Genomic DNA, 121,896 nt, shown 5'->3' with positions numbered 1-121,896 from the left:
CCAGGCTAAGATAGACTTAGAATCATAGAGTCATAGAATGCTTTGGGTCGGAAGGGCCCTTTAAAGGTCATCTAGTCCAACCCCCCTGCAATGAGCAGACACATCTTCAACTAGATCAGGTTGCTCAGAGTCCCGTCCAACCTGACCTTGAAAGTTTCCAGGGATGGGGCCTCCACTACCTCTCTGGGCAACCTGTGCCAGTGTTTCATCACCCTCATTGTAAAAAATTTCTTCCTTATATCTAGTCTGAATCTACCCTCTTTTAGTTTAAAACCATTACTCCTTGTCCTATCACTACAGGCCCCTTGTCCTACCACTACAGGCCCTACTTCTAGGGTCCTTCTTTGTCAAAAAGGAAACAAAGACTTTCCTGAAAATGATAGCTAGGTTAGGTGGAATAAATCTCTGTGTAAAGGGATCCATCTCCCTACTCTGTTTTTTGAGAGAACCTGAAGGACTGAAAAAAGGCTGAGGACAATAATGAGTACTTAGTGGATGAGGGTCTGGGTTACTATGGAAAGATTATAAGGAGAACTGGAGAACAAAACGACATAGTTTATTTCCCCCCTCCTTTAGTTTTAAAGAGCTAAAGATATCTATTGAGGGCATCATTCTGGAAGATTTACTCACAGTGTAAAGACTTACTCACAGTGAGTGGTACTTTCTCACTCAGGTGTTCCATTGTGGTCAACACTCACAATCAGTGAAATTACCTCACAGCTGTAGGTGAATGAAAGACCTTCTGAATCCCCAAGTAGGATTTTGAGGGGTGAGCTTCATGTATTGAGGATAAGATTTTTACAGTCTGCCTACATATGGAGTCTTTTTCAAGTACTTCAATACTTTGTGTTTGTAAATTATGCACAAAATATTTCTAAAATCTTTACATATGACATATTTACAGTTAAACACCTTCTCAGTTTTTACAAAAATGATTGTGTGAAAGCTTTGAAAAGATAAAAGATGTCTTCTAGCCAACAAGGTAGCAAAGTCAGCCATTGCACATCTGCAAAAGAGCATATCTGAACTAAAGTGTATTGCAACAAATGTATTTTCATTCATAGATAGAAATCTGACATATATAGCAGTATACAGCTGATATAAAATATGAGACAGCCCTGCCTAGTATCTTTCTAAAGTTTTTCAAGGAAAAATACATCAGCAGAACTGAAAAAATCTGTGCTATTTTATATGAGAGGAGTTTTCCCCTTAAATCTGATAAGTAAGTCTTGAAATAAGATGCTAATATAAAAAAGTCTTGAAATTTCATCCACTGTAGCTTGTTCTTCTGAGACATCAATGGTAGCTTTCTGTGTCTGAATAATGCCTAGAGGCACTGTGATCCTTCTGTTAGATTTTCATCTCCCATCCATTGCCTCTCCGAGGATTACCCCGTGTAGGTAGGCACAGATGTGTGACTCTGCTCCCAGATACTGTCATCTCATAGAGTTCCTTCAGATACCTCAATTTTTGTTTCTCTTAATTGAGCATCTCTTAATTACCATCACTTCTTGGGTGGAGTTAATTTACCTTAATTTAGCTTCAATTTTCTTCTTTCTGCTTTCTCTTGCTTTAGGAGGCAGTGACTTCAAAGGTAGCAACTCACCACACAGAAGTTCTCCACTGAGTCTTCCATAGGTTGAACATAGTTGCTTTCTGATCAGTTCCCAAATCCTCACGCTTTTTCTTGGAGCTAGCATTTGTTTCAGTTTATATCTATTGACATTAACAGTGCTACTATCCACTTATGTTGGATGTAATAAGACATATTATGTAATTGCTCCTACTCAATTCCCTTATTGTGTCCTTGAAACAGTCTAAATAAATCTATGCCAATAATGAAATTTTTCACCATTTCACTTTCTTCTCCCTTTCAATAAACATATTAACAAAGAATCTTGATACTCATATTGCCACTTAGTATATCTCATCAATCACTATATCCTGTGCTCTGCCATGAAAATGATTTCAACATTTTGTTTCCTAGCATAAGCAGTCTTCAAAATACAGCACATTTTCTCCCCCATCCAAAAATAGGACAACAGACTTTCTTAGAAAGTTAGTCTGGGATGCTCTGGTGTGAAAAGCCTGTTAGAATCCAAATAAATAACATCAATCAATTTCTTCTTGATTACCCCTATGCAGTTGAAGAATGTGACCGTAACTCAGAAATCTTGCAGTTAAATATGGTATCCTGTAATAGGCTTGAAACATAAAAGTTGTTTCAATGGCTATATTGACTCAGTGATGACAAAAGGTAAAATACAGGTAATTTTGTAGAGCAGTTTGTGGTGGGTTTTTCTGATGAACAAATATATTGGAAGGATCTAATTAATTCACCTGGGCTTGGCATAGTGACTATGTATTCTAAAATCAAGCTTGTTTTATATTACAAAAACATACCTATCTACAGTCCCTTCCTGAAAACCTATAGTAGTTAGGACAATACTCAGATGTTTTTAGCATTAGAAACTGAAAAGAGCATAATTTGGACAAATATTACAGATTAATTATTTTTCTACATGGTGGCTTCAAATCTGCTGTGCTCATCATAGTTGTTGGTATGAATTTCATGTGGTTTCTCCTCTTCTGGAACCTGCCATGAAAGTCAGAGAAGAGTTCAGTTGATCAGATATAGACTTACTTTTGCCATAAAAGAAGACTAAAGTGCACTGATAATGTCATTCTGTTTGTATATATTATGTGTCTATTTATTAACATTGACCCAGCCTGGCATGAACCACCAGTTCTGAATTCTTGGGGATGGATTCAGAGTTTTCTTAATAGAAGAATTCCTTAACACTGATGTTAGCTATGAGAGTGCAAAATTAATATCTGGGATTTTCAAAGAGCTCTAAAGAAACAAGGTGACCATCTCTAATGAAATGTAAATGATGTTGTATGCCAAATATCAATGTCCCTTCCCATTACCTGATAAAGCTCACTTAGAATAGAGTATTTCCGAGCAGTTCTACTGATACTACAGGACCTTCAATTGAGCAGGGTTATATTACTATCACTGGTCAACACAGGCTGTGAATTCTTCAGCCACACTTTAAAACTTTCCTTTTCCTGACATTTTTTATCATTTACATATGACAGACTATTTCAGGTCTTGCCAAAAGCCAGTGCTTTGACTTTCCTGAGGTCAAACGGCAAATGACTTGCAGAGCTGTCATTAAAAGTTGTTTTTTTTTCTGATTGACATTGCTACAGCTGATCTTTTGGCTCAAAACTTCCCCTTAGACTGCAAACTTTCTCTCACCAAAAGCCAAATTGTGTGTTTCATACTGGAGTTTAATTCATTAAAAAACTAATAAAATTTCCTTTTGGGTTCACAACATTTTGTTTACAAGGAATGTATACATGTATTTCTTCTTGTCTTGCCTTTTTAAGTTTGTCCTGGCATAAAGGACAAAATTCAGATTGCCTAATATAAGAATCTGTCATCAGTCTCTAATGAAGGGAGATGCAGAAAGCCTACAAACAGTACAGGGAGCTTCTTAGGTTAGCCAAGAGGAAAGGTATGTCTGAGTTTCTGCTCTGCACTTGATTGTAGGCATCCAACTCAGATGTACGTGGGACTCAACTGATCAAATCTAGGTCTCTATGGCATAGAGCTCTACATTTGAGGTAGGCAATGAAAGGTCTTTCGTTATCAGTGGGGAGTACAGAGACTTTCAAGAGTTTAATTCATGTAACCTAACATAGATCTGGAAGGATTCAAATGAACTGCAATCTAGAGCCCTCTCTTCATTGACCGTAAAGGGAGCCTAGCAGGGTTATTTCAGGTGTACTTGTTTCTCAGCCCCATTGTTTGTGTCTTCATGCATAAAACAATAGTGCCAGGAGGCCTGTCTTCTCAGTGGTCAGATCATTCAACCAGGAAGCAGAAGAGCTTCTGCTCAGCCTAAGGGAGACTCACCCCACAAATACTGAAGAAGTGCTAGATGTGCTAGAAATTCTTGATGGCACTAGAAAAGCAGCACCATTTAGCCAAAAATGCAGGTATCATCTGTCTAAACTACAAGCAGGAAGAGGGTAACTGACGCAGCGAGCACTTAAAAGAGAGATAAAGAGCTCCACTGAGGTCTCAATTTGTTTGCTCTATTTCTGCTTTTTGTTCAAGGTTAGTCCAGTGTAAATGGCATGACTAGCTAGCAAGCCCAAAAAAGATCCTGAAGGTGGCCTTGACAAATTCACAGCCTGAGGCAGAGCAACATTTTTGAAAGCTGACTCGTGTACAAACCACAAACCCCAGGAAATCAGGACTGCAGTGTGCTGTACATCTTCCAGCATAATGAAAATAAAGGGAGGTTGTTTCTTACCTCCCAATAAACAGAGTCATCAAAGCAGTTCTGATCAGGTGCTTGTCCCAAGAAGGGCAGCTTTAGAATAACACCTGCAGGAAAAACAGCATCAGAGGTTAAGAAATGGACAAAATGCCCTAATAAATGTTCCTCAGATGTGCCCTGGGGAGTCAGATCTAAGTTTTCTGACTCGTTTCCTAGTCTACAGAAATGTTCAACCATCTTGGGACATCAGGTCACTCATTATGAGAGGTGACGCAGATTTCTTCATGTTGGCATGAATAAGAGCTTGATTTTAATTGCTCAAACTTTTCCCAGATTTCAGACTGGAATTTTCTATTTCAGCCTGAATTTTTGTTTGGAAAGTATCCACAATCACATGGAAACATGTGACACCTAAATGAATATGTCTTAATCTCAAACTAGTTTATGTTCAGAATTTTAAGTGTCTGAATCTGGAGAAGAATTCCATCCAGAACAATATCTTACTATTCCTATATATACAACCCAGTATCTTTAAAGCATGTGTTCAGTAAGATATCTAGGCTTCATTTGAAGACAAAATTATTGGAAAACTGCTTTTCCATATTTAAGTTCCTGCCAGTGTGCCATCATGCATTATTTCTGTTTTGTATTATTCACATGAAATTGTTGATGGATTGACATTCTCCATGGGCAAACCTCTAAATTTGCTTATATTTCAGTTGCTATATGCATCATACTGACCTGTCAATGTTCCGCCTGCCAGTGCAATTCCAATTGTACTGCCCAGGGCAGCAGCCTGCATGCCAGGACTTAAGTGGACACCTTTCCTGAAAAGGGCAGAAAAACAAAACATTGACAATAAAAAAATTGTTACACTTTGAGACTGATAATTGGTCTTACAACACTGTACTTGCTGTCTGCTGGACAAGATGGCTCATAGGAAAGTATCCTGCCATTGCTATGTACAAGAGAGAAATTATGATTTTATTTTGGATTTGTTTTAGACTACAGGTGAAAACAAGTTCTTTGAAAAGGTTATTAGTATCTTGTAAGCCCTTAGAGAATGCTCTCTTTTGACAAAAAGACCAGTGTTTCCTCTTCCTCGACTCTTTTAAGAGAGTCTTTTGAGTGGCTCGTTTTGCAAATTTTCTTGGAAATCTTACAATTACCAGCAGTGTAATTATAGAATCATAATAAAGATTCTTCTATGTTTGAATGGTTCTGTATGCTGTTCTTTATGATGTTTTTAAATTTATTTATTTTTACTTGAACTTTTAATTTGGAACAAGTTTGGCATATAAACGGTGTGTTAAAGGCAAGATATCAAGAAGAGTCCTATTTAAACCAGAACACAATGTCTGACATCAAACCAAAGATGCATTTTCTGAAAAAAAAAAAAAATCATAATTAGATCCAAGAAAGGTGGAAAATTAGGATAGACTTTTAAAAATCAATAAACTCCTTTCTCTTTTCTCTCTATAACTCACCTAACTTCCTGTTTTATTGCAGTTACTACGATGCCAGTGATACCTCCCAGTATTCCAGGTAAACCATGTAAATTATGAACTCCACAAGTATCTTGAATGTTCAGATTGGATGCCAACAAAGGCTGAAATGAGGGGAAATATGAAGTTTATAGTAAGTTTATAGTCTTCTATTATCTGTAGAGTGATATGCAAAAGAAAGCAGCACAGAAGTACAAGAAAAAACTTATTTAATGTACACAAAATTTAGCTATGCACCCTGCTATTTTTCTTTCACCGTGCAATTATTTATATGCAGAGAAAACCAAATACTTATGTATAATGTCCAAGGTACCTTCATAAATATAATGGTACAAAACACATGATGGTCCACCAATCTTTTCAGTCACTGCAGCAAAGGTTGAAAGAGGTGGCTAAGTAACACATACAGGCCTGTTCTGAGTCTGCTAGTCAGGTATTTTCTTCCAGAATGTTTCTCCATGAGGAAATGGCAGTTTAAACAGTTTTAGTCAGAATATTTTGTTTCTGCATTTTGCACATAAACCACTTCCATTTTATACTTCAAAAGTATTTTTTTGATTACAGATCTATTTAGAAATTTTAAAAGACTGATATATAATTAATCTTATTTCACTGAAACATGAGCTTGGAGCAAAATTCTGGCAGCTCCTTGAACAGAAATCCCAACTGTAATGGACTCTAATATCTATGTGATCCTTCTCCGTTTTTAGCTAGGTGATGGACTGAAGATAGCTCCATAAGCATATATTTAAATCACACTGATTTAAAGATAATAGTTACCTAGAGCTTACTCTCTATAGTGTATCAGCCAGTTTCTAAACTCCTTTTCTAGCAAACCAAGGGAGCTCCAGTAAAGCTCATGAAGCACTAAGTAAATGAGAGCAGAGGCAGGTCCAAAATACTTACCGTCAGGAAGTGGAACCCAAGGACAGAGATGATTCCAGCAATGCTCCCAATGCACATGGCAGCAAAAGGGTGGATTGACAGGTCAGCACAGGTACCCACTGCTACTCCTCCTGCCAGGGTGGCATTTTGAATGAGAACCTGCAAAGAGTATACAGAGGTGGAGAAGATATATGTAGAACACAGGCTTGTTTTAGGGCTGAATTACTTGTAAGGCTTGCTTGCATACAGAAGTTTTCCTTTTCGTCAGGTGGAATTTTTCCAGTGAAGAATGAACAGGAATTTAAAACAGGGTTCCCTGTTACATGTTCAGGGTGTTGGTTCAAAGCTGCTCTAAGGGAGTTTAACTGGAGCCAGTTTAATGAAGTCCAGCTTTTGCAAAGTCACTAAAACTCATCTGACCTCTCAAGAAGCCAGGCCAGCGAGAACTGCCTCCTACAACAGCAGCAAATTCTGCAAGCTCATTGAAATATTCCTGCTCTCACTGGGCTTAGATAAACACTGCCGGAAAGAAGAGGGAAAAAACACAGGGCTGAATTTTGGGGCAAGGAGCTGAAAGGTGGGCAGCTTGGCAGCCCCCACCTGGTTTGGCTTTGCCTATTGTGCAGCTGGACCATGAGGTTGCCGGGGAACAGGTCGTTGCCTCAAGAGACCTATTTTGGTTATTGCAATACGGTAACTCATGTAGGATATTCTTTGGAATAAGACCCAAAAGTCCACCTGAACGTTGGACTAATGTCTCTATCGTTCAGCAGGTTCTGTGGACAAGAGAGAATAAGGGAGCAGGACCATCACTATAATGTCTAAGAGCTTTCTACTCTCCAGATGCAGTGATCCCACTGAGGAATCATGACATACCTAAAGCAGCATGGGTTGCCTCAGGGCCCAATCTGACATTATAGCTTTCAGAAGTATAATAGCTGTAATTTTGCCCACAGTGTGAGTGAAGACTCCAGATATCTCACGGACACTGAGAATCTGCCTAATCATCCTTATTATACAGGGGTGACTAGATTTAACAGGTTGTGACATGATTCTTACCATACTGAATTTGCCTCTTTGATCCACCAGGCTGGAGAGGGCAAATGTTACGACAGTACATGCAGCCAGGGAATAGTAAGTGTTGACAATTGCTTTAGTCTGGAAAATTGGTTCAGGTACAATGGCAGAGTTAAAACTGGGCCAAAAAAGCCAAAGGAACAGGGTACCTGGATGAATATAAGACAAAATGAAACAAAGACTATTCAGTCACAAGGGGTATTTCAATGTGAAAGATCCAACACAACAGAAGTAGCTATGAGAAATGAGGAAGGTGAACAAGAAGAAACATGAAATAACCAAAATGCTAGAAGAAATAATAGATTATGCAGAAGCTTTGACACTGGCAGCTGGGATTTTGGCACATGGTCTCTGTCAAATCTTACTGGAAGATGTGAACACGCTGTGACCCCTTGCCAAGCCCCACCACTACCAGAGCTCACCACCACTGTGAAAACCATACCAGAACAGGATGCATTAGGAAGACAGTTCACATGCAAATCCTTTGTCATCTATTGATATAACTGATAGTTTTAGCTGGAAATTGATCTATGAATAGATCTAATGGACAGATAAATGTATGGTTTCTAACATTCATTAGTGGGACAGGCACAGCTCAATACTTTTAATTATGGCCGACTTCTATGGAAATGCTGCTTATAACAGAGGATTTAACGAAAAGGGAGTCACCACTAATGCACAGTGAAAATGCATCTTTAATTTGATCATTCCTTTTTTCAGCCAAGGAAAAACTGTAAAAATATGTGTCTCACTGGAAACATCCTGCATGCATCAGACAAAAAAGAATATGCCTCTAGGATTGTTCTTAAGAAAATGGATGCAGCATAATAATAGGTAATCATTAAAACATAGGGATGAAAGAGGGATGAACAACTGATCAGCACTCACTATCACTTCACTTACCAATCATGGCAAATATGTCCGAATGATAGGTAGATTCTTCATTTTCATGTTTATTTTTCAAACCAGGACGATACAAGACTAGGGTTACGGCCAAACCAAAATAAGCTCCAAAAGCATGGATAGTCATTGAGGCTCCAGCATCTGTGGCCTGTAATAGGGACCCAAAATAATGCCATAGATTTTATACAGCATAAAGATGAGGATTTGATGAAGGAGAAATCTGGATGACTTTAATGGTTTATTTTCTATGGTAGAAACTAGAACCTAGAATATGTAAACTGGAAGTATTACAAAGTGAAAGCATTTGTTATAAACAGAAAACAGTTATTGCTAAATAGTTGTACCTTAAGTATTTCTGTAACTAGATGTTCGTTGCATGCAAAGATTGTGATCTCCAGAATTGTCAAGATCAGCATCTGAACAGGACTTGTTTTCCCCAGGACTGCTCCAAATGAAATCAAAGCAGTTGCTGTACTGAAGTCTGCATTTATCATGCTGAAATTAAGAAAATGAATAAAAGCAAAACAAAAACACAGGAAAAAAGAAAATCAGCTTAAAGAGAACTGAAATAAGGCTATAATATCAAACCTGTCATATCATTAAAATGATAGAGCTTTAACTCTTCAGATATGAAATTATCAAGATCATCTTTATGGATGAAAATTAAATCAAACCTTTCCAGATGGGTTTTGTAAGGATCTTACCAGCTGCTGAGGAAAAATTGTGGGAAGGTTGCCTCCTGCTTATACCATATATATGCTTAGCTGGTTGAAATTATAGTGAAAAGTCAGATGAGATGTGTATTGCAGGTGTGCAGGGATATTTCCAGCTCTGACTGTTACTTGAACTCCAAAGATGACAGGGAGCTCTTAGTTTTGGTCAGATGGTTTATCTCATTTCAAAAGCCTTGCATGCCTTTCTATCACTGTACATCATGTTTTCACTGGCTGTCAAGAAGGACCAGTGTTAACAGGTTATGGGGAATGGCAAAGATAAATAAAAACACGAATTGGTCAAAAACTTGCAGCACAGAGGGGCACTAACTTATGGGTCCCTCTACAAATGCCTGTCTGTAAGCGTTAAGGAGCTACTTATATTATTTCTGCTTGTCCCTCAGTAATGTTTGAATGCTGTTCCTTTCAAAATTCTCTACAAGTTGTCTCAGAAAGCAGAACTACAGATGTGGAAAACACTCCGAGACCTTGGTAGAAGCAGGACAGATGAATGGGAGAGGGATTAAAAGTATCTAGAGACACTGCTCATGAGGTCTCTTATTCTATGATTGGGGTCCAAAACCTACTGCAGTATAGTGCTCATGCAAATCATTCCTTGAGAAGTAGGAGAAAACCTTGTAAGTGGATAGACACACTGTTCCAGCCTTTCTTCTGTGACCCCACGTATCATGGAAGGACAGATCCTTTCATGCCGGCTGGATGCAGGAGATGTTGTGCTACTGCTGGAAATCTTCTAGCTTCCACAGCTCCAGAGACTCAAAGCAGTCTCTCTACATGACTTATGGCCCACATGTAACATAGCACTTCAAATTTCATCCCACCCTTTGGTTCCCTTGGCCCAGTGTTGCCCCTTTAGAGGTGAAGGGCAGGAAGGCCTGATCAAATTTCAGTGAACTTAGATGTTGTAGTTTATGGCTTCTCCTGATATCTTAAGGGATAGAAATGTCAATTTTTGTAAATTCACATGTACCTTTTGATATTAACTTGAATTTTCCCTCTTTTCATGTGCCAAAATCCTTGCATCAGAGTTCCCCACTGGAGACCGAAGGCAGCAATGAGCATGTTGATACCAACGCTGCTGAATCCATATTTCTTCAGAAAGGTCATCAGGAAACCAAATCCAACAAATATCATCACATGGACATCCTGAAAGACTGAAGGGAAAACTTGTCTGTGTAGTGACTATGAAGGGAGGAAAGCTAGGGACAAACAAGGATTTAATAGAAAAGAAAAGAGTTCCAAAGTTATGTCATCAATGTGATCCATCCTTCCCCACTTCATAACCAGTCTACTGGTTGAAGATTGAGTGTCTGGAAAATGCAAGACACAATTATTGATTTTATTCCTCGCTATATCATTATGGAAAGAACATTAGATCTCTGTACTAGCAAATTTAATGTGTCTGGAACTGTTCTCTGCATGTCAAGCTACCTGGAATATCACAGCTTCATGTCCCTACAGAAAAGTTCTCTTCCCCCTCAGATAAAGGTTGTCATATCCAGCGTGTTCTGGCTAACTCTGGAATTGTACATGGGATTTGCTACGTAGAGTGCTAGTTGGCCCAGTGCAAAGGTATGCTTGTGATCCCTAAATATTACCGTACAAGAGATTGATTTCTTTACCTGGGTAAAAGAAAAAGGCATTAAGGTAATGTCTAAACGAGTAAATTAATATTGCTAATCAGCATACTTAGCCCTCCTTCAAATATGCTTTTTTTTTCAAATATGAATTTTGTTATAATATGGCTAGTTCCTTTTCTACTTTTTTTTGGAAGTTTTTTATTTTATTTATATTTTTAGGCTTTTTAATGCAAACTGAGTTTGCATGACCACAACATGGATATTTTATATTTTAAAATATTTTGTTACTCTGAAGTGTTTTATGTGATTTAATAGTCTCTACACCAAACAGGTTTGAGTCCTGTAATTAAAGCTTTTTCTCTCATTTTATTGTTAGTAAGAACATCAGTATAGAGAAACTGTTTCTTTTTATTTCTATTTCATTGCCTCTTACATGCAAATATGCAGGAAAAACTTGAGACATTGACCTGGTTAGTATAATATCTGGGTTGAAGTTACATTTCCCAGTTACATACTTTCAGCATTCCTATAGTTTTGCTATATGCATTACCATGTTTAGCCAAAAGAGGGCCCAGAAGTATAATAAGTTACTGGAGATTCTTAATATTTGCACCGTCATATTCCAGCCCTGACCTAGCACTGAAATACATACATGCATGTAGTAAGATCCTTTACATTGGGCTACACACATCTAAGAAACAGCATAGAAATGCAGGTGATTCCCAGACATCCCCAACCCTTTTGCTTTCTCTTTAGGCTGGACATTTTCACATTTATTTCCTGACTTCAATAATAGCCAGTGATGGGATTTTTAAGGCCCCTGCAGTCCTTTGGAAGCTTCCCGTTTTCCTCCATGTTACTCAATTTCCAGAACTACTATCCAAACTCTTGTGTTGTGCTTACTACTTATTTTAAAAGATACACAATCAACTTCCCCATTTGGGCTTCAGCTTCTGATATACTTGCATATTTTGTATTGCAATGTTGTGTGAAAATAACTGTCTTGCTTAGAGCTCAACATATTCCCTTGTTTCAGAAGACCTGGCAAGAGATGAAAAGGTTGTGGCTGGGGACAGTCCAAACCATGCTAATACAACCTTCCTGATCCTACCAGCAGCAAAGTCTTTAGTGTCTTAGTGGATGCAGAACCCAAAACACAGCTTAATTTGCCCATATTCCTGTGTCAGGGGGTGTTTAGGAAAAGGTTATTAAAGTACAAGATCATTTGACGGGTACATCTGTCCGTGCACCCTCCCAGCTTGCAGCAGCCTGTGCCACAGGAATGCAGAGCTGTGGCTTCGTGCCTGACTTGACTGTGGTGGTGGACGGCACTTCTGGAGCAACACTCCTTCAAATGCCTTGGAAAACATGTAGCAGTGGTTAGTGCTGGTAGGGCTGAGAGTGGATAGCCTTCCCAGCCTTCCTCCACCATCCTGATGACCTCAGGTACAGATGATCACCCACCTTTTTTTTTTTTTAAGTGGGACAAAAATATGTTGGCAGGTCACATGAGAAAGTTCTTATCAAATAGGGGAAGGAGTAACCTAAGATCTCTCCCCTTCTTTTTTGAAGATAACTGGAAACTGGATGCTGCACAAGCCTTTTTCTTCCCTTCTTGAAAAAATTTTCTATGAATGACTATTCACCCAGTAACCTGTGGGATGAGCACCTTTGTATTTGAGAAGTGGCCCAGGTTATTTGTCTGACTCTTGTAAAACTACTTTATTAAAAGCTTGTTACTGTCACCAAAAAAATGTTTGCCCACAACTAGAGGGCAAATCTATAAAAGCTGCACAGCAACATGTACAAAAGTAGCCTTTTTGTTTGACTTTAGCAGAAGAAAATGGAAAGGTATTAAACACTCTTAGCATGACAAGTCAAAGTGATGTACAACTTCAACAGTTTTCAGTTTATATCACACGAGTTTCATGCACAAAATGAGGAGTACGTTTGAAAATTACCTATTTTTGCTCTTTTTATTATTTAATCAGCCTATGCCATGGACCTTCTAATAAAGTTTTAGTTTTGCCCATTCAGGGCAGTTAGCTCCAGGTAAGAAAGTTTTCCCAGTCTTTCTTATGGTTTGTTAGCATTCAGCATATTACTTGCTCTTGTTTGCAATCTCCAGGTTAAATCATTGCAGACAAAGCAAGTAAATTGTTCTCATCAAAAGAGTCCCATTCATGTGTCCAACATCTCAGAAAATCATGTCTAGATTAGTAAAAGATGCTTTACTGCTGAAGTAACCTGACTTTACATGTGAGCAAAAGAACAGGTTTCAAAAGCACGTTGATGACTGAGGAATTTAATTCTCAGTGCCCATCAATAGGGCTTCTGCAGGCTCAGGTCTCTTTTGAAAGGTGCTTTTAGAAATCTTACCCCAGCCCTGAAGATCAGAAGCAATTCTGTTTGAAACAAGCAGCTGGTTGACATGTAATCGTGGGTCCTCCTGAGGGCTAGCCAGGATTCATATAAATGTTTTAAAGCTTTCTGGACTTATTTACACAAAAGATTAAAAGTCTTAATTAAAACTGGGTTAATCCATGGATGTTGAGGACAAATCTCACAAACTGAAGACCTTCAACTAATCTAGCCTATACCTTGTGCTTTAACTACCTCTTACGCATTCTTTTAAAGAAGAGTAGGTCTGGAATGATTTCAAATGATGGAGAAAACAGCACAATTTGAAAGAAACTGTTTCAGTAACTAGTTGTGTTTAACAAAACATAGTACTTCTACTCTGTGAGACAGGAAAATAGATTGGGAAAACAACTCCGGCACATCCTGAACAAAACCTCTGCACATGATTCGGCAAGTCTGCCCACGACCAGCATATTAATTCCACTGCTAAGTCTCCTCATGGTGGTCAGTCTCAATGCAAACATGCTTCTGGCATCTAGGTTTATATCAAAACCATGATTTTGCTCTGCCTAAAGGAGTAAACTGTAGAACCCTGAACAAGAGTGGCACAGAAGTTTTCCTAAGCCATGAATCATGGATCAATCACAGGACATTACATACAGGATAACAGCACTAAAGAAATCCTCTAGGAGTACTTGCAAAACCATCACACACCCTTGTCCTCCTGTTCTAGTAGCACAGCACACCTGAAGTTGTCCATCCACTTGCCATGGCTGTACTTGCATCTACCAGAAATAGATATAATGCAAAGCTATGCTTTGGGAATGATCTCATCTCAGGCCCCCTTACCTGAGTGCAAAACTATGGTGATCCATAATTATTATTTTCATCTTTCTTCAGTCAAAAAATACTGAAACAACTTGGATTCATGGTGCTGAGGTATTTAGGGCATATAAAAGCAGGCCCTGCACTGCAGTTCTGAGAATATAAATTGGCCCCTGGATAAAACAATTAAATCTATGAGGTACAGATGGGTTAACATCCCTGGGGATAGCATGGGAAGTAGTTTGAACCCATCATTTTGTGAACCCAGGGGAAGTCCTGGCTCAGGATATGTTCTAATACATCTATACAACCATAGCATTAACTTTCTGCCAGGTTCTCGGGCAAACTGTGCTCTTGTGTGCACATTGTAGACAGGGATGTTTGAGGGAAAGAGGGCCTGAAAGTGAAAACACAGGTATTAGGAAATTCTGCTTTTCTTCCACTTGTTTATTGAGAATGAAATTCATCTATTATTAGGTCAGTATCTAAAAGTCCAACAGTACACCTGCGGTGTTTGCTTAGTTTATGTCTCTACTGGTTAACTGAACAGCCTGGCCAAAAGGCAAATGGCTTAGCTTGACTCACATCTGTACAGCTACATGTTCTTCCCTCCCAAAACATTGTTCCCACCTGTACTACTTATTGAGAGTAGGCCCTGATCTATGCTGTGCCTAAAGCCATACCTAGGTGGAGGTCAAGGTGCTGGTTTGCATGAACCAAAACCATGCCAGAAGCTTCCTAGCAGTTCAATGGTGTGGACAGCTGGGGCACAGTGTGCTGATATAACATAGTCATACACTGGCTGTGGAGAAAGGCATGGGAGACAGCAGGCAATTTCTTCCACATATTTGAGACACTTGTATTAGGGAAGGAATAGGTGAACCCTAACTGGATAGATTACATTTAAAGGCCTATATTGTAGTGTTAGCCTCTGGTGAGAAGAATCCTTTTTTCCTGCAATGTTCATGAGGCTCTTGCTCTCTCTCTTACGCCTTTTTAAAATGGAGATATTAAATTAAAGAACAGGGTGGCACACAAGGGCTGGGAGAGGGTTTTGTTTAGTAAGAGAACAGCCTGTCCCAGGAGCTCCCCAGGGAACACAGTACCCATGGTGCTGTGTGTGGCACAGGCAGTCTCCATCCAGAAGATGACTTGAGGTTTACTAAGAAATCCACCACAGCACTGTAAGGGACCACTGAAGGCTATTAAACTACTGGCATAAGCACGAGGATCCCATGCACATTTCTTTATTTTCCTTGGTAAGGGGGACTCTCAGAAAATGCAGGTCATTTTAGTACCAGAGCCAGCAGGTATGATACTCAGACTGGAGAAAATAATTTGCTGTGTTCTTGCAGGGCAAACAGACCTTAATCTGAGTCTGATGGATCCATGTCCTAGAAAACATCCTTCCAGCTTACCAAGTTACACAAAGATGCCCCAAACACTATTGTTTTGTGGCTGTATTTGTTGTCGTTGTTGTGTGGTTTTTTGGGAGGGTAGGGTCAAAGAAGAGGTAGGTGGACCGGCGTTTTAGGTAATAGGTATGTTAATAAAATAACAATATCACAGTACAATTGTCTGTGCTCTCAAATTATAGGAGTGGTCTCTGGCATAGTTTTTGCCTAGACTAACTATCATCTCCTGGGTGACAGTGGACCAGGGGTCATTCCCAATATGCTGTCTGGATAAGGCTACCTAATTTAGGAACTTGGATAATTCAGTATCATGGACATGGCGAAGCTGTGTCTCAGAGAGAGAACGGGCTCTGGCATAAGCCTAAGTTACTGTCTCTTGGGGATACTGCTGCATCTCAGTGGAGTTAACCCTAACGTGAGCAATTAGCCCCTGATGTTCATCAGCTGACTCGTATCTGGAGCTGAATAATGCCATGCATTCACTGTTCTCTCAAGTGGACAAAGTTCTGCGTGAGAATATACAACACAAGACTATTAGGGAGTGAAGTGATCCCCGAGATCACATTCCCCTTTAACAGTTACTGAAAGGCCAGTTGGAATGAGACAAAAAGAGAGATACATCCAAAATTACACGGATACTACATACAGGCGAGGAGTTCTGTACCGTTATGATCATCATTAAGAGGATTGCAATCAGGGCTACAGGTCGTTAAGACATTGGAGCCAAGAACAACAAACCTTCAATACTGCCAGCAAGACACAGGCTGCTCCTCTGCAGACTTATGTTTCTATTTATTTACAACAGTCTGATCTTTGCATGAGTAGGAGGAGGGTGAGAGAAGTCAGCAACTACTTCTCAGGCCAAAAGCTTTCTCCCTGAACTTCATCAAGCATTTGCAGAACAACAAATCAACAGAAACAAGCTGATCCATTACTGTCTACAACTGAGCCACTGCTTTGAAAGATAGGAGGCGGTTATCCACCTTGTGACAAAAGCTATCGCCCTTCGTGGCGTCCAGTTTCTGCAAAATTATTTTTTAACAATGATGAATATGTTGCCCAATTTCCAAGTTCTCAGAAAACAACCTTTTGAAACCTGGATAATAGTAATGAAATGTTCCATTCGGTTTCATTATTTGATACAGTAATCAGGATAGAAGGTCCGGCAAGAAGCACTACCATCCATCTCTGGAAAATGCTAGAATTGTTCAAAGCGATTCATAGTTCTCTGAGTTTTAACCTGCTATGCAAACACTAGAACTATTTTCAGGACTCTTCTCTCCCAGAACAGCTAAGTTCTCAGCAGTTAGCTACTTTCAGAATTTTATATGTGCTCAACTTGAATTTGTCTTTGAAGCCTGCTGCTTTCACACCTCAGAAAAAGTTTGTTTGCCCAACAGCATGCCTTTCTTTTCTAGCTATATCAGTAGGTCTCATAAGTTATTCAGAAATCTTGCTTAGGATTAGTTTAAAGAAATTCTAACTTCTATAAATCTTAGACAGCAACACTTACTTGGGTATAAAGTTTGGGAGGCATCACTGGTGTCATATTCCACAAATTTTCCAAACAAAATAATGATGATCACTTCCAGAAGAAGAGCCAGGATCGAGAATTTGAACCTCATGTTGGTGTCAAGGGCTGAAGGCATTGCAGGAGAGCAGGAGGCTGTGCGAGCCTGATAAAGGACACTTGCCTTCAGCGGAGCTGCCTAATTCAGTGGATATGGGTGATATAGCAAACAAACACACACACACACACACAAAAAGAAACAGAGAGACAGGCAAACACACCGTCACACCCACTATGGGAGGGAAACAGTATGGGTCAATATAGCGATTTCTATTTCCCAGGCTATTTCTGTGCATGAAATACTGGCTTAGATATTTTTTCAGTTTGTAATGCAAACCAGCTCAGTTAGTCACAGGTATGCTTCTCACTGTCTTATACGTATTTTAAAAAGGAAACAGCCTACAAGAAAAGCTCACATAGCCCGGCTTGCTGCACATAGTGAGGAACACAGTGACACTGAATTTTGTTTCCTGTAGTCAATCATTTCTTCAAGTTGTAGCTTTTGTTTTAAAAGGTAAATAATTTTTCATCTTATATGAAACATGGTTAATCTCCTGTCTCTTCATATAAGATATGATAGGCAAAGAGAATCTCTTTCAGCAGGCTGAAGAGGTTCTTATTTCACAGTGAATGAATTACTTATAGACAACAAGTTCTCACTGTGAACTGTTATTTAAAAAGAAAATGATTATACTTCTTCAAAGGAAAAAAAGGATATTTCTAGTTGTTAGAAAGTAAAGCTGTCAATTATTAAAAAGAGGAATTTGAAAAAATAGATCATTTTTTTCAATTTAATTATTGCTTTTTGCATTTTCCTTAGCTCAGACAATGAAAATAAGTCAGACACCAAATTTCTTAAATGATTTTAAACAGCTCAGTTTGTAAACTTTCTCATGAATAAAGGAGTAAATTAAATTTCAGTTAGATTACTGTTGGATGATCACTTGTTCTTGACATTCACGTTGCTTGTCAAAATTTGTCTTGACCCTTAACAGTTTTGTGGATAAAATATTTTCTTGATGTGATATTGAGTAATTTGGCCTCTGTTAATGCAGTATTCAGAAGACAGGTCAAAATTGTATGGTAGGAGTGTTTATTTCATTAAAAGTTGGAGCTATTAAAAAGAAGGATGATATTGCAGTAGTAGATTAAGTGGTCCTGAAGTACTAGTGCTAGGATACAGCAATAAAATGCCATGTAAGTCCTTGGGTATAAAAATCGGCATAATCTATATATGCTGGGAGGTGATGCTACCCTGGGCTTCTGTCCTGGTGAGACTACTGTTGGAAAACTGCTCACGTGCTATGAGATTAAAAGAATTCAGGTTTTTTAGGGCACATCTATACTGGTGCCAAGCAGTGCCATGGCCTTTCTTCCGGTTCTGAGGCCAATTTACATGTTTGGCAATCTTCAGCCTGCCAAATAAGGTGGCTGACACGATGCACCTTTTAATAATGGTGCCTTGTTCATGGTAACTCGTCAATTAAGTCTGCTTGATGCTGCTGTTGTAATCTTAGGGAAGATAAAAACCCTGCCACTGTTGAGTTTTCTAGTATAAAGGTAGAATTAGACTATTGTCCAGACGAAGTTTAAAATGATCTCAGCTTTTTCTCCTTGAAAATGGATCTGTGGATTTGGAATGGAAACCAAATTATTTAGCAAGAAGAACATACCAGTCTACCACAGAATCAAACTTGCAAGTGGCAAAGCTAAAGTAAGTATATATGTATTTTTACTTTGTAGCGACTATTTCATTTGAACAGCTCAAACAGAGGAGGCAGAGCTTTGTTAGAAAGCTATTGCTCATCCTTGCTGTACGACAGAATAAGACAGACGGCAATGTTTGATTGTAAGGACCTGCGAGCTCCGTCATTTGCACAGGAAGTGATTAAAAAAGAACAAAATCACGGGTAAAGTTCATTGTTTTTTACCCATAGCTCAGACATTAATAACTTGTGTTATTCATTACATAATGTTTTCCCCAGTGAACGTCTCACATGACATATGTGCAATCCTTATATTAAGTCCTTTCAGGGGTGTGGAAAAGGCTCCTTGTTGAAAAGTTATTGAGGAAAGTGCCTTTTAATAAATGTTTAAATTTTAAAATGGGTCAAGTCAAGTTCATTCAATCAGGACTTTCTCTGAGATTATTACTTTATATCTTAAATTGCATACAGGTACATACACACAGAGACATGCAATCTATATTGAAAGACTATTTGTGCATGTCTAAGTTGGTCATGTTACACTGCCTTCATAGTTAATGGGAAATTATGTGCAACTCAAGAAAACAATTAGTCTCAACTCTCTTAAAAAGTTGTCTCAGGAAAAGATGCTGAATGTTTTAGAGATTCTCATTTCCCTTCACTGATTATAATGCGAGCCTTTGGTGAGTAGTTCAGATTTACACATCTAAACTCTAGAAACTTGACTCAGGACCAGGCTTTTCACCCAAGAGTTTCAAGGACTTGCCAAGTGTGCTCATTCACTCTGCTTTCTTTGACCAGAAAGAGCAACTTAGCTGTTTTCCTGGTGAGGTGAACTGATGTCCAGCAGCCACAGATAAATGGACCTTATAGATGTACAGGTGATTTACATGCGAATAGGGACTCTGAAGAAATTATATTCCAGTATTTATGTACTCCAATATTTCTTCTTCTAAATAAATTAAACACTTCTCTCTTACCATTAATGAGGCTTAATCTGTCAACATTTAACTTTAGATATTACTAACTTTAAGCAAAAAGGACTGACACTCGCTACCAGGAGGAAGAAGATACTTTATCCAGAGGGTGGAGTTGGGCTACTTTGCTTGCTGGACTTTTTGGGAAAACCCAATTTCGCCTGACTCACTGCCTCACTTTTTGCCCATTGAGATGGGCTTTAGCTTTGTCCTGGTTTTGGCTGGGATAGAGTTAATATTCTTCCTAGTAGCTGGTATAGTGCTGTGTTTTGGATTTAGTATGAGAATAATGTTGATAACAGACTGATGTTTTAGTTGTTGCTAAGTAGTGCTTACACTGTCAAGGACTTTTCAGCTTCCCATGCTCTGCCAGGTGCACAAGAAGCTGGGAGGGAGCACAGCCAGGACAGCTGACCCAAACTGGCCAAAAGGCTATTCCATACCATATGACGTCATGCTCAGTATAGAAACTGGGGGGAGTTGGCCAGGGCGTAGTGATCGCTGCTCGGGGACTGGCTGGGCGTCGGTCAGCGGGTGGTGAGCAGTTGCATCACTTGCTTTTTTTCCTGGGTTTTGTTCCTCTGTTGCTCTCTTGTTGTTTTCCTTTTCATTACAATTTATAATAATAAAAAAAAATAATAAAAATAATAATAATAATGAAGATGCTGATGTTATTTAAAACTCTGAGTTCAGTTCACTGAAGTCTGAGCTATGAGTATCCCTCAGTCAACAATGTGGATTTATGGAGCATGACTTGGGTGCATGCCAATCCTGAAGCTACTTCTCGGTGTATGCTCTTATTGTGGACATAGCTACAGAGACCAGAAAAGTAGGATAAAGTGCAGCTTGCCTGCACACTGTGACATAAATATTTCTTAGATGTCCTGAACTTTGAGCTGAATAAGTTTTTTTGAGAACATTGACATTTATCCCATTTCTGTGGTGTCACGGTAGAAAAGTTTTTTCATTAAACATTAACTTTAACGCTTTGAGTCAGCAGACACCTACCTCACCTCAAGTTGAAAGCTCAGCCAAATAAATGCAGTTTGTCCATGCAGTCCTTAAATAGCCTCCTTCACCTTAAAGAGGGAAGTAACAGTAAGTGTGTTTTCTGACTCTTTGGATAGCAACAATAAGATTGTCTTGACTGGATCCATATCACCCCCCCAGACTCTTACCTGATTTCTTACAAATGTGATGAAAATAAGGTCACTAATGCACCACTAAAAGTTTATTACAGGGAACACTAAGATGTCCATCAGAAGAGGGATGAAACCCAATGGACAAACAGCAACCACAGCTTAATAGGTAGATGATGGTTTAGTTTACCTTGTTATTACAGGGTCTCTTGCTGATGTAACTGTTTTATTTTTCCATTTGAAATCACACAGACTTTATTTTCTGTGGAAGACCTTGCTTGGTTACTATACAACGCTTCTCCTCTCTCCAGTACACAAAGAACTGATAGAGGTTAAGACTAGAAGGAATCACTCAGTCTTTTTGTTCTCCCCTCTAAATAAAATAGGCCAGGGAATTACATCCAGTTAAGCTGTGTTTGGCTAAAGCGTACCTTGTTGACGAAGAGCATGGTGGGCTTGAAAACTTCACTCTTTCATGTTCTGCTTTTATCGCATGAGTGTTGCAAAGAAGGAATAAAATGCAGAAGCAGAAGCTTTTGGTTGAGGAGGTATTTAAAAGACATGTAGGCGTGGTGCTTAGGGACATGGTTTAGTGGTGGACTTGGCAGTGCTACGTTAATGGTTGGACTTGATGATCTTAAAGGTCTTTTCCAACCTAAATGATTCTATGATTCTATGATTCTATCCCAAAGTTGCAGGAAAGCTGTTTACAACAGATAACAGGGTTCGTTCTCCCTTACACAAGGGCCAGTTTGTCCTGCTCTTGTGATAAAAAAGGGACTACTGCAGGCAATGTATCATCTCAGTTGTCTTTCCTTATTGAGGACTGTCTCTAGGTTTCAAAATCCAGTCTGGAGCTGTGCATACACCTCTATTTGTGTTCACTCTACTCTTTGCATCTTGCCAGAAGAGCACTAGGAAAGGGCAACTTGTCAGGGAAATTGAGAAGTCTTTTGTTCCTCATTGACCTTTCATGATACAAATTTTCTTACTGGCATCAGCAAATGCAAGTACATGTCAATCTGAGCAATCTCCAAGTTTTCTTGCATTGCAGACACTCTACAACATCACTTGATTTAAGTGTATCGCCTTCAGTGTGTTCTTGTTATATTCATGTTAATCAAAACAAAAATTTCCCAAAACACAGAACAAGATTTAAATGGAAACAGAAAGTTTTATTCTACCAAAGCAAAGGCTTTGGTAGAAGCTCAATAGGGGGGATGCTGTTAAAAAAGAAAACTGGAAAGATGCACCTAAAAATAATTATTTTTCAATGTTGTTTTCAGGATTTCTTAGCTGTGCTAGCTGTAGAGTTATTGGCAGCATGGAGTTTGGAGGGTTGTTTTCCAGTGTCGAGGAAGTTATGTATTCTTCTGAATTACCTTTTACCTGAAGATCACATTATGCATGAAGAAGTCCTCAAAACAGTTTCTAGCAACCCCTTCTATGTTCATCTATCAGTTGAGATAAAATTTAAGTGGACTTTCAGCTCTGGGTAAAAGTGCTGATCGTCTGTGAATCTGCACAGATTCTGTAACATGCTCATTTCTCTTATTGGTTTCACCCTTCGTAGCAAGTAATATGAATTTTCTCTACCAGTTCTTTTTTTCCCTGACAATTTCGTTTACATAGTGGCTTTTTCCCCCTCCTTGCTTCCAAATACCACATCATAGAAAGTATTTTCTAGACATATACAAGATATTTTTCTGGACTTATGCACAGATCACATATACCCCTTTAATAATTTAGAAGATCAACTTAGGTGCCTCAGTTTGCACATGGGTGGGGATCCGTTTCCCTGTGAGGAATAATGGCAAAAAAAAGTGCTTTTGAGAAATAGTGACTCTAGAGAGTTATGACATTAGGTGATGTAACTGCAATGGTAAGTGTCTTCATCTGTTTGCCTTGTCTGTGACAAGTTGCATTACAATCCCTGTCTTGTGCCCCAGGAATTTTTGTTCTTCATATCAAGTTTTTTACCAATTTTCTGTGTTTCTGCATTTTAAGGTGTCTATTCCATTACCTGTAAATGTTGTGTGATTTCCATTTCCTTATTTGCTGAAAACTAGATAAACACCTTTCAGCTTTATAAATCCTCTATTTTTTGGCCCCTGATGGTGTTTTACAGTTACAATTTTGCTCGGTACAATGCTGTGCTATTCCTACAAAGATCCCGAGTGCTCCATTTGCTGTAAGGAAAGTCCACATCACTGGAGTGATGACTACAGGAAAGTTGACATGCTTTCTGTTTCAGCAAGAGGGCCTGTTCACATCTCTTCCACTTCATCGTGCCCTCCTATTGAGAAGGTTAAGTACTTCTCTCTCCACTAAATCTTGCAGAGTACACAAATGGTACAGAAATCTTAAGTGAGCTACATAATGCTAAGTTTGCCGCAATAATTGCAATGCATGCATGAAGAGTCAAAGAGGGTGGTTAGGGAATATTCCTCAATGAAAAGATGTGTTAGCTTCAATTTCCCTAGCTAATGTAGCTCCCAGTGCTACTTTTGCACAACAGTCCATCCAGAGCAGCCAGATCGGAGAGTGTCTGTAGACCGAGACCGTAGGAAACAGGCTCCAGGGAACTGATCCCAGAAGACCTCCTGCTATGTGTGGCACTTTCATCATTTATATAAACATCAGCCTCTGAGAGGCCGAGCTGTTATGTTCTCAGTGGCACAGCAGCAAGGTGCTGTTTAGTGGCAATGCATGAAATAATTGGTCTGACCTACATGAGGATTTGTCGAGACAGAGAGGTAGTAAATATCTGATTTCAATGACTCAATGAGTGCTGTAAACTCTGAGCCACACCACAAGTTAAAACCCAACATAAACTGTGCATTTTGTACATGTGTTAACACTGATCCACAAGTTTTAATGAGTATGACCTTGGCACAAGTCACAAATGTAGGTAGAACAATTAGTACACAAAAAATTCCTATAAGAAACTCCCATATTGTTTGTTTTTCCAATGTACAACTAATGTCTCCTTCAGTTGTCTGAATATTAGGCAAGTAGGGACTTATTTATTTGTAGCTTGAATGCTGACCAAATGGAAGACATGATTTGTGACTTTCATAATTAATTTATGTGACTGTTTTTTAGTTACCAGGAAGTAGGTACTAAATCACTGAACGCCCAGAAGTAGTCCTGTGCTATTGAACTTGACAAGATGAATTTATTATTTCCTTGCAATCGGCCAAGCACAAATTCAATGAACGACTGCAACCCAACTTGCTATCTAAAATACAACACCCCTTCCGGGACAAGTCAACACTGGAGGTACTACAATGAATTGAGAGCAAATAAATATGGGCATATAAGGAAAAATAATTTCAGTGGAAAAGTCCAGTCTCTGAAGTGTTCATATCTCTTGTGAAAGATACAAGTTTTCATGCCATAGCTCATTAGATGCCACATTCTTCTTAGACAATTTCCAGGTACATCTAAACCATATGCTTATCAGCATTAAAGTTCTCATATAGGGCTGGATAAAAATCTTTTATACTGGTTTGTTCAACTGATCTGTCTAGCTAGATCTGCAATGACTGTTAGTGTGAGGCTACTGGACTAATCTAGGCTCCAAAGATTTAAGCTTGGTTTATGACATTATGGTCAATATGTTAAAATGGTCCGGATTGTTGTTGTGTTTCAAAAGCACCCATCCTTATGTTTATTGATTACATAAAGGATGGTCCAAGACCCATCCAGGAGGCAGAGCAAAAAACAAGACTAGAGACAGGTACACTGAGATGAGAAAGGCTGAGCCAAAATGGGGTCCTGGGGCCATGGGCAGGTGGTGGGAGAGGCTTCAAGGAAGGCTGGTCAGGGCCATTAAAGCCTATGAGTGCCCTCAGTGCCCTAATGCCTGTTATTAAATACTAGGCTTGGATGGTCATTCATATTTCTGGTGTTTTTTGCCTGTCCAGCAAAATTCCTACATTTTTGGATGGCCTCTCCCTTATCTCATCGTTTGTCTCCCTGCCCTGCCTTCACATTCTACTGCTTGCTTTCATTTCACTTTTGCCTCCTGGTTCTTTACACATTTCTTCTTTTTCCATTGTCTCCTCTCTCCTTTCCCATTTATAAGCTTATTTCCTCATGAACACTCAGCCACTACAATCTGTGGAAGAAGCATGATGGCTGCTTCCAACACGTTATTTATTGTGACTGACATTTTTTACCTCTTCAGTCACCCAGCATTTGTCTGTTTAGAAGCACAGGGAATTTTTAGGTCATTGAGGAGTTTTCCTGGAATTGTATGTAGCTTATCACATACTCCCTTCCATAAATGTTTTGCCCTGTATTTCTAAAGTTTTTATGTCCTTCTTCATTCAGTTAGAAGGATGCTGCTGACCTTTCCGGTTTTAATGCTTAGAAACTGATTTCTTCACTAAATTTATTAATACAGTGTATATATCTTGTTCTTGTGATAAAAATATCTGGTAGTTCAAGCAGCTCTTACTTTTTTTTTTAACTCTTCTGATGTTTGTAGAGAGCAATCATATTCCCTTTCAGCTTTTGCTTTTTCTAATCAAGTGGCCTCTTTGGTTTTCTCTGATATTGCAGACTGTCTGTTTTCCTGAGCACATTAATTCAGGCTTAATTTCAGCTCACTTAATGACAAATAACTAGAGCTGCAAACAGTACTTCAAATAAATTCTCAGCAATATCATGCAAGATAGCATAAGCTCTTCTGTTTTCTGGAAATGCATGCTACATCCTAAGGTGACATTTGTTTACAACTTCACTTTTATAGTTAACAGTCATCCTGCAATTAATATATCCATGTTTTCCCTTGTAAAGTTGGTTCATGTTGACTGCCTCCCACATTATCACAGAAAACTGAGTAAACGTTAAGCATCTGGTCTAAACTAATCATCGTGACTCCATTTGTGGCCTGAGGCTTTTCCCGGCCTATGCTTCATCCTGCTAGTTTTGGACTATTTTATCCTCCTCCCCATTGACCACAAAAAAGCTCCACATTGAGCTGCTTAGAACTGGACAAATACCTTATCATCATCTAAAGAAGGTACATTACCCACCTGCAGGATATCTGCCTTCTACCCAATGACCCAGAAAGAACAATTGAAAGTTTTCTTTTTACTTAGAACAAGAGAAGACTAAGAGGACAGATAATAGCACACTTCAAATATCTTTAAGGTTTCTGTGATAATACATTTCTTGTATTACTAAAAGGGAGAACGGGGAGTTCCTAGCTTTTAATTCCATGTGGCGTCTGCAGAAATTAACGCCTACATTGTAGATGCCTACATTTATCTCAGTAAGCTGGTGCTCACTTTATTAGAGATAAGGGAAATAGCTACTTAAGGAGTGTAATTAAATGTATCCTAATACAGATACCCAAAGTAGGTAAAAATGACTTATTTCTCTCTCACTCTTTCTTTCTGTCTCTGCCTCTCTCTCAAATATAAGAAGGACTAACTCCACAGGCCTTTAAAGTTAGGTGAGATGAATCCCACCTGAAATTCTCACAGGCTTTAACTAGTTTAGCTGCATAGCACATTATTATTTTAAGAAAACATAATTTCTGTTTCAGGGATGAGGAATTGAAGCAAAGAATCCTCTGCAGTCTGAGGATCGGGCCCTGACTTATTCTAGGATCTTTTCCAGGGGAGACTCAAAAAGTTTGGCACCAGGGCTCCTGTCTGCTATGGTCCAGCAGCAGTGCCTTAACTGCAAACCTTGTCCTCAACTGGCTGAGATGACGGTGTTATGAAGAGATGTCAAAGCATCAATCTGTCTTTTGAGAAGTCTCCTTTGGGACATCTGGTCAGGTTACTCTTATGTTTTCAATGTCAAGTACCATTCTTAAAATAGTAAGGAGACTTATCAGAAAATTCACTGTGAATGGCAGCCAGAAGTTTGGGTGTATGTTTTGACAAATGAAACATGTCCCATCTTTTGTGTCGCTGAAAGGTGTCAATCAGACCCACTCATTCCGTTGTCTCCAATGGGCTTTGGAAAAAGCTTCTTAGGCATGACTACTCCTAGCACAACCTGAAGATAACGACACAATCCTGTGCCTGTTATTTATAGCTAAAGGCAAATATGTAATAAAAATAAATAGGTATCTTAAACAAGGGCTGCTTTAATTTCTCCTAGGAACAGGGTTAGCTGAGACAACAGTGTACTAGATAGCACCATTTCTGCATGCAAACAATCCACTCACTATAGGTGCCTGAGGAAGGAGAGAGGGTAAAGAGTTGAGCTTCCTCCTCTAGGTACGTAAAGTGGTAAATAAACCAATTTTAACTTGCAACAATAGTTCTCCAGACAGTCATGAAACCACAGAATTGCAGGAAAGCCTGCCAGATAACCACCAAGTCGCAACAATAGTGCCCGCTTTGGAAAAAATAGCAGGGAGGAGACTCAAAACCTGATTTTGATCTGGAAAGGCTTGCGAGTAAAATGAGTCCAGACTTACCAAACTTTCAGACATGAGGTGTTTGTCTCATTTCCTGCCATTGTCTCAGGTACCTAGATTTTGCCTTAAACCAAGAGAAAGCACGCTGTCCTTACACTTCCAGAAGACTTAGGCGTGTACAAACTAGGTGGCCCCAGATCTTCATCTGGATCTTGCCAGGTATTAACTGACTCGTTCTGACATATGCTGTTGTCTCAAACAATTAGTAGGCTCTTCTACTTACTGGAAGTATTTATGGCTAGAATCTTGTATCGTTAGACTTTCATTGCCTTATGGATCAAGGGGGTGAAAACAGAACTTGACGCTGAGTTAGTCTACCTGTAGATGAGAAGTCTGTATTCATATACCAACGGAACATTCTGCCAACTACTTCCTAGCTGGATACACAGCTTTCAGTAGCAAAAGAGCAGTTTTGATAATATTCCCAATATTAAAAAAGCATGTCCTCTGATGAAGGACATGCTTTACTGCTCTAAGTTTCTGTGCAGTAGAACTTCTGCCAGCACAGAAATGTTGGAAGGTGAGAATTCTTCACACCTCTGAGTTGACAAAAATATTCCCATAAATCATTCTAACATTCAGACTGTGCTTGAACAGCATCGTATTTTGTGCTCCTCCTCAGGCTGAGAAAATATGTATGGAGTCAAGCATAGGAGTGAAAAAAATTTCAGGGGGACTTGCCTGTAACCTACAAATTGGGGATGAATGCTGCAGAGGACATCTAGAACTTGTGGTTAAACAGAATGATTAAACTGTTGCATGTGATAGATTTCCAGGATATTAAATGTTCATGCGAAAGCTCAATTCTCTTTCAGATTTATTCCTTTTAAACAAACACAGTTTTGCATTACAAATGCATTATCCCCTGTACAATGGAAAAGGAAGGGGAAAAAAAAGCTGTTTTGTTACTTGTGGTAACCAATATGTTGAGAAACATCTCCTGACATAAGAAATAGAGACACCTGCACAGGAACCACTCCTAAAAACAAAGCACTAACTTAGGAGTCTACTTCAAAAAAATAGGAGACATTTTTATGTTTTCTGATACATTGTTGGGTGAGGGAGGAAAGTCTCCTCCATCATATGGCCAGAGTTGCACAGCCACATCTGCACAAGAGGTGAATCTATTTTTGCTTTGAAATTACTGGTTTTGTGTAATTTCTGTACTTCAGAAGCAGTAGTGCTTAGAAACTCTCCCTTACTCCTCAGTGTTTTCAGTCCTGTGCAAAAATCACAAGGGCTACATGTCAACTTTTGCCAAAATTAACAGCTTTTGACCCTTCAGGAATCCCTTCGTGGGAAGCTTCAGTTATATGTGCCTGAACAAAGAATGCTGTATATCACTAAATAAAAATAACATGGTTTAACATATAATTCCTTTGTTATCTTCAGTATAGTTTTCTGGAATATGTTTACCTTGGGAAAGGAGTCTTTAAAGAGGATAGGTGAATGGTTATGCATGCCCTAAAATAAAAATTGGTGTTTTAAAGTCAATGAATAAAATAAAAAATCTCATGTTTCATTCCAAATTTGTCAACAAAACAAATAAAACCCTTAATTCGGTTTTAGTTTGGCAGCTTGGGTTTTCCTCCTTTATTTCCATCACTTTATGCAGAAGTGGGAGAAAAGAAGAAAGCAGAGGAGTGTTAATGATGCAAAACAGAAAGAGAAAAATGTCATTTGATTTGAAATTATCATTACTGTTACTGTGGAAAAAACAAAAAATCTGATGATAAGCATTTTAAAGAGTCATTTTCAGTTACACCTGTGTTGAGCATTGGCTTGCCCATCAGTAACAGCATGAATAGTTAACATGGGCCATTTCCTTAATGTATATGAGAGTATTTCCATGCCAATCTGTTACCTCAACTTCTCCTAAAAATTGCCTTTCTTCAAGACTTGTTATTGACGTGGGTGTCAGAATATCTTTGGTAGTCCTAGGGAACAGACCCATGGCTGCATTGCACAGACCCAAGACCAGACAACTGAGCCCAGTGACCAACCTGTGAACCTTCAGACATCACCAGCGGGTCAGCATGGGAGGGAGTGTCATTTCCTCACTTGTATCTCCCGGTGCCCTGTGTCCCCTTGACTTGTGGTTAAACTGAGATATCATTATACTGGAGGTGTGGCTACCAAATGTGTTATTATAATTCACAAGTCTTAGTGCTTCATAGGCTCTTTCTCAGCGTTCATTAATTAATCTTCCTTGCCCTGACTATGTCGGTTTATCTCTGTGTTGCAGTTGGTGAGACTGAAGCACGGAGGTTAAATGTCTTGCTTGCAGCCTGGAGCGGAGACAGTAGCTGTCAAGTAGCTTCTTAATGAGAGAGTCTGTCTCCTGTTTTTCACAGTTTAACTGTGGCCCTTACATTTAGAGGCATTCAATTTTTGGCAGCCTGGCCTAGAAGAGCCGGGAGCAGCCCAGGGGTGGGGAACATCCTTGTCCTGTCCCTGCTCTGATGGCCCTTTGCTGCTTGGTCTTGCTCAAGCATCTTGCTACAGTTTTGTTTCTTGGGCATTCATTGGATATTCTGACAACACAAATTTCTAATGGCACGTCAAGGTTTCCAGCCATTGCTTTCCATTTAGTATAAAGTCTTAGCTTTAGCAGCTTAAAGTCTTAGCTTTAGCAGCTGTTGTTATTGTAGGTGTGATATGTTAAGGACATGAATGAGGCAAGATTTATGGAAGAGTTGTTCTCTCTATCATACCAATAGATGGAGAAAAACAGGGAAGATTTAGGCCCATGACTCTCAGCAAGACTTTGTGATACTGAAAGTGGAAGACCTTCCATTTTGCTTAGCCCAGAGGCTGATTCTCAGACAGCCAAATTAGATAATGTGACTACTGCAGTTGGCGCTTTTTAAAGATAAAAATTGTTCTTTCTTCACAAGCTGTAAGACTATTAAAGTTACTTCATAACATTTGTTCAAAACTCTGTGTTTAAAGTCCTTGTCATATAAGTTAACTGCTGAAGAGTTCTTACATCATTCTCCAGAGATAAGACTTAGACTTGTACCATAGTAGTTGCTCTTATCATTGCTCAGCATATGTGCTGCTTGTGAGTGTATCTGGAACCAGAACAGAAATTGTAAGAAATTCTCGGTGTTACTTGCTTCTTGCCTGAACTATACCTGAAAAGTAGCACAATTCTGTAGATGTAACTTCAGTACATACCAAAAAGCATACGCTAGTACCACAGAGGAAACAACTCTCAGGGCAACAGTATAAAAAATAAGTTTATGAAAATACAGTCAGAGAATGGAGAAAAATGTTATTTGACATGCTGGATCTCAGTGAATGTCATATTGCTTTTACCTCACCTGTATGTGGGAAACTCATATTCAGAAGCATCTCAGCCTTTCCAGGGACATGAACAACTAAGTGGAGTGAACCAAGCTCTCCTTGAAGTCTGTATTGAGAACAGAAATTATACTTCCAAGTATCATTTCATCTCACCTGCTGTTTCTTCTATTCCACATCAATAGGGAAGCAGAATGTTTTGAAATCCCCTGTGAAAGTAAGAAGGTTAATGCCTGGATACCCTGCAGTAACCCGGCAGAATGCATGATGCTCCAGAGTGGCACTTCATGGTGCAGATCTCTTCCCGCTCCTGCTGCTGCCATGCTCAAACACCACAGCAGGATACCCAGAGCACGAAAGCTGGCTCTTTGGGGAGGGAGCTCTCACAGAAACGTCTGATAATAAAAATCATTCCTCTTTAAATATTCATTGGCCAAGAGAGTGAGAGAGGAAAGAGAAAGTATGTGCGTGGTAGGAGTTTTAACACCCATCTCCTTGGTTGTAAGCAGAAATTAAATCTTGGAAAATATCCCAGAAAACACCTGAGAGTTTTGCCAAAATTATGTATCCTCCTGTAAGAGAACTTTCTGAGGAAACAGAAATTCTGAGTATTTTCTGAGGAAAGTATTTTCTGAGGAAAACATAGGTTTCTCAGGAAATTTTCACCCAGCTTTGGTTTGAATTACACTTTCTACAAATATCGCTGTGGTTGTAGGAGCCTTGAATAGTGGCACACAGTCATGACGTTGAAACTGAGCTTCAGGCAGGTAGAAAATCAAGGCTACCAGAATTAGTTATTGATATCCTGGAAACCATAAATGTCCTTAATTTGATGGTATAAGTTGCTTTAATATGACAGTAATTTGGCCAACAGAGACAGGGTGAAACAATGGAGGGGAAGAAACCACTACCAAACTCTTTCTATATGTAGTGATTATTTATTCATCCAGTATTAGCTAAGAAATTCCGTGCAAGCAAGTGTTAAAATCAGGCCGGGGTAGGCCCAGAACTTTAATTTCTAGTAAAAGGAGGAGCCCCTTATACAGGTAGCAAAATGAAAAACTGGTACAGCTGAATGTGTGGGTATGGTTCACCCTCTTGTGTTTTTAACCAGAACTGCAGTCCTATGGAGAAAATTATTTTTACTGGTCTAAAATAGGAAGGGAAGGTGGTAAGTGGTATCAGTCCTGCTCAGGGCTGGTATATGTAAGTCAAGAGCTATGGGAGACCAGCACCCATCTTGAGGAGCAGCTGGAGGTCCGGTGGGACACCCATGTGCGTCCTGCATGGCACCAGGATGTATCACTTGGGAGAAGTGTCAGGAGGAAGGTTAGTAGGAAGGAGCTTCTCTGTTCAGTGAGAAGATGCTGTTCCAGATGTTTGCTCATTTTTTAACATCTATCAAAGTTTATAAACTGTAAGCTAAGAGCTTCTGTTTTCTCTGTATCTACCTTTTCATTAAAGTTAGAAATATAAAGATCAGATAGAAGCAGTAATGTAAAAAAAAAGCTGTAAGATGATTCTGAAATACTGTTTTATCAATGTAATAATATCTGTAATTGTAATGATATCTGTAGTAACAGATCAGTAATGATATCTGTAATAATTGTCAATATCTAAAGAGGCATGATTGTGATAATGCGCCTCACTAAATGGGTCATAAAGTTTCTCCAAATAACCAATGCCACTGACAGGTAACATATCTAAGTCCTCAGTTCTGAGTCAATACAGATACGCAGCCATCTGAAGTCATGCCCTGCATTGTAAAGGGCACGGAAAGCTATGAAATGAAAAACTTTCTCAAGGAAACGCATCATTAGAAGCGATAGGCAAACTAACGTGGCACTGTGACCATGTGCAGCAGATCCGGCTAAACTTCCCCCTAGGCAGGAGCTGGTGGCCTGCCTGCAGATAGAGGTGGGAGAAGGCACATCTAAGGCCTTCAGCTGAACTTAATCCTCTTGGAGACATCCTAAAGGTGTGCACTGCTAAGAATTGGCACTAAGATGGTTCCTGAGAAGTTCTGGAGAAAATCAGATATTTCAATGGGGATTTTTGGGGACTTGGATCTACTGCCATTTTTTTTGGGGGGGGACTTGGATCTACTGCCATTTTTTTTTTTTTTCAGCAGCATTTTTTTCTACATGCTGCAATATGAATTCCAAGCCAGTGTGGGACTTACTCATAGAAAGGATGAGAAAGGATATATATACCTCTTTCTTTGTGCGAATGCTTTTAAAAAGCTTTATATTTCTTGACTGTTAGTGCCATATGAAAAAAAAAATTATCATTTATCACCTGCATACACAGATGTATCAGAAGCTTTGTGTTTAGGCCACAGAGTAAAAGTTGGCAGATTCAATGTGTGCATCTTATTTTGGCCATACAAAAAAAATGCATCACTTTTTGCTTTGTCTTTCTTTTCCTGTCTCATCCCCACTCACATGAAGTATCAAAGAGCCTTGAAATCTCCATAAGAAATTTTCCAAGTGAAAAAAACTGAATTATAAATAAGTTCAATGAAAAGCTCTATTTGTGAACTGGTGGTAAATCATGTATTTATTTAGCAGGAATACATTCTGTTGATAATCCAAGAAAAGGTAACAGAAGAAAGTTAAGTGGCATTTAACATATTTTGCAAAAAGCCTAAAGTGTTTTAAAGTGTGTTTTGTATGAAAAAGAAATGAATCAGTGGAAGATCCACTGCAAGGAAAACCACAAAGCAACATATCAGTAGCTTAAGCATGATTTCTACAAAGTCTAAAATAACATCAGAGGTTATTTTGAGCTACTAAACTCATTTAGGACTGAAGTAATGGTGAGATTTCAGAAAAAAAATGTTACCTATAGATCAGTCTGAGCTGATGCACTGAGAGTGAATACACTTCACAGTGAATTCTACTCTTTCCTAATCAGTAAGTCTAACAGCAGCTATAACAACATCCACCAGGCCATTACATGATTTGAGTGGTGCATCTACAGGTAGCAGGACACTTCTCCTTCACCAGTGAATGGTTACAGCTAAACAAGGTTTTCAGATTTCTGCATTTTCCAAGGGAGTCTTGATGCTTGCAAGGATTGGCTAAAATATAAGAGACAGAAACAAAAACATGAAATATTGATTGAAAATTAATTATCCTGGTCTGATACTTCCGCATTTAAAAAAAAATCCAAATTTTTATGTCCATATAGTCTTTGTACTTTTGCTCTGCTGTTAAAATTGCTTGAATATTATAGAAAAGGGAATGCAGGCAGAAAAGTGGTATCTTATAGTTCCCACTATGTGTACTCTTTGATTTGCTCCGCGTGGAAGTCTGCAGAACCCAGGGGCCTGTGCAGATCTTCCTGTACATAGAGATGTGTGAAGCCTGACAGTCTGTTTGTGCCCTTAGATATAGATGTACATCAAGTCATTTTTGCCTTGAGTTTTCCAGAAGAGGGCAGCAGAAGATTGACGGTGTGACAATGCACCTATTGCTCAACAGCAACACAAATTCCGCGTTATCACGGGATGGTTGAGGATGGAAGGGACTTCTGGAGGTCATCTGGTCCAACTCCCCTGCTCAAGATTGTGCCTGTTCTGCTGGGATTTTTAACCACTGTTATTTCTGGGGGAAATGAAAGGGGCAGTTCTAGGATCTTTTGTCCAGATTAGTAAGCAGTAACTATGCAGAAGTAAAATGCTACAAAGGAACAACATTATTATCTGAGGTGATGCAACGTTTGTTATAAGGTGGAGAATACATTCACTTACTGCAAAGCCCTCTGTCACAGTAACCGGGACAGTCTGCACATTTTGGTCCACTTCTGTAAGGTGTAGCTATTTGCATGTCATTGTTTCCTCTGAAATTTGAAAGAAATACAATGCAAAACAAGATCAAAGTGCACCTCTGAGCCATTAACAGGAGTTTATGTTATTTATCGTAATGAAAGACATTCAGAAGTTTTTGAATAAAATTATTTTCATAGACAGTCATGCTTTAGTTTCAGATATTCATAGAATACAAGAACTTTGATTTTAAATAAGAGGGACAATAAGTTTTAAGAAAGAAAACTAATCGATTATTTGCATTTGTATAACATTATCAGTTTAAAAAAAAAAAATCTTATGTGCTTCCTAGTTCTGCTTTTCTGATGGCTTTCAAGTGATTGTGGCTTATAAGGAAATAACCTCAGCAGACGCCTTCTGACGTGCAGCTGTTTCAGATGTGCTCTTTACCTCCGTCAATATTCATTCATTCATTCAATTACTGTTGCCTTTCACTTTGCATCTGACTTTCTTGTTTGTGGTCAAAGGTATAGGATGATTTGTGCATGATGCCTGATTCTGCAGAGACAGACCTTTCTTTGTTCATATGCTAAAATTTCCCTAATATCTGTTTCAATGTGAAATAAAATAAATATTACTATTTATTTAACCTGATGTTAAACCCACAATTCACATCGGTATTTTCAAAATTATAAATGGTTAAAATAAACTGTAATCATTTTATCCTACACATGACCAATGGACTACAGGAGTGTTTGAAAACATATCCATAATTATCTTATCTTAAATGAGTAAAAAGGCAGTACATACGAAGGACAGTAGTGGCAAACATAAAAGTAGTTGAACTTGTTCCTAGGACAGTGGGCAACTGCACACCCAATCTTGTAACTGTTATACCAGATTAGCTGTAGAATAAAAAATTAAACACATTATTTCAGAATCATATGTTATTGAATTCTCATCAAAGCGCTCACTAAATAACTGAACCAGAAGAAAAAATTTGTTTTCATTTTGTCTATTTAGCTTTTAAGTTTACAGTTTAGCTGTCAGTAAGAATAAATAGAAAAATGAGTTAGCCATTTCCTCCAGTTTCCAAATGTTTTTGAACACAGTTTCTGGCAGGACAGTAAAGTTTGAATTCAAATATTTTCATCATAGATATTTTACTTTGAGATTTCTTAATCATGTATTTCAATCTCTATATAGAAAATATTTATTTCTAAATTAAAGGTATTGAATCTTTTTTTCTACAGAATAATATTTCTCTTCTGGACAGCTCTTCCAAACTACTGGCTCCATTGCCTCAGAATTAGATGAAAAAGAGTTTTAATTTATCATTCATGTTTAGATCAGAGTATGAATGATAGATAATGGTTTGATGATAGTGATAATTTTTTTTCTGATGGTAAATATCTGTATCTGTAATTCTAGCGTATCATTGCAGTTTGTTTCGATTCTCCATACCTGAGTATAGTTCTCGATATTGACATTTTTCGTGGTTGCTCCAACTCCATAGTTGAAATTGGAGGACTGACTGGACCAGACTTGAATTGTTTCAGCCCATGTTCTTGGGTAAGATGATAGTAATATATTCTCACCGCAGGTGACACCTGAAGTAGAAGTAAGTCTATTTCATTACTTGGGAGAGAAGCAAGCTGTAGGGTGGGAGGTAGGACAGAGGGGTTGTAGCTACATCCTAAAAAAATCTCTACAATCCCAACCTATTTGCCCTGTGTTTTTGAGAAGAGGACAGTACACCTGACCCTATGAAAGCTGCAGGAAATGTTACTCTGGTTTTGATGAGCTTTCAGTCACAGATACTTATTTGACTACAAAATGTTACACAAAAATGTCTGTACTTAGTCATACCAACAGTCACCTATTGCACCGTCTTGTCTCCAGCAGGAGCCTAAAGGAGACACCTCAAGAAAGGTACAAATATAGGGCAAGTACCAAGCGTCCCTCTCTCTCAAGTTCCAACAATTTATCTTTCAGGGTATTTATCTGCCAAAGATGATGCTTTTGTGTTTAATAATCCTAAAAAGATATTCTACAACAGATTAGAAGTTATCCTTATATCTAGTTCACATGCACAGGGGTCATCTGCAAATTGTCATTAACCCATCAGCTTAGGCTCCATATTTTTCATGTACCATCAATGACTCTCTGTTCTCTTGGACTGATTCTCATCTCACACTTATTTGCCCATTTCTGAGCATTTTTGGCAGCATTCTCACTCCACACCTGAAAGACACAAAGGAAGAAGTATCCAGGTCACATATATATTAGTGCAGGCCACAAGAAGAAAAAAAACCATGCAGAGTGACTTGGGCGTTGCGTGCTGAATGTTCCCGTGGTCCTGAACAGAAAGCAGAAGAGTCATGCCAGTTTACACTACTAGGGCATGGACACCACATTTCTTCAGCTCTTAAAGGTTGCAGAGCAGGTTATTTTGCACAGTATCACACAGTCTTGATCTCCAGACAGTCCTGATTAATAGGAGTTTTATAACATACTGTTGCTTTCTTTTCGCTGTGTGTCTGAGTTAACTTTGCAGGATGCAGTGCACTAAATAATATAAAACCAATTTTCAGCCCAGGTGCAGCTGAGATGTAGTGATAGACACCAGCTGGACTCTGAATCTGGGGAATGTTTGCAAGTCTTACCACGCAGACTTAACCACAAAGGACTGACCAGCTCATCTGCTCATGGGACAGGGATAACATCAAGAATATCAGGGGTGATGGGGATGGATGCAGTGATGGGCAAAATAAGCTCAGCTGAGGACAAATGGCTAGGCAGATCTAGGCCTCTTTTGCCCTCCTGACAGCATGTGATTCAGAAACATGTTGCTGGTGCTCCTGCTCCACCTTTGATTTACACACACTTTCCTTCATCCAGGGCATGTATTTCTCTTCTTCTAAGGGAGCTGCTTATCCCACAGACTCAAGAGCATTACCTGAGAGCCATCACTGCCTTTTGTACCTTTTCCCCGGTTTAAATACTTTCCCTGAAAAGGCTTGCAGTTGCTGTCTATTGCAATGAGCAGCCATAAGGCAAGAACTTGTGATGCACTGTGCAGGCTATGTTAACATAGGTTTGACAGCAATAAATAGATGTGGTTGGGGCAAGCCCATGTTTGTAGATCCTGTAGACAAATAACCCTAAGCATGGAACATTTCTGATGCTGCTTCATTGAGTTTTGCTAAGTGGAGAAACTAAGGCATGTTGGTTAGGAGAGAGGTTTTGAGTAGTGCTTGTGGCCCGTCCTGAGACCTTTGCAATGCTTTTACAAGTGCTTGCAGCATCAAGGAGTGCAAAACTAAGCATGAAGCTGGCAGAAACAAAGGGATAAAATTCTGATTTCTTCATCTCAATCCCAGAGCACCTTTCCTGCCCTCTCTCTTCTCTGAGTGTGGGTTGTTTAGAAGGCTACAATCTTCTGTTAATGATGTGGAAAGCAGGCTAGTTACAGTGCATAGCTTACCATCTTCAGCATGTTCCTGGCTGTGGGAGTTACAGATCTCCGTATTTCATTGTGTTGCTCAAGGATCTGTTTTTGGTTTTGAAAGTTAACATAAGGAAAGGAGGAAATGCCCTTTCGTTCATATGGAAAACCCTGGAAAACAGTAATAATGAAGGTTCAGTTATAAGAAGTTTAATAAGCAAGATAAATTATGAGCTTCATGTCAAAGTAAAGCTTCTTAGAAATTCCAAACTTTCCTTTGTTGGTTCTTCTATTCTTATAATTGCTGATTTTTTTTTTCTTCCTTCCTTGATTTGAGCTGCACTTTTAATTAGGAGACATGACCCTAAATTAAATTTGTAGATAGGAATTCTACCTTCAGATGTCTCCACATCAAACATGGAGAAAGCTTAGCTCTGTAACCAAATCTCAAGACAGGCTTTGACCTCTTGTGTGCACTAAAAAAGTCCCTAGCTCTTGTCATTTGTAAGCTTTGGAAGCATGTGAAGCTGGATCAGAACTTAGGACTGTTTGCAGACCATCTTCTGATATACCTAAGGTCAAGAAAGCAATGAATGATTTAGATTGTCTCTTACATAGTGACGTCAGGTCATGAATCCTTGCAGAGAAAAAGAGTTGCAGTGCTTACGTTGGAGTTTTCAGACTAAAACATCTCTCAGGAAAGGATTCTTTCCACTTAATGTCTAAAAATGAGACATCTCAGTCTAAGCTAGACGCCTGCACTCTCTATGTCATTACTGGAGAGGGCAGAGGTAGCTCATCCCACAAAATCTAAACTTCTTTTCAGGACTGGAAGAACTACTCTCTACAAGTACCTCTTTCTTCTTCCTTTGTTTGTAGAGAAAGGCTGGCAGAGATCTGGACAACTAATACTTTGATGCTTAAGTCAGTGAGATGAGTTCCACTGTTGGTGTGATGGTCTCTTTTGTAGGCACTGATCCATCTTATTTAATTTTACATATCTATACCATATCTATACCATATCTATACATATCTATACCACTGCTTTGCCTTCAGAGCTCAGTTCTAGGTTTTAAAGGCTGCAGTCAGTGGCTTAAAATAGCACCTAATGTCATTTGAAATGCCCAGAGAGCCCTACCTAGCCTCAGACTGTTGCTCCAGAAAGGTATAGTTGTCTGTACAGCCACCCGTGAATGGCTTAGATACTCTGGAGAGTTTCAAGCTGCACTAAGAAACTTCTGTTTGGACAACTGAACCTACCCCAAGAGGTGTCTTACATTTTGTTTAACTTAAGACATTTACAGTGGTAGAAATAACTTCTCAGCCAGTTATTTTAGGCTGCTGCTATACTCAGGTAAAGGAAACAAGCAACTTAGGACATAGTTCACCTGAGATTTGTTGAAGAAAGAGGTGATTGGTATCCCTGAAGTACTTATTCCTTTTCATTCATTAACAAGCAGATCTTGATAAATAGCTCACATTCAAGTGCCTACGTAGTAGATATCTATATCTTACAAGATTAATCCTCTCTAAGGAGAGGTGAAGATTAGACTTCTGATACTTAGATAAACTATTTTAGAACAGCTTCAGTTCATATTTTTTTTGGAAAATGTATTTTTAAAATTATTCTTGTGAGGAGAAGAATATTTTGATAGGCAGAAGAAATATTTTAATACAAAAATCTGTGAAAAATGAGAGTTCATCTTTATTGTCTTATGTTAACATGCTAACAATAATTTCAACCCTGAATTGTAAAGCTCTAGAGATCACTAGACCAGACTATGTCACATCAGAAATCTAGACAATGTGCTCAGATATAGCTCTTTTGAATAGATGAATGCTCCTACCTGTCCATCAGACTGGTGTAGCAAAGCAGCCAGGAAAATGATTGCAGTAAGCAGATCCATTTCTACAGAGAAAAAACAAAAAACAAAACCCCAAATCCATTAATGCCTGTTGCATAAAGTTTGTGGTGTAATGTGGTATGTAAGCAAGACGCAAAACTCTTGCAAAGTCAAGGCTGCCACAGAGAAGAGTATTTTAGTTGATACCTAATACAGTTGAATGTGCTGAAACTGCAACTGAGTGTATGATGGCGCATGGGCACCGCTATCTCATACAGACAGAAGACTTCACCTTGCATTGAAGCAGGGACTGTAAGCAGCATAAAGTTGCGTGTTTCTAGTAACAGATGGATCAACCCCCTTTTGACTTCTTTATTCAAGATATCTTGAATTTGCAACATTTCCTTCGTCTTTGCCTCCTTGTATAAAAAAAAGCCCATTAATTTGTTCAGTAGGGTCACATCAGTGTCCTGCTCAAGCAAGCATCATCCATATTGGGAACTGGTGTTGAGGAGTGGAGAACTGAACACATCAACAGTTGTCTCCGTTCCTTTCCTGCTCCCTGTTTCCTCATCAAATCAGCATCATAGTGGCTCCAGTAAATGGTGATGATCACCCTCAAGTTACATCTTACACCTGGACATAAACAAAACCTTCATGAAATAATATTGGTTATTGCTCTCTGGCTGCTAAGATACCTTATAAAAGCAAATACCACTGTATGTACGCAGTCTGAACCCCACTTATATTCATGGGATATTTTTTCTACATGTCAGAAGAAGTAAAGGTTAGTTATCTTTGTATTATTGAGGCTATAGAGGAAAACATGCCTTTTTAGTTGGTAAAGAGTAAAGATGTGGCAAAATCCCAAGGAAGAGTAACTATGAACTCAATGGGTTTTCTTAAAACAGACTGAAGCAAGCAAGGAAAATAGATGTAATAAAAAACGTCGAACATAATAAACCTTAAAGCTGGCCTCTGAGAAAAATCCACAGCATGAGCAGTACAGGTCACTGGTGGAGATCTAGAAAATCCTGCTTGACAGGGAAACTATTGGGATAACACCTGTTAAAACCATAAATATACAATGAAAATATAAACAATCCACCAATTCATCTCTGCTAAGTGATTAAATAAACATGTTGATGTTAGGTGAGAAGAATGAGTTAAGAGCTTCTACTTCTGTCAGGAACTGAACGATGGATTCACATCTCAAAGAATTAACAGCAAGTTACAAGGGTCCTGGAAAAACAGCTTGCATTTCATTCTTCTTTCACTGAATAGAATGAATAGTTCTTGTTCCTAGAATGAAGACTTGGAAGAGATGACATTTATAGCATTATTCATATCCTGTTCATTATTTAACACCTGAAATTGCCTCTAGATTTTTGATCTGATCTCCCTTTTATTTATGTTGGATTTATGATACTGAAATCAGTGGATTTACTTGCTATCTAGTCCTGTGTGAGTGAGTCAGCCTACATCTGTGGTGTCAGAAATTGCTGCTTATTATAGGGAAAATAGTGATAACAATGAAAAGAATAACGATAGGTGTCCAGAAAGAGTGTTAGTTTTCTTCGCAGAATGCTTTGGTGTGACTCTTTCATTTATAAATAGTGCAGCAGCTCTGATACTTTCATCTTCACTGAGGAGCAAGTTTTATACATTGTGGTCTGTAACTGGGCACAAGCAGGTCCACTTATAACCCTCATTTGGAGCTAAATTTCCAACTAAAATTCAACCCTGAACCTGGGAAAGGCCTGCCAGAATACTGGAAAATATGAAGCTTTTTGAACATCTTTCTTTGTGTGTGAGACCCCTTTTATGTTCACTTTTTATGAGTATTCCACGCTAGCTTGCAGTAGTATTCTGACACACGTCAGAGCGTATAACGTCACAGTAAAGGGCTTGATGTAGCGATGCTCTTGCTAGCATTTACCTTTGAGGTTGAGAGCAACTTCCTCTGAATTTAGATGCTAGCAAGTATAGGCATAGCTAGAAATGTTAATCATTTTTACAACACAGGGAAGACTTTCCAACTAAGATTGGAGCTCAATCAACCAGAGAACATAAATGTACCATGTGACTTTTACACCCAGCCAAAAGATCTTAGGGCTAATATTCACAGCAAAGTGTTCATGAACAAATATAAGGCATGAGTCCATATATCAGAAGGTGGCAACCAAACCACAGTTGGAACAAGATAAGTTCTTTATTTTTTAGATGCCCAGCTATGCAGAGTTTCAACCTATCTCTAGGGAGATTAAACCAAAGAGAAAAAGTGAATTCTCTTTTCATTTGCATGGTAGCAATGCAAGACTAAGTTGTCTGAGTTTAGAACAAAAGCTGTTGGGTTATTCTATTGAATGTACTGTATTCTTTCATGAGCTTACAAGGTAATGAGCTTGATGTATCAATTTCCAAACTGGTACTAATAAGCATGGTAGCACAGCATTGCCATGCAGAGATGTGAGTTTAAATCCAATGGGCTTCATAGTTACGTTATGGTGGCATTATGCCTGGGCTAATAAATCTTAACTCTTAGGAGATCTATTCAGCCTATGAAAACACCAAGAGAATGTGATTTGGTGACTATAATGCTCCTGGTACTAGAGAGGTTGCAGCTAGATTGATCATTTATTTCAGTACTGTATTCCATTGCATGATATAAATCAACAAGACATATCCTATCACACCAAAGACTTCATGTCATTCAGATATTCAGTCTTTAGTTTGCTTTCCCACGCTTGCGTAAGGAAATCACTTGCATGAGGTAGAGGCAGGGATCTCACTCACATTAATGAAGAATAAATTCTTAAACTGAAAGGATGTCTTTGGCCACAGAGGAGTTATCTAGTCCTTACATGCAGAAACAAGATCTTTCTGGGACTCCCCAGAAAAGTGCTGCAACTGGAAACATAAAATATTTCTAGCTCCAGAATTAAACTTGATTAAAATACTACTGCACATCATTGATTGTCAGACTGTACAATCAAATCTGTCACTTGAAGTAAGTGTATTTGGCATTACTTTCAAAGTCAAAAGACGAGAGCTCCCAGATACAATTATCTTTCCATGTCAATAGTATTCAATTCACTAAAGCACTTCTATGCTTCTGAAAAGACAAATGCTAGCAATGTACTTTTAGGTAGCTCTGCTTGAAAACTGGAATTTCATGCAAATTTGATGGAATGTAAAAAAATAAAATCTATAGCTAAAAAGCTAGAAACAAAGGTTTATTTGAAAAGTACAGTCCAGGCTTTTTGTGTTTAGTCCTGGAGCTTCACTCCTCAGCAGAGCCTTTTTCCTGTCAGCTGGTAAAGCTTTCGGGGCATAGCAGGTTTGAGTTTGTAAGAATGGGAATATTTGTCTTCTCAGTTATTTTGATATAAGTTTTTTCTACCTTTTCTGAGTTTACATCTTTAACTTTCATTTTGTAAAAAAATTTTCACTCTGCATTAAGAAAATGCAATCAGCTTACTGCATACTATAAGATATAATAGACATTTTAATACTGTATATATCTGAAAGCTTGGACAGATAGTTAACATTTCTAGGTGGCAAAATTCTGAGTTCAACTGTACTGGTATATCCCAATACTCAAGTGAAATAAGTTAAACATAATAATAATTCAAATGATATTAGAAAAGCATTTCCTGTGATTAACCACCATCTGCAAAATGGATTAATTTATGTTCACATTTGAAGAATGAAGCAAGTGAGTCAAAGTGTTACCTTTTGATCTAAAGAAACATGGGAATTAGACTTCACTGAAGTCATTTCTCACCCAGACAGGTGGAAGGAGTGCTTTCTAAGCAGAAGATATAATTTATTTCTAAATTCTTCCTCTGGGATTATTATAAGCAGACCTTTTCTTTTAATTATAACATTTGGTACAACTTAGATATTAACTACATTAGCCTTTGTAACACAGTGCCCAATCAATGCTGACCAAGTGACTCTATGGATAAAATCTCTAATACTGAAATTAAATTCTGCATACCTTACCTTTGTCCAGCCAGAATCCTTCTGTATCTTAAGAAGAGTGGCAGGAGTTAGAGGCTCTCCTCACTCTAGGGTTGTATATATATATATGCGCTCCCTTCTCTTTCCTTGTCAATATTTATTGCTGATAAATGACATCAGCTTTGAGGCTGCACAGTTTAGAAGAAGGAACTTTTCTTAAGGAATAGGTGACGAAAATGAACCAATCCAACTGCATTGTTCTGCCTTTTTTTGTTTGTCTCCAGGGCAAGGAAAGAGAGAAGATAAAAGGCCTGTCCTTTTGCAGCACTTTGACTTTGCCAAAATACTTGTAGTCTGATCAGCAAGCTGCAGTGCTGATGTTGTGTTCAGAAAATGAAAGCTCAAGCTTAGGCATGGTTGCTTTGCAATTGCCTTTTCTGGCTCTGGTGAAAGAGTGGAATAAATACTTTGAGGCAGAGACATAACTCAGCAACTCACTTCATAGCCATGTACAGACTGACCTGCACGCTGGGAAACACAGTGATATTTTCTTCCAAGTGGTTCCTGAACTTCCATTTGCTAAATAAAATTTATATTGCATTAGCTCACTGAGGCCAAAAGGCTGTGGCACTAGGCATTATTGTACACACAATTCACCCCATGTGTTGCTCAAGAGTAACCTACTTGCAGGATGGCTACAGACATGTACATCTTTCCCCTTTAGTCTGAAGAGACATGTGGCATGTGTTTGCTTTTTTGCTCCAGTGCAGCATCACACAGCCCACCTTTCCTTTTTGCAGGACCTTTGCTTCCACTCATTTATAAGGTAATATCACAAAGTCAGCTTTGTCAGGTCCTCAATGCTCAACTCTGCTCTGTTTAAACACAACCTGTCTTGCTTCCTTCCATGCTGCCCGTTGGCTTTCAGAAGGCATAAAGCATCTACACATCACCTCATTCTTTTCTTGCAGTTTCCTTCCTCATCCTTGCCTTTGCTGTGATGCCTTGCACACTGAGCACCATTTTCGATATGTTGGGTCGAGGTTGCTGTCCATAGTACAACACAATATTGTTTCATTCTTTCCTGTTTTCAGCAGAATTTCTGCAGCTGTGTGCTGTTGCCAGCATTTTAATATCGGATTATAATTCCTTTCTAACACAGTTGCTTTTGTTCTTCATTTGTATAGTGGGCAGCACTATGGGAAGTTGCTTGCGATAAGGTCTCCCATATCCTTCCGTGTTCTGAGATAAGGGCAAGGGTGCTTTTTTTATCTGAAATGCTTGTGACAACTTTGATGAGACCATGGTTATCACCATCAGAAAGCCTAATAAACTGCCTACCATAGTTATTAAGACTGCATCTCTATTGACTGCGAGGGGAGGCAGTCTAGCACCTCCAGATACTCAACGTCCTGGGAGATAGTTCCATTATTTCACCCCATCCACCGTACTCAGTAATTTTAATTAATTTACCACAGCCATCTGAGCTTTATTTGTATTGTTAAAATCAAATAATACTACTGTAAGTATTTATTTAAAGCGTGTCACACCTGTTTAAATAGTGAAATCCATTTGTTCTATAAAGAATGTCTGTCAGATATGCTACAATTCATGGCCTATGGGTAAAATAATTGGGAAAAAAACAAAGATTAATAAAATTGGCATCCGGGACCATGGTACAAAGAGCAATTTAACATATCAATTCCCACTTCTTCATGTGGATTAACTGAAGAGGTGGAGTAATTTAATTTAAAAAAAATTGAAAATTAATTCAACAGGGTTCTGCAAATGAATGTATTTGTTTAATGATAAATCTATAGAAAGTTCTTTAAAAAAGAAAAAGAGATTTGAGGGATTTGACGGTGGATATTCTTCTTCCAGCCCTTATATAAACCTCAACCACAAGAATCTGATTTGAGCTCAAGCAATGAAGGCAAAATTCCAGTTTCTTCAATTGTTCAGTTCCACTGAAGTTAATGATAGCTTAACTAGTGCCTTTGATTAAAATTCATGCTGTTCTGTATGGTCCAAGCTTTGCATAGATCTTTTTGTTAGCTGTACAAAATACCTTGCAGACCTGATTCTTTTAATTAACTTTGTTTTGCAAAAAGGAACATTGTTAATTTCTTCCACACAACCCAACTCACCTTCCACTCCAGATTATTATTAGGGAGATAACTAGCAGGATAATAATTCAAACGGTTACTGTCAGCTGGGGGTAGATGCCACACAAAAAAAGCTAGCCCAGGCAAAGGCAAGGCACATAAACAAGGAAGCTACGCGTCTCTTTGAAGGCTATGGGACTACCAGCGTTGAGATGCTGGGTGTAGATGACTTGCAAATTGGAAATTTTGACTACAGCACCATTATAATACCACACCATTGTTTTTGAACTGGAGGACACATGTGTTCAGCCAACATGGAGAGCAGGTAGAACAAATCCACGCTCCTCAGAGAAACACACCGTTTGACGTCTGCCCTCAATCTTCGGAGAGCAAAGCTACTCACCATGGCTTTTCTCCATCATCTTTCAGTCCAAGCAGATGTACTGATTAGATTGCTGCCCACTGTGGCACAGCTGCACTCTTTAAGGGCTGAAATTTGCTTTCACTTTACAAAGGAGACATTTCAGGCACCATTGCCTACAGGTGATTTTTCTGGTCTGCTGTTGGAGGCAGTTACTGTTGGAGGCTGCTACTGAGCTTTGTATGCTTATAAACATAATATAATGTGACTGACTTGTAAGTTTAAAACTACTGTGAATAAATATTGTTCAGGTTATTTGCTCTCTGGCTGGTAGCAAGGAAATTCTCAACAATTGAGGCTGTAGGCTAAGCGCACACATAGCTATGTCTGACTGTGATTACCTGGGGCAGTGTTATTTCAATAGCTACTCTACTTCTGCCACAGACAAATCATCTCATAAATAGATTTAATAGTTAAATATATTTGTATATAGCCTACAAAATAGGAAGGAAGTGTTTCTGAATTTCCTGATCTTTTGCTTTGAAATGAAAAGGGAGATTTTTAATTTTTTGTGACTTGAAAACAGGAGTTCATTACTCTTAATGTTCTTACTTAGAGAGATCAGCACCCTAGAAACAGAACACAGGAGAAGAAAATATAGAGAGTAGTGTTTTTTTCTTTTTTTTTTCTTTTTTTTTTTCCAACGGTAGAGGTCATCTTGGCAATTAATAAAATAAGAGATAAAATTGTCAGCATAATCACGTAAGTCATTCCCACTACCTGCAAGGACTAGCCAGGTTAAGTCCTTTAAATTCCCATATAACTTTGATTTGTTTGACAAAACATCTGTTCTAAAGTACTAGTCTGATTCTTAGTTAGAAATAATCTTTTTTGAAAGAATGATGGCTTCACAGCTGAATTCAGAAACTTATAATAACCCTAGCATATTGTTACTTGAAAAAAAATATTGTTAATAAAAAACAAAAGATTTTTTTTTTTTTCATGGTCAAATATGAGTCTATCTTATTTGGCTAATCTAACACTTCTTATAAACACATTAGGAAATTCCCAATGAGTATGTTTTAATTTGCTAGTTTTATTGAATACAGGTTTGACTACCAGATTTGAAGTGGGATTCACTTCCCTTACATTGGCTGTCGAGAAGTTAAGCATCGACTCCAAACTCATTGTTTAAACTCTTAGTAGTAAGTGGACGAGGCAGGTGGAAGTCAGGGATCTCGGGTACATGGGTTGAATTAAGAGCATATAAAGTAGGAGCTAAGCATACTAACAAGCAGTCCCACCATGTCCCTTCTACATGCTTCTCTTTTGTGGGAGGGGACGAGATACTTCTAGATGCTTTCAGCACAGGGATATTATTTTTTCTAAACTCTTCTACTTCTGAAGAGCCCCAGATCTCTCAAGCAAATGGAGACAGCACTGACTGCAATGCACTAATTGTAGTCATTGCTGCTAACCTACTGCTAGTACCCATCCTTTGGACCACAGCTAAGTTATGAAACTATTCATCCTGAAGCAAAAAATATGGGTTTAGATCCTCCACAAGGAATTTCCCCCATTAAAAGAATTCAACTTTTTGCAGTGCCCGGATGATATACAGTGATTGTCCTAGTGGTTGCAGTAAGCGTCCTTTCATGACACTGTGAAACTTGAAACCATTGCCTACATGACTATTCATAACCACAGAAAAAAAACCCAAAACCTAAATGAACCAACAGTAACTATGCATTAGCACAGTATAATGGAATAATTAAAAAAAAAAAAAAAATCAACTAGAAACTTTGAGAGGCCTGTTCCCTCCCTTCTGCCCCCAGAACAGGATCTGTTATAAATAGGCTGTGCCTGACAGGTGTTTTTCTACATGTTCTTAAAAGTTTGCAGTGAGGAGAATTCATGGTTTCCTTGGGTAATACACTTAATTCCTTTCTAGTCTTACCATTCAAAAACTGCTCTTAAAGTCTAATGTACAAAATTGCACAAGGAAATATTTTTGGGGGTGGAAGTAATTTGCATGAAGTCCAAAATGGATTAGCAAATTGTTCAATTGCTAAAATCATACACTTTTCACATCAAAGCTCAATATGTGCATGCGTACGTGCTCTTTCCAATCTTCTCTGTTGAAATGTGGCAAAGCTGAGCAATGTAAAAATGTAGCATCATTCTTTTTTACCTGTATACAGATTGGCACTTCATCTACAGTTTAGATCTAGTAATTCATTAGAAACATTTTTTAAATCTATACTATGGAACATCAAGGATCTGGCTCCAGGAAAGAAATCTCCGGTAAAGATCATTCCAACTCCTGGGACAACTCAATATTGAAAGCACTTGCATTTGAGCTAGTCTTTTTCATCTCCCTTTCTTGTAAATAGCTAAAAACCACTTTAAAACTCACCTTTAGGAAGTAACATATCTAATGCATTTAAAATGTTAGATTAGAATAAGAGAAACTATCAGATACAGGTCAATGAGACACATAAGCTACAACCTTTCAATCACATTTCCCCCATAAAATAAATAAACTAATGCCTGTTGTAAGTGAATGTTAGCAACAATATGGAAGTATACAAAGAAACTGAACACAGAAGACTTCTGTATGGAAAGCTCATGTGGAACAACTCTTTTTTCACAGAAATGTTTTCCTCTGTGAGAATCTGATGTAACCAAACAAAATACAGTTGTGCCCAGCTGATGTTTTAGAACAAATCTGTTATTTGAAATAAATCTGTCCAACAGGAAACAAAGCAAGCAAACAACAACAATATTTCTTAGAATCCAAATTGACTTTTGGTATAGGTGATTTTTTGAGTGATTTAAAAAAAAAAAAAAAGGGAAATGGAAAGTACATCCCTTTCCTTCTAACTAATAGTGAAAGACACAAAGTAACACAGACTCCAAACTATCACAGATGTCTCAAATGTAATGATGATCTGCAGATATTTGTTTCTTACTCATGGATAAAAATGGTTTTAAGAGCTCAGCTTCATTTTACATGGTTAATGACTTCAGCCATAACTATGTCTGTGTAAAACAGGCTATACAAACTGAAGTTTTTAATGGATGCCTTTTTGTTTGCTACATGTATTTGCTGGGAAAAGGTGTTTCTCTAATCTAACAATAGTGATGACAATGTGGGGACTTTTGCTGTGAATTCTTTAAAAAAAGTGTCAGCCCTAAATTAATTCCGTATATAAACATTTTAGCCTTCTCATGCACTTGACGTGAGAGCATATCAGAGGCATTATAGATGGCACAGAGAGAAGGTTGGTGGTCTTGTAACAGTGTCCAGTTGTTAGAAAGTATCTTGAACTTGCTGAGACTGAAAAGCATGACAAAATGTAGAAGAAAACAGGAAAAGCTGATTTGCAAGTCAGTGAGTCCTGCATGGACCATTCTATTGGACTGGTTGCAGTAAAAAAAGTGAGAAACATTTGGAGCAGTGAAAAGAAGTATCAAGATAATCTCAATTTAAAATCACAGTATCCCAGCATGAAGAGTCATTTGGAAATGATATTGCTGGTTAATTGCAGTTTGACTCATAATAATTACTGAACTAACTGCATTTGGCCACAGCCAAGCTTGTTTGTGGAGCGTCTTCTCACCTTTTGTGTAATATCATAGAGGTTATAACACTCTGAAATGGGAAACTACTTGATAAAAGATGAATCTAACCTACATAACCAGAGGGCATATTACATACCCACTCACAGCATATCTTGACTGAGAGGGTTTCCACACACCTTGCTGAAGCTGAGCCATTCCACAGTCTGACATGCAGGAGCCATAAGGCTAGATGGAAAAAAAGGCAAGAGGGAGTATTTAATTGCATGAAAAAGGCCCTGAGAAAAAGCACTGTAAAGGGAGGCATAGATTTCTGGTTTCTCCATCCTGTAATGTTTTTCCCTTTTAGAGAGACATGATCTGATACAAAATGTACACACAGTCTAGGAAGCAGAACCTAGAACACTGTTCTGTAATGAACTGCAGAAAAATAATTGGTAAGAAAAACATATTTCCTGGCTGAAACTGATACACGCCTTTTACAAGTTTCTGCTGTTGGAAAGCATCCAGTCATTCACAGTAGTATCAATGACATTTAAGCATACGTGCTTATGTTTGCTTTTCTATAATTAAGGCAGGGAAAAGCAAATACATACTTTTTTTCGTAAATCAATTAATAGACTCTTTTGAAAGAAGTAAAATATAGTCGTGTCTAACTAAAAGAGGGTATCTAAAATGTAGGTTTCTACATTTAAGCTAGTTATGCCAACAGAGGGAAGATCTTCTAGGTTAGTGAAGACCTAAGTCTAAATGCATCAGCCTGTATGGAGGCACTTGGCACCATTTCGTATAAAACAAGATGTCCAAGACACCCTTGCAGTGCTAAAGATATTACAAAGGACATATGGAAGACCTGCGCCCTTACAAATTGTAGCTGGAGCCCTGGCAGGTTGCTCTGGGGCATCTCAGGAGGTTGTGGACTCCCACCTGAATTAAAAATTTAGATGAGGCAATGAGGGGTGTCTTGGGAGAGACTTCTCTCATGCTAAGATGTCTACATTTCAGCAGGTTTACTGTGCATCAAAATCTCTTGTCTTCGTTGATCTAGCTCCACCAAGGAGAAGAACCCAGAGTAGTTTTCTGGAAAAGCTAACCTTGTAGAATCAGGTGAATCTCCAGGTGAAAGGCAGATGAGATCAGGAACACTCAAGGTATCCCTGTTTCCTAAGTGTGCACTCCTGTACCTTTTATTTCATGACTTGCAATATTGCTGTTATGATTCCATGTACCCATCATAGTCTTTTACTAACTGGGGTAGAATTCAATTTATATTCAAACTGTATGTATCCATAGCATAGCTGCCTTCATCTAAATTTAGTTCCCTTTATAGTCACTGAAGAAAAACAGTCACTTCTGAGATGCCCTGAATGTCTCACCCTAAAACAGACCACATAAATCTGGGATTAAAAACATGTATTTTTCTCAACTAACAATAAAATAATTTGGAGCAATTAGTCTGCATTACAGATATTTCAGTCCAGGAGAACTGAATCTCACCTTCTACTCTTCAGCAATGGAGTGTAACGAACTGGAAGTATCTGTTAATGATGACGAAGTTTAGTTTGGACCAGATATCCCAAAATGAATCTGTAGAGACAAAAAAATCATGCAAAACCAAACTTGCAGCAGCCAGAAATTGTTTTAGAAGCATAGTAAATAAATACTCCCAGCCTTCTGCTTTCCTTGTGTGACTGATGTCTCATAAATTATGTCTAGCCTAATAAAATAATCTTGCTCAGAACAATTGTGTTCAGACATGTGGGCCTGATGGCTTTCTTTCACCTACTGTTCCAAATTCAAGTGCATTTACTGACCATGTTTGGTTTAAGTTGCCATCTTTGCCCCATGTTCTGACATTCTGCTGTATTTTATGGTATCAAAACTGGAACAAAGACTACCTTTCTATTCAGTTTGCCTGGTACATGTCAAGACGTGATAGAACCTTAATACAAAATATAGTAAGCAGGAATTAGTGAGGAGGAGGGGAAAGAAATGGGATGTAAAAAGAGAACCATGCAAAACTAAGATACAGGTATACTCAAAGCAAGGTCAGCTACAAAATGGGGCCACAACTGTTGAATTCATACCCACCTGCAGTTATGCTTTGTGGAGAAAGCCTGACAGCGAGCTGCTCAGGTGGTTAGAGCTAAATTCTGCTCTATTGTATCCATCAACCACACAATCAGCAGCTAAACAAGCGATTTAGCAATCAGCTCCTTGAAGAGCACACACACTTTTCTCCTCATGTCCACTGCTGGCAATGAGAAGTCACTGAAAAAAGTTCATGGATTTACAACCCGCAGGTGCAAAAAGAAATAGGTACTCTCTTTTCCTGTCCTCAGCTCTTAACAGCTTAATACCTTTAGCTACATGTCTTGCTTACATTTAGGATTTTGGGGATGGAAATCCTGTCCCTCACTGCATCAGTACAGCTGCAGAGCACAGGGAGAGATCAGTTTTGTGGTAACAGCTGTGGATTTGCAGAGGCTGCAGCTGTGTGTGGAGAGGAAATGGGTAGGGTAAGAAACACAGGGCTAACGGCTCATAAAACCCAAAGCATAAGGGCAGAAGTCTATAATTGGCGCTATGTGAACTGCGCAGCAATAGCCTAGGGCCATTCGTTGCAGGTTGAAGCTCTTCCAGGCTTGATTTCTTATCCATCCAGCTCAAACTAAGCAGTCAAATGTGCTTGCCAGACAAATAGCAAAACTGTGGCCTGAAGGGGGAGAACATGCCAGCTAGGAGTCAACCTAGAACTGAAAAAAAATCCCTGACGTTGTAAGCAGCAGATCTTTCACATCCCACCTCTGACACTGAGGATGAAGAAGGGATATCAAGAGTATGCCATTTTTTAATGTCAGCTTGGGTTGTGAAGTCAGCTAGGCTGACATTCACTGATTCTTAGGAGAATAGAGCCTGCAGAGAAAGGGTAGATAGTGGTGTTGACATGATGCACATTTTAATCTGTCCCCTTTGCAAGCCATAACAAGCTGTCCCTCAACCTAGATGACTCACGAACTACATACTAGCCTCTTCTGAGGAAAAGGAATATCTTATCTGGATAGTCTAACCTAAAGAAATTACTGCTCTGGTATGTGACTGGATTGCTTTGAATCTGTGAGTTTTTAGTCCTGTGAAAAATTGCAAGAAAACAGTTTCTGAAAATGGGTAAGATGATTTTGCAGAGAGAGCAGAACTGTAGTTTGATTGAGGACATAGCTACAAACCAGTTTCTCAGAGTGGGAAGGCTCCAGTGGGTCCACAACCATGAACAAAAGTTTTACTGGTTCTGGCCCAGAATGTTCAGCTGTAGAAGTAGGAGAGGGTTTCTTTTGTATTCTCGTTTGGAAAATTAAGAGGTAGCTCAAGAGCACTGTTTTAATTGTCCTGAAACTATTGGGGGTTTGGGTCACATCAGCCAATAAGTTTTGTCTGGAAGTAATTTTTCAGAGTTGGACAAACACTGTTCCTTTCTCCTACTGGCATCGGATTAAAGCACCCAAGCAGGCTACATGAAATCCAGTTTAATTCCCGTTGTTTTAATAGAGAAGACATAGAAGCTCTTAACAGAGCTCCCCAAAAGGGGTTTATACGTTATTTTGAGGAGGCTGTTCTCCCCTGTTGATATCATCTCTGCAGCCTCACGGTTAAGACATTCCCCTAGGAAGCAGCGTAGAGGTATTCCAGCATTGCTTTAGAGACTGCAAACCCTCTGCAGACATAGGCGCACAGAGTGGCTGTGGATGCCGTGCAGGTCTTTCCTGGCCTCTTCCTTCTATTCCAGAAGGGTATGGGTCTCTCACAAGCTACCTGCCAGCCCCACATAGAGGTACTATAGACATTTATGTTTGGGCATCTTAACAATTTCCAGAAGTCACTGAGAAGGAGGAGAAGACTGGATGAAGAGAGCATATTCATGAGTGCAAGCCACTCCAAATCCCTGGTGACATGAGGATTAGGGCACTCTTCCAGGAGGAACGTGTGCTTCAGCACAGGCAGGAGAGGGATCCATCCAAGTTTCCTACACAGTCGGTGAAGTATTTTATTCATGAAGCTACTAACTGTGAAGGAAATGGAGATCCAAGCACTACTTGCACTTCTCTTTGTCAGGAAAAGAGCACCAGAAGAGTAACAATTATTTTAATCATCTTTACAGGATCAAATGCTTAATTTCCAAAGTCTGAGCCTTAATTTTAAATTTGTCTCTCTTAAAGAGACTCTTCAATAGGCATTTCTGTGTCTTATTTAGTTTTTACAGTCACAGTTTGACACCACAATTAACAGGTAGGGTATTGTCTGGTTACAGATCCTTGGGCTCTTTTTCAATAATGCTTCACATTCATATTTCTCTTTGAGAATACTTCATTATAGTACAACCCTGGACAGCTTTCAATTCATCTGTGGTGAGAGAGGTTTGGGAATAGGATTGATGTAAGCATTTGTAAGGGTCTGGTAGGAGAAAGGAACAGTCTCTATGCAGATCTGAAAAGTGACTTCCAGCCAATTATTTTAAGCACTTTGTCAAAGAACCATCTCATAATTTGGGGGGGAAAAAATGCACTGGATGCAACATATAGATAATGTATATGATTGGTTTTTGGGATCACTTAAGAGCATCTACGGGAGTCCCAGGATGGTGACATTTTCAGGGTTCTTGTTTCAAGTGCAATTAAAATTCTAACACTGTCATTTAAAGCATTTTGGTGAAATCTTAAAGCTTTGGCTGTAGCTTTCTGCTACACATGCTTGTTGATTTTTCCCCTTTTTCTTATTTTTCCTGTCTTTTTTTAAGGATTGTTTCTTCATGAAGGAGAAATATTGATTTATGGATCATCTCTTTTTGGAACTATACACTACAGTGTACAGGCCACCCAGAACTCTGTCTTTGATTATTATTATATTGCATGTTGTATTTTATTCTGACTATCTGTTCATGTTGGTCTGGTTACTCCTTCCTCCTCAGAAAGGAAGAATAAATAAATCCTTTAGTTCTAGTTACTCAGACTGCTCCCTGCTGTCTTTTTTCTGGACAATGTCAGTCTCACCATCACCTTGAGAAACTGAGGAAGGTCTTGATATATTGTGTGGGCCAAATGTATCCTCACTAAAATTCCCATTGCCTGAGGTAAAGTGTTGCTCTAGATGGAGAAATAATGCTACTGGGATTATTACAGCTGTAAATTTCTAGTGGGAAAAAAACCCTGAAAATTTCAAATATCTGCAAGAAAGAAGCCACTTTCTTGCTTACTGCAGCCATATCGTATTTTAAGTTATCATGCAAATTACTTAGCCCAGAATAAAGTTGAACTCACACATCCTTGTTCTAAAAAACTATGCTTGGAATTTCCAGAAAGTGCAGTGTAGTTGTTATGTACTGAGTCATCTCTGTACTAATATTTACAAATGATATCTTATAAATTTATTTGGCATATTAGGACTTACTGGATGGTAAACAGTGAAATAACGAATGTATAGGTTTTACTAACAGGAAGGTGGTTAATACATCCCAGAACAAAACATGCCTTTTTTGATGTCTCATCCATTTTAAAGCTTGCTATCCTCCAATTTGCATTCATATACTTTGTTATTCTGTTGTCCCATCTTTTATTAGCCCAGATAACATTTCCAATTTATTAGGTTCATTTTTGAATTCCAGTCCCATCCCCTACACAATGTGGAACCTCAACCAAGTTCAGTTATAAAAAATTTTTTAGAATTCAACTCCTTGTTCAACTGCACAAGTAAACAAGGAAAATAGTGATTGGCTCACATAGCATGGGAGCCCTCAGGGCCCTTACCTGATATCAATTCTTCATGTCAAAGTGAGATGTGAATTGAAAGTTTTCTGAGTTTCAACTAAATGTGTGTTTCCTTCATGGAGATGTAATCAAAAACACATTTTCTCTCTTGATATGTAATGATATATAAGTCAACATCAAAAGTCTTATTAAAGTCGAAGTATATCTTGTCTATTGGTTTAAGTTTACTCATTTTGCCAGTTATCCATCTGTTACAGCTAAGGGTTGATACTCCCCCTTTGGATCGGACACCTGAGATGTAACTTATGCAAACTGATCAAGGTGTTTATTGATTAGTGAACATTTTGGAGGTAATAAGCAAAGCAGCCAGTAATCTCAATTAGTAATCTAAGGAACCAAAATGATCCATAATCCAATTAACAAAATAACAAGCTATTAATATTAATTGACTGTTATATAGCTATGCAGGCATTTATGTGCAACTATGAATTGATTAATTATAGCTCTTAAATATAATTTCAGATCTAGATCCACTATTAAATTACAATTCTATAAATACTGCCACCCAATGCTATTCCCCCCCTCCCCCCGCCCCTCCGAAGTTGACCTGATACAAAGTACAACGGGTTGTCCAATGGGGGACCCTCATCTCTCCTGGTGGACTCAGGTCCTCAGGTTGGCATCACTGACATCTGTAGGTGTCCATGCTCTTGCTGCCAGAAGATTCACTTACTATTGTTCTTTGATTTTATTCTTTATTTTCCATTTTTCTGAGTTTGAGCCCACCTTTTCACTGCCCTTGCATCCCATTTTCTCTTCTCAAAGTCCTCACAAATACGCAGTCCTTTCCTAATGACATTTTCCCCTTTGATCCTAGTTTTGCTTCTAGTGTATCCAAAATCTGATATTTCTGATAGCATTCCCTAGGCAATCTTGCCCCTGTATGGTATTACTGATATGGTAGGTGTGAGTGCCATTGCAACCCAAAACACCCCTGTAATTTTCCAGTTCATACTGGTTGTATTTACCTTACCATATTCAGTCACTTGGCATAATTATTCTACTTTAGCCTTGATTCTTCTGCCTAACTCCAGCTGAACGCAAGCAGGTTCTTATCTTATCTGCCAGAAATTTGCATACCAGAGCAGCAGAGTAACTTGTTTCACATTTCCGCTTTCCGTACATAAAGGGAAACGTAAAAGTTCCCTTTTAAGGACTTAGCTACCGTGAGACCTCTTCAACTCACAGGCCTGCTTGATGGAAATTTGAAGTATTAGATGTGTTTTGTTATCAACAAAACCTTTATGGATTTATGCATTGCTTTTTCAATAATTTGATCCAGAATTTTTCCCTGGATCAAACCAGGCCAATGGTTCAAATGCTCCTTCAGTTCCCTTTTTAGGCAGAAGTTCCATATTCATCTCCTCAAAGCTCTAAATCACTTTTTCTGTGAGGTGATTGCCTTCATGAAGTTGGTTGTTCATGGTTCAAAGATTTGTTCAATTAGTTCCTTAAGTATCGGTGGTGAATTTCATCAGACTTGACAACTCTGCCATCTCACTGCTATCTTTAATCTTGCAGATGGATTTGTCCTGTCTTCTATTGTAGTGAAGAAAATGTACATGGAGATTTATTGCATTTCCTCTGTGCATGACTAGGTGTTTAAATTTCACTACCCGGGTCATCCCCATATCTGTGTAGCTTTAGGAGAGAAATAGAAAAAAGCTTTTACATCATGACATTCTCATATGACAGATCTGCAGATTACAGTTTCACGGACTTTTGTCTTGCTTGTCCTTAGCTCTGTGGAAAGCAAACACTTTGGGTCAGTGGAGTACCACGCCCACAGAGCCAGAGAGTGTTTACCAGGAAACTTTCTGTTTGCCAAAGCAATTTTTTTTTAATATTCCATGTTGTACAACCAAGGCATTTTTTCATCTGCTCCAAGAATACTTTTAGTGGCAAGCAACAAATCACAAGCTCTGTTCAGCTTATCAAATAAACAAGTTAATGTATATTTACCTTAAAAGAACGTCATCGTCCGAAAGCCTGAGTTTAAGAGCAAATTACAATTATTTTCCTTGATTTTCCTTCCTAAATATTTTTCTTTTTTTGTCCCTTACTGCTGCATGAAAGACCTGAGGAAACACAGGGAAAACCATGCATAGTGACAACAATATTGGTCCAATGTGTGGACCAGGCTGAGGGTCAGGTAGTTTGGATGGAGGTTCAGTGGATGCCTCCAGCTTCCCAGTTCTTTGTTCGGTCACCTCTCGTGTTACAACCTCTCGCTTGGGTCCGTTTGCTCTGACATCTTTAGTCAGGCATAAACTGTTCAAGCAAGAGATACAAAATATAAAGCAATTATTTATTGCTTTAAATGATTTTTATCATATGCAAAGGTGGCTACGGTCTGACAAGTTTTGAGGCTAATAGGCTCATGACTGTGCAGAATCTTTGCTGGCAGAGCAGGCACCGAGGGGGCTGGTTGGCCTCCCCAGCTCCTTGGAGTACATCCCCAGTGGTGCTGAGATACCAATTTCCACCAGCTCTGTGGACACCGATGGCTCTGACGACTCACCCAAAAGCCTGGTGATTCCCAACTGGCTCCTGACCTGGCTTTTTTCTTCTTTTTTTCTTTTAGGACTTTATACCTTTCCATGTTGCTGTTTTCCTTTTTGAATCGTGGAGCTACTAACAAGTCTATCTCAACTGTACTTCCTCTCTTTCTATTTTTACTTTGCTGTCTTTCTATAAACTTTCCCTCTGCTCTTTCTCTACTTTTTTATTTAAGCAAAATGAAGTGTAAGTTACTTTTCATTGCTCACCATTTGTTTATAAGCCTTAAAAGAAAAATGAAAAGCTGCTTCTATGAGGAAAAAATGCTAAGTGGGGTACGTGTAGGAGTCAAGGGTACATGCTTGGGCCATGGATATTGGGAACACAGGCAGCTGAAGCTTGGCATGCATCTGGAGGGAGCTCACAGCTGGGATTGCAGAGCAACAGGATTACACTCATTCTCAGTGTAAAATTCAAAGCTCATGCTATTTGCACATATATTTGTATGTGTACTTTTCTATTGCAAGCCTGCTGAGTGATTTTGATTCAGTGACATTCAGTGGTGACAGTTTTGGCAGATGAATGAAGCTTTATACACTGATTTGCTCTTGCCATCACCTCGATGTTTGCAGCAGGAACAGTTCATTGGTGAGGGTGAGTATGCTCAGCTGACTGTCAAAGCTGTACATCAAATCAGATATGCAAGGACAGTTAAGCCAGCTGAAGTCTCTTGTGAAGTGGGGAGGTGGCTGATTTGGTAAACCTATACAGTCCAAATACTGTTTTAAGATCTCCCTTTTATTTAGTCCTTGTTCAAATCAAAGGGGCAGATGAGAGGGGATATTCACATCATCTGTACCTAACATATCCAGTGAGCCATCCCAGACTCCATCTGCAGAGAGAGGCTTCTCTGCAGAGCACCACAGGGCAGCAAATCAGAGGTCCTTCCCTGACCCATCCCACGGAGGACCCTGTCCAAAGTGCAGCCAGCCATGATATATGCTTCAGTTCAATGTGGTGGATCCCCCAGAATGGCTTAGGGGACCAGTTCCTGTCTAAGTGGAGATTTTGCACTGACCATTAATTGTAGCATAGGTGGGATGTTACCTCTGGGCAGCTGGCACAAAGAAGCACTTTGCACGCACAGCTTCCCCTCCAGCCTGCAGGAATGACCAAGCACACAGGGTAAAACCTAGGCCCAGCCTTTTAGCATGGAGAAAGTGGAGGCCACCAAGTGCACTGTTGATTATTCCCACTAAAAAGTAGCTCCAGACAGTAATTTTCCCGTGAGCATGGTGTCCTCTTGCCCTCTGATGGATAGCAGCCATCCATCCCCTTCCCGGGCAGAGTGGGATGGCCATGGCCATGCTCTGCACACACAGCAGTTTGCTGGGCACTCATTAGGATGGCTAATCTGGGGACAAGACTGTATCATGGGTGTCATGACAGAGGCTTTCCCACCTCTTTGCAAGCCCAACCCTGCAAGTTTTTATATGAGTTCAGTAGATTTGCTCAAGGTGTGATAGCTGATTGCAGTATCAAATCTACACACGTTGACATGCAGACAGAAAGGCTTTATACTGACACAGATTTATTATATTAATACAGACCTGCTCCCAGTAGGGACAACTATATTACTATGGGAGAGTTTCATGTCAGTGCAACTGAAATAACAGTCTTGGCTTGTGCTGCTTTATTTTTTCATGGGGTGATGACAGCATCTCTAGGAGCCCCTGGAGATTTGTCATTTTAATTTGAAGTACCCCGCTTAGTATTTTTTCCTTATAGAAGAAGCTTTTCATTTTTTTTTTTAAGGCTTATAAACAAATGGTGAGCAATGAAAAGTAACTTACACTTCATTTTGCTTAAATAAAAAATAGAGCTGGAAGAAACTTCGAAAGTCCAAATGCAGAATCCACAGACCTAAAGCATTCCAGACAGCTGTTTGTCCAAATTGGCTTTGCCTCTGTTGAATTTAGTCTCTGCTGAATTGGCTCTGGGAGCTAATTGCATCCCCCGCCCCCTCTGAAGAGATTGGTATCTCAGAGTAAATAATAAAATAACATAAAATCGAACTTTAAACACAGTATTATATACTAAATAATAACCAATGCAGTTCCAGTCATTCACGCATTACAGTATGATGAACTGTATGATATTTTTGTTCTCACTCATTATCCATGTCACCTTAAATAAATATGAGGAAAGAATTAACATTTAAGATTATGTTCCTTCAGAGACAAAATTTCAGAAATTTGTGGGGTATGGGGGAATGGAAATCTCTGCCTGAAGACAGACTCAGTGCCAGCAAAAGGAGTCCTACCACAAAACATTTGTTTTATTATCTTATCACTAATGAAAATTTTTCTCCCTCTGTGGAAGTTGATAGGGTAACATTAGCACTACATGGTGTTTGTTGATAATACACGATTATCTTATTCTATACAAACAGTGATTGGTTTGTAGCTGGGTTGTATTTCTCAGAAAAAACCTTGACTCATTTCTTTCTTCTGAATTTTCTTATTTCTTATTTCTTGTTATATTATTCTCTGTTCTTCTTATAAAAGCTACACTGAACGTGTACTGCCTGCAGTTGTTGTTTATACTTACTTCTCCACTATTTATAATATCAAATCTATTTTTTATATGATACAACACATAGACCCACTCTGAGAGTTAAGATGAAATGGCACCTGCCTTCCTGTCCTGCTCTCTGAAGGTGAAGGGTCTGCAATTTCCCCAAACCAACTTTCCCCTCAGCATCCTGGCCACAGGGAAAGCTCTGCTGTAACCTAAAACTGGTCTTGAGCCTTGTCAGTCTGCAAGGAAGTCTTCAGAGCCCTGAAGTTAAAGGCAAGCACCAATTTTGCTCCACAAGGCTGAGCTGACATTACTTTTCCATGTAGCTCTTTCAGCTGGTCTTGCAGTGTTATAGAACAATCCTAGTGAGTCCAAGCTTAAATAGATAAATGAATAGGAATATGAAAATGGTAGCAGTGGCTCACACCAAAAGTCAGCCTAACCCCACTGTCTTTCTGCAGGAAAGGCCAAAAGCAAACTCTTAGGAAGATTTGAAGGGCAGGATAAAGGTATGATGCTTTCTAGACTATCTCCCAGCGTCTGCTGGATTCCTTGAATTAGAGACAGTGTATTTATATTTAATATCTTTGACAGACTTTTCTTTCATGAGTTGGCCTAATAACCTTGAAACCACAAAATTTTTCAAAAACATAATGCAATGAGTTTTAAGAGGAAAATTTCATATAAGTAAAACAAGGTGAACTAATTTAAAATAGTGCTGCAGGTGTCATTATAATCTACAGAAAGGCAGGTAGCAAGCCCTTACTGAACATAAGAATCAGGTTTTACAACCTTCTCCCTTTTGAAACTAGTTATTGTGCTTTTGCATGGAGCCCCCCCCCTTCCTTTTCAGTAGAAATTAGCACAAAAATAACTCTATTTTCATAAACTTAGTAAATCGGAACTGAGTTCCTGATTCACTCTACTTTGTGCTGTATTTTTCCAAACATCTTAGGATACATAAAGCCCTGTTGCATATACTTGCAAGATATTCAAACAGGGATGTTATTTCTTTTCTGGAATGACCCCATTCTGGGTACACTTGCAGTATATTTATTAACTATGTTGTACTCTGTGATACTATGCATTTGAGTAATTTGCTCTGCTGTGGTAATGATGTAACTGTGCAAAACTCTTTGGCATAGCTGAACTAGTTTCTGAGTTCAAACAGCCTTGACAGAAGAAATAGTTGACTGCACTGAGCCCTGATCCAGACAAATACTTAAGCATACATGTAAGTTTAAGCACAGGAGTTTTTATATTCAAGCCAAAAGATTGAGCGTCTTGGAGAATCAAACTCTGCATGCGTGACTGTTGGCTTTAAATAAATAGTTTTAACACAGAGGGATGCTGCTCGATGTAAACCATTTCTCTATCACAAGGCTAAGCTGCCAGTAGTGTAGTGTTGAGGTGGGCAGAGGTTGTTTTTCTGTTCTTACTGTGCTCTCCCTTGAGTGTGAGGAATTTACAGCCATTGAACAGGCATAGACTGTCCCCTGTTCCAAAATCACCAACAAGGGGGATTCTTCTATCCTGACATAGCAGTCTGTAAGTTATATATTTAGGTCTAGACCTCCTTTATGATTATAGACATAGTTGCACAGGATGTTGACCGAAGTCCAAAAGGTGGAGAGTATATGCCGCTACCTGCAACAGTAGTTTTTGTGGCATATTGACAATAAAGGATGGCCTTTTGGCAGTGCCTAATTCTCCCATTACTACACGGAAAGTTTAGTCATCTAAAACAGAGCTCCATATGCTACAATCCCAAAATTATATATTCAACATAAAATGTGTTACGCTTGGTAACCGTTAAACAGATAGTCTTTTGAAGTTTCAGGAGATGAAACATCAATTCCTAGTACACCAAGACGAGCTGTGTCCCAAGGCTTTTATTAAGGTAGGAAAGAAGATGAAATCTAAACCAAGTTTTTATTAAGAATAATAATAAAAAATCACCAGGTTGCCTAATCAAGGACAATTTTTTAGTAAACTCTCTTATTTCTAGGTGAAAATATCCAGTGATGTAACTAAAACCTGATCTGGGCCCGGCAGTTTCTTTTGGTTTAGCAGCAACAAATTGCATATATTTGCAGTTGAGGAAAAAGGTAATTTTCAGTGACACTGAAACTTTGCCTTCAGTTGTTCAGTTTTCCACCAGAGGGCACTCCTATATTTTTAATGAAGGCAAGTTGCTGAACGACGTTGGGCAGGTTTGCATAGCTTGGCGTGTACAGTACAATTCTAGCTGCGCCATGGCAAGCAGCAAAATGCAGGATCAGATTCACCTCGTCACACATCTGTCAACACTATGGATCACCTGGCACCCTCCACAGCTAGCTGATCATGCACAGCAAGTCTTCAGCATGCCAGATGTGTCAGGCTTATGCAAGTAAAATAAATAATCAGTTCATACACACAGTGGCTGATGTGGCCAGGACACGACCCAGTTTAACCTGGGATTGAAGGGATCTGTGTCTTCCTCCTGAGGACGGACGAGGCCACCTGTGTCACCAGGGTTGGTACCAGATTTCAGCATTTTCTGTGGAATATTCCATCCTCTGAACTGTCCAGTGATTTTATCTTAGTTCATGGAAATACACATTGTTATAAAAATTAAATCACTTTGAGAGTTGATGCAGCTTGGGTTGATTTTGTAGCTTCGATGCTTGAGAATTTATATCAATATACAATAAAAACCAAGTATCTGCAGTCAGATCTGTAGAGACTGAATAACCTGTTAGTTTAGCTGGACTCTGTGCCTATTAGGAGTCAGATATTATAGGGCTTTTGGAGCTTTTTTTAGCTTTTTTACTTGTTTTTAGAACGATATTACAGTAGTTAAGGTAATATACTTGGATGAAGAAACCTGGGTAGTTTGGTTTTTGATGACAGAAGAGAAAAGATAGTTTTTAGGGCATCCATGTGAGGAAGCCAAAGCTTCTTGAAGAAAAATGCTAGATAAAATTAGAAGTTTGTTTTATCTAGGCGTACAAGACTAAAACACATTTCTTAACAGGCTCTGTCAAGGCTGCATTACCTCCTAAGGATTTATTAAAGTTAGTCTTATTCTTTAGCTGCTGAAATAGTTGGCAAAGGCAGTTTAAGGAGGAAATAAACTCTTCTGGTAATTTGACCAAAATATATATGAACAGAGTCAGTAGAGATTGGAAGTATGACACACCAAATGGTTTACATGTTCTGGCATCACGTCAAAAGTGACAGATTCTCACAACAACTCTTAAACTAAGCAGGTAAATGCTTTTTCCCGTCCTCTAAAGCCAGTGAGAAGGAACAGCCTGAAATCAGACTGCCACACTCGGCTCTACACCAAGGAAGCATCTATGTTAACCTGAACCCAGTTGAGACAACAAGGGAGAGCCAAGCTCAGCTAACACAGGTGTAAGCATGCATTTTTTTTTTTCAATCCTTTCCTCTCAGTTGTGTTTTTCCTATGGACATCTTCGGCATGTTTTTTCTGTCACAGTTTTTTCCCAGCTGGTTATAGCTCTGCAAGAGGTGCTTACAAAATCACCGGTCTTCACTGGACCTACAGATGTCACGTGGCTGTGACCTGCCGGTCTTGTCAGAAGCAGAGAAAATCACAGAGAAAAGCCGTGCAGCTTTTAGTTACAAATGTACTTTGTAATCAGATGACCTCTTTGACTGCATTGTTCTGTGATGACACCTCTCCACCTTGCTACCTCCTGTGCTTCAGCTAATGAGTCAGTCACTGTCTGTTCTGGGCCAAACTCATAATCTGTAATGTAATCAAAGGGAGATCAAGAATATGGGGTCTCTTATGAACCTGTGATGTTGCACTTCAGGAGGAGATAGATGACCTCCATGCTTTCAGGATTTGAATATGGAGAATCTCTTGCTAGTTCATCTAATGGGACCAGACACTTCATTTCTCTGGAGTGTTTTGTGACCACTTACCTTAATGTGCTTCTTAAACTTCCTCTTTTGACCCAATGCAGAAAATCTCTCAGTCTTTAACTGCCTGCCTGTATCTCCACTATTCAGTCTCTTGCTTTTCAGCCAGAACCCTTATGCCTGGCAGATCCCCCACCTCCCAGACCCACCCCAGCCAAGCCTGCTGTCATTAAAGCTAGTCTCACTACAGCTAGCCCCCACACAACTCTCTTGAGTTTGCAGATGATGATGAAGACCTGTCCCTGAAAGAGTATGATTTAGACTGCTGGGGTGGGATTAATCTCATCCAGCTCTAGAAGCTAGGGGTCTACTTCATGAGCTGTTCTCCTTATGCTGCCTTTAAAGGTAATGGAGGCACTTCAGGTCTGCATTTCATCTCCTCTTCTTACAGCAGATGTCTGAGTTAGGCTGGATGAGCAGCTAAGTTAAATGACTGCCTTGACATCACCAAGACTTTAAAAAAAAGTCATTTGGGTCAAGTCATTCACTATTCTATATCTCTTTGAGGACAATGTTGAGGAAAACAATTGTTTTAGGAAGAGATGTAAGGGGGAACTGTAAGGATATAAATGTTATCTCTACAGTACTATGTGTCTAGGATAACTTTTTGGACCTTAAGGCCATCTGGTTTAGCTCTGGTCAGTAGAACTGGACTCTATCTCTAGAAACACTATGACGTCTTCCAAGCTGCTGGTAATGAAGGGCTGGCCCTTGGCATTACTAACCTCTCAACTATGTCAAGGCTTTTCTAGAGGGTAATGCTAGTTGGTCTAAGCCAAAATAGTGTCAAGGACTAAGATTATAAAGGTACAGAAAATCACATCAGTACTCAAGCCCGTGTTCTGTTTCTCTGTAACCTATCAATATAGATAGACATGCAAAAAACAATGGATGGAAAGGATTTGGAGGAAGATCTAGAAAAAGGTCTAAAGCTAAGCATAGATTCAGGTCATGCCATAGAGACAGCATTTAGTCTTCCTACTGTAGAATGCCATCAGTGACTGACCAACAGTTTGTATGTATCCTCTAAAGTACACAGGGAATGTGTTAGACTGCAATGGACATGTGTAAGGAAGACCTGTCTGAGCTAGTTCATGTTTATTGGAAACAGCAGCACAAAGTCACCAGGAGGAAAACTTACTCCTGAGTCATCTTCTTATCAGTGTGTTACTTTTGGAGCCTGCTTGATGGTGTCTCTATATGGTCTGTAGGAATGATTAAAATGTGCTGTGTTTCCTGTGTGAGAAACAACACAAAATTACACCTCTCCACTTCTTCAGCTGCTTAGCTAATCACAACTACCTTCATAGCTCTGGTGTGTACACGCATCACCCATTCCTGCCCTAGATTGGAGGGCTATTTTTACAGTGCAGTGCAGCTATTGACATGTTTCCCAGTTGCACAGTCACACACCTATTCATGAGGATGGACAATACTACACATACCCTATGTATTCCATATATGTGGAATATCCAGGCATGCTGTACAACTGCTATTTTTGTCTTCAAAACATGCCTGCTGCTTCCCCAGAATTGAGCTCAAACACTTATTCACCTGCATGATGCACTTACTTGACATACCTGCTGGAAACAGTGGCATGAAAAAAATTTGCTTTTCATGCGGAACAATACATGGCATAGAGTCATAGAATGGTTTGGGATGGAAGGGACCTTTAAGATCATCTAGTTCCAACACTCCTATCATGGGCAGGAACATCATGAGAGATGGCAAAGTTTTATGGCTATTGTGGTTTAGCCCCGGTAGAGGCTCAGTGGGATGGGGAGAGAATCAGAAGGGTAAAAGTGCAAAAACTCATGGGTTGAGATAAAGACAGTTTAATGGGTAAAGCAAAAGCTGCATGAACAAAGCAAAACAAGGAATTCATTCACTACTTCCCATTGGCCAGCAGGTGTTTGGCCATCTCCAGGAAAGCAGGGCTCCATCACATGTAACGGTTACTTGGGAAGACAAACGCCATCACTCTGAATGTCCCCACTTTCTCCTTCTTTCCCCCAGCTTTTATTCCTGAGCATGATGTCATATCATGTGGGATATCCTTTTGGTCAGCTGGGGTCAGCTGTCCCAGCCGTGTCCCCTCCCAACTTCTTGTACACCCCCAGCCTACTCGCTGGTGGGGCAGCATGGGAAGCAGAGAAGACCTTGACTCTGTGTAAGCACTGCTCAGCAATAGCTGAAACACCAGTGTTTATCAACACTGTTGGTCACAAATCCAAAACATAGCACCGTACAAGTTACCATGAAGAAAATTAATTCTGTCCCAGCCAAAACCAATATAATGGCAAACAGCTTCACTGATTGCAAAGACCCATAGCAATTACTTTTAGCAGTCTAAAACTATCCCCTCATTTTTCTGTAGATCCTGTAGAGTACCCACAAGCCCTATGTGTAGACCTTTGCTAACCCAGAGTATCACATAATGGTTCTGTTTGAGAAAAATATTCGAGTTTCCTATGAATTGTTCCATAAAATTACCAATTTCTTTCCCTTCTCCCCATTAAAGACTATCAGTATGACTAAACTGGCTGTAGATGGCTAAAGTTATTCACAATGGATCCCACCCCCCCATATTGATATTCCTGATGGTTTAATAGCTAAGCTCATTTGCTTTGGTTGACCCAGGAGCTGTATGGTACCTCTTGGCTGACAGGTGTCTTCAGTACATAACCTGTGCAATCTTGTTTCTTGTTAACTGGTAATGGGTGGACTGGCGTTGTGCCTCATTAGGCGATAGGTTGGCCTGAATGGCCTTGTTATTTGTTGTTAGTTTCTTAAATGGAGCAAAAATGTAACCTATGTATTGTGTATCACCTCCTGGCAGGATGAGCCTCCTGCTACCACCCACTAACAGCAAAGCAGGTCCAACGCTGCAGTTCATAGAGTGAACAAAGACAGCTTGGGCTCAAGGGAGATGCTTTATGTAGAAGATGAGATCAGGCTCAGACATCGAGCTGCTTGGGGCGATGTATTATTAAATGCTATCTACTGATATGCTACTTTTGTAGAAGCTGATTAATGACATCCTACTTTATTATTCCTTATCTTTTATCTTCACCTTGTTTCACAGATGTAACTGGCAGTACACGGCACTAACCAAAGACCCGTGGCACTCATTAGATGGTGGCTGCTCCTCACAAGTGCCATCAGGCATGCAATTCCTGTTCGCAATTTTGCTAACGATGCTGGTTAACATGTTGCTGTGTTGCTGTTCAAGCAACCTAGACAACATGGTCTTGTCAGTCTCAAACTAACTTATCTTTTACTTATCATTTTCTTTGACACAATCCTCTGATAAGCTGAGAGATAAATACATGACAGACTCTGCAATGTATTCCCCCGGCATTAAAATCTTAGCAGTAACACTGTAGAGGGGTTTCATCTAACGAGTGCTTCTTTTGACCTGTTTTCTATTTTGCTAGAGTGTTGCAGCTGCAGATCTTAAGACATATTTAAACTAGAAACAAATTCTTGTTTAGCCGTTCCCCATGCCTCAGGAAGTTTTCTGTCTTTGTGTGAATGTGGGTGTTTAATGCTAGCAGCTCAGGACAGGTGCAGGATGCAGGCAAGTCAAATATATTCAGTTGCTTAAGGTCCTGTTTTGAATTAGCTTTGATGCTGTGATTAGAGAAGAGGAGTGATCCCCTCTAAGAGAAAACTAACTAACTAGAGGAATAGTTTTCTGCTGGGTTAGTGTGCTGATTTATCTTGGCAAGGGTTAATCAGGCACCAGGACACTTTCGTTGAAGACAGCTAAAACTATCTTGGTTACTTCTTATGGCAACCAGATGTGATTTGGTGAGGAGGGAGAAGAAGGGGTGGATTAGGGAAATGCAGCTCCTTGTTAGTACCGGCCAGTCTGATGGTAATGGTGTGAGTCTGTTGTGTGACTGCATGGTCTCTCCTTCACCCTGAGGCTGTGCCTGATCCTGGGGGTAACCCAGAGCTCTTGCACAGGCTACAAAACCCACGCAGGTTAAGAGGTAAATAGCAGGACAGTTGCACTCTACAGAGCCGTGAAGGCTGCTGGTATTACCTGAGCTATGGCCAGGATAAAATCAGTTCCAAAAATACTTTTAGAGCCACATGGGCTTCAATCATAACAGCAGCATGGATACACTGTGGAGGTGACTTCTGCCCAGACAGCATGTCATGGAAAGAGGATGCTGTGAGGCAAAAGGAAAGCACAGAGAGCAGTACCTGAGCCATGGTGTCACTACAGGTGAGAGCATGGTATTCTGCACGCCTTGCCCGGTGCTCTGTCTCCCACTCCTAAAACTAGCTGGGTGACTAGACTAAAGATCACGGTGCTAGGATGCAAGCAATGTTTTCACTGGCATACCATCGTGTGGAATATGGCTCTCTTTATTTTATTTCAGTGGTGCACAAGAAGCCTGAAAATGATGCTGAACTAAACTGTGGCAATATGCTTACCTCCTGTTTAAATCGGGACAATTTGTATACTTGTCTGTGCATTTGCAAGGGTTTGCTGAAATAAAAAGAATGGAAAATTTGAAAGAAAACATGTGATAGATGAACTGGCTTTCAAGCCATGCTTAATATTGCAGATTGCCAGTCACTGCAAGTCCATTCTGCCGCATGTCCTCATCCTAGCTGATTTCAAGTGGAAAGAAGACTGATTTAGTGAAGTAGTGGTGAGTAAGATGCAGCTTTCTTAAAGCGCTATCTCTTTTCTATAATTTTCCAAGTCAGAAGGGTAGGACCTTCGGTGACACCATACACCTCACCCGTCTAAGCTGGGCAAGGGGTTCAAATCTCTGCCAGTCAGTGTCACAAGAAATGTTTCCCAAAGTCAGCCTCATGGGAAGGGACTAACAAAAAAGCTTGTATTTCATACATTTTTTGGACAAATGCATCTCCAAAGCTTTTCCCCTTCTATTAAAAAAAGTGCTTGGAAATGTAACCTTTCAAAGTGCATGTCTACCTGATTTCAATAGCGGAGAGCAAGGGATTACACTTTTGTAGCTCTTGCACTTACACTTTCGTGCTCTTTAATATATGACTAAGAGATACTTAGTGTCTTTTCCTGATCTCCAGCCCACGCAGTCCCTTGGTTAAGAAGGAACCATAACTTTTGTTTTGCTTGTAGCCTGTACATTTCTGATGAAATCCTGAAAGACCTAGGGAAAAAACAGACCAGAGCAGAGAGAAAAAATGCCTTGAATGTATTACTTTTTCAAACTCATGATTTTAAGTAAACCTGTAGGTTTATGAACTATGGCTCATGAGTTTTGACCTTGGAAAGAGGTCATAGAAGGCCTCATCAATGGAAATAATGGTCATCAACCAGAATGAGCCATGGTTGACATGAAAAGGTCTTCACCACAAGCCATAGCTGTAGAAAAGTCAAAAAGACAAAGTCTCCAAAAAGTAACACAAAAAAGTCTAGGTCCTGAGTGTGCAGGCATCTGAACCTCGTTATCCCAGGATAAGCTAGAGCTGTCAACGTATAGCTACCCACCATGACTCCTCAAGTGTCTGCTCTTTCTCCACATTCCCAGTAAAAAATAGGAGGTAATATGTCTCTTTTGCATTGTCAGTTTTGTTACCTCATGTTTATTACAGGATAAGAGCATGTACATGGGCAATTCCTACAGAATACTTGATGTCACGAGACTGTTGCAATAGGTTTCCCCTACCTTTATTTGCTCAGCTCTTTATTCATACTGAGAAGTAACTTTATTCATGCGTATTGGATGTCATGAGACATGACTCTCAAAAAGCAAAGACTGACTAGGGAATAAGTTCCTTTCCATGAAATGTTTTCAACCATCTTCCAGAGTTGACACATCTAAGCATTTATATTTAAGTCTTTAGAAGGTATTTGCTTTCCATCAGATTGCTTTAAACTTCTGTTTGAAGGGTCTGATTTGCTGTAGATTATGAAACTGATTTTTAGAGTATGAGACATACAGAAAATGAAGGCCAGCTCTGATCTGTATACAATTGGTGTACTGAGCTTCATAGCAAAAGGTGCATTGAGGGGATGTTAATCTAGTTTAGAGCTTGGCCCAAAGGGTGCTACACAAACTCCTGTCTATTGTCCAGAGAACCGTTATGCTTTAACTAGGTAGAACAAACAGTGCAATCAAGCAAAGAATATACATTCTGTATACAAGATATAGAGGTAAATTATTCTTAAAATTTAGCAGTACAGCTGGCTGAGGCAGAATGGGTTAAGCACTTAATTTTCATGCCCTTATGTGAAACATTTGACCACTCTGCAGGTAATAAACAGCAGTTATTCAAAGATGAAAATTTCCTCTCTGAACTGAGCCTGTTTTCAGCTGGAAGCAAGAGTCCCATGCATAGAGATGTGTGTGTTTTAGGAGTCCCCAGAATGAAACATGGCACATAGGTGGATGTAAATGGAGGAACACAAGCAGCCCTGGAAAACCCAGTGAATTATTTAATTGCAGCACTGTGATTATGTATAGATGGACCATCCTAACTCTTTCACTTACTTGTTTTCCTGTACTGCTGAGAACTGTGGAATTAAGTGCACTGATTTGCACAGTGCTGGCGATTTCTTGCAGCAGCAGGACTGCATTCCTTAAAGAAATAATAAAAGTTGGATATGTCTCTCTCTCTGAGCTGCATTACAGGCTAAATAAACAGTAGATTAGATGACCACTTCCCATGCACAGTCACTGCCTTTCTTACCCTTTCCTTTTAATTCTTTCCCTTCACAGCACATCTACTTGATAAGGACAACAAGCACATCAACTTACAGTTGATAGGGAGGGACTGTGCTAGTGGCTGAAGAGGGGAAACAGATGAAAGGAGAGAAAAGGAGAGCACTCCTGGGATGCGACTGATTTGGAGCCATCTGATAGTTTCCCACTATCTCCAGAGAAGATTCTATTCCTTTCTGTATCTGCATGTCTCAGTCCCGGACTATTGCCCTTCCTCCTCTGCCTCTGCAACTCTAGCACTTGCTGGAGCCCATGCCAAGCCAGCTCAACTGTAAAACCAGCAAAGCAGCAACCCAGCCAGACTGGATACTTTTCTTCCAGGTTAGGAAATGGAATCAACTCAGTAAGGAGGAAATGTAGTGGTGGCACTGGGGATGATCCTCCTCTTCCTGCAGTAGTAACCTGTGGAAACCATCCCAAATAACTTCACTTCCACGGTGCTGTCAGATGAGACAACCAATCTATTCTAGTAATTTTTTGTTGCTCCCCCATCCCTCAATTCCACCCCTACAAATTCAGTCTCTGCACTTTTACGGATTATGTCTGAAATCCCACCCATGAGCTATTCATGAAGTAAAGGGGACAAACTTTTTAGGAGGGCCTGTTGCGATAGGACAAGGGGTAATGGTTTTAAACTAAGTTAGGGTAGATTCAGACTAGATATAGGGAAGAAATTTTTTACAATGACGGTGGTGAAACACTGGCCCAGGTTGCCCAGAGAGGTGGTAGATGCCCCATCCCTGGAAACATTCAAGGTCAGGTTGGACGGGGCTCTGAGCCGGGGCTCTGATCTAGTTGAAGATGTCCCTGCTCATTGCAGGGGGGTTGGACTAGATGACCTTTAAAGGTCCCTTCCAACCCAATCTATTCTATGATTCTGTGATTCTATAATAGCATAGTTTAATGTTCCTCCTCCCACGCAGCTCATTTCTGCCTTTTTATGGCCCCTTAGTTGTAACAAAAGGACTTGATGTTGGACCTTATGGTGAATTGTGCTGAGTAGCTGACCCAGATTAAAAAAACCTGATTTTTAATAGATTATTTTTAATCATAGACCAGATCTCTGAAAAACATTTGCCCCCAAAACAGACAGAACAGCAGTAACAGCAAAACTTAAGGAAAATTTGATAGAAATTGTTTGATACAGCGCTGCTACTAAATGAAAACTTAGCAAACTATGGCCAAAGCATATTATAGGCAGAGTAATAAATATACTTACAGCAATGGACAGTCCCTGCCACTTAAAGCTGAAAAAGTAAGAGGTTTATTCTTAACAGATTACAGCGAGTACTGGTTTGTGGACAGGCTGAGGCCCAGATTAGAGGATCCCTACAGACAGCTCTAGGAGAAATGTAGCTGCTTAAATCCAAATGTGTGGTCCTGACTGCCTCTGATAGCTTCTGCCACGCCAAGGGAAATCTGTAACCCTTATGCATGCCACAGCACAAAGGGAGTGGGAGGATTAAAACCTTACTTCCTATTAAATTGAAATAGGCCACTCCTTGCTTGGTCTTTATTTGCAATTTGCATCTAATCTGGACACACTTACCTCTTGTGTAAGGCACTGTGCAGGCAGCCTGGGTGCCAAACAGAGGGTTGTGGGTGCCACAGCTCTATTTCAGGGTATATATTTCAGGTATATTTCAGGTTCTGGAGCATTTCTTGGGCCAGCTGAGGGCACAGATCATCTCTGGCCCTGATAAGATCTGAACGTGCATCTCCTGAGTATACATCTGTTGTTTTCTTTTACAGCTGGAAATTGCTAAAATGATAATCTGCAGGTATGTAAAATTATCTGTAGATTATTTCTATTTTCTTTAAAATTTGTTTTATCTTTCTTACCTGTCCAGCAAGCTGATGCAGCAGAGCAGGTGGACACACACATAAAGTCAGGAAATCCATCTGAAAATGGCATAGAAAGAGTTAGAACAAAGTCCATTACTTTGTTGTATAACATTTATCTATAAAGCTTATCTGTGGCTGTTACAGAGAAAATTAATGAGGATTCTCTCCATACAAGTAGAAAAAGCACCTTTCTGCTCAGATGATTAATATCTGAATTACAACAGTCCCAGTTTTTTTAAGGCCATTTTAAAGTCCATTATATTTTTTATGATGTCTTTACTCTTGCAGAACAAAATAAAAACCTGGCCGACCCAGACTGTGGACAGTCTGGTACTAGATATAGCATAGTATGGAGCAGCTGATGACTCAGCCTCAGAGGAAAGCTGTTTGATAAAACCAATCTAACATATGACAGGTTAAAAGTTAGACAAACAATATGGAAGGATGAACCAGCACTGGCAGGAATTAACTGGATGGGAAAAAAACCCCAAATATTTCTTGATCTTGTGTAAACGTACAATTTCAATTAATTTCTCTGGGTTTACATAATTATGTGAGAGGAGATTAAGCCAAAGGTACATGCTCCTGCAAAAACACAGGAAAAAGTATACAAAAAATTAATGTATTTGTCTAATGTAGCAATCAAAATCAGAAGTGTGAAAAGTGTAAGTGCAACTTCATTATGGTACTATACTCCCAATCTTTGTATGCTCGCTGTAGCCTCTTTTTTTAGTTATCATCCAATTAGGCTTAGCTGAGAAATGGAAAGTTTTCTCTATCATGCAATGTCAGCTACTTGTGACATGCATTTCAAAAAGTCAAGCTGTCCTTCCCTTCAATGCTTAGGACTTTGTTCAAGACTGTATTTGAATACTATGGGATTTTCCATATTTTGATCAATGCATTCATGTATGCTTTCATAGCAAGTTGTTGGTAGTGATTGCAGAGACTACATTTCTTGGCTTCCTCAAATGTTAATAACATGTTTAGTGTGAAAAAGGAAAAACAAAAAATTGATAGATACATTAAAAATAGTCTAGGGGATGTTAAATTTCATTACCATATTTTGAAACATTAATATTTGTGAAGTGTGTTATCTAATGATGATGTCTCTTGCAGTAAGTACATTTTTGCCATTGTGATACATGCCAGGCAGAGCTTTGCTGAAAGCTGTCAGGCAGATTAAAAACACGGAGCTCCCTCTTCAAGTCTCAAGAAACTATGGAAAGAAATTCACTGAAGACATTATATTATCAAAAGTCAATGTTCAACATTTTAGATTAATTTATGAGATTTGGTGGTTTGTTGTGCCTGCTTTCAAAGATATCCTTGTATTAAGCCCACATGTTTGTGTTTTTAGCTCTGTCTTTTAAAATGTTGTGGAGTTTGCTCCTTGGATGTTATTAGGAAATAAATAAATAAAAAGATACCAGCAAAATGAAGTAAAGAAAGCCTATTCATGTGAAAATAGTCTTGAAAAGAGACAACATGGGGTTATTTTTCTCCTGCTGTTGATTACACCGTATACAATTTGGGAGTTATAATAGTTCTCACCAATCTTTGGAATGCATTGCCATTTACTTAAAATTTACTTCTCTTATAAAGCCCATTAGATGTACAGATGCGTTGTTAAACGGTACTGTCCTGCCACATGCCAACGAATACAAAGCATTCTTTGGCTTAAGGAAAGTTAGCCCTGTGATGAGGGTGTTATTTAAAAATTAGAGACCGTTCTTGCAGTTATTTGTTCAGATGGACACACATTTTGTTTTATTCAACTCCCTTTCACAAAGAACAAATGTTACTTTAAAGCATGTACAATATCTTCCTTGAATTTTGGGAAAGAGCTGTTGTATCATGCAGCCAGGAGAGAGTCTAAGTTAGAGGCAATCCACAGTTTCAGGAGGGATTTTTCAAACCCACCACACATAACAAGGCTTCACCATTTTTCCATCCTCACCCTTGAAACATTGTTGTAACATTTTGAAGTGTCAAATCAATCAGAGCTCTAGGCACACATTGAAAAGTGTACTGCATGTTTTCGCTTTGCAGGTTTTAAGAACATTTCTTCGAATTCTGAGAAATAAGTGAATCAAGGCCTACAGCATGAGAAGGGTCTAAAATACATCCGTCTTACAGCTTTCAGAAGGCTGCATATGTTCTAGGAATATCCAGAAGTTTCATGAGTAATGATGATACATTTTCAAAATGACATAAAAGTTTCTGTTTCAGCACTGAAAGGATGTCATGACTGTTGGATATCAAATCTGGGGAAAAAGCAAACTCAGTTCTGCCTGCCACAGGATTTTTCTGCCTGCCATTAAAGGACATTATTTTTGCAATGGTGAGAGACAGGATACTGCCTTAACTGAACTGTGCACATCACAAGTGAGAGAATTTTTGCAGTTTAAAGAGGAACTAGTTCTAAACTAATTTGTGGTCAGGCAGTTGGACTAGGTGATCATTGTAGGTCCCTTCCAACTGAATTTATTCTATTCTATTCTATTCTATTCTATTCTATTCTATTCTATTCTATTCTATTCTATTCTATTCTAAACTGTGTACTTTTCCACAGTGAACCAGGGGCCCATGATATGGGACATAATTCAGGCACTGTCCTAGAGCAGCCAGCTGTCTGCAGGGAGCTCCATCAGAAGTAAGTGAGAAGGAGGAATGGGAAATGACCCCTTTCCATGGGGCCTCCCATGGCAGCTCCTTGTCTGCTCTGGATCCTTGGTAAAGGTAGGAAGGGTTTTAAGGGTTTCACCTTGAAAGGTGAAACGAGCCAGGAACAGGATGTGTTAGGAGGAATGCATGATCAAATGTGGGGACCCCAGTGACCACAGGGAGCTATCAGGGACAAGGCACACTGCCTTGCAATGCATTATGAAATATCTGTTATAATGGCTTTTAAGTATTTTACTGGCACTGCCTGGTTGCAACATGACCATTTAGTACCAGAGTCAGTCACTAAACCTTTCTCATGCTTGAGAAAAAACAGTAGCTTGACCCCACATAAAGCTGTTCATAGCCATCTTCCTTCCAAAATATGCTTAAATGAAAAAAGGTGTTGGTGGAGGTCTACTTTTTACCAATTTGCTTTGTAGTGAGAGAATGTGTCAGGGGAACATGAGACCTGATGCAATGCCTGACTGCAGTAAAGCCAATGTTTATGAAGAAGGTACTGTAAGTACTAGGTTAAATGCTATTTGGGATAGGTGAGGAAAACATTCTGTACTTCACCCATCAAAGGTATGTATGTCCCTTTGGAGAGAAAAAGAATATAATATTCCTTGAAGGAAACAGGATCAGATCAGTGTCTCTGTAGCACAGCACAGGACATCTTGGTTTTCCTGCTCCAAGGGTTGTTTATACCATCATTGAGCTATACATTTTTATTACCTCTCCAGATCTTTTATCTCCTAAGTACCAGTTATTCATTTTATACTAAACTGTCATGGATTAAAATTCTGGCGTATTTCTTAGAACAGAATCGGCTCTTAATGTTTGTCGGAAGTAACCTGGGAACTCAGAACTTGTTTTTGTCCCAAAAAATGCCCTAAATGTGCTTGTGGCAAATGGGAATGTGAATCTGACCCTCCTTTAACGAAGAAAAGCATTCAGTGAAGGTTTTCCATATCACTGGCAAAAGCTGTCTTCAACCATGATTGTGACTTGTGGCTGGGGAAGGTCATGGACATCACATACGAAAACTGTGCAATTAGATCTGCATGTGGGTACCGTCTGTCTGTGCAGACACCTAACCGCATTGCCAGAGGCCTCCGTCTCTGCGCCCTGCACAGGAGCATCACGGATGTGTGTGTTCAACAGCGTGTATGTTCAACATACATACAGTCAACATTCAACAGTTCAACAGCCATGTTTTATTACCTTCATCTGAAGCTCATCTCCCTAGTTTGCAAATGTCTTTTGTGACTTTGTCAAACATGCTACTAAAGCCAAAGCAACAGCCGCTCATCCGAGTTACTCACTGAAGAAAGTTTGGTTTGGCGAGATCAGCTCATGACGCATCCATGCTGGTATTTTATTCTCTACTGATTACAAAATGACTGGTAAACAATTTGCTCCATTATCTTCCTGGATATCTAAATTAGGCTTATTGACATTTAGTTCCCTGGGTCCTCATGGGTGAGATGCATGATTTTTACTTCATTACACTACTCCTTTCCTCTTATGAGTGGCTGAGAAATCAGTTCTTGTGGTATGGGTTACAACAGAAGGGAATAGATTTCTATACCCATTACTCATAGTAAATGGACTTTTTTAGGAGTGGGGGTAACGGGTCTACCCATTTCCTTAATGATAAGAACACTGGATTAGCTATTGCGTTATCATCGTTCTTATTTGGACGTGTGCTAATTTTTTAAGAGTGCAGTAAGTCATGTTCCAGCACCCACATCTATGTCTTGGCATTGCTTAATTTATTAGTGAGATGTACCCAAATGAGAGGGCAGTATATCATGGAGGGGAAAAGTGGTGGAGATGAATGAGAAAAATAACAACCCAAACAATATACACTTTGGATTGTGAAACCAGGTTTTTAACTTAATGCTCATCTTTCATACGAGAAGAAATGCCACCAAAATGAATGAGTCAGAAACGTGTGCTGAAATTGCCACTGAAATGAGTGAGTCAGAGGTGTGTGCTAAAATTATTCTGTGCCAAAAACTCTGGGACTTGGAATTTTAATTATGACAACAGCTTCCTTACTAAAGGAGGACTGGATTGTGAAACCATTGTGAAGTGAGACTAAAATAATATTTAGTCCCACTGTTGATTGCACAGACGAGCACTTGCTTCCCAAAGGTCACAGAAGTGAGTATTGCATGTTATTTATGCTAATGGTCATTCTCTCTGAAAGAGAATCTGAAGGAAAGGTGTTTGCCTGACTTCTATTTTTGCCTAGGAAATCTTCAGTTTCTCACATGATCTTTTTCTGCTTATGTGCTAAAGAATCAGGCTCCCTTCAAGACCTAATGCTGATAAAGTCACAAAGTTGGTGGAAGTTAAGTGAACTGTATTTCATGGTAATAAGAAAGAAGGAAAATAACAATGAATTGGTCAGTGAAGAATGAGTAATTTAATGATTGATACAGCAAAAGCAGATATTAAAAAAATAATTTTGGAAGACAGCTTTACTTGTTATTAAAAGCAAAGTTTCCAAATGCAGCGACCTTTCCCCTTGGCTATCTATTTTCGTGAATTAAGCCCTTTTCTCAGACAGTTATTGTCCATTAGAGGGCAGGTTTGGTTACGTGTATTTGTGCTAAATACAATCTTATACTATAAGCAGGATCATTAATTTAAATGAAATACACTTTTTTTCTTTACGATTAAATACAACTGAGCATTTTACAGTAGAATGTATGTCAGCAAAAGATACAGATTCTAAACCAGAATAGTTCTAATGGAAACTGCGCTGCTCTCCTAATTATTTTTGAGAACTACATATTTCAGGTAATCCTGTTTATCTTCTTGTCCTGTTAACAGTACAATAGGTCGAAATGGTCAAGTTAAGACTAGTTGTATGACCAAGGACTATCCATCTATACTAAGAACATATGAAACATATAGAACCACAGAACTTCAAACAATGCTCCTTAGATAACATTTTGGGAAAAGAAAGATGTGAGAAGCTAACCATTAAATGTATCTGATACCCAAATGCCAAATTTCAGTTAAGATCTCCACTATGTTCTAGACCATTACACGAATAGAATATACACATCCTCCTACAGGTTTTTCTCATGTGAGTCATTGGACTGAAGTTAGTCCTTCTGCATGTGTGGGAGAGGTAGGATGAAATCTGTTTTTGTGAAAGAAGTCACTAAGGAGATGGATGTCCAGGAAGGGGAAAGTTGAGCCTGTTATTTTATTTCAGTTTTGCATAGGCAGGAAGCAGGGCAGTGAACTTGACAAAGCTATGGGTACATCCAGGAGACTTTGCCAAGGCAGTTGGAATAAATGTCTTCAAACTTTCAAAGCTTGGCTGAAAATTAATTGAAACACAAAATTAATCATAAATGGGAAAGCAGAACCTGCAGCATTTCCTTTTGGAATAGTTTTTCATCAATATTTCTTTTCTCTGTAATTTTTTCCTCTTTGTTGGCATTTGCTCCACAGTAGTATCCAAAACCTTTGACCACACATACAAAATTCTTAGCTCTTTCAAGGAGGTTTCTCACTGAACTTGCAAGGTGTTTTGAAGCTTTCTTCCTTTATACTACAGCTCATGATGAGAGTTAGGTTAATTACGTAATAGAAGTTAGACTTGAAGTTAAGTCTTGCATTATGAGACTCAGCCCATATGTTTTTATTTTCTGTTAAAATTCTTAAAACTCAGATTTGCTACTTGCTTTTGTCAAGTGTGTTGTTACTGCTACCTGCCACCATTGTTCAAAGGAGGAAGAAGGAAAAAAGATAAAGTCCCTTTCTTCCCTGGCATTTCCTAGATTCAAGGATGCTAATTGCCTCTCCTGAATATGGAAAAGCATATAAACTTCAGCTGGAAATCTGGAGCTGAGTTTTCTGTGTTACCATTGGTATAAATGTATCTTTGACCTCACTGTAGTCAATGCATCTTCTTACACTAGGAAGTATTCATGAAAGTTTCCATATGGAGACTCAGACATCGTCATCTTTAATGAAGGTATGTAGGCCATACGAATATCTTGATCCATGAAGTGGAGGGTGTCTGCATCCCAATGTACACCAACTACTGTCTAACATTTGCCCACCCTTATCATAGACTTCTTTGGTTTCACTCCACAAGTCATCCCATCTAGGTAAAGCATGTAGCATGCTGAAGTGTGGTTCTGTAATAGTGCTTTTGGCCAGGTATTTGAACACATAATTTCAAAAGCTTTCCATTTACATAAATTAATTGGGATTTTTTTAAAGCATCAACTTTACCTGAGTCACAATTAAAATGCTTAAAACTTACTGCATAATCCATTCTCACAAGCATTAGGACAATCGCCACAGGGTTTTCCTTTTTTGTAGGGTGTCTGAATTGAATGTAGTAGATTCCCCCTGAAACATCAACATTACCAACATGAGCTATAAAGTCACTACAACATATATGAGAATAAAACTTAATTATATGGATGCATACATATATTAATTTACACTCAATCTTTGGTTATATGTCAAACAATTTTTATATATGTGTTGGGTTTATCTGGAAAGGTTTTGGTAGTGGGACGGGGGGAGGGAATTTGCAGGGGTGGCTTCTGTGAGAAGATGCCAGAAGCTGCCCCTATTTCAGACAGAACCAGTGCCAGCCAGCTCCAAGTCAGACCCATTGCTGCCCAAAGCTGAGCCAATTAGCGACAGTGGTAGCGCCTCTGTAATAACACATTTAAGAAAGGGTAAAAACTGCTGTGCAACAGCAACCAGATGAGAAGGGTGAGAATACGTGAGAAAAACAACCCTGCAGACACCAAGGTCAGTGAAAAAGGAGGGGGAGGAGGTGCTCCAGGTGCTGGACCAGAGATTCCTCTGCAGCCTGTGATGAAGACCCTGGTGAGGCAGGCTGTGCCCCTGCAGACCATGGAGGTCCACAGTGGAGCAGATATCCACCTGCAGCCCAAGGAGGACCCCACGCCGGAACAGGTGGATGTGCCCAAAGGAGGCTGTGACCCCATGGAGAGGAGCCCACACTGGAGCAGGTCTTCTGGCAGGAGCTGTGACTCTGTGAGAGATCTATGCTGGAGCAGTCCATTCCTGAAGGACTGCACCCCGTGGAAAGAACCCATGCTGGAGCAGCTTGTAAAGAACTTCAGCCTGTGGGAAGCACCCACGTTAGAGAAGTTTGTAAAGGACTGTCTCCCATGGATGGGACCCCACACTGGAGCAAGAGGAGAGCATGAAGAGGAAGGAGCAGCAGAGACAACATGTTATGAACTGACTGCAACCCTCATTCCCCATCCCCCTGTGCTGCTCGGGGGGAGAAGGTAGAGAAATTGGCAGTGAAGTTGAGCTTGTCAAGAAGGGAGGGGTGGGCAGAAGGTGTTTTTAGATTTGATTTTATTTCTTATTATCCTACTCTGATTGGCAATAAATTAAGTTAATTTCCCCAAGTTGAGTCTGTTTTGCCTGTGACGGTAACTGGTGAGTGATCTCCCTGTTCTTATGTTGACCCATGAGCTTTTTGTCGTATTTTTTCTCCCCCTGTCCTGTTAAGGAGGGGGTGTGATAGAGCAGCTTGGTGGGCTGTTGGCAGTCAGCCAAGGTCAACCCACCGCAATATATTACAATGTGAATGTGAAAATTAATTTTAAGCAGTTTATGAAATCATCACCCTGCCTTAAAATTCCCACTAAAGTTTTTGGTATTAATTATAGTCTTCACTGTACTGTACATATCGATATGCCTTTCTGAACCAAGATTTCAAGTAGAATGAGGAAAATATTAATTTGTGATTTACTATTATGCAAAATGGGATTTTTAGGCAAATGAAAATTAATCCAAAAATCAGTATCACTTTTATGTGTTTTATGCTTTTGCTTGTTTAACAATTCTTTTGATGAGTATTCTTCTGTCTTTTCATATTCCTAATACCCTCTTCAAACCTGTTACTCAGCTATGCGTGATGTGCCCTATTACAAATTTCACAATCTCCCGACTAATTGTGATAATGTAATACGAAGTTCCAGAATCAGAATCAATACGTACATGGGGCAGTACTGGCAGACATAAAAGTATTTGTATTTACTGTTGGGACAGAAAGCGACAGCACATCCAATTTGATAAGAATTGTACCAAACCACCTGTAGGTATAAGAATAAAAATAATGGAAGAATGAAAAATACACATTTGAAAGCCATTTAAGTACAATATGCATTACAGAAACATTTGCAACCAAGTTAAGTCACTTCATTTACCTGGAGCAATCACTTCAAATATAAGTCCCACCTTGCTGGAAAAACATTTTTTTCTCTGCTTTCACCCCTGAACCAAAGAACATATAGGATATAATGATAATAATTTATCACACATACATATAAAATGTTTGCGTTAAACTGTCTCAATTATGTATGTTTTCATTCAGTTAAAACTGTTGAAGAAGATGTAGGAATCATGATGTAAAATTCCATATCTTGTGTTTTGTGCAGGTGAACAGAGGAGGTTATCATAAGCCATTGTCCAACTGGAAACTCTCTGAGTCAATGGAACTCTGTAGACTGTGACAAACTTATTTCTATTTCCTTCCTGATACTTTAATAACCCTATTCTTCCCATGTCTGAGCAATTTTCAGATGTTAAACAGACAAGTAAGTTTCTTCCCTTTGTCTCTTTCTGAAGTTTTGAATTACCAGTATCTTTACTCCTTAAAGACACTTAGCCTATTATTTTCATTTTAATTCTGTTACTTTGAAAGTTTTCATCTTGTTTTGTCAAAATAACACTCATGTCTCCATTGTACTTATTCCCTTTAAAGATAATAAGAGGGTAAAAGTTGCATAGCTAACATATAGATATTTATTTATTCAGCCTGAAATATAAAAAAGTTGCACCTACCTGAGTGTAATGGCCAATCACAGCACCTGGTCTTTTTGCTCCAGTTCCGTATTCGAAATCTTTCTCCTCATTATACCAGGCCTGAATAACATCTGACCATGAGAAAGGGGCAGATGCCATGAAGAGATTTTCACCACATTGTACATCTGAAAAGAGAAAGGTACTGAGAAATGCATAAAAGATATGTGTGAGAAAAAGACAGTAAAAGGTGGCAGGATTTCCATGGAAGTTCTCATGCCAGATGGAACAGCAGGGTGGTTTTTTTTTCCAGTTCAGTGACACCACCCTTTGTCAATACAGAAGTTGTCACTTGACCAGTTTACAGCATGGCCAGCCTGTTTGGCTGGTAGTTTGGTTGTTGACAGACCTTCTGCATGTCTGTAGATACACCTGCACATGTGCACCACAGATCCATGACTATGATTTTGCTATTTGAAAGTTAGCAACCTAGTCATTATTCAGGTCACTGCTCAGTAATCTTGGGAAAATCCCAATAATTCAACGCTTACTTCTGGTACACAAGAAGGTGTCTACACTGTCTTCACCTACTGTTTTTATTCAGGTCCAACCCTACTGTGTATGCATTAGTTCTCATCTGGAATTCACTTTAGCAAGAACCAGAAGATTTGGTTTTTAGGCAAAAAGTATGGGGCCTGAAGGACAGTCCACATCTTACGTACAGTATGGACAGAAGTCATTCAACACCACATTGGGCACTGATCATGGCTACTGTTAACATAGTATAGCTGTAACTTCAATGTCCAATGACTGAAGTGTTTATATGAGCCTCCAAGATAGTTATAGCTTGCAAGCTGCCAGGGGATTTAAAAACTATGAGTCTTATCCTAGAAATTATGCTTAGCACCACCAGCCAGTTTTGCACCTTCACCCTTTGCCTCTTCCTCCCCAGACAGTTTCATCCAGCACATGCAAGCTGGTTTCTGCAGTAAACTGGGTCTAGATTCTCTTCTTTCTGATGGATGTTTTGAGAGAATATGCTTTCTCACTATGATTTTTTTTACCTACTGGAGAAAATGGGATATACCTATGTAAAACTGCTGCAATTGGGATGAGAATGGGATTGAGCTTTTCTCACTTACTGGACAGATTCATATCTAGAATTCTGACTTTGTCCCATGCACCAACAAAATCCCATTGAATATAAATGGCATCTCAAAAAAACCCCAAACCCAAACAAAAACCAAACTGGTCACATCAATAACATGTATGACATTATTCAGTTAGCACTCATGCTTCACTTACTGGTTCTCCTCATGTTATTAGGACTGTGACGTAAAGTGCATTGATTGGCCCATTTTTGGGCATTCTGTGCAGCCGGAGGACACCATTGCTTAATGAAAGAAGAAAATATTAGTCATTCAGACACATATCAATTAATAACCCCTCATGAAGGAACAACATTTGGAAATTACACTTCAAATCAGAAAAAATCATATACAAAATCCTTTTCCCCTCCTTTTTTGGGGGGTAGGGGGAGTAGGAACAAAGTTACTATGCACCCAGATGAAGAATAGAAATTGTGAAGTCTGATGAAGAATACATCAGAAATGAATGATGCCGTGGCTCCTCCTTTTCCTTTTATTTTTCCTCCAAAAGAAGAAGATGTTATTGTTCATACACCACAAAATTTTCCAGACTTATTTTTCCACCTGCCCAGCTTTATGTTCTTCTTGGTGCTGGCCATGCTCAATCCTTAGGAAAGGTCTGGAGGGTGAATTTGTGGCTAAATAAAATAATGTGACCTTGCATACCGTCCTGTATCTCTCATAAGGTCCATTACTCATTGCAAATAGATTTACAACATGCAACTTACCATCCTCAACATGTTGCTGGCCGATGGTTTTACTCCTCTCCTGAGGGTATTATGCACGTCAACAATCAGCTTCTGCTGACCAGCTCTGCTAGTTGACAGAGCATCAAAACCTTCAGGTTCCTAAATTGAAAGAACATGTTATATTTCTTTTTTATTTGAATGTAACAAAATCCTGAATCCCATCTAGGAAATATTAAAATACCAAAATACTAATATCAACTAAGGAGATGATCCTTTTAATGGAGAAGGTACTGTGATACTCTTTGTCTCCTAAGTGTCTCTAGGGGTGCTTCCATGTGGAGTTGCACTTTAAGTGGTTCCACAGCGTAAAGCTTAGCAGTAATAACCCTGGTTCTTGCATCATATCTGCCAACCCTCTGTTCATGGCTGAGATATCCTGGAACATCTTATGTGCCTGTAGACTCTTAAATTTAGGCAACTGAATCAGACTTAGTTTACTATTATTATAATTTCCTTCATGAAGTTTTGAGGAAATAGGATCTAAAAATCAGCTGAAGACATGAATGTGTTTATGAAGTGTTCCCCTTCTTCAGTATTTTAAACATGCCTATCAATGTTTTTTTACTGAAGGATCCTGTTGCTTAATCACAGGATTGGCACAGACCTCTTGTGGTACTTCATCAGGACGTCCCACTGAACAAAAAAGTGTGCCTATGCTTTTCATACCATAGATTTTCTTCCACTCCTGCCATAACCGATAGCATTTCTCAAATTTTTCATGTGTTTTCTAATTAAAAAATAGCCATGTGAAGAACTCAGCCTCCTCTTTACAACCATTCTCACTAGTCTAGACTGCAGCATGGAGAGCAGAAGTTGAAGAATTAGAGGGAAATGTAGTCAAGCCTTCAGTAACATTAGTGTTTCTGAAGCAGAAGTAGCCAACTTCAAATTTCAGACTAAGTATGGGTTGGGAGGAACCACTCTTAAGTGTGCATTGAGTATGTTAGTTCGTTTAGCTGTTTGAGGGAAATCAGTGATACACATTAAGAGGTGGGACTATGAGCAAAGGGAGAGGTACACAGCTCAGGACCTGTAGGACAAGGAAGGGAGAGAGTTAGATAACTGCTGCCTGTAAAAGTGTGGGGAATTAACAGGAAGAGGGCTGGATCTCTGGGAGATCCAGATTACCGGATCTGTGTATGGGAGCTTCTGGAAAATATGGGTATCTCTGACCCAACTCATAAGTAACAGTAAGCCGATAGATGGTTTAGTGTGCAAGTGTGGAACCAGTTTATTGCTTTGAAATTAAACAGACTTCAAGGATAAATGCTTTCCAGATCCTAGATATGTAATCAGACTCTTTCTGTATATGATCAGTGTGCATAGGAAAAGCCATATTCAGTCAGACCACGAGTGCCTCGGGTCCCATCCAGATTTCCTGAGTACAAAGTGTGGATCCTACCTTTCCAGTGGACGGAGGCAGCACAGCTGCGAGACACAGGAACACCACTGGCAGAATCATCTCTGAAAAGGAGAGAATGAGGATTTAATTTATTTTTTACAGAGCTTTCATTTGTCTGAATACATAATTCATCTTTCTTCTGTGTATTTCCTGGCTTTTTCTCAAGTAGCAAGGTAATGTTTTCTTTCTATCCTCCTTCTCTCCTCCTCCCATTTTTAGAAGTAAAAAAATAAAATTCATTCTCCATCTGCATTTCCCAATTTCTATGAATCAACAGCTTTGTATGTCTCACTTCCTGCTGTAATCCTGGCCGAATACCTTCACCTGAATTCACAGTACAGGAGGACATTTGTGTTTCCCTTCCCGTAGGAAGCCTTCTGCTCATTGCCACACTGTGGAACAGTTGAGGTGGGATGCTGCTTTTAGCTTGTTTCTGTGTCTGCATTAGTCTGAAACTTTCTCTACTCCCTGTCGCTTGCTTTGGATGGACTGTTTTGGTTGAAAAGGGTGTTAGACACTCGGCCCATGTGCAGACCTCTACGCTTAGGTGTCCGAGTCTAGATTCAAACGCCTTACTCAATGGCTAGCACTGTGAAAGCCTTGCACGCGAGCTGGGGCAGAACTGGCTGGACCAGAAAAAGACCAGCACTGGCTTCCTGGGGAAGTCTTGTTTCAGAAAGCTTTTCTTGTTTATATTTTTTTAAAGACAACTCTTGATTATATTACAGGTAGTGTGGAATGGCAACAGAAAAGAGAGCCTTCTCTAATTGGAGAAGCAACCACCAGACTCTGGACTCCAAGACTCCACTTGCTTAGGAGGCTCAAAGCACCATACCATCCCACTACAGTGATCCAGGAGGTAATAGGTCACTTTAAAGTTCTGGTGTCTGATTGCAATCAGTCACAGGAGTTACATTCAGCTTGTTCCTGCTTAGGTACCTTGGGCAGGCAAGCAGGTGACTAGAGTGGAATTTACTTATTTTGGCATTTTTCCCAGCCTTCCACTTCAAGGGAATTTATGGGCATGTTGCCACAGAGGTATGTTATTAGCTTAACTTCTTATTTGGTTTTGAGGGGCTGCTGGTTTTAGTTTTAATTCATTCTTGGGGAAAGACCAATAGGATTTGCTGGTCTTTCCATATTCAGCAAAGCCCCTTTACCTTGAGGCAACCAGTTTATATAAAACACAAGGTGCTCCGGCTCATAGAGAACACATGGGTAAGAAAAACTACCCTTTTCCAAATGGTACAGCAAGGCCCATTTTCTTCACCAGCTTGCTTACATTGGACTGGAGGTGATGCACAGTCCCCAGCCTGTAGTCAGGAGTGCTACTCCAGCTCTGCTAAAGGGCAAAGCCCATTGAAGTGGACTGTGACTATGGGCAGCTGTAGCTGAGGCCAAAAAACTGGTCAGACTGGCCACATCTGTACAATTAAACTCTCACAGCCTTCAAAATAGGGTGGCTTATTCCAAGCACTTGTAGTTGAGGAAAGATCTAGTTGATCTGGGGGAAAAACATACTGGTAATTAACAGTATAAAAGTCATTGATTTCCTGTTCTTGGTATTGCCTTATGTCACTTATGTTTAATTTCAACATCACCTATGCCTCCTTGAAGTGCTTTAGGATCACAGAAGTTTTTTCTTAGTAACTTTTCTACCACTTATTTCTCAGAGCCGTTACAAAACTTTGCAGTGTATATGACCTAGGTGTTTAGCAATAAAACATTATACTCCCAATAACATAAAAAATATTATTTTCACTTAATTTCTAACTAGAAAGTAAATAGTGGTGGGGGTTATTTTTAGCTGTACTCACGTTACAAGCAAAAATATGTCTTTTGAGTGCAAAATGTGATGATATGCAAATAGAAAACAACCCTTTTTGCACCTAAAACATGTAAAAACAAATTCTCTGTTTCAAAGGAAAAATAACTCTTCATTGAAATTGTGAAGCTTTCTATTTTACAAACCAAACTGAAGAAGCTAACTTAAAGACATGGGCAAAGTATTCATTCACTGTAATATTTTCTATGAATTAACTTACAATTAAATATAACTGGTAATTTAATACATGATACAAGTTTCAAAATGCCATTGGAATACTTTTTAAGACCCAGTGGGTTTCCTGCTCCATGATATTAACATACTTTTGGCAATCCCACTGATTTCAACCAAATGCTTATAGTTTATGAGATGTAAATTTAATTGCTCTGCATTAATTTCTAGGCACTGGTCCTAAAATCAGTCTCTCTGTCCCCCTCCCCTCTTCCCCCTCAATCAAACACAAATCAGGACATGTGCCAAGTCTTACTGACTTTCCTGCAACTCCATCTGTGTACAGGGATCTGCCACTGAAAGATGGTGCTTTAGCATCCCTAGCTTGTATGAGTTTAGCAAACTTATGTGAATATGTTTTTCCCATCCCTCCTCTAAAAACAACAAAAAAAAGGTGTATCCTAAATTATTCATACAGTTGAATATCTATTACAAAAGAAAATTCCCATTATTTTTTATTATCCTTGAAAAACACCTGAAACGGAATAATACTAGCTGTGATTTCACTTGCACAGCGTTGTTGCACAAAGTCCTGCTTAGCAGCCACCTTGCACAAGACTGGTAAGTTGCAAAAGGTAATTTCCCCGCTCTGAAAATAAGTGGTGATAGCTACATATAGCAATAGAATATACTTAACTGAATATATATCCAATTCAGTATGTTCGGTCTGTCTCTGTCTCTTTCTCTATGTACATATAATGTGCCAAGACACTGCTTTCTTGCATACAGGCGGCTTTTTATCTGTTTTTGATTGTTCATCAATTTTCTCTCCCTTTTTTTCAGCTCATGTTACACTATTGCCTATGTAATCCTTATTTTTCACTGAATAAAATCCTCTTTCTATGACTGTCCTAAATTGTTCAAGAAGTCTTCTGACAATAGGTTGCATTTTAATACATGAAAAAATTGCAACACTTTAAACAAACAAATCAATCAAGATCCTACCTTTTGTTTCCAGGAAGATCAGAAGTTTCTTCCGTCCTTCTTCAGCTGGTTGTGGAAATGACCAGAGTTCTTCACCGGAGTGTGATTTATAGCTCTTCTGTTTCCTGATAGGACAAGGTGACTCAGCATCACAGGTATTGTAAAATTCAAATAGTGACCAAGTAGAACAGTACATTGTCAAGTGCACATTCTTCCACAAAAGAGGTTGTTTGCTTGTATTCCATTTTTATTTCCTCTTACTTGTATTGGAAGACATTAAATACTCTCAAATTAGTTTTGTATGTATTTCTCCTTACATGTGAAATTTGCAGTCAATGTGAACGCCAGGTACAAAGGCTGTCTGCTAAAGATTGAGACATCCAGTTGTAGTGAGACTTGATCTTAATCTCCTGCAGTGCAAATAAACTCAGCTGTCTACTGAGGTGTCTCCAGACTGACGTTGAGGTAACCAAGATGGAATCTTGCCTATTGATTTTTCCGTGGGGGTAAAAAAAGTCTTGGGCCACATTCCTGTTCATGTTATGGCTTCTTTACATTGATCCTAGAGTATAAAAGTCAAAGAAGGAGACAAGGATATTTCTGTAACTGATACTTTAAATACTTTAATTGATATCCAGTATTGGATAAAGATTAAAAGATTATTGTGTGCACTAGCATTAAAACACCTATAGTAGTTTGATTTAACATTTCCGAGTACATTGAGTAAGATGAGAATGGGTGGAAATACTGCCAGATCAGAAAGGTATTTGTGTGCACATCGACTGCTTCTGTCCACATTTAGTCTCAAGTAATTACTGACCAGAGCAGCTGTCATTGTCTGCTTTTATATAAAACGTTGCTATTTTTCTATTTAAATTCAAGTCTTCCTTCCTCGTAGTCACTCAATTCCTACCCTAGTCCCTTGTGAAGTGTGCCTTCAAAACAATCTTTTGCTCTTCATTACCTGGGAAACCAGTATATTGGCTCTACCAGACAGAAGGGTAGTGGTGTGATTTGTTGTTTTGTAATTATATGGAAAGGAACACACTGTCAGCAAGTTTGTGGTTGACACCAAATTGCAGGGAGCAGTCAATATGCTGAATAATAAGGCTGCCGTTCAGGGGAATCTCAAAAAGCTGGAGAATTGATTTGACAGAAATGATCTGAAAGTAAACAATCGGGTGACACCAATTGTCTAGGGAGCAGCTCTAACAAAAAGCACTTAAGGGTCGTTGGTGGATGACAAGTTGCATATGAGTAAACAGTGCACCCTTGCAACTGTGAGGGCCAACCACGTACTGCGCTGCATTAGCCACTATGTAGTGAGAGTACTGAGAACAGTGATTATACCCGCTACCCGCTTTTTCAGCACTTCTGAAACTGTCTGGACTACTGTGTCCAGTTTTGGAGTCCCCAGCACAAGAAAGACATTAACAAGCTGGAGTAAGCCTAGCAAAGGTCCACTATGTTGGCAAGGGGAAAGGCAGAGATGGACTCTTACAACATGGACATGAGGTAAGGGCCACAGATTGCAACTCTAACTAGATATAAAGAAAAATAATTTTTACAGTGAGGCTTGTTAAGCACTGAAGCTGATTGACTAGAGAGGTGGTAAATTTTGCATATTTGGAGATATTCAAAACTGGACAAGGTGCTGCGAAATCTAATCTAATTTTCAAGTTGGCAATGCTTTGAACATGGTGTTACACCAGATGAGCTTCAGAGGTCCTGTACGACCAAAACTGTCCTAAGGTTGTGTGATTTTTATATTGTTTACACTGGAAAGGCACCAAATGAGACTTGTCTTATTTTACTTGTTGACAGATATGACAATTTAATTAATTACAGTGGGAACCTCTAATTGTTGCATGAGAAAGCAAGTGTTACTAGCATAATTGTCATAACCATTACAAATGAAGAAGGTTGCATTCAGGTCATCAGTGAACCATGGATCCTAAGGTAAAGACTAGATCCTACTATGCTCATGTCATTCATCTCTTGCCTAATATACACTGAGACCTCTTGAATCAACTCTCCATTCAAGTGTAGGAGCTATCCTTAAACCCGAGTAAGTGATTCAGAACAACATCCTATCCTGTAATAACATTTCTGTGAATAGAGATTCTCTCATGACATTTCATAAAGTGTTCCTATAGTTTATTATCATAGAATCATAAAATCATAGAACAGCCCAGGTTGGAAGGGACTTTGAAAGATCATCTGGTCCAACCTGCCGTGGGAAAGGAAACCTAGATGAGATTATCTAGCACTCTGTCCAATCCCATCTTAAAAACCTTCAGTGATGGGGACTCTACTGTGTCCTCGGGGGGGATGTTCCAGTGAATGATTGTTCTCACTGTGAAAAATGCATTTCTTATATCGAGATGAAACCTCTCCCGAGGCAACTTGTACCTGTTACCCTATCTTCTCCATGTGGCTCCTCATAAAAAGACAGCCTCCATCCTCTTTGTAGCCTCCCTTTAAGTCCTGGAATATTGTGATTAAGACCCCTCTGAGAGTTTTCTCCAGGGAGAAAAGACCTAACTCTTCAGTCTTCCCTTGTAGGACAAGTTCTGCAGGTCATTGATGATCTTTGTGGCCCTCCTTTGGACCTTCTCCAGTCTGTCCACATCTTTCTCGAACTGTGGAGACCAGAACTGGACATAGCACTCCAGGTGTGGCCTGACAAGCACTGAGTGGGATGATTACATCTCTATGTCTGCTAGCCCCTGCAGATGCAGCCCAGGATCCGATTTACCTTTGTTGCTACAGTAACGCACTGCTGACTCATGTTCAGCTTGTTGTCCACCAGGATAACAGGTCCCTTTCAGCAAAGCTGCTCCCTACCTACACAGATCCTAGCCTGTACTGGGCTCTTTGGTTATGTCATCCCAGGTGCAGGACTTTGCACTTTGTTAAACTTCATACCATTCTTGCTAGCCCACTCTTCCAGCCTGTCCAGGTCTCTCTGTAAGATGGCTTTCCTTTCTGATGTGTCCACCACAGCACCCAGTTTGGTGTCATCAGCAAACTTGGTGAGGATGCTTTCAATCCCATTATCCAGATAATTTATGAAGATGTTGAACAGCGTGGGGTCCCGTATTGATCCCTGGAGGACCACACCTGGGACAGGTTGCCAGCCTAAGTAAAACCCATTGATGACCACCCTCTGAATGCAACCTGTTAGCCAATTTCCTACCCATCTTGCACCCCACCCATCCAATTTGCATCTTGCCAGTTTGTCCAGGAGAAGGCTGTGGGAAACAGTATCAAACATTTTGCTGAAGTCCAGGTAAACAGCATCCGCTGCTCTCCCTATGTCAACAGAATATGTTATTTTGTGGTAGAATGTGATCAGGTTAGTCTGACATTATTTGCCTCAGGTAAATCCATGCTGGCTTTTCCCAATCACCTCCTTCATTCGGTAAGTAATAGTTTCGAGGAGGACTTGTTTCATTGCTCCCAGGAACCAAAGTAAGACTTCCTGAGTCCTCTTTTGGGCCCTTCCTGGGGCCACCATGGACTCTCTTTTACATAAAGTGCAACTCCACCTCCTCTTCTTCCCTTCCTGTCTTTCTGAAAGAGTCTGTAGCCATCCATTGTGGTCTTCCAGTCATGTGAGTTTTCCCACCAAGTTTCTGTGATTACTATGGTATCATAACTCTCAGACTGGGAATGGGTTTCCAGTTCCTCCTCTTTTAACTTGTATATAAAGACTTTGCTTTTCTAGTGGAAGGACCACTGCATCCCTGCGCACAGGGCACTTGACACCTCCCCCCTGCCCCCAGATTCTGAAGCAAAACTAACTGCTAAAATGGGTATCAGGGATGATAAAAGGTGGCTATATCAAGTGGTTTTATCTTGACTGTCAAAAACATTGTTTATGCATTGCATAAACACAGGGTTAGAAATTGCCTCTCTGGCTCTAGAGTTCAATCTCCTATTAGAGGCCAATGATACCATACATTTATTTTCATAAAGCACTTCTAGTCTGAATTTCCATGCCTTCCATTTCTACACTTTGGATCTCATTTGTCTTCAATTAAAATTTTCCCTCTCACAGAATTCTGTTCTTGCTGGAGGCCTTAGTTATCTTGATCTCAGGATCACAGAATAGTTGAGGTTGGAATGGGACCTCTGGAGATCATCTAGCTCAATCTTCCTGCTCAGAGCAGGGTCACTTAGAGCAGGCTGCTCAGGGCTGTGTCCAGTTGGGTTCTGAATGTCTCCAAGGGTGGAGACTCCACAATGTCTCCAGGTAAGCTGTTCCAGTGTTTGACTACCCTCACTGTAAAAAAGTTTTTTCTCAAGTTTTAATGGAATTTCCTGTATTTCAGTTTGTGCTTACTGCCTCTCATCCTTTCCCTGGATACCACTGAGAAGAGTTTGGTTCCATCTTCTTCCCATCAGGTATTTGTACATACTGATAAGATTCACCCTGAGCCTTCTCTTCTCCAGGCTGAACAGACACAGTTCTCTCAGTCTTTCCCCATATGAGAGATGCTCCAATCCCTTAATCATCTTAGTGGCTCTTCTCTGAACTTGCTCCAGTATGTTCATCTCTCTCTTGTACTGGGGAGCCCAGAACTGGAGACAGCACTCCAGTTAGTGCTGTGTAGAGGGGAAAGATCACCTCCCTTGACCTGCTGGTAATGCTCTGTCTTCTGCAGCCCAGGATGCAGTTGGCCACCTTTGCCACAAACGTACATTGTTGGCTGATATTCAACTTGTTGTCTAGCAGGACCCCCAGGTTCTTCTCTGCAAAGCTGCTTTCCAGCCAGTTGATCCCCAGTATGTACTAATGTATGGGGATATTCTTCCTCAGGGGCACGACTTGGAGTTTCCTTTTGCTTAACTTCATGCAGTTCCTGTTGGTCCATTTCTCCATCCTGTTGAGGTCCCTCTGAATAGTAGCACAACTGCCTGGTGTATAAGCCACTTCTCTCAATTTTGTGTCATGTGCAAACTTGCTGATGGTGTACTCTGTCCCTTCACCCATGTGATTAATGAAGTTGTTTCATATTATTGGCCCCAGTATTGCACGTTGAGAGGAACCCACTGTTTTTTTTGTGAGCTCTACTCAGTTTACTCTGCACTGTTTTGTTCTCAGAATTCATTTTAGTATTACGCTGAACTGAAATACCTTGTTATGCCTAATCAGAAAATTCAGGATTAGGCTTACTGTTAAAAGAAGATCTAAGAAACACATGTGAATTCTTGAATGTTTAGTAAAAGTTGATCTAATAGCCTCCTTTCCCCTCTTCCCTTCCCCCTCTCAAAAAATAAAAAGTGTTCTTTTTATGCCTGGCTGGTCATTTTCATTAAATTTGGGAAATTAACTTCTTTGATGTCATTGAAGCTACTCAGGCACATCTCCCTTGATAGCATATGGAGAAAAATGGACAATTCCAGGATGTGAATAATTTCATCCTGTATTACTTATCTAAAATAGATTATATCCACAAAAGCCTACAAATGTCTGTTTTACTTCATTTTCTCTAAATAATGCCTAGAGCAACTAACTCAGCTGTAGACGTCTATACTGAAGATGTCTAAAGGTTGATGAAATAAATCACATCCACTGAGGAAGCAAAGTGGTCATGCACACAGAAACATGATTCTCTAAACCTCACTTCTGTAGTAAATCACAATAAGTCTCAGGCATTTATAATAGGTTTGTATGCCTGGCATACAGATATAAATATAAATACAATTCCTTATCTTTCTTAAAATTTTCATGTCAACTCCATCTCATCAGCCATAAGCTACTTGTTTCTGTTTTTCAGATATGTAGAGCCCCTCTCTGTCTCCTGACATTCATCTTTCACCCACTCTTCAGATTCTGATCTTGACTTCCTCAGCCCCTCGTACTGACTTCCACATTTTAGTTAGTAAATTTTCAGCATCTTCAGTTTTGTTATGGAAAAGCATTCAGTAAACATTTGCAGAGCTATCTCTGAATCTTCCATGTAATCTCTTCTTTGCTTTGATGCCTACAAAATATTTCACTGCAGTAAGGTAGCTCTAGTCTGTGGATATTGTCTTACAAATAGATCAAAACCATTCTGTTTTGTCCTTACTATCATCTCCATTTATTATCCTTGTTTATCTGTATTCCTCTTTTGTCTTGTCTGGTAGCTAGATATACACCCTCTAGGAGGAAAAGTGTCCATTTGTTCTCATTTGTACAGCATATTCTAAAATGGTTTCTTAGCCCAGAACAGGGTCCTACAGTAAGAACAAAAAGCATTAATAAACTATATAAAGAACCATACTTCAGATTCCTCTCACCTGTCTTCAGATGTCCAGACGATGCATATCTAGCACAAAATAGGTGTCTAGAGTCTCTCAATAGTCAATAGAGAGTAAGAGACATCGTTCTCTTTTCCTATCTTAGACACCTATCTTAAGTAAATCAGCTTCTGAAAGCAGTGTTCTGTTCATGTTGGCTACAAAGAGAGCCTGACCTAGTTTAGATGCCACAAAAGCATCCAAAACCCCACTCTGCCAAAATATTCCTGTATGTGGGAGGCAGTCTCCAAATACCTAGACATTCCTGGTTTTGTTCCACTTTGTGACTGTAGAAAGAATTAGATGAGAATTAGATGTAGAAAGAATTAGATTTTTTTCCAGTGGAGGAAAAAAATCATTGTTATCATAGATTAGGATTCATCTCAGCTAAGTTTATCAATCTAAAAATTCATTTTTAGTCTTTAAAGTGGCAGGTAACCTCCAGATTCATCCTACTTAGAGACCAAACTTGGGTAACATCCCTGTTCACTGATTAAAACAGACACCTGAATTAGAGATATCAAAACATTTGAGAGAGAAATTTCACCTTCCCAACCATACAATCACTTCTGTTCAGCAGTCCTGCTACAAACTGAAAGCCCAAATGCTCATCTGGAGTTTCATGCCTGTTATGCAAATGGAAGAGTCAATAAACGCATTGTTTTTAAAGGCCAAAGAGGCTTTCTGGCAGCTTTCCCACTGGTATTTTAGACGTAATCGGCCACATTCTTTTCTCAAGCTCCATATGACAAAAATGTTCTCAATTATTTGAGCATATAATTTTTTTATTACCCTGAACAAAAGTGTGCTCTTTTCTATGTATAATCTGCATTTATCTCAGGGAGGTAATTCCTTTGTGAACAGTGTAACCTCAGATCACATGCTTGATAAATATTTTGAGTCCGTTATTGAGATTCCAAACTATGTTAATAATCCTGAAAGAAATCTGATGCCTCAGCTTTTATTTCTGCCTCATTTTTGTGTTACCCAAGGCCTCAGTTTTACCAGTAAACTGATGGAAATATTTTACCATTAAGCACAACCTTTGGAAAACAGCAGCCTGAAGGCTCCACTAAGTATCTCTAGGAATAGACTGGTTGCAGAGTCAATCACTGAGGCACAGTGCTTCCATCCTAAAGATGATACCGGTCCTTTCAAGAGTCAATGGCTCTTTCTTCCCTCTCCATCATCTCTAACTTCTGCATGCAGAGCACAAAACCCAGGCTCTTCTGTAGCTCTTCCGTAGCTCTTCCCAGAGTACTAAAGCCAGTAACTCTAAGCAAGCATGTCTTTGAGAAAGGTTAAACAACTCCTTTATTTACTAACTTCGGACTCCTGCCATAGCAAACACATTTAGCAACAGTGCATTTATTTAGAAGGATTATGTTTCAAGGCTCTGCTCTATGAGGCAGTCACACAGAAAAATGCAACTACAAATTAAATCAAATTTCCATAGTTTAGCTGAAAGAACTGTTTCCATGTTTAGGGTGAGATGTTGCTTGCCACTATTTTAGCAGTGTAGCTGCTATATCCTTGTACCCTATATCCAGGGTACAATATCCTTGTACCATACGATGCTTTCTTATAAGGCCTCATTTAGATCTTTGGTACAGTTAAATCCCAGCACACCTGCTGTTATCAATTCTGATTAAAAAATGTCAAGAAGAACATGTTAGATGTCATGGAAGGGAACATCTGTGATAACCATTTTGGGCCTGGAAAAGATGATAGAAAAGGAGTATTCTGTGGATTTTTATAAATGTCTGATACGTATTTATTACGTTTTGTTGAACATGGACCATTTAAGGAAACAGTACATCCAAGAGTATGTTCCGAAATTCAGTATCTTCATTGAACGCTGCACTGGACTAATGGAGCTCTCATCTTCCTTCTTCCCAAAGGGATTTTTTAGGTATAGTCTAGCCTTTAGCCTGATCAAACCCTGAGGTGGTCTAAAGCAAGAGTCCATTATAGAAATAGTAAAGTCTTATGTTTAAGAATAGTAATGTACTTTATTAGGAAAGTAAACTTGGAATTAAAGATTAATTCTATCAAGGAATCTGAGAGGAAGAAAATTTTGTTGCAAAATTGTATTTCTGTTTTTCTGTATTCCTATATGTATTTATCTCTCCATGACTCAGAGTAGAGAAGAAAATCCACTGGGCAAGGAGAGTTGTGTTCACAGTGCAAATGCATTTTGCTCCAACACGTGTGGTTGCCCAAGCATTGCAAATCAGAACAAATCTTCAGATCTTTTGGGCTGACTCAAGACAACTTGGTTGGAAATTCAGTCATTGTTTCACTGGCTGTGGTGGTATACACGTTATCACATGAATGGACCTGAGACCTAAAATGTCACTTCTCCTCTTATGGCCAAAGCAAGGGTGTCCACTCAAACCTGAATCCCAACATCTTATTTGCTCTTTATTATGTCCTTCATCAATGTATAGGAGAAAAAGAGGGCTCCATGAGCCAAAAGAGCTTCTGTGGACCTTTTCAATATCTCTATGAACACACATAGGCCCTCATTAATGGCAGTGCAGAATTATACCTCGTAGCCTTTCACAGAAAGGGAAAAGCCCAAAATCTTTTTGAACTGCCTCCCACAAAAACGCCTTGTCTTAATACCATGAGCAGGCAATGTTCAGGCACAAACTTACCAAAGTCAGAAACCTTAAAAATTATTTCTATGAATAATGTACTTCCAGTTTTATTTAGAAACACCAACATTTTTGGGAGTAATTTCTTTTCCTTCTAAAGGTTAAAAACATGTACTGCTTTCAAATGCCTGTACATGACCCCAAATGGCTTCTGAAGTAATACTGTCTCCATCACCACACTAAATCCTATGCATATAAAGGTAATGAAAGCTGAACCTTTTTTTTCAGGTATTATATATTAGTAGACATATGCAATACAGGAAACTTTACCTAACAATCTGTGCATCTAAAGAACAGCTGTGCCAAAACTAAGTCAAATATGATTCCAACATAAGAAAGAAAAACAAACAATGCTACTGAGTTGTGCATTTTTCTTCTTTTTAAGAAGTAAGTATTTGCAGTCTACACAACGTTACAGCTGTGACCGCCTCCTGCATTAGTGGCTTATGGTCACATCCCCTTTAAATTCACTTAAAAACAAGGTTTACTAGGAAAGATGATGAACAGTTCTGAAGAAAAGAATATTATAAGACCATTGATGTTCTCCAAGTCATTTAGGTACCTGAAATGGAATTAATTTAAATAAACACAGGCATCTACATTTAAGCAAGGCTCCTTTCATAGACTTTGGCAATTAACAGGCATTTTTGCAAGATGTTTCATTTCATCCTGAAGTTAACATCTAAACAAAAACATACTGTGTCCTGGAAGTATCTGTTTATCTTATGATTATTGGATGGCCATATTAAGGTTTCATTTTTTTTTTTAATTCTTCCTATTTTTAAAATTATTTTTATTTAACTAATTAATGAAAGAGATACTAAAAGTTAGCCTCTTCTTAGGATAAACAAGTGTAGCAGAAGCTGAGGGAAATGGGTGAAGGAAGGGAATAGCATATTCCAAGCTGGTGCACACCTCTGGAGAGTTCATCTTTCCTGTTCTTTTCTTCTCTTTACAGGGAATTTCTATAGCTTCTCTCTAGTTTGTTTGTGAATTTCTATGGTTTCTCATGCTGGGGAAGACAGATTAAGAAAAGGTAGTATCCAGAGTCAGGGCAAGGGAAAGAGAATGCCAAAATGTGGAAGAGAAAGTGAACTGTTTGTCATTAGATGAAGGCTGAATTTGTGAAGGTTAAGAAGGACTTTTTGGTGCTCATCAGAAAGAAAAAAAGGATAAAAGGGGTTGAAGAGAAGTGAAAAAGTTCAATATTGCCAGGACGTAACTGTGATTGTTATCTCTCTGGCAAGAAGCCCTGAGGATTCTAAAGATTTTGGTAGTAAAGATATTTCGGGACATACTTGATAAGCATCAATGAATGTGTCCACCCAAGTTATCTCAGGAAAGAGGAAGTAATATTAATTGCAGGATATGATAGAAGGAAACAAGAGGAAAACAGTTGCTTGTCAAATGTAGGAAGTTTGCTGCTCAGTCACAAATGGAGCTTAATTTCTCTACACAAAGCCAGCCCTTCCTTTCTTCTTCTCTTACAGAAAATGTCATTAAGAGAGATCTGCATGATGCAGATCTTACTCACATGCTGTACATCCACCAAAAGGTTCTGAGAGTCCTCTTTGGATACGTCCTCAGTAGCAAGCGTAGACAAAGGTGAGCAAACTTGGATTATTTGCAAGAAGGAACAAATGTCTCCATTCATGGAAACATGAGCACTGCCTGGGGATGAGGATTAGCTGCCTTGGATTGCACGCAGTACTGCAAGGATGTAACTATATTGCTCTGTGCCTTAGCTGGCTGATACTTGCAGTTCTGTGCTACGTGCATGATGACTTGCAGGGCTGGATCTCCACATGCTCAGGGAATTTTGAAGTGCAGTCATAGAAGAGGGGATTTTGTTGCTGAAACATGGATGTCTGTTGCCAATTTTGCTGTAGTGTATTTGAGACATATGCATGGTATTGACAGGTATTACACAGCACTTATGGGAGACTATCCTTCTGGAGTGTCAGATGGAGGATAGGTAGGACATCCTGCAGTACTTAAAATAACTCTAAATGTCTATATGTAGACAAATGAATCACATCCCTGTTGTTTCAGGCATCTTTGAGTTATCTTGCCTGCCCTCAGCTGTGCTTCAAAACTCTGGGGATATCCCAAAAGTTGTCTGTCATATATGCATGGCTTCTAAAGTGACACTAAATACCAAAGTTTCGGCAGCTGAGTATAGCCCACTGTCTGCTTCAGTCACTTTCCTTCAGATGTTGAATTCAGTTACCTCAATTTCAGTGCTTGGCACTGTCTTGAGAAGCTGTAAGATACTCTGCCTTAACATTAACTACTGGTTCAGAAAGTTTGAGCTTCCCATTGATGTTTTGTCATATCTGACAGCCATGGGTGGCTGTCTCAGGTATGCCAGGGTATCTTACACAGCCAAGAATAGCTAAGCTCTGGGAAAGAAATGGAGACTCAGCTGTCTAAATGTTAGGTATTTAGTCCACCTTAGGACTCAATCCATACTCAATGAAGATAAAATTCAGACACTTCCATCCAATTTGTCTTTGACATATCTTTTCTCAATCTTAGAAAAGAGTGAACCACCCTCTACAGGTGCCTATATCTCTCCAGTGACTAACAGTGAGACTATGGCAGGATTCAAGTTCACACACCTAATTGTAGGTGTCTACACTTGACCCGCATGTCCTGACTCTTGTTGTAATCACTGGCAGTAAGATTCAGTTGTCTACAGGCATCCAGAGACATTAGGAATACTTTGGAATATTAGAGATATTCATGGGTCATGTGGTTTTTTTAGATTTACAGATTACACTAAAAAAGTCACGCAGCCTAGTGGATCTAAAATACATCTCTCAGAGTCACAAGAAAATCAAGGAGTTTCTTGTGTTGTTTGTGTACTCCAACCCAGATGCTTTATTTGGTCAAATCTCGGACAAACAAGGCTTTTCAAGACCTGATCTCAGACTGGACCCAGTTGAGATGCTTCCTTTGATTTCCCTGAATGCTGCATTGTGTTTACAGACAGAATTCAGCTAGTGCTTAGGAGAAGACAACACCCTTTTGTTACGGTACAAGTCCCAAAGAGGATATTTCACTTGGAGCCCCAGCACGTTGGATAAACACTGTGACTTCATGGCAATGTACCTTAGACTAACATGGTAAGGTTACAGCATCGTAACAGCATGGCCCTAACCACGCTAGACTTATGAAAATGTATAGCCAGGTACCATGTAAGTATCCAAATAAAGGTGGATTGGGATGCGATGATTTATAGTTCGTACTCTGTGAGTCAGCCTGGGCCATTCATCCATTCACAGGTTTCTCATCAAGGTTTTTTCCCTTATATGTGTCTTGACATTGGCATTAACAGAAATAACTTCCAAAGTAGAGATCTCCTCCAGTAAATACTGCCACAGATGAGTTCTGGGTATAGAACGAAGATGTTACTAACCCTGCAGTTAGAGATTAGGAAACATCCCTTTGAGTTTAGATCTTACATGTTTGATTTTAATGAAACCATTTCCCTTCTTTGTTTGCAAGTTCTCAGACTTACATAGGAGCACTCTCTTCCTTGAGTTTTTTTGTCTGTTTTGTTTTTGTTTTCCTGCTTGGTCCTGAGCAGTAGCCAGTGATGGCTGTTTCTCTCTATGTGTGTGTGCGTGTATGTGTGTTTGTGAGCCCGATGCCATATTTGAAGTCTTTCACCTCATGCTTGTCTGACAGCTGACCAAGTACCGAAAGTGTCTGTCACAGACAGATTTTCACTGCAGTTCACAGCTAACATAACAGAGGGAGAGGGGAGGGGAAAGACAGTTCACAAAATGTACGAGGAAACGTGCCGGGAAGATGCAGGGATCTCTGTGCAGACAGAGTGTCTTTTGTCTCTGAGGCAGAATGACTCCCTGGCTCAAAGCCCACAGCGAAGCAAATAACAGAGCAGATTCATTATGCCCTAATGCTGCTACATGACAGTACATCTGGGAATTAAATTATAGACAAAGGTGGGCTCTCTCTCTATTATTCTGTGTAATCTCAAGAAGTTGCTATTGTCTCACCGTTCAATAGCTTCTTTGTATTCACTAGATCTGCACACGAAGCCCCAAATTACCTCACTCGAAATAAGTTATAGTTGCATTGCAAATGTTTCTTCGTATTAGTTTTCACTCCATTTCTAAAAGAACAAGGGCCTATTATTGATCAGTTATACAAAACAGATGGTATTTTTTATATCAGAGAATAACATAACCATATTTAGGTATGAATGGTGACATTATTTTTTAACAAATTTTTCATATGTTAAAGTCTGATGTCAAGTCTAAGCTAATCATACAGATGTCCTGTAGTGATTAGACTGAAAAAGACAATGGAGCATGATTTAACCCACTCAAACAACTTAAGACAAGATGCATTGCATTCTGGAAATGCTTGCACTGCTCCATTGATTACAGAGATCTTTGACACAGATGTTTTACAGATCACTAAAGTAAAGGATCTTAATTTCTTCTGAACACTCAAAAAATTTTGACTTTTAATGAAGATCTTGATTTTTCTACATAGATTTTTTTCTTTTTCTTTTTTTTTTTTTTTTTGGTAAAGCCAGGTGTAATTTTTCTTTTCTTTTTTAATTATCTGAGTAATTAAATAAAAAGTTAAACAAGGTTATGTAAGAATCTGTAGACACAGAAGCAAAGAAACATCCCCCCATATTTTCATAGCTATTTTCATAGCCATTTACAGGTGACATTTTACACTTTCACCATTTTACTAATCACAGTCTTCACTCATCTCCATGAACTGCCAGAACTGATAAATGTCTTATTTTCTTCTGAGGTATTTGACACTTTCTTCTATGCTTTGGTAGTTGCACATCCTTGTGTCATTCAGCTGCAATATGATAGTTAGTGCCTTATTTTAGGAAGCAATGGCTCTGCTCAGAAATAGTTTATTGTTTCAGCAAGGTAAATCTCCGTGAGCTTTGATACGTCAAGGAGAACTCATTTGATGTTACACCTCTTCCAGATGAGTAATTTCTTAAATATCCGGCCAAATCTCAGGAATTATCATTGATTCTGTATTGATTCACATATTTTCATTGATTCATTGATTTCATTGATTCACATATTTTCACATATTGATACACATATTTCTTATAAAGGACCCTGCTGACAACCCACATGGAGCCTGGAAAGAAGAGTCTGGAGAAAGCACCAGTAATTTAGTTAATAAATTACTTGTGAGCTGTATGCTAGCTCCATTTGCAGTATTTTTCTCTTCTCAAACAGCTAGTTTAGGTTTAGAAGCATAGGGTTTTCCTAATGTATAAAGTGAACAGTAATTTTCAGATTTTGAATTTGCACAGTAAGCCCAGAAGAAAGGCACAGCACATAAATACAGTAAACAAACACAGAAATATGAACCTAAATGCTGCCAAGTAAATTATGCTCTCACACATTTAGTTTGTAAGAAAGACCAGGTAAACAGAAATTTTAAAATGGAAGTGCTGGAGTTTAGGCCTTATCTGTCTATGCTCTAAGGCTTTATCTACTCTGTATGCGTATATATTTACATATATACGCATACATAGACTCTCTATTCTTGTCCCCCTCTCTGTAGATACAGAAATATGTAATGTGTATACACATACATATACATATATGTGTTGCACATAAATCCATGCCATAGACTGTTCTCTAGCTCCGAGATAAGTTGGTAACTCTCTCAGCCTCCAAACTGGATGACTGCATTAAAATTGCCTATTGAGGATGGTCTCTGACCCATGCTGATTTTTGAACCATGCTTGGACATTGTTTGGGAAAGAGTTAGATAGACAGGTAGTCTTCTACCTGTTACAGCGCTGAGTGAATCAAAGGAGTCTGCAGAGCTATTTATTAATTTTGGCTATGTTGACTCAATCTCTGCTGGCCGTAGTGGGAGCCTAGGTACCTAACTTGAACATAGACACCTCTATACATGCTCAAGGGAAGGTAAGCCGAATTCCACCTTTGTGTCTCAGGGCAACTTTGAAAGTGAAAACTCACAGCTAGACTGATTTGCTCAGACAGACATGTAAAGAGTTTTCTAGATTACTCTTTTTCTTGCATATCTTATTTTTTAAAAATAGAAGCTTTAATGTACCATTTGAATGTTCTCTAACAATAGAACAGTATTACAGGACAACAGAGAATCTCCCAAAACAAAAGAAGCAGACCCTTCCAAAGCTCAAAAGTAATACAGTACATTTAAAATCACTGCTGTTTCACTCCTACTGGTACTCATCCTGCACCAGTGATGTCTGCTGTTCATTTTAATACACACAGAATAACAGCCATCTCCGACTCTACTACAAATCAGCTTGAATTTGGGGCCATGTGTTGACTGCACACTAAAGGTACCTAACCTGGACACTGTAAACTTAAAGGTTTATAATTTAAACAGTATTTAGACCACTTAATAATTTCTGTCTATCCATTGGATTTTCTCAATATGAGTGTGCACAAATTATAAGCCAGATATTTGCAAATTGCAGCAAGTCCAGCAGAAGGCCATGAAGATGACTGGGGGCTGGAGTTAATGACATAAGTGGAGACGTTGAGGGAACTGCATTTGTTCAGCTTGGAGAAGAGAAGGCCAGTGAGGAATATCTAATTTATATTTCAACAGGGGCTGTAGACAGATACAGATTCTTCTCAGAGATGCACAGCAAAAATATACAAGGGAATGGGTATGGACTGGAAATCAAGGTGGGATAAAAACGTCCCATTTAATGGCTCTTATATTGTGAGAAGCTTATAAGAAAGGAAAATAAGAGCTTCATCAGCATTAATGCTGGGGAAGACAGCAATTTCCCATACTGATAAGAAGGGAAATGTTCAGTAATGACAGAAATATATTGGTCATATGTCCTGAGGAAACCAAACCACCATGACGATCATAGAGATCCCAGGGATTAATATGGATGATTTAGTTCCTTCTGCCTTTTTTCCTTTCTCCCTCTTTCCCCCGAGTGTCTGGAGGAGGGGTGGATTCTCTTGCGGTCCAGAGATGCTCATGGAGGATGACAGCTGCTGCTTATTCTGCTTTCCTTTTTTTTTTTAAACCGTATCTTCTTGGATAACTGCTGTATTTCTCCTCAATATTCTCTCCTCTCCATTTTTCTGACTTGCTTCCTGCCAGTCTGAAATAGCTTTAGTTATACAGGATAACTTATTTAGCGGTGCCCATTAGTGGCACACATATGATCCATGATGGAAACCTCAGGTTTACGTTCTTGAAAATTTCCATTCACTGCTAACTTTTCCAAGCTGTCTCCACCTCTGTTCTATGTAAATGTATGTCCTAAATCTTGTCATTTCCAGATCAATGGAGCAAATGGCTTACTGAAAATCCTATTCTGCCAGTTGTTAAACTGTGCAACTGACTTAAAACAGAGAGGTTAATTTTCTGGGGACTACTCAAACCTTAATGTTAAATATTCCTTGCTGAGTCAGTTGACATTGACTATGACTGTAGGCAATTAATATGAATTTCCCAAATGACAGATGTTTTCTCTTGGTAATTTCCTTTTTTTTGTGTGTGTCTCAGACACAATTTCACATAGGCAGACTATGACAGGTTGCGATTGTGAATCTGCTGCAATGCTTCCAGGTATTCATAACATTGTTTGCATTGCTAAGTGCTGAGAGGAAAAAATATCAAAGTTAAGGGATTATGCTCTGCTGAAGCTGATTAAACAGTTCCTGCAGTTAAAAAGTCAAAATTTTTCAGTTATGACAAATAAAAACCTCTTACACACAAAACCAAGTTATACAGGTTGTCTGTTAATGAAACAGATGTCAGTTTGCTTAAATGCCAGGCTTCCTTTTTTCCGTACTTCAAATCCTTGAATTTCTGCCTGAGCAACAGTGAGGAGTGTGCTCTTGCATAACATTTTCCTAGATGATAAGAAAATGCCTTAATTTGGCTCTTCCAGAATTAAAAAGGGGGTCTTATATAAAGAAGAAAATGTTGGAGAAATTGGATATCATTCCTTTGTTCTGGTTTTCATCTTATTCATAATTACTCAATTGGAAATGCAATTATAAAGTAGTTTGACAGAGGGTAGAATTCATCTGACCTAAATTAATCTTCTCACCTTAAGGATCTAATCTAACAGGTTGTGTAGACTTCTTGTGTAGTAGATGGAGAGTGATAGACAGCTGTAAGAGGGCTATTCATCACATCTTTGCAGAGGTGTCTCTGAAAAGTAGGATAAAACATTCTCTGCAAGAGGTTCACTTTATCCAGTGATAATGGACAGACTAGATTGGATCAGATCCTTAATGTTTGGAAATCTGCAGTTAGGCAAGATACCTTGACTTTTCTTTAGGAGTTTAGAAACATGGGAAAAAAGACACTGCAGATTCTCTGAGAATTACATTGTGATGAAAAGTTGGAAGCAACTTTGTAAAAGCAGTATCTTTCTTGACTTTTCTCAAGTGGTGTCAAGGCAAGTAACATTGAGAAAAAATAGGATTATGCGGGTCCAGCTATTTTAGTAAGGAATTTGATTGACATACAAGGAGACTCAAAGGGGAAATATGCCTAGTTACAAATAGCGAGACTCAATAGGAAATAAAGGCTACCTGGAAGACTATATATTATAGCTAAATTATAATACAGCCATACTATAGTTAGAAAGTATAGTAGGCATAGTTTTTTTTTTTTTAATTTTGAAAGGTGTTCTTATTACTGCTGTTTTCTATTGTACCACAAGGACTAATCTTTCCTATGTCAATTATATAGCTCTCTTAAATCAAGTATTTTTCTGTCTCAGTGATGCATTTATAGGAACCACGATACTGTTCTTGGATGTATGGGTGGTTGCAAGAATATCTCTGTTTCTGTTGTGAGCAAGTATCTTCATACTTGCAAAAACAGCTGAAGGGAAAGGGGACATGCAGCTAGCATGGATTACTCTGCAGTTAGCATTACCTATATTCTTTAAGTCACCAAGGCTGTGCATTTCCTGAAACCCACAGCTGTGGTTATAACCTGGGCAGGAACACCTGAGGTGGTTTTCCTCTATTTAGTTTGGGTTGATGAGACTAGAGAGACTGTTCTCCTAACTCAGGTGCTCAAGTCTGGCAGGATGAGTGTTTCACAATCAGCTTTAACCTTTTTCATGTGCAGAAGAGAAAAAGGATTAATTTAGCATCCCCATGTTAGGAGTTATGTCTGTGTTAGGGGTGCAGGTATGTCTAATAGTCATGTCCTCGAGGAATGACACCCTGGCCCCAATGTGTCCTGCTGATGCTCTCATTCAGTGAAGGAATTGTGAATGGATGGCATTGGACATACTAACAACTGGTTGGCTTGCGATGGTGCTTCTGAGTAAGACAGGAAAAAACGGCAGTGTCAGAGAACACTGAAGGGAAAAGGCAAAGAAGGGATTTGACATCTCCAGCTCTGGCTCAACCACAACCACAATCTTTGCCAAGGGCCTGGTTTCCCCCCCTCTTCCTTCTTCAAGTTTTACCAACTGATCAAGTATTTCACAAAATTCTGTTCTGCCAAGCTAACTAGCAAAATGTCTGCAGCCACTCCACAGATATCAGCTCATTTGACACTGCTTTTGTAACAGGGGTATGAGTCCACAGGAGCTATCACATTTGGGCACTGGGAAATCATTGCATTCCCAGGCATATTATTTACCACTTACCACTTTTATTCCTGAAAGTGATATAAACAAAGCAGCATGTCTGTTCTCCTTGCTTTTTAAAAAGAGACTTTTTCCCAACATTTCATGCAAATAGTGTCATATTCACAGGCACTCATGCACTGACCCAGCACTCCACCAGACCAGGGATGGGTGAGTGAATGGCGGCACTCTTATGCCGCTGCTCTTTGACATCAGTGAGAATAGCCCCATAACAATAATACTAACAGAGAATATAAAAGGGAGTTGCTCCTTTGGCATGGATGCCCCTTCCAGAAGTCGGAGAGTATGACTAAATTGCATATATTTAGATGGATAGAATATAGATGCCCACAGCTCATCTGGTCAGGCCCATGCTTCCTTTACAGACGACAGAGAAAAATAGGGGCTTGAGGGGAGTGAACTCATTTTAAGGTGCAGCTAAAATAGGTGAGATGTTCATATTCTTCTTCATTGGCTTTAACCACAGTCAAGACTATCTCAGGTGAAGATGTCAACACTGTGGACATAGGGGCTTGCCCGAACACAGGCATCTAGAACAATTTGAAATGTCTCAGGGCATTCAAGACACCCATAGCATGGGTCTGACAGGGAAGGAGACATATGGAAGATCCACAGCCTTCTGGAGCAGCAGCTGGATGCTAGGTAGGACACCTTTGACTGCTTAAAATAGCATTACATGTGTACGTTTAATCCCATCCTATTTTTCCAGTGGTAACAACAGTAACTTGGTTATCTTGCTCAGATGTACACACTACATTGTAGATACTCAAATCTACAATGACCAGTGATGAATACTCCCCTTAAAGTTAAATAACTTCAATCTCACCTGTACAAGTGTATCTAAATTCAAGAGACTAAGACCATGACAATATGCACTGAAAGTACCTATTAGCAAAGGTTGCAAGACTCAATGTTCTTCTGTAGTCTAAGACTGAGGTATGAATTTTTATTCTTCTATGTGTGTGACACAGATATCATGCTCTGTTGACTTCTTTGTTCCACAATCAAGCAGTCATGGATAATAGTTACACTGATTTAATCATATTTGTTCTGAATTTAAAAGGCCATAACAGTTAATCCCATCTCGGTTGACATGGCAGGTAGTCTGTTATGTACTGGATATGAACACGTTCGGTAATACAAACATGTATTGTTTAAAGCAAACAGGCAAGTCAAATACCCTTGACTGAACTTGGAACAGATTAGCCAACTCAACGTTACTAAAGCCACACCAAATCTTCCCCAAAGTTACTGTCATCTAGTCACTTACTGCTTAGTCTGTGGTTGCAAGCATGAGGACAGTTTCTACAGGGGTTTGTTTTTGGGTAAGGTGTGTGAGTAGAGCTCATTACATTTCCTCTGAAATTTTCAAATGGCATAGAATGGAACAAAGTCTTTTCTTTATATCTGTTCCAAAGAAGACAAGAAACTTTGCTTCCTGATGCTGCAGTTCCTACTCAAAGGGAGAAATTAATGTCTAGTGTCTATCTAATTTTAAGACAACTGAATTCCAAATTAAAGTTCTAGGACTAGCAGAGAAATGCTGGCCTCACTCATTTCCATATTTGTTGTAGGAAGAACTTAACGCATAATTCAACGGGCTCTGAAACTGGGTGCATGTACTAATAGCAATACTGAGCTATACCTAGGTGTTGCAAAGTAGTAAAACCCGGGCACAATTTTGGGAGATATTGCTGCCATTGTAACCACTATCAGCAGTGCTACACTGCAAAAGGTTGTTTCTTCTAATGCAGCATAATTTTTATGGTTCAAGTAATACCTGGGACTGATTTCCCACTACTCTCCTAGATGTTGTTGGTCCGTTAAACATGAAGGTTTGGGTTTCATCAAACTAGTCCTGGACTGAAGATGATCATGAGGTGTGTGCACTTGCATAACAGGGATTTTAACCATAGGAGAAATGTAGACAATACACAGTATGAGAGTATTCCTTGCTTTTGTCAAGGAAAAGTTATGAAGCCATTCAGGCATCTCCAGAATTAAAGAGAATGGCATGCAAATGAGACAGAGCAAGTGCTTCAAAAAGCGTTTGGGACACATCTCAAATATCCTTAGCAACATTAAGCTGATCATTCTTGCATGCCTGTATGTACATTAAACATTTCAACCTGACTTTCATTTATACCAAGGTTTCTTTGATCTGCTGTGACAGCTTAAAGACAACTTCAAATGCGAGCAAAGGTATTGCTGCTGTCCTATCTCACCTGTTTACATCCCCAAAATCACGCTCATATACACAAAGACTTTGTCCATATGAGAATCTGACCCTGTACTTTAAGCTCATTCACCTGCAAAGTTTTTAGGGTGAAACAGTTTAAACCTTGACCCTTTCTTGAGTCTCTTTATCAATGCCCAGAGTCCAATCAGGTAGACCTCATCTTTGAAGAAAGGCTTTCTCTTCAACCTTTTCTGACTCTTGCTTTGCCTTAGTGTCCCATTTCTACCTTAGCTGAGGAGAGTAAAAATTCTTGCTGGCAGCTGATATAGACTACTAGCCTTCATAACTGGTCAGTGCCATTGGATTCAGATTTCCATTGCTTTACTGTAGATTTTAGCAGCTTGGTTAGCTGTCTGCTGCTTTACATTCTCTGCTCCAGCACATCAGATAATTCATAGAATCATAGAATGGTTTGGGTTGGAAGGAACTTTTAAAGGCCATCTAGTCCAACCCCCCTGCAATGAGCAGGGACATCTTCAACTAGATCAGGTTGCTCAGAGCCCTGGCCAACCTGACCTTGAATGTTTCCAGGGATGGGGCATCTACCACCTCCCTGGGCAACCTGGGCCAGTGTTTCACCACCCTCATTGTAAAAAGTTTCTTCCTTATATCTAGTCTGATTCTACCCTCTTTTAGTTTAAAACCGTTACCCTTTGTCCTATTAGTACAGGCACTACTGAAAAGTCTGCCCCCATTTTTTTATGAGCCCCCTTTAAGTATTGAAAGGAATTCAGAAATCTTGTGCTTTTGGAAATAATTTTGTTATACTTCTGCTCCTCTTTTCCCTATATACAAAAGAATGCCAAGAACCTTAGACCAATTAGGGAGTACTTGAGGAAAACAAACAAACAAACAAACAAACTTACTTTTGCGTTGTCTTCCATAATTATAAGATTATTGAATCTTAAGCTCAATTATAAGATAAAGTGTACTTCTCTGCCTAAGGTTTAGCATTCTTTGCAGCTTCTTCATTTCACACATTAAGAAAATATGGGACAAGGAACACAATTAATGCAAAGGATAAAATAAACTGCTGAAGGGGGTTTGTCTACTTTGGTGGCTTTACCTAAAGTTGAATGAACAAGCTGGTATTTTCAATACCTGTTACCGAGAACCGTGTGTCTAAACTCCTAGGACCTGTTGAATTTCTTAGCCCAGTGTGCACAGGTAGTTCAACTGTCTGCAGAACAGGTGCTTAAAATTGCTTACGTCTCTCATGGACACTGTGTATTTCTGTGAATCTATAAAAACTGGCCACGTAATCAGGTTTCTCCCTAAGGAATTAGATCCCCAAATACAGAGATCTAATCTTTTAAAAGAAACTTGTTCTTATTTGCTTAGCATACCAAATGTCTCATGAGATATAATGATAAACTTTTACTTTTAACTAACTGATTGATTTTTTAGTTAATAAATACTGAGCTAAAGCCACGTTCCTCAGTTACTTGTCAAACCGGTTGTTGATTTCAATTCAGTACTATTTGAGGAACTGCTTACTGAATAAAGAAAACTTCCATACTAGCACAAATTTCCAGCATTATTGGCTAATTAAGGCTTTGTCTACACTGGCAGCTGGGGACTTTAGGCAATCTCATGCCCATATGCACTAACCATTTACATTGTAAATCTTTTGGCTAGGTCTTAAGTGACAGTCTTGCCTGATGCTGCAAAAAATGTTGGCACGAGGCTGATCTGACCCCTTTATATCATGTGCTTTGAAATTATCTGGGCACACAATCTGTAAGCACTATAAATCGATCTGCTGCAATCCCTGTTTTTGAATTCTTGCAGCTCCTGCAAATTCTTTCTTTTCTTTTTGCCACCCATCAGTACAGACAATCTCAGAAAAAGGCAGACAATTCACATTTGATTACTAAAAGAGCTCAATTTCATGTGGTGTAAGGGAAACTGTGATTCACCTTAGTCCTTAGTCAGGTAATATGAAGCATCAGATACATCATTTATAGTCCTTGGGAACGGGGGGACAGTTAGGTTTAGCGTGGACAATTCAAAGTTGGTCGTAAATATCAGATTAGATTTCCTTTGTACAACATCATGAAGACAATGTTTCAAGGTATGTCATGGCAGAGGCATAACATTTATCAGGATAAAATAAAATTTACCTTGCAAACTTTTTTATGCACAGATTTTTCCAAGTCTTACTTTTTGCAAAGATCTTGCTTTCATTACATGAGTACCTAAGAACAAATTGAGCTTTTGACTTATATGCGTGTGCAATACATATTGAAGAAAAATATTTTCAAGACTAACAGTCTTGAAAACACAAGGAATGCTAGAATTTCTCAGACCACTCAGGAAGCAACCTGTTTTTATTAAATCCAAAACAGGGCATTTTTTGCCATTTTTGGCATTTTGTTCAGTGGCTAACAGTAGTTTCAGCCCCTATTCTCTAGAGTTCCTCCCTTTTTTTTCTCCAGATTTTCTGAATTACTCACCATCATCAGTACTACTTATTCTTCTGATTAAAAGGATGAATGATGATTTATAATGTCTGCCTTCTTGACCTCTTCCAGCTCCACAGCATGGTGTGTACATAAGTAGTAATATCCAGCCTAAATCCTCCCTAAATTAGTACTAGATCTTAGATTTTTGCATGTCTCCCTTTTCTCAAGCTGAAATAAAGGTGCCCACACTGGGGGAGGTAGATATTTATATTAAGAGAACAGCATCCCTTTCAGGAGGGACTGAAGTTCCAGCTGAGAGGGAGAAGCATGTAGGATAAGTAAACTGGATCTTCCTCTGCAGAGGCTGCAATGTGAGCAGCTTTAAAGGTGGCCTGGTTAGAAAAGGAAAACTAGTGAACAGAGGAAAATGTCTGCTGAAAAATACTAACAGAGAAATTGCCTGCCAGTCTGGGAGCTGTGAGCCTGGGAACTAAACCTTCAAACTAGAAACATCCCTGAAAACTGCAGCTGGCCTCTTTGAAGTATAGCTGGGGTACCCAGAAGCCAGAGACATCCTGAGATACTATAGATAAGCACAAAAAACTCCAACAGCAATTTATCATCTGAAAAAGTGGAAACAGTCTGGGAAAATAAAACTGGTCTGAAAGAACCAAAACCATCACCATCTGTTGGCTAGTACAGGTGAAAAATCAAAATTAACAGCATCTATTGGCTTGTCAAAGTGGTGATGTCCTATGCCCTCTTACATCTCTATGATATAAAAAGGTCTTAATTTTTATAAAAAACAGAGCCTGTGTCTCTGAGAACTTCCCATTCTGCATGTACGTTTCCTTTCCTTTCCTGAACAGGCTGATTTCTCTGTATGAACTTTCTATGAGATCAACTCCAGACTCTGTGATATGGATCACCTTTGAAGTGAGACTCTGTCTGTTACCTTATTGGTCCCCCTTTGGGTCCACTTTTGGGGTCGGGTCAGTTTGTCCTCCCTCCTCTAGAATGGTTTGGCCCCCCTCTGGGATCAGTTTCCCTTCCCCTTTGGGATGGTTTGTCCCCTTCTGAAATCTGTCTAATTCACTTGATACTGGTATCATATATCCATATAAGTAATCTATCATAAGTATATCAGCTGTTATAGTGTTGATAAGTTGCTTCACTAATGACAAATTTGTAGTAACCTGTAATCGTATATACCTACTTGGTTATTGTTATTGGTTGTTGCAATATGATTGGTTGCCGGTATTATTAACTGCTGCCACACTATTAATTGCTACTATATTATTGATTGCTGAAAGAACTTGTAATAATGTGAGAGAGAGAGAGATATGTATTCACTCTATTAATCATAGGTATACTTGCTAGTGGTGATTACTTGTGGTAATCTGTAATAAAGGAGAGAAATTCAGAGAATAAAAGTCTCTGTGCCCTTGTGTATTACAGAATCCTATGAACCCACGGTCACAATCTCTACACACCAGCAGGCTGGGTAAACCATTAGGTCGTGAGAGGCTGACCTTGTGCCAAAGGGTGCAAAGAATTTCTCTCCCTAAAGTCAGACTCCTCAGCATTGAACAAGACAGTGGCAGGCCAGATTCCACACAATTTTAGGAGTTCATTGTTATTGCTTTACGATACAATGAAATATAATAAAAATGAGCAGCCATGTAATTTCTGATACGTGATTTGCTGGTCTGGAAGACACAGAATCACAGAATCACAGAATCAGAGAATGGTTGAGGTTGGAAGGCATCTCTGGAGGTCATCTTGTCCAACCCCCCTGTTCAAGCAGAGCCACCCAAAGCCAGTTTCCCAGCATCATGTCCAGATGGCTCTTGAATATTTCCACGGAGGGAGACACTCTCCAAGTCATAGTTCCTGTAGTACCTGATGACAAGGATGAGGTGTCGAGACATTTCAATCAAAATGGTTGCAACCTTTTTCTTGCCTCCACCAGACGATCAATGAAAATTGAGTCTGTGAGGCATCTGGTATGAACACATTTGAGAACCACTGCTCCAGGAATGTGAGCAACATCTTTACCACAAATGCCATCATCATTGTGTTGCTAGCTATTGGAATTATTCATCATAGTAGGTCACTGTGCTTGCCAGTGACCTCATCTTGTGTCTCTGGCAAGTGAGTAGACAAAGCAGTATAAACTGCAGCAGAGTCCTAAAATGCAATTAAAGATTTAAAGAAAAGCATTTGTTTATATAGATATTTATTTGCATTTTCAGATCTTACATCATATTAATTTAGGTACCAGCTTGGGACAGATGTTTGCCAGCAATACTGGAAGTCTTCCAGGGCTGCAAAAAGTGTTTCTGGTGACCACACATCAGGTCTTCTCAAAAGGTTTCTGAGGAAACACCACAGCTATCTGGGGGGGGTACCTCAAATATCAAGTTCATACCTGTCCAAGGTAGATGAGATCCAGCAACTGACTAGATAAGCACAATTGGTAGACTCATCTCTGAAAAGGAAAAAACATTTTTTAATTCCCTGAACTGCTGCAACTTTAATCACCTGGAGAGTTCCCATAAAACTGTCTTGCAAAGGACATATAATTAATGTATCAGAGTGTGACTTTATTGAATGACTAATATGCAAATATAGGAAGGGATTGTCTTAATCTTGGCAGTAAGTGTTGACTGTGGATGTTCATTCTAAAATGCTCCAGTCAAAGATATCACCTGACTTACCAGAGTTGAACATAAAATCTGAATTCTGCCAGATTTCACCTCTGCAAGGAAAGTTAAAATACATGTGGGAAGTTGACTAGGCAAGTCTGCTTGGTAAGTCTTTCAGCCCATCTGCACATGAATCCCATGGTACTGGGATGTTCCATGATAGTTTCTGTCAACTCTAAGTTTTACAGCTCTCCAGCTAATGGGTCAGCCTGTATATTTATACTCATAAATTATATAGGGCATGATCCTCTGCATTGCATTGCAATGCAAAGCATATTGCTTAAACTGTTATCACTGGTCATAGCTGGAGCTCAGGCTGACCAGCACCATCTAGACCATCCCAGGTTAAAATTCAGGAGTTACCGTGGATCAAGGACCATCCCCAACTGATAGTTTGGGATCCAGCCATACTGTCTGGAATATAATAGCTGTAGCTGGTCCCAGTGACTTGTCCTCAGGGTCAGAAGATAGGCCTGGCAATGTTTACATCACTTGTATAGATGTAGTCCCAGTTGTAGAATGGAAGGACTATATGCTGTGGCCTATATGGATAAACAAAGCTGCTTCACCTTACGGTTTAGTAAATTTGGGCTCTGTATATCACAGTCAGTAGAGTTAAATGCTGGGGGAGGATATATGGAGGTTAGTAGCAGTTTCTAGGCTAAATGAATAGTTCTTGATGGGTTTATAAACCACAAATTGAATACTACTACTGAAAGCCATCCCACAAAGTTGAATAATTGCAGTCTCCCATAAAGACCACATCTGAGCCTGAGTTCACTATGGTGTAAAGTGTGGAAAGACACAAGGTTAAAATAAAATTCAGTGTTGGTTTATAGTTTGTTAGCAGTTATGAGACAACTAAAGGCCAGGACAAGTTACTTGAGCTTTTTCCCAACATGAGCTGTCTGTCATAGGATGAAAGTCTAAATGGCTTTTATGTCTTCCAAGCCTGGCTTCCATGACTAGCTCTCCCTCTTTGACAGCCTAAAGGTAGGTTGTTGCTCTAGAATAAGAGCAAGTCACTGCTCATAACACATTGTGATACCTTAGGCTGATATATTTGTCTTGGCAAACACCCATGGAAAATTTCTATGTATCCTAATGAGAGGATCCTCTTCCCACCGGCCTGTGAATCTGATCTGAATGGACATCTGATCTAAGGGGACACAGTGGGGTTGATACATTTCAGAAGATACTTCTCACAACTGTCACTACCATTTTGGGTCACTTCTTACATAATGTTTTTATTTGTTTCATTTTTTGTAACAAGAAGCCAAAGCCATGTTTACAGTTCAACAAAGAACTGAAGTGTGTGCTCCAGTCCATTCTCCTTCAGGACAAGGTGGGAAAATAGGTACTTTTAGCATTTTTACTCACACTCCTCTGATCATAATGAGCTTTTAATACATTCATTATCTTAAAGAATTGTTTAAATGCTGTTTTGAATATGAATCACCTTTCAAATAAGGGTCTGAATCATTATGGGCCCTCAATCAAAGGGCCCATTGCTCAGCTAGGAAAAAACAGAGGTATCTTTCTGTTCGAAATATGGAATAATTAGAACACCAGGGAAACTGCCTCAATCCTACAGCAGAAATAGTCTTATTGTACAAAACCCTATAAAGTAGAGGTGGAATGGTGAAATAAACATGTTGGTGGATGGTTCAACCTTTCTGCTGTGTATTTTGTATTTCCATTAGAAAGCACTGGAGAAGCCAAACTGCCCAGCACTCATAGGAGCTCAATCTTCTGTGTAAGCATACAGACTCTAGCTCAGTTTTGCACTGGAAAACCATATCATTGTCACCTTTGCTCATATACTGCTAGGAACTGCAGGCTTATGTAGACATAAGGATATGCTTATTTAAACAGAAAAGTGATCGTGAATCCACTGAGTTCAGCTTCTGCAATTTGGTGTGTGTAACATAAATGGCTTGACATATATTGGGCTTTTGGTGTTTTTGCAGTTGCAAATTATTCAAAATAGCCAAGATAAATGAATGATACTAAGTTATTATCTAATACACTACAGCAGTAAAAGAGAAGTTCATAACATTGTCTAATTTGGAACTGATAGAGAAAAACACTTGCCGTCATTTTGGCAGGGAAACAAACCTTTGTCTATGATGTCCATTTTTAAAAATTAAAATAAATGGAATTCTAATGAAAAGAGTGAGAATTCATCTCCAGACTCTCTAGGAAGACTGTAGGAATTAATGGTATCAAGATATGAAGTAATTTGAGATTCTTGTTTTTCTTTTTGCCTGTTTGGACATTATATCTTAAGCAATATCTGATCACATCCAAGCTGAGAAACCTTTTCTGTTTTTGCCATGTGTGTTTCCGAGTGGTATAAGCAATATTTAGGTTTTTAGCTGGCTGTTAGCATAGACACCAGTAGCATACACTGCGAGCAATACAGTTAGAATATGAAGTTGTCTCTGGGTTAATGTGCTGGTTTTGGCTGGGATAGGGTTAATTTTTTCCATAGTAGCTTGTATGTGACTGTGTTTTGGATTTGTGCTGAAAACAGTGTTGATAGCACAGGGATTGCTGAGCAGTGCTTACACAGAGTCAAGGCCTTTTCTGCTTCTCACCCCACCCCACCAGCGAGTAGGCTGGGGGTGCACAAGAAATTGGGAGGGGACATGGCTGGGACAGCTGACCCCAACTGACCAAAGGGCTATTCCATACCATATGGCATCATGTTCAGTACATAAAACTGGGGGAAGAAGAAGGAAGGGGGGACATTCGGAGTGATGGCGTTTGTCTTCCCAAGTAACCGTTACGCGTGACGGAGCCCTGCTTTCCTGGAGATGGCTGAACACCTGCCTGCCCATGGGAAGGAGTGAATGAATTCCTTGTTTTGCCTTGCTTGCATGCGCGGCTTTTGCTTTTCCTATTAAACTGTCTTTATTTCAACCCATGAGTTTTCTCATTTTTACCCTTCCCATTCTCTCCCCCATCCCACCAGGGGGGAGTGAGCAGTTGGCTGTGTGGGGCTTAGTTGCCGGCTGGGGTTAAACCACGACAGTCCTTTTTGGTGCCCAACATGGGGCTCGAAGGGTTTGAGATGACAGATTTGATTGGAATGTGCTAGATTGAATTTATAGCTGTTATTGCTGTTTAGCTATTAATTGTCAGGCTCCTGTGCTTGCCATGGAGCTTGCTTGCCTTACTATATATTAGACCAAGACAGTTAATTTACCTGCTGATATTACAGTAAATTAGTATGGCAGTCATGGTATCACAGGTTTCAGGATCTGTGGAGTCTCATATATATTCTGAAGGTATTGTTTGTAATACGTATTCTTTAGCTATTTAATTGTATCAGACCTGTTGCAAGTTCCAGCTAATCCCTGCCATTTACTTAGGCACTGTCTATTATTTAAAATCAAATAGGCTCTTACAATCATTTCACAATCAGTTCAGCCTGGCTTAACACAGAATGACTCCCAGCAACTCCCAAGGGAGCGTCATATTTAAATAATCCTGATATTTATTGTCTATTTTAATGGACAAAGAAAAAGGGACTAAAAGTAGCTTTACCCTTATTTTTATAGGACTAAAAATAAATGAAGTCTTACATTGTCCTTGAAAAACAAATTCCATCACACAGTACTAATATGAGGGTTGCAGAACAAACAGAAACAACACAGTTCTTGATGCTGGAGCCCTTGTGTGCTAGTGTTTCACCCAACATTATGGCAGATTTGCATAGCTTTGGTATGCATGAAAGTGTAGAAAATGGCTTTTAGCATTGAAAACAACTCTGCCAGCTGAGGAGCACAGCAGCTATCATTGTGTTGTCTCTAATATTATCTGTATATTACAGGATAGGCAGTTTTTGGCCATGTCAACTGCTCACCAGCTGTGGACTCCCTCATGGTACAGCTAGCTTTGACGAACTCACTTCCATTCTCCATGGTTTAAGTCTCAACAAGGGTTTCAGGCAATTTGTTGTATACTGGGCCTCAGTAATATTTAATATAGTTTTGCAAATGCCAGCTGACAGAAGTTTAAGCACTCATGGTCAGGCACCTTCTGAAAAGCAGGTTGGAAAAATACCTACAGGATGGAAATAAGCAGTTAGATAATTTAAAGATTTTAGCCTGAACAACAAATCATGGTCTCGAGACATCATGTAGCACAGATGTATGCTACACTTCTTATGGCTCCATGTCAGATGAAGTCTAGGACGCAAGACTAGATGGGATTTTCTGAACTGTTAAGTCTAGTCCCACTGATATTGCAGATAACTGAATTAGTCTCTTTTCGATTCATAAAATATCCTCTTAAAAGCAGTTTATATTTCCTGTCACAATAGGTTGTTTCCAAACTTTGGCCAAACATTTTAAACTATTTACAGTTGCTGTTGGGTTGCTAAGGAAGTCTGTTAAATGGAAGTACAGAATATATCACTCCTTAGTAACAAGGAGTTGACTCGTTGCTAAACTTGAATTACCTTTCACCATAGAAAATCAGTATTATCTATTTCTCTGGGTACGGGCAAGGATTCCTCACTGCAATTTACATCATACAAGCATTGAGAGTCTACACCCAGGAAGACCTCTCCTAACTGTCCTCCTTGAACAAGGGAAAACAGGAAGGAGAATAACAACATTTTAGATATTAAAAAAATAGATAAAATCATAGTCTTTTATTCTCTTTTTAACCACTCTATGTTTAATCACATTTTTTGAAACAGTAAGGGTAATTCAAAGACTTTGTGGTGCCATGAATCACAAGTTGAAAGTCATGTTAGAGTAAGGTAGCAGTATCTTAGCCAAAAATCAGTAATTTCAAAGCTTAGTCAAGGAGGCTTGTGGGTGGATCACATATTCTCTGCTTGTTCAGTTCAAAGGAACAGCATCCTTTATATCCCTTTTCTTTTGAATGTACACAAGGTACCACCTTGGAAGCAATAAAGTAATAGCAAATGATAGAGAAATGATGAGATCATGAGACTGAGATCATGTGCACATAGTCTAAATAGAAAGTTTGTTGCATTTGTTCAATCATGAGCACTCAGCATTTACCTTTTGCATTTTAATGGCATGCTTTGTAGTTTTAATCTTGCAATTTAACAGGAGAAAGGAATAATGCAAATATTTGCATTCATGAAGAGGTACTGATATTTAGTATTCAGAGTAACCATAAAGATAGAAACCCCACATAAAGTTCATGGCCTTATGCATTCATAACATTAATAGTGAAGGATGGTATTCTGCCTGTCTGCCATAGCCCTAATGCAAGGGATAATCTATAAAGCATAATGAAACATCATTCCAAAGCAAGTGGTTAGCTAGTTTATATTTTAAAAGAGGACATACCCTCTTTTGCTTCATTTGCTTCAATTTCCTTTGCTTCAATTAAATCCCTAGAAATAAGTAAAAAATTCTAGTTTAGTCGCTCCCCTGTAGTTGTAAAAATATTTGCTGAGGTTTACCATTGAACCATTATTATTTAAAAATGGAATGTGACTAAAATGCCATAGACTTTAAGTGCTGTTAATAAGCAGATCCACTGGTACTCAAGTGATCTGTTTTTTCTTGAGACATTGTCATTGTACCTACAGTTTAAAATCAATGTTTACTTAACAGAAATCTCTTTTGACAGAGCCTGGGATATTCAGGCAAGTTGTTTTCTGGTTTATCTCCTTACTCAACATATGCTGCTGGATTTCATGCCGTACTTCCTGCTTTGAGGACAAATCTTTTATGGAAATCAATGAAACTAGGATGTTGAACAGGATAACCTTAACCTTTGTAGTAATTGCTCCACATACTCTGCATGTACGCTTGCCATGTGTCAGTTTGTTGACCTGTAAAACAGTCCCTTCCATGACATCTCAGTGCTGGTTTATAACCAGTTGTCCTGAAAGTGGGTGGTAGCAATCTCATATTTGCGTTTCCTTCTGGATGAACAGGGAGATGAAGCAAGGGTGACAAAGTCCGATCCCAAGCCCTGCCAAATGAACCTTCAGGGTAGCTAGAGTATCCTTTTCTTTTTTCCCCAAAGGTTTTGTTGCTTTAGAAGGCCAAAATATTTGGTCTTTTCTTATTTTTATTCAGCCTGTTCTCTGATGTAAAGTGGTATAAAATTCTGCTCCAAAATGGATAGATATGGCTTGTCCAGTACAGTATATATTAGTATACACTTTATCTCATAATTAAGGTACATGTTTTCCTGTTGCTTAACTTCCTCCTTTTTTAGAGGTGATACAAGACACAGGTATTTGTCAGCCATATCATTTCTGACAGTGTTTCAGAAAACTACTGACTGCTCACAGCATTAAAATATTACTCCAGTGATTCATGAAGAATTTCCTTTAGCTGGCACTGAACACACTGAATGATGATTATACAATACATGACCTTTTCAATACTTATAAATATTATACATGCTTCTACAGAAGTCAGTGTCAACACTGTGTCAAAATATTTACTTACTTATTGTGGATTTGGGCTTATAATGAGCTAAAGGATCTTGCCTCATTCATCCAAAGTAATTGAAGGCATAATTGACTGAAAGCAATTTCTACGAACCACCTGCATGAAGGAGCATTTGTTGAAATTGCCTTTTCCCTGTAAGCAATTATCAGATTTGTTACTGACAGTATCACATTGAGCTTCATTAACCAACAGCTCCTGAATCCTGCAAAACGGAATGTGCTTAATTATAATCCCAGCCTCCTATGCTTATTATTGCAAATGCATCCTAACCATAAGAATTAAACCTATTAATTGCAGCTTTATTGCTGAATGAAGCAACAGCTGAGGTAGATTTTTCTAGTTTGTGTTTGGCATGGAGATGGTGTGGTTGGACAGGGAAACTATAATTATTGACAACGGAAGGGAGTTTTTGTCACCTTTCCAATATCTCTAAAACCTGAGATTTGGTACTGTGCTGGTTGATCTCTTAGCACAACT

At 39.2% G+C, this 121,896-nt stretch overlaps 3 protein-coding genes across 15 annotated transcripts; all 3 read right to left on the bottom strand.

Annotated features, from left to right (window-relative positions):
• Positions 1 to 1,035: 1,035 nt before the first annotated feature.
• On the bottom strand, positions 1,036 to 20,900 carry RHAG (Rh associated glycoprotein). Of its 2 annotated transcripts, XM_072858312.1 has the most exons (11): positions 20,842 to 20,900; positions 17,094 to 17,256; positions 10,370 to 10,553; positions 9,010 to 9,160; positions 8,666 to 8,813; positions 7,745 to 7,911; positions 6,707 to 6,844; positions 5,783 to 5,904; positions 5,037 to 5,122; positions 4,329 to 4,402; positions 1,036 to 2,596 (listed from the first exon to the last, which is right to left on the bottom strand). In XM_072858312.1, exons 2-11 carry the CDS (start codon positions 17,227 to 17,229, stop codon positions 2,519 to 2,521), a joined length of 1,284 nt encoding a protein of 427 aa, XP_072714413.1. In that variant the 5' UTR covers positions 17,230 to 17,256; positions 20,842 to 20,900; the 3' UTR covers positions 1,036 to 2,518. The 2 variants fall into 2 exon arrangements, with proteins under 2 accessions (XP_072714413.1, XP_072714414.1); XM_072858313.1 differs by lacking the exons at positions 1,036 to 2,596; positions 4,329 to 4,402; positions 5,037 to 5,122; positions 20,842 to 20,900 and adding an exon at positions 5,417 to 5,679 and having other exon boundaries at positions 17,094 to 17,289.
• Positions 20,901 to 33,278: 12,378 nt separating this feature from the next.
• On the bottom strand, positions 33,279 to 73,533 carry LOC140650241 (serotriflin-like). 12 transcript variants are annotated; one of them, XM_072858307.1, is made up of 13 exons: positions 73,399 to 73,533; positions 73,209 to 73,268; positions 71,136 to 71,223; positions 51,299 to 51,388; positions 49,941 to 50,029; positions 40,752 to 40,852; positions 39,791 to 39,852; positions 37,983 to 38,114; positions 36,649 to 36,739; positions 35,960 to 36,105; positions 35,306 to 35,400; positions 34,481 to 34,569; positions 33,279 to 33,808 (listed from the first exon to the last, which is right to left on the bottom strand). In XM_072858307.1, the coding sequence occupies exons 7-13, from the start codon at positions 39,848 to 39,850 to the stop codon at positions 33,681 to 33,683; spliced, it is 741 nt and encodes a 246-aa protein (XP_072714408.1). In that variant the 5' UTR covers positions 39,851 to 39,852; positions 40,752 to 40,852; positions 49,941 to 50,029; positions 51,299 to 51,388; positions 71,136 to 71,223; positions 73,209 to 73,268; positions 73,399 to 73,533; the 3' UTR covers positions 33,279 to 33,680. The 12 variants fall into 12 exon arrangements, with proteins under 12 accessions (XP_072714408.1, XP_072714410.1, XP_072714411.1 ...); XM_072858309.1 differs by having other exon boundaries at positions 40,752 to 40,837; XM_072858310.1 differs by having other exon boundaries at positions 49,981 to 50,029.
• A 5,551-nt stretch (positions 73,534 to 79,084) lies between these two features.
• Positions 79,085 to 89,187, bottom strand: LOC140650243 (cysteine-rich venom protein TEL1-like). The gene is made up of 8 exons (XM_072858311.1): positions 89,013 to 89,187; positions 86,012 to 86,073; positions 84,589 to 84,708; positions 84,018 to 84,105; positions 82,755 to 82,900; positions 81,909 to 82,003; positions 80,176 to 80,264; positions 79,085 to 79,221 (listed from the first exon to the last, which is right to left on the bottom strand). Exons 1-8 carry the CDS (start codon positions 89,185 to 89,187, stop codon positions 79,211 to 79,213), a joined length of 786 nt encoding a protein of 261 aa, XP_072714412.1. The 3' UTR covers positions 79,085 to 79,210.
• Positions 89,188 to 121,896: the final 32,709 nt, after the last annotated feature.

Source organism: Ciconia boyciana, chromosome 3, assembly GCF_034638445.1.
Source record: "Ciconia boyciana chromosome 3, ASM3463844v1, whole genome shotgun sequence".
NCBI classification, from domain to species: Eukaryota; Metazoa; Chordata; class Aves; order Ciconiiformes; family Ciconiidae; genus Ciconia; species Ciconia boyciana.
The sequence above is the reverse complement of the archived record's forward strand: the minus strand, read 5'-3'. Positions and strand labels throughout refer to the sequence as shown.

Coding starts and splice junctions, on each gene's coding strand:
- RHAG (XM_072858312.1), bottom strand. CDS start 17,229: ATGCCTTCAGCCCTTGACACCAACATGAGGTTCAAATTCTCGATCCTG. Junction 8,814..9,009: donor TAGTTACAGAAATACTTAAG/GTACAACTATTT, acceptor TCCCTATTACAG/GCCACAGATGCTGGAGCCTC. Junction 5,905..6,706: donor TTGGGTTCCACTTCCTGACG/GTAAGTATTTTG, acceptor CCCTCATTTCAG/CCTTTGTTGGCATCCAATCT.
- LOC140650241 (XM_072858298.1), bottom strand. CDS start 50,025: ATGGCTCCTGCATGTCAGACTGTGGAATGGCTCAGCTTCAGCAAG. Junction 40,207..49,980: donor AATGGCTCAGCTTCAGCAAG/GTGTGTGGAAAC, acceptor TTTTTATACAAG/GAGGCAAAGACGAAGGAAAT. Junction 33,809..34,480: donor CTGTGACAGAGGGCTTTGCA/GTAAGTGAATGT, acceptor CTTATATTTTAG/CCAATCCTTGCAAGCATCAA.
- LOC140650243 (XM_072858311.1), bottom strand. CDS start 89,187: ATGTACTGTTCTACTTGGTCACTATTTGAATTTTACAATACCTGTGAT. Junction 84,106..84,588: donor CCAGCAACATGTTGAGGATG/GTAAGTTGCATG, acceptor TCTTTCATTAAG/CAATGGTGTCCTCCGGCTGC. Junction 80,265..81,908: donor GTCTGCCAGTACTGCCCCAT/GTACGTATTGAT, acceptor TTGATGTTTCAG/GGGGAATCTACTACATTCAA.